This window comes from Amblyomma americanum, chromosome 2, assembly GCF_052857255.1.
Source record: "Amblyomma americanum isolate KBUSLIRL-KWMA chromosome 2, ASM5285725v1, whole genome shotgun sequence".
NCBI classification, from domain to species: domain Eukaryota; kingdom Metazoa; phylum Arthropoda; class Arachnida; order Ixodida; family Ixodidae; genus Amblyomma; species Amblyomma americanum.
Window position 1 is genome coordinate 73,499,587 of NC_135498.1, and position 144,179 is coordinate 73,643,765.

The 144,179-nt window shown below is 47.2% G+C and overlaps 4 protein-coding genes and 1 pseudogene across 4 annotated transcripts; 4 read left to right on the top strand and 1 right to left on the bottom strand.

The window, feature by feature from the left end:
• The first annotated feature begins 8,674 nt into the window (after positions 1 to 8,674).
• LOC144119758 (uncharacterized) lies at positions 8,675 to 28,091 on the top strand. Its single transcript, XM_077652302.1, has 6 exons — positions 8,675 to 8,695; positions 9,143 to 9,815; positions 19,768 to 19,834; positions 25,491 to 25,527; positions 26,866 to 27,628; positions 27,971 to 28,091. Coding segments are annotated over exons 1-6 (1,545 nt in total). The 5' UTR covers positions 8,675 to 8,692; the 3' UTR covers positions 27,973 to 28,091.
• Positions 28,092 to 36,149: 8,058 nt separating this feature from the next.
• Positions 36,150 to 41,555, top strand: LOC144119759 (uncharacterized; annotated as a pseudogene).
• Positions 41,556 to 46,089: 4,534 nt separating this feature from the next.
• On the top strand, positions 46,090 to 56,040 carry LOC144119760 (uncharacterized). The gene is made up of 6 exons (XM_077652303.1): positions 46,090 to 46,217; positions 46,661 to 47,405; positions 54,120 to 54,127; positions 54,319 to 54,375; positions 54,819 to 55,593; positions 55,933 to 56,040. Coding segments are annotated over exons 1-6 (1,590 nt in total). The 5' UTR covers positions 46,090 to 46,214; the 3' UTR covers positions 55,935 to 56,040.
• Positions 56,041 to 57,607: 1,567 nt separating this feature from the next.
• On the top strand, positions 57,608 to 98,644 carry LOC144119761 (uncharacterized). Its single transcript, XM_077652304.1, has 7 exons — positions 57,608 to 57,697; positions 67,421 to 67,971; positions 79,862 to 80,538; positions 82,914 to 83,014; positions 96,714 to 96,758; positions 97,377 to 98,184; positions 98,532 to 98,644. Coding segments are annotated over exons 1-7 (2,274 nt in total). The 3' UTR covers positions 98,534 to 98,644.
• Positions 98,645 to 114,437: 15,793 nt separating this feature from the next.
• LOC144119762 (uncharacterized) lies at positions 114,438 to 139,144 on the bottom strand. Its single transcript, XM_077652305.1, has 5 exons — positions 138,987 to 139,144; positions 135,758 to 136,622; positions 134,627 to 134,766; positions 114,802 to 115,510; positions 114,438 to 114,454 (listed from the first exon to the last, which is right to left on the bottom strand). Coding segments are annotated over exons 1-5 (1,725 nt in total). The 5' UTR covers positions 138,996 to 139,144; the 3' UTR covers positions 114,438 to 114,452.
• Positions 139,145 to 144,179: the final 5,035 nt, after the last annotated feature.

Sequence of the window (144,179 nt, forward strand, 5' to 3'; positions counted from 1 at the left end):
ATTCTGTTATCATTTAAATTGCCGCATTTAGATGTAATTCGGCACAGTGGTTAAGTTGATTAGGCGTTTTTATTCTTTTACCAAGGTCGTCGAATCGTGGCTCGGCAGCGGCCGCCGCATATCGATGTAGATAAAATTGCCAAAATACCCGTTGTCTGTGCGATATCAGCGCAAGTTAAAGAACCACGGGTAGTAAAATTAATCTGGTAGCTGCCATTACTTCGTCCCATATAGCTATCGTGGCTGTTTGATACTTTCAATGCTTAATGTTCAATTTAAATTTACACCTTTGGCAATGGAATGCGCAGTATAATTCTTGCTTTAATTTCAAATGGACAAACATTTGCTTATTAGGGTAATGAGACGGGTAAACTAACACGCTCGTTCAGGTTTTTGCAGAATGGACAAGCTTAAATCGTTGCCCGGGATTTAATTGCTCTGCTTGTATTGCTTATGCACACATTCAGGACGTCTGGCGTTGGGATCTGTGCGCACTGAGGTATATACACAAACGACCCCCGCCAGTTGAGCAATGCCATACTTTCCAACTAATTATTTATCTATTGGGATGCGTAATTTTTATGTACTGAATTTTCATAATGCAGCCTTGGTGCAGTAGCAGGCGCAAGGTAGGGCAAAAAGAAATACAGCGAATCTCAAACAGAATGCCAGCGCAGATGTCAGAATATTAACAGACCATGGATACCGATAAAATACGAATGGTTATTAACGAATGCTTGCAGTTTGCGGATTCCTGATTTAAATAGTCAAAGAAAAAAGGCTGTATTTAAGCCTGAGCTTATATACGCGAAGACTCACGCGAAAGCGATGGCGGTAAGCGAGCAGCGGCGCCGCTGCGCAAAGAGTTTTGGCTGTGCTCAGATCAGCACCCATAGAATATTCCGCTTGTCGTCCGTAAGCTCCCCCGAGATTAGCCACTCAGACCTCCGCTGGCCGTATCCTGTTTGTCGCATAGCGCCTCCATCGAGATCTGTCCCCGCCTCAACAAGCGTGTCGTCATGGTCATCGCCGCCATTGAGAAAATATTTACTTTGCTACAGATGGCAGTCGGACCGGCAACATTAAAATAATGAAAACAATCTGCTTTTCGGCTACGGAGTGGTAACAACATTTGGAGCGGGCTGCAAAAGGTGCATTGCAGGGAGAAATGCGTGTCACGCTGCGGGTATCGGCGCCCTATCCACCGTGCCGCTATGTTTCAGCTTTATATACATGAACAATCACTCGTTGTGCATATTCACACTTACATATTATAGTTTGCTCACTTACAAAAGGATAGAAGTGGCAGTTTACCGTAGTGTTTTTACTAAGCCGTTGTGCACAGGCAGAGTGTGATACGTCTTTATCTCCGCAAGCATGCTTTATCATTGCCGCTGCCGCCAACCGTCCGCTGTAGAGAAAAAAAAATCTTTTGTCCTGGTTGTGAAGCGCCCCGTTAGACTTTAAAAGCGAGAACATAGAACAGGTTACGGTTGTGTTTACTAAGGTCGGGTGCGCAAGCACGTCACCGGTGCACGCCGCCTGCCGCCTTCGATTGCTTGGAGGTCGCCCAATAAGCGACGGAGGAAACGACAGCGGTCGTCGCCGCGCCGTCTAGTCGCATCGCTCACTTTCGCGCGCATGGAGCTCACTCCTTCCATATTTCAGTGCGACAACCCTAGGAGTAAGGTTAAACACACCGGGAACTACCACTGACTACATGCTTGTTGCAGTTAAAGTAACTGTCCGGAGATGTAAACCGTTTCGAATGAAGCAGTGGCTTTGTAATTTTAGGCCTTCTGCGCAAAATCGAAGCGATCGTGTTGTGGAACCTAAAGCTGGGTAACGGGTAGAAAAGGAAAAAACTGTAACACATTTGTGAAATATGAATCGCACTGAGCTGCTTTGAACGATCTGCATATTTTAACTATGCCATGCACATCCGCACTTTTCAACGTCACCGTTAAAGAGCTCGACGCAGCCGCCGCGGTGGCTGAGTGGTTATGGCGCTCGGCTGTTGGCCCGAAAGACGCGGGTTCGAACCCTGCCGCGGTGGTCGAATTTCTATGGAGGTAAAATTATAGAGGCCCGTGTACTGTGCGATGTCAGTGCACGCTAAAGAACCCCGTGTGGTCGAAATTTCCATACCCCTTCACTACGGTGTCTCTCATAGCCTGAGTCGCTTGGGCACGTTAAACCTCCATAAACCTACCACTTTCTTTGCCACAGCTTTCACTGTTTTTTTCTTTGAAGGATAAAATACGTTTAGGTGCCATTCGCGGGAAATTAAGCCGAACATCGTCCGAATCTAGGACTGAAGATGAGTTGAGACCGTTCTGCCGTGCATAAGACCGAGCTTTCCCGAAGTTTCTTAAAGTTATTGATTAAAAGGTTTAATTCAGAAAACATCTTAAGCTCTAAACGGGATTTGAACAAATGGTGGCTAGTTTTATTTTAATTATTGCTATAACAGCTTTTTCTACAAGGACTCCTGTCGACTGGCTCGATCTAGGACACTATAACTTTCGCGTCCTTACTGAAGGAAGTTTACAGTCGTAGAGTACAAAGATTTAAATAATGGGCGTGCGTTGCAGCAACCACTCCCACCGAAATGATGACGCCAGCTGCTGCAGTCGCAGGTAACCTCAATGCCGGCCTGTGACTTGGCAGGCAGGTCTTCGAAGCTTATGTAAAGGGAACTTACTCATATGATAACTAGAAGTCGGTTTGACACTATGAAAAGCATTGCTAAAGTGCGGCGCCAATTTGTTATGGAGAGAAACATAAGGAAAAAATCAAATAAAAGGCATCCTACGAGAGTTAAATTTCCATAGCTTACGAGTGCACAATATCCTCGAGAGATGCACCAAGAAAGACTCCTTGAGAACTTTGTGACTGGCGCTTTTTTTTGCCCCCGCATTTTCGTGCGGTGCCCGCGCTCGTTTACATCCTTTGTGATAGCCTTTGAGTGTGGTCGACTCATCGGCTGCAGGGAACGTCCATAAATCTTACGGAGCGAACGCTAGCGTTTTTGTAGCTTCCAACCACCTGACCGACCTCGCATGAAGCCTGTGATTGCATTGCAAAGTAAATTGTACTGAAAAACTGAATTCAGTCAACTTGCTCCCCCTTTAGTGCAGTACACAGCTGATGCTGTTTCGCACGTAGTGTCGGATCAAAAACGTGTCCTTTGACTTGCGGAAAATTTCACAATGTCTCAAAGCGAAGGGTGCAGTGAGCCAAAGAAGCGTAAGTTGACCAGATGATCAGGCAGAGCGCAATGTTTCGCAGCCAGTAGATTAATCTCGAGAAAAATATCACCACAATGAATTTTTGCACCAGTAGCCTCCAGCAGAACGAAGGCGCGCCGCCTTTTTTTCCTTTATTGAGAGCTTGTGGTACAAGCACCCGGTGCTTCTCAGATATTTTTCAGGATATCGCCAATCATATCCACCTTTCCACTGCGCGTAAATTAAATAATGACACGCGCTCGCGACAAACTTGACAAGTTGACGACGTGCACGCACATGCGTCTGTGCGTGCTAAAAAAGAAAAAAAGCAGACACTTTCCAGTCTCAGTACTATCGTAACCTGCGAAAAGTGGCTCCATTAGATGGATTCACTACAAAAAAAACCGCTTCACCGGCCTACTAGCAATCACAGCAGAGCGTGAATGCCATTGACAGATCGCTGTTATGAACTTTGTGCATACAACCACCACACGCAGCCTAATTGCACAAAGGGCGAGCCTAATAATGATGGTGATGTCCTCAGGCTTAATGGTACATACCCACCGTGGTTATGTACCATTAAGCCTGAGGACATCATCATCATTATTAGGCTCGCACTTTGTGAATTAGGCTGCGTGTGGGGGTTGTATGCACTAAGTTCATAACAGCGATCTGTGGCGGGGTGCATTGCGGATACAGACGCACTAATGGACAAGGAGTGGAGTGTTTGGATACTTTTGTGTCTTACAATGAAATGCGTACAAAGGAATGAAAAAAAAAGAAACGGAAAAGAAAAAGCAGTGAATTCTCATTCTATCAGTGGAATTTATCGGATGTAATTATACAGTGGTGAATATAATCGCACACTGGTTCCAGGGCATACCCCTTGGCGCTTGCCCCGAAGGAGAATCATAATAGATAGAGGAAGCCCTACTCAAGCAAGTAAACTTTACTGAATGAAGCGAACCACCGGAAAAAGAGGAAAAAGTGACCTATGGACTCAATTTCGCTACGACACTCATAAAGGTTGGTGATAGGCAACCCCGATCGACTTAAATAAACATTTAGTCCCGGTGTTCTGCAGCGCAAGAGGGTCATGGACACCTCACATTGCCTTGAACTCTGCATCCGCACACTACAAGGAAACGCCAGGCGCTGAAAATGTGCCGCAGCAATGCGAGGCTCATAGCTCAAGTTGTTGAGACATTTGAATTATTGAAAGCGTGCTATAGTCGAGTGGACTGTATTTGGTACCAACGGGGCAATAGGTCCACCGAGGATTGACCAAATACCATGCGAGAATTCCTGCACTTGGCCTTTTTCCTTCTTGTCTGTTCTGTGCTCATTTAATTGCGAGACTCTCCGAGTTGGTTCCTACGCTCGGCGCGCTGCTTTCTGCATATTTCGGCGCCCATTGACAGCATAATATCTTCCAACAAAGGAGTAAGCCCGGCTAGTTGGTACATTCTTTTCATGGAAACAGCGCAGCAGACGGGACCAAGAAAGGAAGACACATACACGGGCGCTGACTATCAACTGAAAGAAATTTATTGCAGCATCGTTAATATGTAAAACCCATACATATGATAAAAGCATGAAACTAGGTCAGAAAATTCTTCTAATCAGCCATCGAGAAATCTGATTTCTTTTCTTTTCAGGTTAACAGAAGGAGTGCTGACGCACTTCTCCCCTCGTTGATGTATAGCATACGCCTCAAAAAGTTCGCGGTCAAGCTGGTTCTGGTAGCGTTTAAGAACCTTGGTCCTGTCCAAAATGGCAGTGCACTGGCATGAGGTCATCTGTTCAGGCAAGTTCTTCCTTGCGCCGTCTTTTATATCTTTATTATGCTCTCTGAGCCTGTCATTCAAACAGCGCAGAGTTTCGCCTATGTATGCTGATCCAAACGATAAAGGAATATCATAGACGACTTCCTTTGTACAATCAATGAACGGTTCTTCGTGCTTCTTTCCACACTGTTTTGTCACCGTATCTGCTCGGTTAACCAGCTTGCAAAGCTTTCCGAGCTTGTTTGGCGCAGAGAAGACCAACCTGACGTCGGACCGCCCTAAGGCTTTTTTCAGCGGATGACTCACACCGTGCATGTACGGGATCACACAGTTTTCTCTCTGCCCTCGTGCTCCTGCGTCGTCGTGGCCGCTTGCCGGAAGTCTTGCCTGAACATATGTCCTCATGCCAGTGCACTGCCACTTTGGACAGGACCAAGGTTCTTAAACGCTACCAGAACCAGCTTGACCGCGAACTTTTTGAGGCGTATGCTATACATCAACGAGGGGAGAAGTGCGTCAGCACTCCTTCTGTTAACCTGAAAAGAAAAGAAATCAGATCTCTCGATGGCTGATTTGAAGAATCTTGTGACCTAGTTTCATGATTTTATCATATGTATGGGTTTTATATATTAACGATGCTGCAATAAATTTCTTTCAGTTGATAGTCAGCGCCCGTGTATGTGTCTTCCCTTCTTGGTCCCGTCTGCTGCGCTGTTTCCATGAAAAGAAAATAATATCTTCCTTCGCAAAAGTGCTGTAGACACTTCAATACCGTAGTTTCACTGATCAACGCGTGGCGTTCGCCGCGTGAACTTCGCGTTTGCGCAATTTTCTGTTCTATAATAGGTATATTCTCGCCAAAAATGAGATACTTGTTATAACATGACGTAAACCAATCAGTCTGGCATGACTTAACGCCTCTTTCAGTGTTCCTTTAAAGCAACTGGGCCGTTGCCACATGAGGTTGTCACGCGTGCAACGTGGGTGACGTTAAGAGTTAGCAGCACTGGAAATGTGTCGAAGAAAAGAATATGGCGCCACAGCATGCTGGTCAAAACGCTGCGACTTTCCCCACGGGCGGACACCACCGCCAGCGCTCTGTCGACTGCCACGTCGACGCAGCTGCAATAAATGTGGTTGCGGTCGTGCAGTCCACCGCGATACGTTGACCGCGAGCGTGGTGGCGAGACCACGACCCCATATTAGCATGCTTTCGCTAGTCGCGCGGGTTGGCACGCACTAAAAGCGGCGAAGGTAGCCGAACGTGCAGTCTCTCGCTATGAAATCCTAAGAAAAGAAAAGCAAAGAACCAGAAGACGGAAGCTCCCGGACTGGAATGCGGCTTTTAACATCTATGAGACGTCGTAATTAAAATGCGCTACGATGTTTCTGTAATGGATTTCATGGTTACACCTCCTTTCGACGACGAGATACACTGAATACTTGTTAGCATGAAAAATTCCCACTGCTCAGTAAAATTTCTACCGGTTATAAAGTGGGGTTTCGCAAGAGGTATGAAGAAACCAAGCCATGATCAATTAAGCATAGCAGGAAGGGTGAGCGGCAATCAGAGGAAGCCATCAGTGTCAAGTTGTCACTGAAGGTGGTGTTCGCGATGCCCTTGTACCAAGAGTAAATTTGAGCAGCTATCTACTGCAATGAGGATGAAATAGTAATATTCGTCTTCTCCAGCGAGTGCTGCCAAAGAACATAGTTAGAAAGTATCGTGTACAATGACAGCCCCTCAATAATTATTTTTTTTATCTACCGAACGCGCCTTCCACAACAACAGCCAAAGAGCACCCAGCTCTTTACTGTATCAGTTGGCATACAATTGCTAATGCAAGCAATTGTTCTGTATATGTTGCTGTTTTGAACACTTCTGAACATCAGTCACATGAAAAACTCCGTAATGAAGCAGAGTGAATCCTTCCGTGAACAGTAGAATGTGATTTAGAAGAGAATTGTCAAATTGAAATCTCTCGCATGAACACATGGATTGACATTGGTAGCGAATATATTTAAAAATGCTCAATGAACGCAGTTTCTTTGTATGCAGTTACAATGCAAACTGTACCGCATTTTTTAGTACGCTGATTATGCGGTATTAGTTGCTAGACACAAGGACTATAAGACAGCATTGCCTTTTATCCAACACGGCAGAGAGTTAGTTTTGGAATGGTTCAACAATACCTTAATTAATGTGAACAATAGAAAGACACAATTAGTATTTTTCGTAAATTTTTAAAAGGCATTTCTAAACATGTGTCAATTCGTTTTCACCGACTAAATTGCGCTCATCGCTATTGTCCATCAATCATGCCTGTATCAGCAGCCAAATAATTAGGAGTATTCTTTGATTCCGACATGTCATGGAATACTCATTTGTCTTTTGTTTGTTCTCATCTCCGGAAAGTTGCATGTTTGCTGCACTCTGTTAAGACCCTTTGCCCTATGTATGTACGCAAGAAAATTGTATATGCCTTAGACTACAGTGTGTTACGCTAAGGTATTCGCTGCTTTTATTTCTGCTTTGCCTTTTGGCGAAATAATGTGAACAGCATACTGATATCTACCCTTAAATCAGTATTACATGGTAGGCCACGCGATGAAAATTGTAGCGTTTTTAAACTTTAACATATACCTGAGATTTCTCATCTTTTTGCAGAAGCAGTAGTTTTTAAACACAACTGGACGAGCAGTTTTTGTACACCATATGACCCTGCTAAAGATCTGCGAACTTGCGATCGTTCTCTCGTGCCTAGAGTACGAAGCCGTTACGGCGAGCGTCTTCGAAAACATTTTATTCGTTTTCTTCTTAACCGGTTACCCCTAAAAATATTTTCTGCTAATTCCTAAAAGATAGCGAAAGCTTGTCTTTTGCAATTATTGTGTTAGTTCCAGTATTCTGTTCTGATGCCAAGTTTTTACATGTTTTTATTTTTTCTCCTTTTGTGTATATTTTGCGTTCGCTCTTTTCGAATCCATTTTTCTCTTCACATCTTTTTTTTTTTCGACCTCTGTTCGGTGCATGATTTATATGCTGTCTGCTGCCGGGCAGTGCCACACAAGCCATCTGAGGCATTGGCAGGCCAACGTTTGCAATGAAAAGAGGAAATAAAATAATAATAATAATAATAATAATAATAATAATAATAATAATAATAATAATAATAATAATAATAATTACCCTTTAGCGTACTTATCAACCTAAGTCCACAAAACTTCTGAACTCCCCTTTTCCTCGGGCTAAAGGAGTTGAAAAAAAAAGAAAGCTAAATTTTTGCTAGCGCACCAAAAACAAATACCAAATACCTCGCCGAATACCTCCCCTGCGAAACCAATATGGATGAACGTTTCATCGAGGAGCGCTCGTGCATAAGAAGAGGGCCTAAGAACAGGGATCATCCTTGCGCTTACTTGCGTCCTCTTCAAGGTTAGGGCGCGGTACTTCATTACGCTTCAGGCCGCGTACGGCCTCTTAACATACAGCCGTCGAGGCTGTGTGCAGGCACGTGCGGAATAATAAAATTACAAAAATTTGCGCCATTTTTTGGTTTGCCCTAAATTTTCCTCGAGCTCATGCGCGCAAAACCTGAGAGGGGCCTTTTTGTATAAAAGCACTCGCGAACTCAGCTCAGCCAGCAGTCAGCTCAACAGCAGCTCGAAGTCAGCATGGTAAGTTACTCAAGCTTTATACTGCATGCGAAGAACAGTGGGCAATTCATTCCGATCGTTGACAGAACCACAGACGCGAGAGCCTTCACACAACCAATCCCCCCCCCCCCCTAGCCCCTACTGATAACTAAACTACGTCTATGTGGCGTGCGGGACAAGCTTTTAATAACATATATTCATCCAGAGCTGTCGATTAATAAGTTTCTCCAGCGTTTCCTGCAGCAACTAGCTGCAGTGTAAGATCACCTCATGGTGCATGTTCATATCAGCACCGCAACGATGTCAATACAAAAAAAAAAGACGCCTAGTCTATTCAGAGGTGCTCGGCATACCATGTGCAGATCCTGCACGTCATGCTATATCCGATAAATATTCCAAATGACTGCATAACGCTCCAATATCTTTTAATTGAATAACTCTAAGTAAACGCAAAATTTATTTTCCCAGATCCGTGCTTGCGTTCTCCTGGCCCTTGCCACCAGCGCCCTCGCTGGCTACACCGGCTACGGCCTCGGCTATGGCCTTGGCTACGGTGGCCTCGGCTATGGCCTCGGCTATGGCGGTCTCGGCTACGGCCTTGGATACGGAGGCTACGGCTACGGTCTTGGCTACGCTGGCTACGCTCCATCTGTGGCCACCGTTGCCCACGCTCCAGCTGTGGCCACCGTCGCCCACGCTGCCCCAGCCGTCGCTAGCTACGCCGTCGCCCCAGCTGTGACTCGCGTTGCAGCCTACCACGCAGCCCCAGTTGTTGCCGCTGCTCCAGCCGTGACCAAGGTCGCCACCACCTACGCCGCTGCTCCAGCCTTCACCACTGTCGCCCACGCTGCCCCAGCCGTCGCCACCGTCGCTCACGCTGCTCCAGTCGCCACCTACGCCGCTGCCCCAGCTTTCGCTGCCGTCCACGCCGCCCCAGCTGTTGCCACCACCACCGTTGCCCACGCTGCTCCAGCTGTCGCTGCCTACCACGCCGCCCCAGTCTACGGCTACGGTGTTGGCACTCTCGGCTACGGTGCCGGCCACTACGGTTTCGGCCATGGTCTGCTCGGCTACGGCCTGAACTACGGCTATGGCCTCGGCTCTCCATTCCACTACGGCGCTCTCCTCCGCAAGAAGAAGTGTGAGTATATCCCTGCTTACTACCCCGCGCATTAAAAACAAGCACACGAGGTGCCTCAATCCCGGCAGTGCATTAGAAACGCTGCTTTTTCGCATGGCGTTGTTGGAAATGAATGTAGCAAGTTTAGGAGAACAAAGAGTTCACAGGCCTATTCATCGCACAGTGCCTTCTCAGCGAAGAAGTATCCCTCCGTTTGCTGAGTGTCTTTGGATATAGTATATAAGAAGCCACACTGTCTGCAAGTCCACTTAAGGTGTGCCTTAGGTGTACCACTTCGTTGCATTCATCAACTGCTTTCGGTGTTTGTGTTGTATAATAGAGCTGTTTATTTTTGTTCTTTTTCAGAAATTTTTCACCTGCAACTCTTTGGAATAGCCAGAACACCATTCATGACTACCCATTCCCTTCATTCGTGAGCGTTGAGGGAGAAATAAAAACAGTTTGCACAACAGTAAATTCATTGTCTCTATTTTTTGCCAGTAGTGTCGCAGCTTAATGTTCCGACATTGCTTGTTCAAATTATATTAAAAACGGCTTGCAGGTATGCAGCAAGACCGCACCAGCTGCTTCCGTTCTCTATGCTGGTTTCGGTGGAGCTGATGCGTTGTGTTGTTTCCTGATAATAGTAAAGATTTCATGAGTCTCACGAGCATGATTTCGGAAGCCATGCCGCAAGCATTGCGCTGTCTATACCCCTGATATTTCATAAAACGAAGCTCCTTCATTGACCTTTAGTTAGCGCTGATGGTGGGACTCGGTTTTCAACTTTACTAGAAGTTTGACTCTGAAGATGGGGCAAGAATCTGCGCTGGTATGTCAAAATTGATGCTCTTATAATTTAAATTCACTCAGATGTAACTCGACACAGTGGTTAAGTGGATCAGGCGTTTTTCTTCTTTCACCACGGTCGTCGAATCGTGGCTCGGCATGGCCGCCGCATTTCGATGTAGGTGAAATTGTCAAAATGCCCGTTGTCTTTGCGATATGAGCGAAAGAAAAAGAACCACGGGTAGTAAAATTAATCTGGTAGCTGCCATTACTTCGTCCCATATAGCTATCGTAGCTGTTCGATACTTCAAATGCTTTAACTTCAACTTACATTTACACCTAGGCTCAAGGAATGTGCACTAAAATTCTTGCTTTAATTTCAAGTGCACGAACATTTGCTTGTTAGGGTAGTGAGACGAATAATCTCACACACACTTTCAGGTAGCTCTGTTGCTGAATAGACAAGCTTAAATCGTTGCCCGGGATTTAGTTGCTCTGCTTGGATTGCTTATGCACACTTTCACGCCTTCTGGTGTTGGGATCTGTGCGGACTGAGGTATATCCACAAACGACCCCCGCCAGTTGCGCAATGCCATACTTTTCAACTATTTATTTATCTATTGGGATGCGTAATTTTTATGTACTGAAATTTACATATTGCAGCCTTCGTGCCGCACCAGGCGCAAGGTAGGGCAAAAAGAAATACAGCGAATCTCAAACAGAATGCCAGCGCAGATGTCAGAATATTAGCAGATCATCGCTACAGATAAAATATGAATGTTTATTAACCGACGCTTGCAGGTTGCGGATTCCTGATTTATATAGTCAAAGAAAAAGGCTGTATTTAAGCCTGAGCTCATATACGCGAACACTCACGCGAAATCGATAGCGGCAAGCGAACAGCGACGCCGCAGCGCAAAAAATTTTGGCTGTGCTCAGATCAGCACCCATAGAATATTCCGCTTGCGGTCTGGAAGTCCCCCCGAGATTAGCTACTCAGACCCCCGCTGGCCGCATCGGGTTTGTCGCATATCGCCTCCACCAAGATCTGTCCCCGCCCCAACAAGCGCGTCGTCTTGGTCATCGCCGCCATTGAGACAATATTTACTTTGCTACAGATGTCAGTCAGACTTCCAACATTCAAATAATAAAAACAATCTGCTTCTTGGCTACTGAGTGGTAACAACGTTTGGAGCGGGCTACAAAAGGTGCACTGCAAAGAGAAATGCGTGTCATGCTGCGCGTATCGGCGCCCTATCCACCGAGCCGCTATGTTTCAACAGAATGTACATGAACAATCACTCGCAGTCGCGGCGCATATTCTCACTTGCATATTATAGTTTGCTCAGTTACAAAAAGATAGAAGTGAAAGTTTACGGTAGTGTTTTACTAGGCCGGTGTGCGCAGGCACAGTGTGGTATGTCTTTATCTCCGCAAGCGTGCTTGATCATTGCCGCCGTAGAGAAACTTTTTCCATTGCCCTGGTTGTGAGGCGCACCCGCTAAACTTTAAGAGCGAGAAAAAAGAACAGGTTACTGTCGTGTTTACTATGCTCGTATGCGCAAGCACCGATACCGCTGTGCACGTCGCCGGTGCGCGCCGCCTGCCGCCTTCGATTGCTTGGAGGTCGCCCAATAAGCGACGGAGGAAACGACAGCGGTCGTCGCCGCGCTGTCTCGTCGCATCGCTCACTTTCGCGCGCATGGAGCTCACTCCTTCCATATTTCAGTGCGACAACACAAGCAGTAAGGTTAAACACACCGGGAACTACCACTGACTACATGCTTGTTACAGTTAAAGTAACTGTCCGGAGATGTAAACCGTTTCGAATGAAACAGTGGCGTTGTGATTTTAGGCCTTCGGCGCAAAATTGAAGCGATAGTGTTGTGGAACCTAGAGCTGGGTAACGGGTACAAAAGGAAAAAACTGTGCCATATATGTGAAATATGAATCGCACTGAGGTGTTCTGAACGAACTGCATATTTTAACTATGCCATGCATATTCGCACTTTTCAACGTCACCGTTAAAGAGCCCCACGCAGATTTCGGTGTATATTATGGTTGTCTTAGATTCTAGCGCCACCTTTTAAACCGGACTGAAGGCGCGCTCAAATCAGATATCGCAGTCAGCAGTTGATAGCAACAAGAAAAAAGGAGGGGTATATTCTGAAAAAATCTACCTCATCTAGTTCGTCGTTCAAGCTCACGGATCACTGTATACGTCAGGCAGGTTGCACGCGACAGGAGTGTAAATAAATGCGAGGAACTGCCTTCTCACTTCGTCATAACTGGAAAGCTCTTCAAGTCTGCACCGTAATTTGAACACAAATCACCGGCAAAACTTTGCGTAAAATCGGGGCTTCAATACGAAAGCTGTAAAGAGATTGGTACTCTTGCACAAGATACCCCACACTGCCGTCGGTGCTCTTTAGAATGTTCACGTGCCATTAAATAATTAGGGGGATACTCAGGCTCGGCTGTTAAGGCTCTTACGCAAAAGAATTAATGGCTTCATTCAGTGGTTTCTCTTCACACATAGTCACTGTTCTTTTGTCACATCCACACATTTGTTACAATTATCACCACGAGATTTCAATATTCTTGCCTTTGAACTCTTCCACACTGCAGTTAATGCAGATAATGTTACTTTATTTAGTATGTCACTAGTTAGCACGTCTGTGGTTCACTCCAATAATTGCCACCTTAGCTTCAAGTTAAGCCAACAGCCCACACATCATTCGGCCTTGTTCCTCAGCCAAGCCAACGTGCCTACGTACCCTAGTCGGAAGCGTGCCTGGCTGCCGACCCTGGGGTCATGGGTTGTAATCCTGACTACAATTTACGGAAATTTTTCTTTACGCAAAATCAATGACTTTTATTGTGTAAGAAAGCGCCAACCTTCATCTCACATCGCAAGTCCTCTTTTCAATTATATTTATTCCGTACACACAAGTGTGAACAGGGTTTTTCGACACAATGCCTCCAGGATGACGCCGGGTCTTATGCGGGACGGCACCTATTAACGCTGCCGCATTGAAGATGGTAAACGACAAGTTGAGCGGTATCTTATTCCAACACACATCGAAGTAGTCTAGCTGGGTGCACGTCGAAAGAGAACTTTCTGTTGAAATCTGACCCTTCACATGTAGTGCAGGAGTCTGTTTGCACGTGCTTGCCCAACAGCAGACAGCAGTTTTGTTTTTCTACTGAATAAATATTACGAGCAAATTCATTTGCGCGCATGAGATAGCGCTGCGCCTTTCACACATCCTCTATTGCACCCCTTACTATTGATAGTAATTGTATTAATAGCAAGACAGTCGCCTCTGGATGGGAATTCTTTACAGTATAAAAATTCGTCACACCGATTTGTATCCGATATCATTAAAATTTTCGTTGTCGGATTTCCTCCATATGAATAGAAGCGGCTACAGCCACACTATTGGGACATACAGGTTATTAGCACCCTTTTCATAAGAAATTTCCTCTTTTTTGCAAACTCAGTTCAAGTCTTCGTCGAAGGCGAAAGACATCGACACGTCGGTCATGCGTATCTTGTTGCCCTTCATGGCGTTGCAGAGTTCGTTGAACGTTTCTGTAGACGAGGCCGCACACCGTCAACACATGACAAAGAATACAATGAGTACAACCTGGTTACAAAAAACAACTTTGGGATATACAGCGGTTCATCTATCTTAATTGTCATTGTTTTATTCACCCAGATGAGGGTAGAAAGCGTACCTCATGTAACCAGCAATGTCAAACGTCTGTTTTTACGCAACTCAAACAACTGAGAAATGTTCATAAAACTCACAAAGCTCACAATAGTCGTCGGCTTTAAGGACCGATTGTTCGCACAAATAGGATGAGCTTGTCTTTCTCACCACGGAAGACTGTGTGTACCTGAAAAACAGCCTTCTTTATAACGTTCTTTATAAGAAGAACTTTGCCCTGAGCCCGAGGTCATGGCTTTTAGTTGTGCCCACTGATCTACGCGACGAAATTATAGAAGCATCTCATGATGACCCCTCCTCGGGACACTTAGGATACGGTCGGAGTACTTTTGGCCACAACTCGAGAAGACTGTTCACGATTACACCAGGACCGGCCGCGAGTGTCAACGACACAAGACTCCATCCGTGAAGCCTGCGGGACGCCTTCAACCCATCATCCCACCGCTCGGTTCGTTCCAGCAGATCGGTATGGACCTATTCGGACCTTTTCCAAAGCCGCAATCGGGCACCTGATAGATTGTTGTTGCGACGGACTACCTCACGCGGTATGCCGAATCACGCGCTCTGCCGTCATCCACGGCTTGGGATATGGCAGAGGTTTTCGTCGAGTCCGTCGTTCTTCGACACTGTGCCCTAGAGGTCCATATCACTGATCATGGTGCGGCATTTATGTCTCAACTTATCTCAGAGATACTGAGCTTAAGTCACGCCGCCCACCGCAAAACTACCGCATACCACCTGCAAACAAACGGGCTGACCGAGCGCCTTAACAAGACCTTGGCTGACATGCTCTCAATGTATGTCCACATCGAGCACCGAACCTGGGACGAAGTTTTACCGTACGTAACTTTTGCGTACAACACTGCAGTTCAACAAACCACCGGATTTTCGCCATTTCGCCTGGTGCATGGCCGGCAAGTCGTTACCATGCTCGACGCTATGTTGCCCCACCAGCCAGACGTCTACGCTCACGCCGATGCTCCACTCGTCGCTCAACTTGCAGAAGAAGCCGGACTTTTGACCCACCTTCGTATCCAAGCCCGCCAGCAAGTCGATGCTCGCCGATAGAACCAAGGCCACCGTGATGTTCAGTTCAATCCTGGTGATCGATTGTGAGTGTGGAGCCCAATTCGACGCCGTGGTCTTAGCGAGAAGTTGTTGAAATGAAACTTTGGCCCGTACGAAGTAATTCGCCGTATAGGCGACTTAAATTACTAAGTGCTGCCGATCGTAAAGCGGGCGTCCCGCCGCCCGCCTGCCTCCGAAGTTGCTCACGTAGCTCACCTGAAAGCGTACTGAGACCGCTCGGAGCGCGTGGCCTAACTTTTCGCGCTCTACACATGTTTTTCAGCGTTAATGTTGCCTCTCTGCGCATCTGAACGGTGCGCCTTTCGGGAGGAGAGCCGTGTCGTGTGTGTTATTGTTCTCTCTTGAGTTTGCACTTAACGTCATCTTCAACCAGCGGGGTGCCGACTGACGGTGTAGAGGTAGAAGCTCGGCAGAACTCGCTCTTGAGCCCAGCCGCGACCGCTTGGCCTGTCCTGCTCCTGTGGTCCTGGTCCCCCATTGTGCTTCGACCCGCGTCGTCTGAACGATCCGTAACAACATGAGCGTTAGCTACGATATGTGACCCTCGACTACACATTCAACAAGACACAACGGTTTGTTTACTATGCCCATTTTACATCGCGCCGCCGGCGTTCTCAGCATATATAACCTTCCGCAGCAGAGCACAGTAGTGTGTTGGCACGCTTCTAAGATCGCTGGAGGAGCCACCACAACTGGCCTTAGCGTCAAAACGAAATACGCTGCGTCGTTTCTGGTTACTGCGCTCGGCTTCTGATCCGGAGTACCCGGGTTAGAACCCGACCGCGGCGACTGCGTTTTTATGGACCCAAAACGCTAAGGCACCCGTGTGCTGTGCGATGTCAGTGGACGTTAAAGATCGCCAGGTGGTCGAAATTATTCCGGAGACCTCTACTACGACACCTCTTTCTTCCTTTCTTCTTTGACTCCCTTGTTTATCCCTTCCCTTACGGCGCAGTTCGGGTGTCCACCGAGATATGTGAGAGAGTTACTTAGCGATTTCCTTTCCCCAAAAACCAATTTTCATTTTTCGTTCCTGGTGCGCTGCATCAGGCGCGCTGCCTAGGCATTTGCAGTGGACGGCGCCGACGCTGCCGCGTCAAAGTAATGAACGAGCTAATCTGAACTACGCTCAGAAATGGGCTTTAAGAAGGCAGGCATGGTGTGTGGAATCGACGCGCTGGCAAGGAATGTACCAGAAAGGTCAGGCCGTCCAGAGTGAGTGCCTAATAATAATAATTGGTTTTTGGGGAAAGGAAATGGCGCTGTATCTGTCTCATATATCGTTGGACACCTGAACCGCGCCGTAAGGGAAGGGATAAAGGAGGGAGTGAAAGAAGTGAGTGCCTGCCGAACACAGAATAGCAGCCCGCGGGACACAATTTGCGAACCGACGGCAGAGTTTCCTTAACTCGCCTTAGCCCTGCCACACCGTTCAGTTTTATAAGCTAGGTATAAACATTACAAGCTCCGCTACGGGAACAGACAGTGGCATGGCACTGAACAATTCAACCCACGCATATTGCTCGCGGGAGGACGGTACGTGGCGTCGCTGTCGCCTCTGTTTTTTTTTTTTTTGTAGAGTTGTCGAAGAAAAATGCGGCCGGCTCTACTCGATCCTCCTGCCAAATAATTGTTAAGCATTCGAAAAGTTTAGAACATATTCGATTCGTTTTGAATAACTTTGACGATAAACATTTGCTCGGTTCAAGCAATAGTAAAGGAAGGTATTCGATTCGCTACTTGATTTAGAACTTTTCCGAACCCCTGGTTATTTTACAAAATGAATCAAGCACTAAACTACAATCAATCGTTCATGAAAATAAGGCAGACCGCCCTTTAGTACGAGTCCGCCTTTTGAAGTCGAGTGAAAGTTATGTTCGCCATGTTCTCCAGCCAAGAAAAGATTTTCACGGTTATCTCTTTCAATGAAGGCGAATCAGTAACATCAACCACCTACAAGGGTCGCAGCATAAAACCGATAGTTCAAAATGCCGTGGAGAAATCCACTTGCTCTATGAGTCAATTTTTGCTTCCGTCACTACAACGCACTTGCCCCCTGCACAAACCTTCATCCGATATTCCTGCTGAATGTTGAGGCTACCGATTATTCTCTGAAACTTATACTAGTGACTTTTCTAAAAACCTGATTTGTGGAAAACTGCGTATTGTCAAAAGTTATGTTATTGCCGCCGTGAACAGCGAAGAGAAAAGGTGGAGAAGACGGATTTCGAAAGATGTAATGAGAAATAAATCTATCGCACTCACACAGGCTACGAACATGACATGAAATCCTAAATAAATAGTGTTCGTATTTTGGAGGAAATAAAATTTCTCTGATTGTTTCACCCATCAAGGGCGAAGAATTTCAGATCTCTATTCGAAATAAGGCTTCACCTAAGTAGTGATGCATTGCGCAAAATGTTTCCTCGCGATAACCACCCACCATCTCACCCAACAGGATGAACTAATCATGCTAAACCAGGAACAAAAAGGGCAGTAGCAGACAAAATGCCTGAAAAACCAGAAAAATAAAAATCAAGCTGGGCAGCACCAGAAATATCCCTCATGAGAGCCCAATTGATTTGCGAAAAAAGCAAAGAAATGCGGAAAGAAGGAAAATCAGCACTAGTGCATCAAGGGCCAAAAACAAATACCTCCAGTGTCAATGTCAAACAAGAAAAATGAATAAATCAGAAATATCCAGCCTCCAACAAGAAAACCGATCAAACACTCGATCGAAAGGCTACTGTGCTTATGAAGGTGATTTAAGTTCTGAGACCCTCCTCCCACTCGCTGGCTCCTCCGCAAGGTCAGAGCGTGGTAATCAGTTGCATTACAATGAGCGTACGGCCCTTCAACATGCAGCTGCGGCGGTGGTTTACGGAGTCCCACGGAATAACAAAATCGCTGAAATTCCTGCCGTTTTGTTATTTGAGCTCAAGTTTCCTGGAGCCGTTTACGTGTGCACAGTGCGCAGGAGCACTAGTTTGTATAAAAGCGAACCACCATTTTTTGTGTAGAAGTGAACCGTGCGACTCTACTCGCGTCTCCACGCGCAGCCGCATCGTCCCGCTGACGAGTCCTCGGGCGGTTCCGGGAAAACGTGCCCCCATCCTTCCCACTAAGTCTGTCGCGGGCTTGGTTGGTCAACGTCTGACACACACGACGGGGATTAACGAGATCACCACTTCGGGGCACCGGGACAGCAGCAAAAGGACGGATTGTCTTAACAACGCCGCTGGCATCCACCAATCCCATAGAGTAACATAGGGGAGAAGTGCTGTCCCAGTCATAAGGGTCTGATAAAACGTGTAGGTGCCCACAGAATAATTCAGAGCACAAAATAGGCGGCCGCTCGTCGGTGGAGCGCGCCTGCGTTAGAATACACCCGCGGACTAGGTCGTGTGCTTTTGCGGCAGCCACGTGTTTTTGCAAGGGGCACTGGGAGCCTTTGGCCGATGGCGCAGCCAATAGTAGCGTGGGCGCAGCGGCATCATCTGCTTCCTTCCGTGCTGCGCATGCGCATACGCGTTAAAACTGCGGCCAACTAAGAGAGGGGAGGGGGAGGGAGATGTGCTCTCGTCCGGCTTCAGAACCTTGGGGGGACACTGATGCGCTTCCTTCAAGGGTACGAGGTGACAGCTTTTCTTCATGCCCACGCAGACACGGGAACTGTGTCCTCTTCCACAATCATAATGGTTATGTGGAAGACCACAAAGACATGCATATAAAGTCCCGCTTTAACAAAGCCGTACGAACGTGCGCCTGCGTAGCGTGACATCAGCATGTCTGACTTGTCACTCAAGGGTCAGGGGTTCGATTCCTGTGTAGGCTACAGGGGTGCGGTAAGCATGATTGCGGCGATGAGTTTGCTGCATGGCAGCTTGAGATGTGACGCTTGTAACGTGTATCGTCTTCCGCTCCTTGTTTATATGAGAGTGAGGAAGAAGAAGGGGGCCAACGGTCCATGCGCTTGTCGCAATACCACGAGCATAATACCCGATATGTCGCTGGTATGGCTGGCACAATCTATGGGAGCGTCTTTAACAGCCACCTTTTCGAACAATGTGGAAATTTTTATCACGCCGACACCGGCTTTTCAGTAACACGGGCCATTTACGCTTTCGCGTAAGTATTCAGCAACACCCCCTTCTTATTCCTTCCTTCCTCCATGCAACAGGCAGAGTATCTGAGAATATTCGAGCCGGAAGTAGATGGCAGGCTATTTTCTAAGACTTCCTTTCTTTCCCTTCCGAAACTCACCTCACCCAGTGTAGATTACTTTTGGCCCGTCATTCCTGTGCATAAAACAAAATAATGCTGTACTGTTGCGCAGCCAGTGAACTGAATATGGAATTCAGGCGACCCGCAGGTGGGCGACGTGTTCTGCGGAGCTTCGCAGGAGATAGATGACCGAGGTGATGCAGGGCAAGCGTGCTAGACACGAAGATTATCACGGAACACTTGTGCTTCCGTTGAGTGCCGGGCCGAACGTACACCCAAAGGCGCGTAGACGGCACTTGCGGTTGCATGCAGATATGCGGAAAAGCTTGTGCCGAGCCTGCGTGGTGTTTCGTGGCATGGTATGGCTGGACCAGAGACGATGGGCAGGAGTGGCTGGGAGGCGGGCAGGAGCTCTTGCGACGGGCTGCGTTCTGACTGAGACTGTGTAGACGAGAGCTTCGCGGGTAAGGAGGCGGACACTGGCGGCGATGAAACGGGGTCTGCCGCGTCGTAGAGCGACAACGAGCAGTAGGAGGCACCGATGTGAGCCAGATCGGACGCGCGCAGCTCATCATAAGGATGTCAGCCGAAGGTAGAGCAGGCAATGCAAATACCTCGTGCCAGCAGGCACACTGTCGCAATAAAAAAAGGCGATGCGCCGCAACTGGTCGGGGGGAGGATGTCGCAGAGGACTGCGTGTTTGAACGGCTGGATGTCAATAAAACCTTCAAGCCAAGGCGCGTAAAAGAGTTCGCGTATAAACGTCCTCTTATCAATTGCGTTTTCCCCCTAATTATTATATGCGAAAGCAAGTGAAGCTTGCATAGAGATGACTGAAATAAAAAAAAATTCTTGGGGTGCACTTAGATATCTCTTAACTGCGGGAAGGCGAAAGCCGTTTGCAATTTTTGCCTAAATTATAGATCTTCGGTGATCTCAACTTCACGTGACCTTAAGATCACGTGACATAACAAGGTCACGTGACATAGGTGGCAAACTAACGGACGGACGGTCACCGTGAGTGTGAGCCATTAAGGCTATCGCCTTAAAATTTCTGCACTAAGCCACTCATTGCGCTCGGCTGTGAAAATGTCATTGTTAACGTTTGTTTCGTGTTCAAGGTGGCTTCAGTTGCTTTGAAATGTTCGCAACGCTAAATGATTATTTAAATCTACTCTCAAGCCGCTGCAGTAGCTCAGTGGTTAGGGCTCTCGGCTGCTGACCCGAAAGACGCGTGTTCGATCCCGGCCGCAACGGTCGACTTTCAATGGGATCGAAATTCTTTGAAGCCCGTGCACTGTTTGATGTCAGTGAACGGTAAAAGAACCCCAGGGGGTCGAAACTTCCGGAGCCCTTCACTACGGCGTCCTTCAATCCTAGCCGCTTTGGGTCGTTAAAACTCATTAACCAAACCAAACCAAATTTTCTCTCAATGAGGATTTTGGTCTGGGGCAGTTGTTTCAATGTTTTTCGTCGTCAGATTATAGCAGCGCTATGGAACATGCACCCACGAAGAAGACACGCAAGACAGGACGGGCGCTGAGTCAATTCCCTTCCTGTTTTGCGTGTCTTCTTCATGTGTTCGTATTCCATAGTGCTGCGGTAATCTGTCGAAGATAAATTTACTCGCATGAATGATAATGTTTCCGCGGTTTCAGGCATATTTGTAACACTGCTGTACATAGAAAGTAAGAAATTGTTAACTTTTTATAACCAAATGTTCAGACAATATCCTTTTCTGTATAAAAAAATGTTTCGATATCACGTTTTATTTGCAAATGCACTTGGCACGAATATTGTGCGAGTTTTTCAAATTAGTGAAATTGTTAAGTAGGTGCGAGGTATTTCCCCACGCACTCAGGTAAGAGATCGTCGTGGTTGTACTAACCCGGTACATTTAATTTAATTAATAATCATGCAGTTTGTGTATTTTTTCTTATAGGATAAAGTTTTCAATTCAATTAAATGGGCTATATCAAAAGAATATTCTACGAACTTTCAATAAACAGTTGTTCACAAGCTACAAAAGCGAACACAAATATAACAGTCTTCACAAAAAATTGGCGGTGGTTTAGCTGTGGTTAAGTCTGGAGTGGCGCGATAGCTACAGCTGGCTGAGTGGAACTTGCTCACGTGACCAAGCACATGCCGAACCACGTGCTCAGCCACGGCGCCGTGCCGCCGGAACCTGCTCCGCACCACGTGACCAACCATGTGACAGCGTGGCGCCGCAACCACAGGGTGGCGCACAGCCATAGGGTGGCGGCGCAGCCAGAGGGTGGCGGCGCCTCCAAGCTGAAGGCTCGAAATGCTACCGTAATGTAGCTATCGCTACAAAAGGCCACAGCAGGCCTTTCATCCACGAAGCCAATGTTTCCTCCGTATGTGTTAGACGTCATCGGGCTGTAACCTGTCTCTCAAAGATGCCGCTACCTCCTCATTACGGTCGATGGTTTCACACGCTGGCCGGAAGCTGTACCCATCAACGACATAACCGCTGAGACTCTTTAACGTGTCTTCGTCTCCACAAGAGTGTATCGCTTTGGTTGTTCAACACCATTACAACATACCAAAAGAGACAGTTCTAGGCCACCTTGTCTGCTGGCCTCACGCATTCTCAGCGCCAAGCACTGCCGCGCTGCTGCGTACTACTCAAACGCAAACGGCACGGTAGAGCGCCTTCGCCATCAACTGAAATCTACCCTCCATACTCACCCCAGCATCACCTAATCCATCGGGTTTACGCCTTTCCTCTTCGAATGCTCCTTAATGGACCATGCTCTGAGAAGACCTCTTGTGCCCTGCGGCCCAGATCGTTTATGGCACTTACTTCAATTTCTGGAACTCCCGCCGAAGTCGCAGGAGTACCTCCAGCGACTCGTGAACTGCGTTAAGAGCCTACGGCCTTTTTCACTTCGCCAATACCGACGGGACAACTTTACTTCTTTGTGCACGCGGACCTCGCCATATGCACACAAGTTTTCCCTCGCCGCAATGATGGGCAGGCACCTGCAACCCTGGCCTACGACGGACCACTTCGAATTATTCGACGCACAAGCAAAACAGTGTCTTTGCTGCAGAATGGCAGTGAAGAGCTAGTCAGCATGGACTGCCTCAAGCCGGCCTACCTGGATACCTTGATTCAGTGCCTTGCTACCCAGCCTGACTTGGATGGCGGGATCATCCACCGTGTCTGCTAAACCCCGTTTATGCCAGAAAGCCTGAAGCGCCAAGCCTTCCGACCACAGGTACTTCAGGCCTATCATTCCTTCGAGGTTCCTTTCAGGGTAAACATGCAGACTGCAGATATAACTAAAGGTTCTGTTACTGTTTACACGACCATAATATTAATGCGAAAGCTTTTATAGGCTCATGACTCGCCAGCGGAGATGTCCACAGAAAAGCGTCACACTACAGCTGCCAATAAAACGGAAGATGTCATCAGTTGTGTTGAAAGATAAGTGCTTGTCAATCAAACGCGGTAAGCGAAGCCGTAGCACAGGACACTTCGCAAACCTCCTCGCATATAAAAATGACATTGTTCGAGAGCAATCCCGCCCGACGCTTCTTGAACGCCAGTCTGGAAGGATGCCGCCTAACCGCTCTCCTGTGTCTCCAGCAACCAAGCGTGCGCGCCCTAATGGACGACAGCGACACAAGCAGCAACACAGCGTTAAAGGCATTCGCCTTACCGCACTTTAGGTCAACAAAGTGCCCCCCTGAATTTTTTATGAAAATATCGAAAATGAAGAATCATGCTATACATTCTGCTATACAGGCTCAGTTCCAACATGTAATTTGTGTAGTTACAGTAACGTCTTGCAATTAAAGCCTCATTTAGGATCATGCTTTTCATGAAGTTCTAGCGATTTTATACCGGACGCTGCGGTATCACATATAAGGAACACAGCCGGCTATTAACAAATACATGAGGTTCTACGAGACAGAAAACTAGCGAAAAATCTTACGGATGCATTGAATTTTCAAAAAATTGCTATGTTAAACCTAGAACATAACAAGGAAACCTAATTACGCATGCTGCGCTCTGAATATGCCGGCTTTCAGACATGAAGGAACAACAACTGCAGTGCATTTGTGCCGCCAGTTTATGGGATTCTATTTTATTTCTGGGGGCCATGGAAAAACGCCACGTTTTACTCGAATTCTTAATGGCGATAAATCGTCGTTTGCCAGGATGGATCAGGAAAGAAGCCACAATCGATTATGCAGAGGAAGAAGATAGCCCGACTTTTTGACAAGGTAGCACTTCCGAGTCGTTAGGGATGATAATTATAGCCATGTTCTTCAACTAGTTTAAGATTTTAATGGCTCTATCGTTCAGTGACGACGAAACTAAAATCCGCGTCTACAGGGAGCCCTATTCGAGACCTGCATCTCAACATATGAATAAAAATGGCAAACGCCTAACGAACGAACATTTCTTTTTGCATACTTACAACGTGCTTACCGATTCACCGACAAAAATCTTCCCATGCCTTCCTTCGAACATCTGCGGCCTCATAGCTGAACCATCAAGTATTGCTAAAGCAAGCTGCCAGGCTAGTTGGTGATGCATGTTGTAAACTAAGAAGCGCAAAATACCGGACGACGGACAGAGTAAGGGCGCTCGTGAACCTGTTTTTTGTGTCCCTTACTCTGTCCGTCGTCTGGTATTTTGCGCTTCTTAGTTTACAACATTGCTAAAGCGGCCAGCATCGCCGCTAAAGAGAACGCACAAAAAAACGTTGATAATAATTCTAAGGCAATAGATATGACTAAAGCTGGCGCACAAATAGAATGTTGCTAATATTGCTAGTGTGTCAAACATGACTAAAGAGAGACACAAAAACAATATCATTGCCTCCACGAAAAACGAAAAGCTTTTTCATTGTGCGGTCAACATTAAATTCATGCCTTCAAAAATGCAGGCAAATAATAAACGCATACGTCGAGAACTGATCAATAAAAACATTTGCTTCTCACTGGAATTGCAATTTATTGTAGTTAAGTCATCCACAAAAGTCTGCCGGAATTTTTTACCTTGGCTGTTAGTCGGTCTCATACACCAATTACAGGGAACTATCAGGAAAATTACAAAAAAATAAATAAGTAAAACAAAAAATAAAGGTGGTCAGCAATACCCGCTATGATAGCGCTTAACAGCAAAGAAATGCGCGTAAATGCGCAAAGAAAATGACGGCCAATTTGCGCAGTTAGGCGAAATCCGAATTAGATGCGCTGGCACAGTAAGGGCATTGTTATAAATTTTTCTTCGACCTGACACCTAGGTCACGTGAACTTGTGACGTCATCACAACCTAACTGAGATATATACACACGAACAAACACAAACATATATACATATGCACACGCACAAGCCTGGTCAAGCGGGAAGCCTGCAGCGCAAGGCAGGCTTGAGACAAACCGACACATAACGACTAACGCGGGGAATGAAAGTGCTAACGCACTAAAATCTATATTATTGCCAGAGCACTAGTAGCAAGAAGCAAACATCTCAGCTGCGCGTGTTCACAATGACAAAATAAACGGATAAGACTGAATGCTGTCAGCCACACCAGCACCGATGGCACGCTTCGACGAGTAATACCGAATTGACAGCCTCCTTCCTCTAAATTGCTTAGTCTTCAAGGTTAGTTCGAGGTACTCCGTTGCACAACAGAGTGGGTATGGCGTATTAATATGCAGGCGCGACGACCGTTTAAGGAGATGTACGGAATAACAAAATCGCAGAATTCCAAGTTTTTTTTTCAATTTCAAGCTGTAGTTTCCTGCAGCAGCTCACGTGCGCGCACTACGTAGGGGCACCTTTTTGTATAAAAGGGTCCTCTAACCACGCTCAGTCAGCAGTCGGCTCAACAGCAGCTCAAAGTCACCATGGTAAGCAAACGAAGCCTTGTATTGCCTGTGAACCTAAATAGGACGGGACTCTGATAGTCGATTAGGCCAGAAACTCCAACGCTTTGCTAAACCAACCCAAAACTTATACATAAACCTGCGCAGGCATGACTCATTGCAGAGGTCCGTAATATCTTCTATCGAGAACTTTCTAACATATTTTCTACGGCTGAAGTGCGAGCTCATGAAAAGATGCCTTTCAATGACGGTACCGAAGCGATGTCAGATCAAAAAAGCCGCCTTTGATGTGTGAAGGTCTATAGGGCGGCGTTGTTCTGGAGGTGCAAAAAGGAACTTGCGCTGAAGTCCGCAATGTCGGTTGCAGCGACTTAACACAGAGTCTATAGAGAGGAGTAAGTAGTTTTTGGCGAATTTGTTGGGCTTTTGCTCTCAACATTCACGCGCATATTGGATTTAGCTTCCGCGCTCTGTCGAAGCAACAACTGCCGGGTGTTACGTATCTGGGGTATGCCGTGAGAAGCTAGGCAATTAAAGGTATCATCAAAACGCAGGCCTCTGATTCTTCAGGATATGCTGTCACGTTTGTTGCGACGCAAGCGTCCGAAGGCAGTGCTCAGTTTTTAGTCGCTGAATGGAACAATTGCAGTACACCCTCTGCAGCTCAGTTTTCTTTTAATACTGTGAAGCTCAAATACGAAACATAGTTAAAACAATCATTGTAAATACCTAACTACCGCATACAGCCCCAAATTTTTCCACTTAAAGAACCACAGAAATGGGTGTTTGAGTTTGGCTTTAAAATGCTTTCACTATGTAGATTACAGGCCACCGAGTGTCCGTGCCGCGTACGAGACCTCATAAGCGAGCGGAAAATGTACAATACATTTTTAAAATTTCCGGTTTTGCACCTCGCGGCAACGCGCGGTGCAAAACTTTCGCGCGAAAACTTGGCATACGACGTCACGTCGTGCAAATGACGTAAACAGCCCCAGGGGTTATCATTGGTTCACAGGGCCAAATTCTTTCAGATGTCACGCGCTCCCGCGGCCGTGGCCACTCCGCGCGCACCGCATCCGAAGGAGGCAGCGAAGGGGCCGAATGAGTGAGGCCGCCGGAGGAGCGCCGCCGTTTTGGGCTGCGAAAGGAGCGGGAAAGGCGCGAATAAGCGGAAGTTCAAATTTTGTCTGTATATAACTCAGCTTCCATAAAACACACTAAAATAATTCTTGATGGGAAATAATTATGAACCGTCGTCTTTTAACATCCCAGACGTATCGCACCTTTATTGAGACCCGCTTTCTGGGTCCGTTTAATGAGTTTCTTAGCAATAAATAAATTCGTAACAATATTGCTTTGCAGATTCGTGCTTGCGTTCTCTTGGCTCTTGCCACCAGCACTCTCGCTGGCTACACCGGATACGGCCTTGGCTACGGAGGCCTCGGCTACACCGGTCTTGGCTACGGCCTTGGCTACGGTGGTTATGGCTACGGTCTCGGCTACACTGGCTTCGCTCCATCCGTGGCCACCGTTGCCCACGCCCCAGCTGTCGCCACTGTGGCCCATGCTGCCCCAGCCGTCGCCAGCTACGCTGTCGCCCCAGCTGTGACTCGCGTTGCCGCCTACCACGCTGCCCCAGCTGTCGCCACCGTCGCCCACGCTGCCCCCGCCGTCGCTAGCTACGCTGTCGCCCCAGCTGTGACTCGTGTTGCCGCCTACCACGCCGCCCCAGCTGTCGCTACCTACGCTGCTGCCCCTGTTGTTGCCGCTGCTCCAGCCGTGACCAAGGTTGCCACCACCTACGCCGCTGCTCCAGTCGCCACCTACGCCGCTGCCCCAGCTGTCACCACCGTCGCCCACGCTGCTCCAGTCGCCACCTACGCCGCTGCCCCAGCTTTCGCTGCCGTCCACGCCGCCCCAGCTGTTGCCACCACCACCGTTGCCCACGCCGCCCCAGCTGTCGCTGCCTACCACGCCGCCCCAGTCTACGGCTACGGTGTTGGCACTCTCGGCTACGGAGCTGGACACTACGGCTTCGGCCATGGTCTCCTCGGCTATGGCCTGAACTACGGCTATGGCCTCGGCTCTCCCTACCACTACGGCGCTCTTCTCCGCAAGAGGAAGTGTGAGTATATTCTTATTTATTACCCCGCTGTTTTTTAAAACATACGCGCGAAATGGCTCAATGTCAAGCGTTTTAGAAAGAGTGTTATTGCGTCGACTTTGTTCCATATGAACAGAAAAGATAGGAACTTCCAGCCGATTTGCTGTGTCCCCACAACATGAAGTGCCTGGTTAACCAATATCATATCTGGGTCGCTTGGTATCTATATATATATACAGTTGGACACACTGCTTACTTTTTTATTTGAGTTTGCGGTTGAGGGCTGGCCAGAATTGCACCGTGCAAGTGCTGGCGATGTCTGTTATCCCTAAATGTTTCTTTCTCACTTCTCTTGTTTTTCAGAGGTTTTCCAGCTACAACTCGTTGGAACAAAGCAAGAAAAAGTCATGGCTGTCCTTCTCTCTCATTCGTGGGCATCATTCCCATCGCAAAGGGAGAAATAAAACCTGTTCACGCAACTGTACACTCCTTGGATCAACTTTTTCTCACTCAATTTGCACCTATATTTCATAGTCAAGTTTCCCCCACAACTAGATTTTTTTAGATTCCTCCTTCCTATGGCACTTCGTGCCTTTGAAAAGACCACCATCTCTCTATATCACATTAGCGGTCGAAAAATTTGGTTCCTAAACGTGAGTTCAAACGAGCGGACAGGATCGCTGATGGTTCGGGTGCGTCAGCGCTCTCCGCGTGCCACTTCACGTGAACGTCACTGCTCTGAGCGACCTTGAGCGGTCGGCGCGGACTTTTCCGGGCCCGGACAGCGGACCGAGTGAAAAAGACGAGTGCCTTTATCAGTCCGCGGGCTTGGCGGCGGACCGGGATTGTTTTTGCTCTTTTTAGCTTCCAGGTCAGTCAACGTTGGCTCGAGCGCTCGTCTGGCTAGCTATCCGGAATGAAGTAGGCTTTGCTCGATGCTAGCGCCTTTCGGTGTGGCGCGCTCTTAGTCGTATTTGCAGATCGAGTGCAGCATTGTGTGCCCTCCTCTTCGCGTTTCGTTCACTGCGTTGTTCACTGCGTATTTGCTGCACCACGTCATTACTGTGTGTCTCAGCGTGAGCGCTTGAGTGGGCGCCCGCTTTGCTTTGCTGTTTCTGCTAATATGAGTAATGTTGGAAATAAGGCGCGCAGTGACGAAGCGACCGTCGCGTTTTTAGCGCTCGTTGTGAGCTGCCAACGTATATGGAATATTTAACACGCTTATCACCTCAACATGACGCTAATGGATAAATTGTGGCAAAAGATCGCCACGGAAATGGATGTGCGACATCACGAGTCGGCACCGTATACGGCCGGTCCGTAATTTTTTCTTTTTTATTTTCACTGAAACTTTCTGGCTAAGTGGGATCTCGAACTTGCGCTTGCGATGCATTTTACATCGTTACAATTCCCTACGCACGATTCTTTAAGGCGCTGTTTGGAAAATAAGCACCGGACGTTTTGAAATGTACGTAAAAAATTGAAAGCCACGTGGCACCGACGTAGTTTGCGCTGGCAAGTTGAGGTCTCTTGCCAATTTACAACTATGGCTTCGTGCAACATAACCGCTTTTCAGCCGCGAAGGCTTCCTCCTCGTCCTCAGACACTTCAATGAATACAACCAATGCAGCGAGACGACGATTTCGCTCGGCGGTCGTGTTGAAACTCACGGTCGCAGAGTTTTCGGAGCCGCGCAAACAGCGCATGCACGCTGGGAAAGAGACGACGCGTATTGTCCGCTGCATTCGTGCGAATGCTCGCCGTCCGGACTCACTGTCGGATGCTTGGTCACGTGTCACGATAACCGCGGTGACGCGCGCCTACCATCCGCGATCCGGTCCGTTCTTCTGAACCCACCTTTAGCTGCATTTTTTTCGGCCAGAAAAAGTTGTCAAGTTTGTCAAGATAGTTGGAGTCTCTTAGCATGGCGTTACAAGCACGCGGGCTTAGAAGGTTAAAAAGCACCACGTTGCATTTCAAGTGAAAGCGAAGGTCAACGGCCCTAACATCCGCAAGCGCTTGAAGAATTTAGTAGTTTTCAAAAACCAATCAGGTGATTTGGCGTAATGTGTGACGTGAAAAAACTGCCTCTTTTCCAATTTAATAAGCCGTCTTTTCATCTGTCTACACATTTAGTTCCCAGCCAAGGCCAGAAGCACATGTAAGTTAGGTGTGTTGACCTTTGTTCCTAGTTGTCCTTCAGTGTCGCAGTCAAGGCCTCAAATATATATGAGTTACTTGTATCGACCTTTGTTCTCGGATGTTTTCAGAACCTGGGTGGCAAGTAGTAAAGAAAGGACCATTGATAGACAGTAATGCATCCTTCGAAAAAAAAATCTAGCTTTATAGTCTGCAGCCATGAGCCGTAAGGTTTTTGATGTTGAAGTTTTACAGATAGATATTGTAACGTGGTGGTGACGTTGAAGAACAGAGTAGCAATACTGTGAAAGACAAAACTAACTTTTATTGGGCGAACCTGTGCTCACAAAAAGAGGCTACACTTACAGCACAACGGTATAAAGAGAATTTATTGGTACACCAGACCACATTTACATAAGAACACTGGCAGTCACGAACAGTACATAATGTAATTTCAAAAAGAAGCAAAATATGCGCAAACGAGTCACCAATATGCACAGATACAAACAGAAACGGAACAGGCCAACAATCTATATACAATGAATACCATGGCGCGGCATGTTTCCAAATTAAACATACATCTCAGTACGCGATGGTTTAAAAGAGGGGAAGGTTGGGGTGGGGGGGGGGAGTAAAAAGAGGGGGAAAGTTACCATGCGCGTACAACACTTGTTCCCAGATGTGTACATAACTGGGTAAGGGGATGATACCCGTTACCACGACCACGCCAGGGCAAACTCAGCGAGTATTGACTAGTATTGCATGATTGGGAGCACCACTTTGTTAGAATGTACAGAAATAAAGTGGGTCGACCAGCGCCGCAAGAACAGCGCTTCGCCGCCCACTGTTAGTTCTTCCTGTAGAAATTGCCACACAATGAGGCGCACCCTCCTCAAGAGCGGAAACATGGCGCGTTGCCGTCTTCCGCGCACTTCGGCCAAGCCTCGCTGCTTCCAAAGCGCGTAAAAAACCACTGCTAACACAAGGCGCTCAAAGAATGAGCGCCTTCGCGAGTTGCGCTGACGCGGGCGCACCCTAAACATCCTGTAGATCAGGAGCCACAAAGTATACGCGCTACGACGCAGTCTTCCAGGGCGTGCCGCTGTGTCTCAACAACGCCGCAGTTGGTGCAGCGCGCGTTTGGCACGGTACCCCATCTCTCGAGACGCTCTCTCGTCGGCAGTGCTTGCCAACGGCGACACCATTCGAAGTCTTGTACTTCTTTTGGCAACAGGCTCGATGCAAAGGCCTGCCATTTTCTAGGAGAAGTTTTTTCTGCCTGATCAATACTGAAATTCAAAACAGCAACCGCCGCACTAACGCGTGCCACTGGTGTTTCGCGTATATCCGTGTCCGGGAACTGGCTTAGCCAGAACCGGAAAAAGTCAGTTGCCACTTTGTAAATGGGCATAGGTTGCTTTGCTTGAGGCCCCGTGTGTCGCTGCGTTAGGAACAGTTGGCTCCCAGTACCCAACCAATACAGGACTAGTGATCGACCTCTGTACATTTGGGCCGCTAGTAGGTCGAGAACTGCTTTGGTGGCGAAAGCTCGCGCTGTTGCCTGCCAGGAGGGCAGGTTCAAACCTCCTCTATCGCGTTCCACGGCCAACATTTGACGGGACACTGGGGCCGGCTTTCCGTTCCACAGGACTTGTCCTGCGAGCGAGTTCAGCTTCCCTGCCACGCGGCGCGGCAGTGGAGCAACAGGCGCAACGAAGCAAGCGTACGCAGCTGCGCACGTACGGAAGAATAGTGCCTTGGCGTTCAAAGTTAGTTCTAGGTGTGCAATCGAATCTATGGCCCGTCGCGCTGGAGTGATAGCGTCGTCCCACGTTCTCGGTGACACACCTGCTGGCGTGAACACGATTCCTAAAACTCGCACACCATCGACGAACTGGATTCCACCGGGCAAGGGGTCCTGAAACGTGCCAATGCTCCGGGCTTGGCTCTTTGTGGTGTTCAATTGCGCCCCTGAGAGGGCTGCATACTCGTTGAAAACTTGCCAGAAAGCAAGGAAACTGTCCGCATCTCGCAAGAAAAGCGAGATGTCGTCCGCATAAGCAGACACAGAAACTCTTTCCTGCCCCGGAAGGGGAAAACCTCGGATAGCTGGGTGGTCTTCAAATGCACGGAGCAGAGGGTCCGGCGAGAGCACGAAGAGAGCGGGAGAGAGGGGACAACCTTGTCGAACTCCTCGCGTCACACAAATTTCCCCGCTCAACGCCCCATTTAAAACCAGCTGACTAGACAGCCCCGAATATAGAGCATCTACTAAGTTAGTAAATTTGTCCGGAAGGCCCAGACATGACAAGACCGTCAACAAGTAGTCATGCTCGACTCTATCGAAGGCTTTGCTTTGATCGAGGGAGATGAAACAACCGTTCAGTTTTTTTGCCTGAGCGTACGCAAAAAGGTCACGTGTGAGAGCCAGTGAAGTGAAGATTGATCTACCCAAGACTGACGAGCTCTGGAGAGGGCTGACCACATCGCCTAAGCACGGCTTCAAGCGGTCTGTTAAAACCGTAGCGACAACTTTGTAGTCTGTGTTGATGAGCGTTATTGGTCTCCACGAAGTTGGGTCTGAGAGGGGCTTATCTGGCTTGGGGATGAGAACCACGTGCCCCAATGAAAAGGACGACGGCTTCACACCCTCCAGAAGCACTGAATTCACTATGGCTGTCAAGTGCTCGCCGAGAATCTCGAAGAATGTCGAGTAGAACCCAGCAAGAATTCCGTCTGGGCCGGGAGCTGCGGACGCCCTCATACGGGCTAGCGCCGCTCGCACTTCTTCCATACTGGCTGGGCCGCAGAACGCTGCTTCATTTATTTCCGGGCACGAGTATCGCCCACACAAGTCCCGAACCCTGCTCCTTAAATCCGCATTTCTGCTGGCGTGCTCAGAGGAGAACAACGAGGCGTAGTGGGCCGTGAACACTTGATCAATATCTGAATGGGCACTGGACTGCCGGCCGTCTGGCAAGATCACGCCTTCAATTCGTGAAAGTCCTTCGTTGTCGTGTTCCCCGTCTCGGGCGCGACGGCGTTCTTCTGCCGCTACTCGAGGAGACGTTGTTGGGTCGGGCGAATTACTCGAGCTCCGAGCTAGGAGCCTGTAATATCGCACGCGCTGCGATTCAAGGTACTCGCTCATGAAGAGCGTCAGAGTGCCTACGGCCTCAACGATGCGAATGCGCCGCATGAAGTCGTCAAGTTCGGCAGTTATTCTAACGCGCCTGGCTTTGCCTTCCCTTACTAAAATCTCACGCCAACTGGTTTTTAGTTCGTCCCACTTGTCCGCAGTCAGGTCTTCGACCTTTGGGAGGGTCTCTGCTAGTGCTTGGCGAATGGAGGCCAAACTAACTTCATCGTGCAGAAGCGCGGGGTCCATTCTCCACCTACTCGGGTCGGCCGACCTTCCGGGCGATGCGTTCGCGCGTACTGACACAAATGCGTGGTCGCTGATGCCCTGGACGCCTGGCGGCACAATGGTAGCGGCGAACACGGTCGGCGATCGTCCAAAACCTGATCCGCGGGTCAAGCGCGTCGGCTGTTATATAGCAGTCGTCGAATGTTCCAGACTAATCGTTGGGACCCGCGTGCCTTCCACAAAGTTCTGCACCATTCGCGTCAGGCAATGAAATCAGATAACATAAGGTTCGGCTAAAACAGACAGCGAATAGAAGCATCGATGACTTGCCAGAAACTTCGGATAGATGCAGGCACGTCCCGCGCTGTGCGTTAACACTGGTTAGGCGAAGAAACGTGGTCAACCGATAAAGATAAGTACACGTGTCAATATTTTCAGGCTGAATCTAGAGGTACAGCATAATGTAGCAAAGAGCTACGGAAAACTTTCGACCACGTACCTGCTCTGCAACATGCATTTGCTCCGCTTGGCCAGATGCTAAGGAGTAATCACTCTCTTATTACAAATCTAATTTACCTTGAGCCATTCATCACATTTTTGACGAATACTGTTCGCACTTCGAGTTATTGATCAATTCGCTCTCCCATTATTTAAGCTAATCATCCCGGTTAGCTGAATCGGTAGAGCGACCGCTCTGGTGAAGCGACTGTCCCAGGATTGAGCCCCGGGCCTGGACGAATTTTTTTTAACTAGAAAGTTGCCGAGCAATCTCTATATATTTCCTTTGCAGCTGTATGACTGCAGTTGGGCGGATGCTAATGAGTAATTACTCCCTTATTAAAAATCTACTCTACATTGGTGTATCAACCTCATCATTTCACCAAACGACAAGCGTTATTATGCTAAATAGTGATTAGGTAATTCAACCGCATTCATTCGATTTTTGAGGTGGTACATTGTACCTCAGCGGGTTGAAGCGGGTGTATTTGCGATGATTGGGTGTGTAAGGTGCGAATCAGGGATCACTTATCGAGGAAAGAGAGAGAGGTATAAACCCGTCATGGGCCTATGAAGAAACCAGAGCCAAGTAACCTGTCCCCCCCCCCCCCCCCTTCTCAACACCCGCGTGCGCCTGCAGACAGGGGCGGCCTATCAGTGGTGGCGGTCCGGTAACGCGGTCGGGTTCTTGTGTTAAAGGCGAAGCTCGATTATCCTCCAGTTTTTTTTCCTTTCGCTTTTTGCGCAATTCGTTTAGGAGTAACTTTTTACACCGCAAATGAAAGTTGGTTTCTAGGCGGCAGAATGGCAGCAAAGAGTTAGTCTGCTTGCATCGCCAAAACCCACCTTGTCTGGAGACCCCGATTCAGATTCTTGCTGGTCTACCTGAGTTGCATAGCATTTGATCCGCCGTCTCTGCTGCATCCCGTCTGGGCAGGGAACCCTGGTGCTCCCTGCTTGCGCTGCGCCTAAAAACGCGGTTGGATCCACGCGCCGGGTGTGCGCACTTGATGCCATGACACGGCAGTTTGGTTCCAGCCTCGATAGGTCCCTGAAGTTTTCGCTTCGCGCCCGAGCATAGCGTCCAGTGGTCCTTGAGACGTATCATTCCTTCCAGGTTCCTTGCCAAATAGGCTTATCTGGGTTTAAGGCCCTAGAGCGACTCAGGCTATCTGGGACGCCGTAGTGAAGAGCTCCGGAAATTCAGAGCACATGGCGTTCTTTAACGTTATAATAAACTGCACATCTCCAACCAAAAATTATAACTTTAACCCAACGTTTCGAAGCCGAGTCGGCTTCGAAACGTTGGGTTAAAATTAACATTTTTGGTTGGAGCTGTGCAGTTTATTATAAGTCTCCAAACCCAACCAGACAGGCAAATGTTTAGTTCTTTAACGTGCACTTATACCGCACCGTGAACGGACCTCTAGTGTTTCACCATCACCAAAATTCGACTACCGCGGCCGGAGTCGAACCCGCGCCTTTCAGGTAAGCAGCCAAGCGCCATAATCAATGAGCTAGGTCTGTATTCCGAGTTTGTGTCATAATAAAAAGCGTCATATTCTGCCACAGCGGCCGCACCTGATTGGTGGAAACGCCGGATGCAGATGTGGTGGTTCGGACGCAACGAAGAGGGTGAAAGAAACCGAGTGGTGACGTCAAACACGTAGCAGCAAATGCTCAAGGACAGCCAACAAGGTGGCGCGCTCTGAAACGGAGCCTCTCGCTTTGAAGCGAGCTCGTCGGTGTTACTGTGTTTTTCGGCTTGTGAACTGGCTCTAAACTGGGTACGGGGCTTTTGCTTCGTCTTACCTTTCCTATAACAAATTGTATTGACGATAAATTGGCCTGCTTTTATTTCCTTGGACTATTCGCTAGCGCCTAGGCCTAACGAGCGGCAGTTTGTAGTAGAAATTGTTCTCTTCATTCATACCGGATGGCGCCACTATCACTGCAGTTATCTCGTCCACGTACGTTGGATGATGTAACCTACAGCATAATGCGCCGCAAAAATAAACTTGCGTTTACAAAGCGAGAACGTGAATTTCATATTCTAGAACTCACTATTAGCTGTTGAAACGCCCTGTACTATGATCGTGTGTAACTCCTGGCAGCGTGAAACCGCTCATTGGCACGAATGGTGACTCGCCAGCGACGCTCTACTACACCGACGCGTTTGATATGCCAGAGATGATTTTTCTGCGTCCCTTACGATTCTCGATAGCGGTGGTGGTGTGGCTCTGCAATGAGCTTGCCAATTAGCTTTCAAGTTAGTTTTCAGGCGTCACTGTGGGCATCCGTGCGCTTCGTACCATGGCGAATCTATGAAAACTTCGTCTGCGAAGTCTCCCAGCGCATATATGAAGAGAAACAGCGAGAAGACTTTTTCAGCTCATCCCTTTTCTTTATTTGCTGCAGAAATCTAAAGAAGCTAACAGCGGCATGTCGCGGTTCTTGCAGCGCCTGCATAAAACAAATGGAATACTTAAATAGCCGTCTGCAGAACCGTCCGATCACAGCAGCAACTTACGTTTAGCGATGTTGCAGACAGTAAGTCGTCACGACGTCTTGATTGTTCAGCACGGCACGGAGCGCGCATTGTGCAGCGAGTGAGTGCATGCCACAAAATTTTCTATTCGTTTCCTTTTAACGTCAAGCTAAGTGTAAAACGGCGTGTTTTGCGAATAAACTAGCTGCCTTTTATTTACCATCGGTGATCGCCGGGTGTAGCGGCCACCTTCTTTCACTGCAAAGTCGTGCGTAGTAGCGTAAAGCATTTTATTCTTTAAGTAAACCTCTGGCCTTTACAGTGCAGAAAAGAATATCTGAGCTACAGTTTCTATTTGTTGAAGTCTATTGGGTAAATAAAGCTGCTTTCAGATTACTCTTTTACAGTGGAATTCGATGCGCAACTAAGCATGAGGCTGGATTTTTCTTCTGTCGCATTTGTCGCGTTTCATTCCTCGGCAAAGAGCAGTGATGCTACTGGACGTTTCGCTGCGGCAACCGCAATGGAGTGACGTCCTGCCGCCGCTCACAGTAGCAACCAAACCGACATCCGCTTCTGGTGTTTCGACCAATCAGGTGCGGCCGCTGCGGCAGATTATGACGCTTTTTATTATGACACAAACTCGGAATGCGGCCCATAGACCTGTGGCCCACCCTTTCATAAATAAACAAGCAGACTGGCAATATAAGCAAAGGTGGTGCAATTGTAAAGACAACCATCACATCGTCGAAATATTAAAAAAGAATAATCATGCTTTACCATTCTACCTGCTGGCTCAGCTCCAACAAGTTATTTCTAGCGCTAGAGCAACATCGACGCAGAGTGTAGGCTTAGACCACTGGCGTGGGGCATCACGCTTGTCGTGTGGAACTCAGGCCAATTTTCCAATTCGCGTTTAAAAACCTTGGAGAACTCTAGTTTGGGCTAGTTGGTTCATGATTCACACAGAAAACGGCGCGAAATACGGGGACAAAAGAGAAACAAACACGAAAGAACCAGCTGCAACTTACAACCGAATTTTATTTCGCGTAAAAACTGCCTTTTTGTAAGCCAACACGCCGTAACAACCATGTAATGGCGCATTCGCAGAGTCACGCAGCCAACACACGCCGTACAATAGATCACTGAAAGTGATCTAATACATGAAGAACGTTAAATAACCACTAAACATATTTTATCATGGCCGTTCGGAAGAGATATCCAAACGACGTGAAGAAAAAAAAGTAACAAACCGCTCTACACAAGAATGAAAATCGAACGATCATGACATCACAAACCCTTAACAACCGAAAACTATACAACCGCATGAGGAGTGATACCAGATGACCAACCTTGAATCTTCGAGTCAGATCTTGGACCCTGATCTGAAGCTCTGGCTTTTATCTGGCCTACCATGACGTGAAAAAACTTTGTAGTGTCGCTTGTGCCTTGGTGTAGCATTCACCAAGCACTACTCCTTCTTAAGAGGTATGGCTGATAGCCCTGCATGCGCTATCTGCGGGTGACTATAGCCTGCATTCTTTGCGAATGCACTGCCTACAGCGCCGAAAGGCAGTCTCTCTGCCGTGCACTGGAGCGTCTAAATCCGCGCCCACTTACGGAAATGAAGATTCTCGGCTACTAGCCGCGGCGATCGTCGGCGGTGAAGGATTCCAAGGCACTGCTCCGCTTCTTGAGATCTTCTGGCCTGCACGATAGGCTGTGATTTTAGAAAACACTGTGACTTTTGCATAGTTTCTTGAATTTCCTGCTATTATCTTTTCTCCTTCATCTCTTTATCCCCTTTCCCCCGGTGCACGGTAGCAAACTGGTTATTATTCCTTTTAACCTCCGTGCCTTTCCTCCTCCTCCTCCTCCTCCTCCTCCTCCTCCTCCTCCTCCTCCTCCTCCAACAGCAACATCTTGCAACTAAAGCTCCATTTTAAGGATCATGCTTTTCGAGCGCCTCAAGCGGTTCTAAAACGCACGCTGCGGCATAGCAGATGAATAACACTGCGGACGCCCTCGAGTGTCAACACATTATTCAAGTTTTGATGCCAATAAGAAAAACACGGCAGACGTTCCACAGAAAACTGTGGAAAGTCTTATGAATACATTCAATTTTCAATAACATAAAACCTTAAAACATCATAAAGCATAGTGCGGCAATTCAAACATCAAGAATCAACAGCTAGAGTTGATTTGTGCCGCTGGTTTCCCGTAATTCAATTTTAGTATTACGTGCAATCGAAAATCGCCAAATTTAAATCGAACTGCTCCTTGCAATAAATCGTGGTTCCACAGTGTGAACCAAAATAGAAGTCGCCATAAATAATTCAGAGGAAGAAGGTAGACCGAGTTCTTGAGACGTAAGTTTCGAGCCGTTAGTGATGATAATGGTCGCCATGTTCTTCAACCAAGGGAAGTTTTGCCTGCTCTGTCCTTCAGCGGCGCAGAAACTGGAACACCCGTGTCAACGAAGAGCGCTATCTGAGACCCGCATTTAAAATGCCAGAAAAAGGGCAATCGCTCAATGAATGAATTTTTTTTTTTTACACTAAGAGCGCGATTGCCTTCACATCCACCAAAATCTCTCTTCCCTTACTTCGAACATCTGAAATCCGAAAGATAAAGCTAAAACATCCAAAAGATAAAGCGGCCCAATGCCGCCACACAAAAATAAGCTCATTGCCGCCATCAAAAGGAAACAGCTATTTGAACGCATGTTGTCAATTATAAATTTATCCTATGACAAACGCAACGAAAGGGGTAACGCTGATGCCGAGAAAGGGCGACTAAGACATCAACTTTTGACTGCAATTATAATTTATCCTTAGTCGTGTCATCTTTTAAATACCAAGTAAAAAAATGTTCTCTAACTTTCATCATTGATGGGAGACAGCGGGTAAAAGTATCTTGCGAGGACCGATTTGACTGAAATCCACAGCCTCGCGTACAAAGCAGGCAGCGATAATTCAACGTATTCAGAATGAAAAACTCATGGGAACCGAAAACCCTCATCGCCAGAGGTCATGATGTTGATTTTAATTTTTTCTGGCGCGAGGGTATCTGGGGCCAAAAATCGTCACGGCACAAAGTATTTTCCTTCTTCTCAAGGTAGGGTCAAAGACCCGTTTCACAAACCTTTCACCCCTAAGAAGCCGAGTACCAGACAAGGTGAAAACTTGTACCCATTGCATTCACGCCGGGTAACCAGCGGCTCTGAGGATCGAACCACGCACCTGCCGCATGGGAGGCGGGAGCTCAAACCAATAGGCCACTGCAGCAGTAAAAAAAAAATATCAAAACACCAAATGTTGAAAAAGTGAAGTGTTAATTCCCTATGCAAAACGTAGAGAATAAGCAGCTTTGACAGGAAATATTCACAGAAAAACATTTAAAACAAGAGGAGAAAATGATCACACTTAATTTGTGTTTTATGCGAGGACACATGAAATGTTGGCGCAGTATTCTCAGAGCTGTTTGTAAATCAATGTATATTTATGGAACGAATTTAAAATGTTGGCAGTGTGTATGATATACTTTCGTAGAATAATTTCCGCCCACAGTAACCACCTTCAACGTTCAGTCTAAAGAGTAGCACATGAATGCGTGTTTATATATAGATCTGAAAATTCATAAACTTCACATTTTCTTTACTTCCTGCTTGAAGGTCAGCATTCAGTTAAGTTATAATTACCAGCCACCTATGTTGCACCTGCCGAACGTCAATACAAGGTGCTAGGTTTATATACACACAAACAAACATAAAAAACAAACATGGGCAGGCTGCCCACAAACAGGTGGAGTGGTGTGTAGCATGCCCCGAAGAAGCTTCAGACAACAGAAACACGACGGATAACTGCGTTTAATGATTTGTATAAGTTGTAACAAAAAAAATGAATATTATTGCTAGCGCCCTATACAGACAAAAAGCAAATATTTTAACACTATGCCTTAAGGTATGTAATATGAGTAAATCAACTTGAATATACTCAGCAGCACCAATACCGATGGAACGTTTCGACGAGGATTTAAGAATTGTCATCCCCTTCCTCTAAATTGCTCAGCCGTCAAGATAAGTGTGCGACCCTCCCTTGCAGAACGGAGTGCGTATAGCCTCTAAACATGCAGCGGTTACGACCTCTTACGGAGACGTACGAAATGACAAAAATAAAAAAAATTACTTCAGTTGTTTTTAATATTCAGCTGAAGTTTCCTAGAGCCGGAAACGCACGCACTGAGCGAAGGATACACCTTTTTGTATAAAAAAGCCTATGAACTGAGCTCGGTCAGCAGCCGGCTGAACAGCAGCTCAAAGTCACCATGGTAAGCAACTGAAACATTGCATTGCCTGCGAACTAAATTAGGACTGACTTCTTACAGTCGAAAAAGCCAGAAACTGCAGGGCTTTCATCAAGCGGTCCTGTACTTATATATAAAGCTACGCCCGTATGAGTCACTGCAGAGGCTCGTGAAATCTTGTAATTATCCAGAGCACTCATTCACGTATTTTATACGGCGTTGCAGGTAACAACTAGCTGAAGTGCAAGCTCATAGCATGATGCCTTTTAATAACAATACCTACGAGAAGCCAGGAAAAATGCCATGCCTCTGATGTGCGCAGGAACAGGGTTGCAGTTCCGGACGTGAATTAGTTAATAATGTAACCTTTAAATACGTAGCATCATTACAACCTAACTGCCGCATACAGCCCCAAGGTTTTCGAGTTAAGGAGGCTGTTAGCAATCAGTAAAATTGTGACAACGCGGTTTTGCAGATTCGTTTTTGCATTCTTTTGGGTCTTGCCACCACCGCTCTCCCTGACTACACCGGCTACGGCTTTGGCTACGGTGGCTTCGCCTACGCCGGTTTGGCTACGGCCTCGGCCACTTTGGTTTTTGCCACGGTCTTGGCTACACTGGGTTCGCTCCATCGGTGGCCACCGTTGCCCACGCCCCAGCTGTCGCCACCGTCGCCCACGCTGCACCAGCCGTCGCTAGCTACGCCGTCGCTCCAGCTGTGACTCGCGTTGCCACCTACCACGCCGCCCCAGCTGTCGCTACCTACGCCGCTTCCCCAGTTGTGGCCGCTGCTCAAGCCGTGACCAAAGTTGCCACCACGTACGCCATTGACCCAGCCGTTCCCCCTACGCTGTTGCCCCAGCTGTTTCCACCGTCGCTCACGCTGCTCCAGTAGCCACCTACGCCGCTGCCCCAGCCGTCGCCATCGTCGCTCACGCAGCTGCAGTGGCCACCTACGCTGCTGCCCCAGCAGTCACTGCCGTCCACGCCACCCCAGCTGTTGCCACCACCACAGTTGCCCACGCTGCCCCAGCTATCGCTGCCTACCGCGCCGCACCAGTCTCCGGTTACTGTGTTGGTACGCTCGGTTACGGTGTCAATCACTATGGTTTCGGCCATGGTCTCCTCGGCTACGGCTTGAGCTTCTTCTAAATATGAGGTCACTGATCCATTTTCCAAACATTTCACCCTAAAAGGTGCAATCGGAAAGCATATTATCACCGACAAACGTAGCAAGAAACGGGAAACACAGATGTCACCACTTCGCGCACTTTTGCGTGCGCTCCCAGACAGCCTTACAGCGTGTGGGGTTAGCGGTCTCGGTCGCAAAAGGGATGCCCGGAGACCAGCTACCAAGTGATAAGGGGGTTGGTCGTTTGGTGCCCAGCTTTCGCCGGTCGCAAGCCAGAGAATTGGTCGGAGCCAAAGGTTCACAAAACAGAACAAAGTTTATACAGCAGGAAGACGATACAGAAGTTTTCAGAATCACTCGTACGAGCATATTCCAGGTGATTTGCAAATACAATGCAACTCGTGCAAAGTAACCATAGAGGGAGATAACAATTAAACAAAATCTTTGCACCTAAAGTGCACTAATGGAGAGAGGTTACAATTTAACAGAACCTTTGCACCTAACGTGCACTAACACAGAGAGACAAACAAACAAAACACAATTTGTTCACCGGGCACTGCGACAGTCCGATGACCTGAGGAACACGACAGGGCCGATCCGCAGGCTGGCGCACGTTGCCTGGGTGGTCCTCGGCTGGTCGAGTGGTGTTCTCCCTGGAATCGAGCGGGCGCGCTTTTCGGAAGCTTAAACGGCGGCTCGGGCTTACAGATAGTGGTTGCAGCCCCGCATTTATAGGCGCTGCCCGTGTCTGTGTTCTTCGCGCCAAGGCAGGCGCGCACATACACGCAGTATCAACTGCACAAGCTCCTTCTCCTTATCGCGTCGGGCGCGCGACCCCATTGCTCGAGCGCGGAAATCAGTCCAGAAAAATCTAGGTCATTCTCGCCACGCTGAGTCATCGGCGCAGGAGCGAAGGGGAGAGGGTATCACTTTAGAGCGGACAAGGTTACCCCCTTTCCGTCGACAACGAGCAGAAACTTCTCCGACATTTTACTTTGGCGCCCCGCTGGCGAGCTGAGTGAAAAGCCCACGCAAGGTTTACGCGCTCTCCGGGGGTCCTTTCCAACTGTTTTTTTGTTTTATTCTACCGCGCGCGGGCGCGATTTCTTACGCGCAGCGCCGTTTGTTCGAATATGCGCCGAATTTTGTGACAACAGAAACACAGCCGTTTACGGGGGCGAGGCTTGCCGAACCGCCGCATTCATTCGAGCCAAAAGAAGACGTTCGGCCACGCGCTGGGAGGCAGGTTCGGCCACCAGGTGGCGCTGACATAATGTCAGCAGTGTGGCATTGCCCCCCTCCCTTCCAAGAGGTATCGGCTCGATGCCGCACTCGAGGGGGAAAACATACGTAAGGCGGAAGGTAGCAGCCCGAGTGTCATCGCGGAAAGGGGGCTAACGGGAGTAATATGGCTTCATTCGCGCCACGTGGACTACTTCGGATGTCGGTTGTCGAGACGACCGGACAGTTCCTTGAGGGAGCACCTCGTAGGGCACCGCGCTGCAGGAGGCTGCGTAACACCCGGTATGGACCAAAGTAACGGCGAAGAAGCTTCTCAGAGCGCCCTCGCAAACGGATCGGACTCCATACCCAGACTTGGTCACCGGGTGTATAAATCACCTCCCTGCGGCGGAGGTTGTAGCGCTGGCGCTCGGCGTCGCGTTCTTGTTGGCACCGGATTCGCTGCCGAGCAACTTGGCGAGCGGCTTCGGCGTCACGAACAAATTGTTCAGCGTACGCGACAAAAGAGGGAGTAGGATCCGGAAGAAGCATGGCGTCTGTACAGAAATCTTCGCGACCGTGCACCAAATGGAACGGAGCGAAGCGCGTCGTTTCGTTGAACGCAGTGTTGTACGCGAACGTGATGTAAGGCAGTATCCGGTCCCAGTTCGCGTGGTCATCGTCGACATACATAGAAAGCATATCGGCAATTGTCTTGTTAAGCCGCTCAGTGAGTCCGTTTGTTTGCGGATGGTAAGTTGTAGTCTTGCGGTGGCTGGTGCCTCTGAGTCGAAGTACCTCACTTGTAAGTGCCGACATAAACGCGGTGCCCTTGTCAGTTAATACGACTGTTGGGGCTCCGTGACGAAGCACAATGTTGTGATTGAAAAAATGTGCAACTTCGGCGGCGGTGCCACGGGGAAGGGCCTTGGTCTAGCAGTAGCGGCTGAGATAGTCAGTGGCAATAGCAATATATCGGTTACCCATGGAAGACTCCGGAAATGGGCCGAGTAAGTCCATGCCGACCTTTTGAAATGGAAGGCGCGGGGGATCGATAGGCTGCAGGAGCCAGGCTAGTTTAGTCGGCGGCGTCTACCGGCGCTGACACTCACGACAGGTTCGCACGTAGCGGTGGACAACCGCAGCAATCTGGGCCAGTATTACTTGTGAAGTATGCGCGCTAACGTGCGGGAAAACCCGAGGTGGCCCGAGGGAAGGTCGTCGTGGCACGCACGCAGAACCTCGTCACGAAGCGTTGTAGGCACTACAAGCAGATAGACATTGTCCATTGGGCCGTAGTTCTTTTTGTAGAGGACACCATCGCGCAATCAAAACGATGACAGTCCGCGCTTGAAGAGTCGAGGTGGTGATGAAGCGGTTCCCTCGAGGTACTCGATGAGGGGCAGCAGTTCGGAGTCGTCCCTCTGTTGGCGGGCAATGGTGGGTGTGATGACTGCACCGAGAAAAGCGGAATCGTCGTCGGACTCTTCCGTGGGGCAGGGAATTGGAGCGCGGGTAAGACAGTCAGCATCACTGTGTTTCTGGACGGACTTGTGCACAATGGTGACACCAAATTCTTGTAACCGAAGGCTCCATCGAGCAAGCCGCCCGAGGGATCTTTCAGGTTCGCCAGCCAACACAGTGAATGATGGTCCCTCACGAATCGAAACGGGCGGCAGTACAAGTACGGTCGAAATTTCGTAAATGCCCACAGCACAGCCAGGCATTCCTTTTTCGTGGTGGAATAATTTACTTCGGAACGGGATAAAGTGCGACTGGCGTAAGCAATCACGCGTTCTAGACCAACCTGTCTCTGAACAAGGACAGCACTGAGACCAAAGTTACTGGCATCAGTGTGCAGTTCCGTGTCGGCCTCTTCGTCGAAGTGACCAAGCACAAGCGCACATTGGAGACGGAGCTTGAGTTCTGTGAAGACTCTATCCTGGTCCTGGCCCCAGAATAAGGGTTCAGCGTCTATCGTCAGGCGATTCAGAGGCTCTGCTAGCTTGGTGAGATTTTGAACAAACCGGCGATAGTACGCCCAGAGGCCAATAAACGACGCAGGATCCGTTTATCTGTTGGCTGGGGGAAGGCAGCTATGGTGTCCATCATTCGTTGCAATGTGGCAGGGGCCGAGCACAAGCCAAAAGGGAGCACCTTAAACTCGAACACACCGTCGGGAATAATAAAGGCGCTCTTCTCTCGGTCGCGTTCGTCGACCTCTATTGACGAAAAGTAGGTGGCATGGCGCAGGCGGTCTAGGGAGTCATGAATGCGTGGCAGAGGATACACATCCTTTTTGTATCTATGGTGATTAACGGGAGGTTCTGGGGATCGAAACGCGTCCCTCAGGTGTGTGAGGCTAGTCCTCAAACCACTGCTGCAGTAACAAAAAATATCAAAACACCTGATGTTGATAAAGCGAAATGTACCCTATGCAAAGCGTAGAGAAAAAAGCGCTTTGAAATGAACTTTTCGCAGACAAAGATAGAAAAAACGATAAAAAGATCGCACTTTATTTGTGTTGTGAGCAAGTACTCATGAAAGTTTCGCGTAGTGCCCCCACAGCTCTTTCTAAATCAATATCTCATTTCTTGAGTCAATTAAAATGTGTTGGCTGTGCAAATATTACACTTTTGTAGAATAATACACGCGCCCAGTGATCACTTTTCTGTGTTCTCTCTAGCCAGTGGAACATGAATGCCTGTGAATATGGAGATCAGAAAATTCATAAACCACATCTTCCTTAACATTCTGCGTGAAGGCCAGTCCTCAGTTAAGTTATAATTGCAAGCCACTTATGTTCAGCCTGCCACCAAGATCACGTAACGTTGTGACGGCACCACAACCTGCTAGGTATATATACTCACACACAAACAGACATACTGTACACACGCAAACACAAACCTGAGCAGGCCGCACACATCCCGCTGGACTGGTGTGCTGCCTGCAGCAAAGCAAGCTTCATACAAACAAACAAAACATGATAGATCACTGCGACGAATCACAAATATAAGTTCTCACACACAAAAAATCAATACTAGTGCCAGCTCATAAATTGGCTAAAAAGCAAATGTCTCAACGCTAAGCCACCATGCGCGTAAATAAATAAATCAACATGAATACACTTAGCCGCACAAATACCCATGGAACGTTTCGAAGAGGATTTTAAGACTTGTCATCCTCGTTCCTTTAAATTGCTCAGGCGCCAAGGTTAGTGCCCGGCACTCCCTTACACAACAGAGTGCGTATGGCCTATTAACATGCAGCGCTGACGACCGCTTACGGAGATGTGCGGAATAGCAAAATCACAAAAATTCTTGTAGTTTATTTTGTATTCAGCTCAAGCTTCCTGGAGTCGAACACGTGCGCACTGGGCGAAGGGGCACCTTTTTGTATAAAAGAGCCCGAGAACTGAGCTCAGTCAGCAGTCGGCTCAACAGCAGCTCAAAGTCACCATGGTAAGCAACTGAAGCCTTGTATTGCCTGCGAACTAAAATAGGACCTAATTCTTATAGTAGAAAAAGCTAGAAACTGCAGCGCTTTCATAAAATCGTCCTATACTAATGTAGAAAGCTGCGCCCTCATCAGTGACTGCAGAGGCTCGTAAGGTCTTGCATTTATCTAGAACATTCACTCACGTATCTCCTGATTTGTTGCAGGTAACAACTAGCTGAAGTGCAAGCTCATAGCATGATGCCTTTTAATAACGTTACCTACCAGACGCCAGGAAAAAAGCGATGCCTCTGATGTGCGCAGGTCCAGGGCTGCGGTTCTGGAGGTGCCTTAGTTAATACTGTAACACTTAAATACGTAGTATCATTACAACAGCATACAACCTCAATGATTTCGTGTTAAGGAGGCTCTTAGCAATGAGTAAAATTATAACAATATTGTTTTCCAGATTCGTGCTTGCGTTCTCTTGGCTCTTGCCACCAGCGCTCTCGCTGGCTACACCGGCTACGGCCTTGGCTACGGTGGACTTGGCTACGGTGGCCTCGGCTACGGTGGCCTCGGCTACGGTGGCCTCGGCTACGCCGGTCTCGGCTACGGCCTCGGCTACGGTGGTTATGGCTACGGTCTTGGTTACACTGGCTTCGCTCCATCTGTGGCCACCGTTGCCCACGCCCCAGCTGTCGCCACCGTCGCCCACGCTGCCCCAGCCGTCGCTAGCTACGCCGTCGCCCCAGCTGTGACTCGCGTTGCCGCCTACCACGCCGCCCCAGCTGTCGCCACCTATGCTACTGCCCCTGTTGTTGCCGCTGCTCCAGCCGTGACCAAGGTTGCCACCACCTACGCCGCTGCCCCAGCTGTTGCCACCGTCGCTCACGCTGCTCCAGTCGCCACCTACGCCGCTGCCCCAGCCGTCGCCACCGTCGCTCACGCTGCTCCAGTCGCCACCTACGCCGCTGCCCCAGCTTTCGCTGCTGTCCACGCCGCCCCAGCTGTGGCCACCACCACCGTCGCCCATGCTGCCCCAGCTGTCGCTGCCTACCACGCCGCCCCAGTCTACGGTTACGGCGTTGGCACTCTCGGCTATGGTGCCGGCCACTACGGCTTCGGTCACGGTCTCCTCGGCTACGGCCTGAACTACGGCTATGGCCTCGGCTCTCCATTCCACTACGGCGCTCTTCTCCGCAAGAAGAAGTGTGAGTATATTCGTATATGTTACACCGCGTTTTCAAAACTTATCCACAAAATGGCTCAAAATCCAGCGTGTTGCAAACAGTGTTCTACAGCTTGAGTAAGTTCTAAATCAATAGAACTGTTATAAACTTCGAGCCATTTTGCTGTGTCCCTCAACGTTAAGCGCATCCTTAGCCAAGAGAATATCTGGGTCGCTTGATGTCTTTGTATAGATACAGCAGGTCAAAAGCCTACAATTTTTCTTAAAGTTTGCGATGAATATCTGACCAGAATTGTATGGTCCACGTGGTGGCGATACCTGTTGTCCCTAACAGATTCTGTTTTATTTCGCTTGTTTTTCAGAGGTTTTCCTGCTACTGCTCGTTGGAATAACGCAAGAAGACATCATGGCTGTCCATTTCTTTCGTTCGTGGGCATCGTGCACATCGCAGAGGGAAAAATAAAGCGTGTTCACACAACTCCACACTCCTTGGATCAAAATTTTGTCGTCGTATTGCACCTATTTTTTCATTACTATTCTTCCACAACTAGTTTTTTCATACGTCTCCCTCCTGGTACTCTTCGTGGCTTTCACAAGGTCCCCCATCTCTCAATGCCACATTATTTTTGAAACTTGGAAAAAACACCTTGGCAGAAAGAAATCCACATGGACAAAAAAGACAAGGAGAAAACAAAGAGGCGCCAACTTCCAACTGTTTATTAAACAAGAAATGCACATACATTTATAGCCTCAGGCAAAGCCCACTTCTCTATGTTCCTTTGCGCAGCCGTTGTTATTCGCCTCGCATTATTAGTTTCGCACAGAAAATCGCACTCCGCCGCGTACAATTTAACTGAAGCACACAAGGCTGCCTTTTTCTTTATGTGAATGGCTTCCAACAAAAGCTTTGCCTGCTTAATCATGCTCGTGCCTAGAATCCTCGCCTTTTCCAGTCGAGGTTCAAACTTGCACTTGTCATAAGGCATGTGGAGTGAAATAGTGGGCCCAGCCTGAGGTTATAATTGTATGTGCTTTTTTTGTGCGATGCTCAGTAGGAAGTTGGTGCCTGTCCATTGTCTCCTTCATCGTCTCTTTTTTCTATGTGATTTTATTTGTGCCAAGGTTTTTTTCCAAGTTTTGAAATGTTAAAATAAACAAGCCCAGTAGCATGCATTACTATGCCACAATAATGGACAAATTTTTTTTTACATTTTTTCGTCCAAAATTTCTTCTTGCTAGAAGGGTCTGTGCGTTATTTGTCAAGCAAGTTAACACCGCGATTCCAATAATTGCGCAAATTGCGTTCGTTCGCTGCGTTTCTCTCTCTTGTTTTTACATTTAAATAAATTAGACCGGGCAGCCACAAGCCAGGATGGAATACGCTGCGAGAATGCGAGAATTATGTTGCGAGAATGACAAACTGTGATAAGCAAGGAAGAAATACTTAATAATCAGAAATTAAAAGGATACATCGGTCAAATGATTAGGGGATTCTCTCAATGTGGAGTAGATTTGAATAAGAGAGTTCCCATTTCGAGTTATTGTTCAATTCATTCTCGCCCTACCGGTTGCGGTACCGGTTAGCTCAGTTGGAAGAGCGACTGCTCTGGTGAAGTGGTGGTAACGGGTTCGAACTCCTGACCAGGATGAACTTCCCAGGTTTGAACCGAGCCACGCCGGTCGCATTTCCGTGGAGGCGAAAAGCAAAGGCAGCCATGTGATGTCCGATATCAGCGCACGCTGAACATTCCCAGGTGGTCGAAATAATTCCCAAGTCCGCCATGCACTATGGCCCCTTTTTCTCTCTTTCTTATTTCACCCCACTCTTACCTCACGGGGTGGTTTGGGCATCCACCGCCTGTGACACAATTACTGCGTCATTTCCTCTACTCATAAACCAATTTATATTTAAATATTTCGTGGTTAGCATTGCTAAACTGCGAGCAATTCTTCTGTGGTGCTTAGTTGAAACGAAGGTTGTAGGGTTTTTAAGCGTCGCCGTCAGAGATAAGAAATCAACGACAATCGACGCCATATGCGTTTTAAACAACGAAGTTTCGATTCTTGAACGATGACGTCTGTCTTACCTGTTATATTTCGACAGTGAGGATAGTTGTAGTCTCTTAGCGCAGCGTTTCAAGAGCGATGTGCTTGGAAGATTAGAAAGCACCACGTTGCAACAAATCAATTGACAGTGAACTTCAAAGCTCAAATACCTGCAAGCGCCTGTAGAAGTTGGTAGTTTTCAAAAACCAATCAGGTGATTAGGTGTAATGTGTGACGTGAAAAAACTGCCTCTTTTCAAATTTAATAAGCTGTGTTTTCATCTGTCTACACATTTAGTTACCAGCCAAGGCCAGAAGCACATATAAGTTAGGTGTGTTGACCTTTGCTCCTAGTGGTTCTTCAGGTTCCTAATCAAGACCTCAAATATATATGAGTTACTGGTATTGATCTTTGTTCTTGGATGTTTTTCAGAACCTGGGTGGCAAGTAGTAAGGACAGATTCATTGAAAGACAGTTATGGATCCTTCAAAAAATAAAAATAAAATATCTAGCTTTATAGTCTGCAGCCATGAGCCATTAGGTTTTGGATCTGGAAGTTTTACAGATAGATATTTTAACGCTGAATCTACAGGTACAGCACAATGTAGCAAAGAGCTGCGGAAAACTTTCGACCACATACCTGCTCTGCAACATGCATTCGCTCCGCTTGGGAGGATGCTAAGGAGTAATCACTCTCTTATTACAAATATAACTTGCCTTGAGCGATTCCATTATATTTTTGACGAACACTTTTCGCACGTCGAGTTATTGAACAATTCGCTCTCGCATTTATTTGCAGCTAGTCATCCCGGTTCGCTGAATAGGCAGAGCGACAGGTCTGGTAAAGCGATTGTCCCAGGATTAGACACCGGGCCAGGACGAATTATTTTCTAACTACTAAGTTGCCGAGAAAACTCTATACCTTTCCTTCGTAGCTATATGACTTCAGTTGGGCGGATGGTATTGAGTAATTACTCCCTTATTAAAGACCCACTCTACCTTGGTTTATCAGCCTCAACATTCCACCAATAGTTAAGTCTTATTATGCTAAATAGTGATTAGTTAATTCAACCGCATTCATTTGATTTCTGAGAAGGTTCATTGTACTTCAGCGGTTGGAAGCGGGTTTATGTGCGATGATTGGGTGTGTAAGGTGCGAATTAGGCATAACTTATCGGACAAAAAGAAAGAGGTATTAACCAGTCACGGGCATCTGAAAAAAGCAGAGCCGAGTACACTCTCCTCCCCCCCCCCCCCCCCCCCCTTAACACCCAAGTGCGCCTGCGGACAGGGGTTGCCTATTTGAGGGGCGGACTGATAACGTTATCGCGTTCTCGTTTTGAATGCAAAGTTTAAGCGTCCGCCAAGTTTTTTTCTTCATTCTCTTCCTGTGCAATTCGTTTGGAAGTTATTTTTTACGCCCCAGAGGGAAGTTGGTTCCTAGTCGGTAGAATGGCAGCAAATAGTTGGTCAGCTTGCATCGCCTGAACCCGGCGTGCGTAAAGACACCATTTCAGTTTCTTCGTGATCAGCCTGAGTTGCAGAGCATATGATCCGCCGTCTCTGCTGCACTCCGTCTGGGCAGGGAACCCTGTTGCTCCCTGCTTGCGCTGCGCCTAAAAACACGGTTAGACCTACGGGCCGAGTGTGCGCCCTTGATGCCACGGCACGGCAGTTTGGTTCCAGCCTCGATAGGTCCCTGAAGTTTTCGCTTCGGGCCCGAGCCTAGCTTCCACCGGTCCTTCAGGCATACCATTCTTTCAAGGTTCCTTTCCAAATAGGCTTATCGTGGTTTGACGTACAAAAGCGACTAGGGCTATGAGAGACGCCGTAGTGACGGGCTCCGGAAAATTCGACCAACTGCGGTTCTTTAACGTGCACTGACATCCCACAGTACACGAGCCTCCCATATTTCGCCTGCATCGAAATTCGACCGCAGCGGCCGGGATCGAACCGGTGTCTTTCGGGTCAGCAGTCGAGCGCTATGAACACTCAGCTACCGCGGCGGCACACCCTTTCGAAGTAAACAGACAGACTGGAAATGCAAACAAAAGTGCTGCTGGGAAGACAACAATCACATTACCGAATAATTAAAAAGAATAGTCATGCTGTTTGAAAATATACAGCGCGGAAAACAAGGACTTTAGGGTAGAAAACACAGGACCCCAACTCTAAGTCCCCGTTTCTACCCTAAAGTCCCCTTTTTCCGCGCTGTATATTTTCAAATATGTATCACCAACTCGCCCGCCTAGCTATGGTATTGAATCATGCAGTACCATTCCGCCTACTGGCTCAGTTCCAACAAAGCGGAAGACCTCGATTGTCAACACATGATTTAATTTTTGCTGCCAATAATGAAATCACTACCGACGTGCCACAGAAAACTGGGAAATGTCTTATGGATAACTTGAATTTTCAATAACTTAAAATGTTGAAACGAAAACTTGATAAGCGAAACCTCATAAAGCATGCGGCGCTCTGGATGCACCCGCCCTTCAAACATAAGGAAACACAGTTGGAGTTGAGTTGTGCCGCATGTTTCTAGGAATTCTATTCAAATTAATTTTCGGGGCCATGGAATACCGCCAAGTTTCAATCGAGCTGTTCCAAGCGATAAATCGTGGTTCCGCGTGATGAATCAAATCGCCATAAATTATTCAGAGGATAACGGTAGACCGAGTTCTTGGGTCGTTAGTTTCGAGTCGTTAGTGATGATAGTGGTCGCAATGTTCTTCAACCAAGGGAAGATTTGCCTCTTGTGTCGTTCGCTGACGAGGAAACCACGACACCCGCGTCTACGGCGTGCGCTATACGAGACCCGCATTTCTAATTAAGAGAAAAACGGTATTCGCTCCATGAAGGCACTTTTTTCCACATGAGGCGATTGCTTTCACACCGACCAAGAAGCTCCCTGCCCATCCTTCGAACATGTGGAATCCAAAAGCGAACCACCAAATATTGCTGAAGAGACACGCATTACAGCGAAAGTAACTTCATAAAAAAATATTGCTAAATCCGACGGATATAAACAATAAGGTGATTGCGGCGATAAAAAGAGAAAAGATATTTGAGTGCATGTGATCAATAATAAATTTGCCCCATGACAAACGCACCTAAACTGAAAACGCTTATGTCGAGATATGACGAATTAATACATCTGCTTGTCACTGCAATTGCGAATGATATTTATTGAAGTCGTCCACGAATATCCGTGGCAGTTATTGATACTGGCCGTCAATTGGGCGAAAGCAGTTAGTACAGGCAACAAGAAGGAAAATGACAGAGATGAATAAGTAATTAAATAGAGGCAGGTGGCCAGCAAAAGACATTCGTTATCATAACGCCGAACTACAAATTAATGCGCGAAAAAGCGCAAGGAGTATGACGGTCGAATTACGTTGTTAAGAAAAATCTGAATTAGTAGCGCTAGTGCTGTGGGCACATGGTTTTGCATTGCTTATAGTTCAAATAACCAGTAAATATTTTTTTAATTCTATCATTGATAGGGGAGACTGCGGGTAAAAGTCTCTTGGGAAGAGCGACTTGAATGAAATGTAACACCCCCTTTACAAAGCAGGAAGCATAATCTAACTTGTTCAGAATACAAAATTCATCAAAAAAGGAAATCATCAAGCGCAGACATTATATGGTGATTGTGATATTTAATGGCGCAAGTGCATCTGGGGAAAAAGCACGCAATGGCACGAGGCATTTTTCTTCTAAATGTGGGGTCACTGACCCATGTTCCAAACATTTCACCCTAAAAGGAGCGATCGGAAAGCATATGCTCATTGTATCCCCGGTGGGTAACCGGCGGCTCTGCGGATCGAACCGCGCACCTCAAGCGTGTGAGGCTCATCATCAAATCACTGTTGTAGTAACAAAAAAATATCAAAACACCAAATGTTGATAAAGCGAAATGTACCCTATGCAAAGCATAGAGAATGAAACGTTTTGACATGAAATACTCAGAGGGATAGACAAAAAGGAAAAAAAGATCACACTGTATATGTGTTGTAAGCAAGGACACATAAAATGTTCGCGTAGTGTTCTCATAGCTGTTTGTAAATCAATATCTCGTTCTTTGAATCAATTTATAATGGTTGGTTGTGCATATATTACATTTTTGTAGAATATTATACGCGCCCAGTGATCACTTTCCTGTGTTCCCTCTAGCCAGTGGCACATGAATGCCTGTGAATATCGAGATCAGAAAATTGATAAACAACATCTTCCTTGACTTTCTGCGTGAAGGCCAGTCTTCAGTTAAGTTATAATTGCTAGCCACCTATGTTCAGCCTCCCACCAAGATCACGTAACGTTGTCACATCACCACAACCTGCTAGGTATACATACTCACACACAAACAGACATACTGTATGTACACACGCAAACGCAAACCTGAGCAGACCGCCCACATCCCGCTGGACTTATGTGCAGCCTGCCGCAAAGCAGGCTTCAGACAAACAAAATATGATGGATCACTGCGACGAATAACAAATATCTTTTCATCAACAAAAATCAATATTAGTACCAGCGCATAAATTGGCAAAAAGCAAATCTCTCACGGTAACCCCTCAGGTACGTAAATAATTAATTCAACCTGAATACACTCAGCCGCACAAATACCCATGGAACGTTTCGATGAGGATTTTTAGACTTGTCATCCTCGTTCCTTTAAATTGCTCAGCCGCCAAGGTTAGTGCCCGGCACTCCCTTACACAGCTGAGTGCGTATGGCCAATTAACATGCAGCGCTTACAACCGCTTACGGAGATGTGCTGAATAACAAAATCACATAAATTCTTGTAGTTTATTTTGTATTCAGCTGAAGTTTCCTGGAGCCGCACACGTGCGCCCGGAGCGAAGGGGCACCTTTTTGTATAAAAGGGGCCGGGAACTGAGCTCACTCAGCAGTCGGCTCAACAGCAGCTCAAAGTCACCATGGTAAGCAACTGAAGCCTTGTATTGCCTGCGAACTAAAATAGGACATAATCCTTATGGTCGAAAAAGTTTGAAACTGCAGCGCTTTCATAAAATCGTCCTATACTAATGTGGAAAGCTGCGCCCTCATCAGTGACTGCAGAGGCTCGTAAGGTCTTGCATTTATCCAGAACATTCACTCACGTATCTCCTGATTTGTTGCCTGTAACAACTAGCTGAAGTGCTAGCTCATAGCATGATGCCTTTTACTAACGTTACCTACCAGACGCCAGGTAAAAAGCGATGCCTCTGATGTGCGCAGGTCAAGGGCGGCGGTTCTGGAGATGCCTTAGTTAATACTGTAACCCTTAAATACGTATTATCATTACAACAGCATACAGCCTCAATGATTTCGTGTTAAGGAAGCTCTTAGCAATGAGTAAAATTGTAACAATATTGTTTTCCAGATTCGTGCTTGCGTTCTCTTGGCTCTTGCCACCAGCGCTCTCGCTGGCTACACCGGCTACGGCCTTGGCTACGGAGGCCTTGGCTACGGTGGCCTCGGCTACGGTGGCCTCGGCTACGGTGGCCTTGGCTACGCCGGTCTCGGCTACGGCCTCGGCTACGGGGGTTATGGCTACGGTCTTGGTTACACTGGCTTCGCTCCATCTGTGGCCACCGTTGCCCACGCCCCAGCTGTCGCCACTGTGGCCCATGCTGCCCCAGCTGTGACCACCGTCGCCCACGCTGCCCCAGCTGTCGCTAGCTACGCCGTCGCCCCAGCTGTGACTCGCGTTGCCGCCTACCACGCCGCCCCAGCTGTCGCCACCTATGCTGCTGCCTCTGTTGTTGCCGCTGCTCCAGCCGTGACCAAGGTTGCCACCACCTACGCCGCTGCCCCAGCTGTTGCCACCGTCGCTCACGCTGCTCCAGTCGCCACCTACGCCGCTGCCCCAGCCGTCGCCACCGTCGCTCACGCTGCTCCAGTCGCCACCTACGCCGCTGCCCCAGCTTTCGCTACTGTCCACGCCGCCCCAGCTGTGGCCACCACCACCGTCGCCCATGCTGCCCCAGCTGTCGCTGCCTACCACGCCGCCCCAGTCTACGGTTACGGCGTTGGCACTCTCGGCTATGGTGCCGGCCACTACGGCTTCGGTCACGGTCTCCTCGGCTACGGCCTGAACTACGGCTATGGCCTCGGCTCTCCATTCCACTACGGCGCTCTTCTCCGCAAGAAGAAGTGTGAGTATATTCGTAATTATTACGCCGTGTTTTCAAAGGTTATCCACGAAATGGCTTAAAATCCAGCGTGTCAGGAAAAGAGACCTTCCGCTTGACATAGTTCCATATGAAGAGAACAGCTTAGGACTTGAAGGCTAGTTGCTGTGTCTCCTAAACCTTAAACGCATCCTTAGCCAAGATTATACTTGGGTTGCGTGATATCTTATGTAGATATAGTAGTGAAAATGCCTATATTTTACTTAGAGTTTGTGGTTGAGGGCTCCCCGGAATTGTATGTTGCATGTGCTGTTGATGTGTTTTGTCTATAATAAATTATTTTTGATTCTGCTTGTTTTTCAGAGGTTTTTCTGCTTCAACTCGTTGGAATACAGCAAGCGGAAGTCATGGCTGCCCATCTCTTTCATTCCTGGGCACCGCGCCCATCGCAAAGGGAGAAATAAAGCCTGTTCCTACAACAGTAGTTCCTTGGGACTAAGCTTTTTTCACTCGTACTGCACCTGTATTGAGATCATTTTTGCACGATTCATTTTTTCATACCCCTGCCACCTGGTACTCTTCGCGCATTTCGCAAAACTAACATGTCTCTATGCGACTTTAATGGTAGAAAAATTTGTTAGGTTGTTAAGTGCATTCTTTCAATGAAAACTTTCGCGTCTTTCAATTATAGCACGGCCATGCCTACTGGCTGCTAGTTATGATATGATGCTGTTAGAGAAAGGCTCATGCTGCATACCACCGTTCCGCCTTCATCGTGGCCCGTAGCGAACACCTTCTAAGCAAATGCAGTGACGTGCCGACAGCTATTAGTTCGAAAGCCCTGCTTCACTAGTAATCCTGTGAAATGCGATGTCTGGCTAAGGCCTCTCAGATGCCTGCAGAAATAAAATAAACATTGCCGCGTATTGGTTTCGTAGCAACGCAGGCGCGAACAAATCAGCTTTGCTGGCTGCTGCACGAGAGAACTACACTATCGCCACCGCAAATCGTGCGTCGAGTTAAACTGCCACACTCCTGCACTGTGCATTGCACGTCGTCGTGTTCATCAACTTCATCTGTGACCAAAATCCACGAAACGAACATAAATGCACCTAAATGGCTCCCTGGGTCAGTGCTGAACCGAATCGTGCCTTAAACTACGTGGCAGAAGTCACAGCGAGGTGAGCGCTGCTTGCGTTCGCGTGCGTTAACAATTTTTTGGCAGAAACGCAGCAGTGGAATCATAGGCCGACGGCGTGATATGGGTTCATCGGCGTTGGCTCTGACAGCGTTGTACACTCCGCTTATTTTGATGAAAGGAAAGGCGCCTAACTGGCTGCCTGGGTCAGCGGGCATCTCGGTCTCCCTTTCGGGTACATGGTGCTGGTGTCAATCTTAAAAAAATGTTTTCGCACATTACTTTGCACTTAGCAATGCTAAAACAACAGCAATATTTTTTTTTGCTCTGCGCTGCGTAGTTACAACGTTGATTGTAGTGTTTTTATGCAATCGCTGTCCGAGATTAAAAATCAATGATAGTCGACAGCTTATGTGTTTTCAACAATGACGCTTAGATTGAGAAGCTTTTACGACCGTTTCACCTGTTATATTTCGAGTGTAAAAGTTGTTGGTGTCTGTAAGCATCTGCATTGCAGACGCACTGGGCTTAGCCCAAACGCTACATGTACACGCGTAAGAGTAACTCGCCAAGACTGGGGCGCGAACGCGGTTTTCTTCCACAGGCGTACTCAAGCCAAACTCGTGAGTGGTGAAAGCCCATGAGTTAAACTCTAGGACTGTCATGGCGGCACCAGCCGCAGCGCAACCTGTGGCCATCGCTTCGAGCTGCAGCAAACATCTATAGGAGCACATAGGGGACGGAGCCACAGCTGGCGCCCTCCGTGATCTCCTGCTCATGCCGGCGCCATGCCGGCGCCCTCCATGATCTGCTGCTCGTGCCTGGCGCACACACTGCCGGCGCCATGCCGGCGCCCTCAATGATCTCCTGCTCGTGCCGAGCGCACACACTGCCGGTGCCATGCCGGCGCACTCCATGATCTCCTGCTCGTACCGTGCTCACACACTGCCGGCGCCCTTCGCGCTGCGAGCGCACGAGAACCGAGACTCAGTCGGTAGCTGTGCTCTGCTCGCTGCGGAGCCCTTTAGAAGTTAATTCTTAATACAGTCCATTTTGTAGATTTTGCGAGAACGTGTGTTTTCTTGTGTTTACGTAGTTATTCCTTGTAAACACGAAGTACGCTACGTCTACATATCAATATGACTGACTGGAGCCGTTTAAAGACATAACCAGTAAAGGTTTTCAGTGTAATCTTTGGTTGTCGAAATAGCCGATGCACTGGCTGCGCCACGAGCTAGGCGTGGTGGTCGTAAATCGCTCACTGTAGAAAAGCAACGCCTCTGTGCTCTGCGATTCTACAGGAACGGGAGTTTAGAGGCAAGCGTCGGCACAGACCGGTACATTGCCCCTCACCAAAACACTGTGTGTAGTTGTATAAGGGATGTCGAAGGGTGGTCTCACTGAACCCAAGACTGTAAGCGACCGCGCTTGCATGAAGTAATACTCGCTTGTTCATGGAAGAGTCACGCATGTTGTGCGATACTTTCGGCGGCACATACACCGGAATAACGTCTCCTTCAAAGAGTAACAGTGACGAGACCAAATTATCAAAGAGATCTCGCATGAGCCAGGAAGGCAAGAAGAAAGGAAGGAATCGTGTACGTTCACTCGCTTAAACTTTTGAGAGGTGCATAGACAGGGAATGAAAACGACAGCATTTATCACAATGGCCCAACACTTGCGGCTGTTAAGGTTTCCTGTAGTTCATATTTAACAATGAACACAATTGAACTCTGAAGGCGTGTATAGGCATAAACTAAAACTGTTTTGTTTATGGCAGCTTAGCTCGCTAGCTTTGCTGTGCAAGTTCTTTATTGCGCGATTAAGCTGTGTGCTTCAGCAAGGATATTTTGTGAAATATGCACTTGCTGTCCAAGAAAATGCTGCACGAAGGTAGGCATCTGGAAATTAGCTACGACCACAGTTTCAGATGATTGGAATTAGGCATGAAACCATGTAATGCCCCTTCAATCTACGTGCCGCTATTTTGCGTACTGTTCAAGCACAGGTGATATTTAAAGCTCAATTGTGTTCAAAGCATTCCGAAGCGAGCTATCCCTCATCCGTATACCACAAATCACACATTACAAAATGAACGCTATTCAGCAAGTAATGAGCCTTCAGTAACTATATTTCTCTTGACGTAGACTTAAAACTATTGCAGTGCACGAGACCTAAGCTCCCAATCTTTCCCAAAAAGGGCAAAGAAACTGAAAATAAAGTAAGCGGAACGATTAGAGAATAAGAGGCATATTGTGAAATTTGGAATTTAAATACTGAAACATGCATGGCTAATTCACGGCTCTGGATCGTCGCTATTTCACCGATATATTTTTCTTTCGCACCAATTCAAGGCGCAGAAGCTATTGCCAAAACGAAAGAAGCTCAACGAGCTGCACACAGATATTTTCGACGTAACTCCGGCGCCGGTACAGGCGCTTCGTCACCGTTGTTCACTCCTTACTGCGCGCAGCTAACCTGCAGAACCCCCGTTTCATTGAAATCATGAGCGCCGTCTGCCAGGTTACGTGACAAGAGGACGTCCCTCTACCTGTAGAATTTTTGCGGCAAAAGTCAAACCCACTACAGTTCGGGAAGCGCCCGTCGCGTTCCCTTGCGGCATAAAGGAAAATGTAATGAATCATAAATTGTTCGAGAGTGTATTCAATGCACGTATTGCATAGTATCAAATGCTTATTATAAATTACCATGAAGAGCGTAATAATAACAAAATAAAACATTGTTTCCATTATTTATTTACTGAAGAAATGCACTCAAGGGAAGAATAAACGCATCAAAGAATGCATCGACAGTGTGATCAATTGAGTCTTACTTTTTCGACAACCCGCAAAACACGTGAGATTACACTCAACTTCTGATAAGCCTAGATTAACTCTAATAAGACAATAAAACTGCAGGAGTGCCGATAGTTTAATTTTTGTCACGATACTACTATTTTATTCATCTTAAAAGTGTCATCAGAGTTCCGGCAGATGCCAAGTGTCACCATATTCGGAGCATACTGCAAAGCGCACCAACACACCGCACACAGGACACCTATCGCGCAGAGGAGGTAGACTACGGGGCTGCAAGTCGATCCGACTCAGTCACGTTGAAACTGCCGAAGAAGTAGCCGTAGCCATCGCATTACCGGATCATCCTCAGGCAGTCATCAGCTCAGACTGTCACAACACCAGGAGAAACTACATCAAAGGCGGCGTAGCTGAGCAGGCCGGTTAGATCATCAAGATTACAAACAATGGAAGAGCCGTCATAATATGGTCCTCTGAACATTATGCGGCGCAACGGACTTTCCCACCACCTCTCCATAAATTACTACCCCAAGCACAGCCACAAAATTTTCATAATCGTAATGTGTCCCTCTACACATTCGCTGAAATCCAGCAGAACGCCAAGATAGATAAGAATTTCCCAAACCCTCGAACAAATTGAGCACGCAATAAGAAATGACATTAGGAAGGATACACACAAACACTTTCACTCCCCCATCTCACTACACGCGTGGTATCCAAAGCTTTACAAATGTCGGCGCCGTGGAGAAATTTTGGATTTCTACCACACGACATGGCCCTGCTAAAAAACAAGGCTGTATGCCCCATCCGTTCCACCATCCCTAACAAGTGAGAGGCTGGGCTCTGCTCACGCAGGCCGTCAGGGCTCGAAATGGCTCGTAAACACTTTCGCCTAGCAGTGTCGAGCAATGGAGGGCTAAGATTCCAACCACGGGATTCGTACTCCATATGGAATATGCATTTCAGACGAAGCACAGGAACTAGAGCACACACGCCACCGAGACATTTCGTTCACATCGTCGTCATGGGTATTATCATTTACGCGCGCCACCAGCCGCAGAAAAACCGATTCGCTCCAGTTTTTGCCTCTATAGTTAGGGCGTGAAGGCAGAGGCGTAGAGGTAGAGCAGGGTCCGAGAAACGTGTATTACATCACGCTGAGCTTGAAGCTAGGTGGTCAACGGAATGGGCTGCGCGATCACGTATTTGACTGCGGTAACCTGTTCCAAGTACATGGCACGGGCCGACATAACAGGACAGACGTTTTCGGAGAGCCGATCTGGCGAGATAGCAACCAAAGCAAGAGGAGAGAGGCAAGGGAGGAGAAGACATTGTGTTGACGGCAATTTAAGGATCCCTGCTGCTGGACCTGCGATGCTAGTAGTCGGGAGCGTGTTCGGTGACGGAAGAGCTGAGCACGGACAGTTACGTCATAGGCGCATTTAGAAGGCGCAGCACCCTGACGTGGAAACAGCGTGTCCAGAGGCAAGAGCGGCTGACGGCCGTGCCAAAGGTTAAAAGTGAGATACCGGAAATGTCATGGCGGGGGAGTTGTATGCGAATGTAACAAATGGCAAAGCAATATCCCAGTCGCGGTCATACTGTGAAACGCAAAAAATAATTTGGGGCTCAGGAGAGGCAGTCACTCGACGGCGGAGCGCCCTTTCGGGAGACTTCCCACAAACTCTAGTCGTGGTCCGCCACAAAAAAGAGCCAGCATCGTTCCCTAGTCAACCCAGACTATAGCGCGGCGCTGCTCACTTTTTACAAATGCACGAAGACTAGGGGCCCTCTTTGGGAGTTTGGCGCCGTTATCATCGGTCATAGCGCTCAAACGTCATGCTCCAATCGCTGCATGCGCCCTCCGCGGTTTGGCTAAAGTTAGCACTAGCGTACCCTTTTTAACGCGGTAGCGTTAAGGAGCTCGTGAAGAAGGACTTTTCGCCGTGGTCGTCACCGTCGCCACAGTGTAAGACTGCCACGGTTGCCGAGTTTTGATTGCGTCGTTCGTGCCTGAAAAATCTCAGGAGCACCAGAGGGGGAGGGCTTGCGCATCTGCTCCGTCAACGCGTGGAACCGCGCCCTCTTGTGCCCAGAGCGCGGCTGCCCATAAGCAGCGGCGGCCCGATAACACTATCGTGTTCTAATATAAGAGACGAAATTTAAGGATCCTCCAATTTTTTTTTCTTCTTGGGAAATTCGCTTGCAAGTTATATTTATTTTGCTCTTAAGAAGAAAAGTGGTTTATAGCTGCTAGAATGGCACCAAAGAGACATAGTCAGCGTCATCGCCTCAAGTCAGCGTACCTGGAGAACCCGATTCAGTCTCTTGCTGCTCAGTCTGACTTGCGTATCACATCGTCCTCCATGGCTGCTGCACCCAATCTAGGCGGGCGGTTTCGGAGCACCCTGCTTGAGCAGCACCTAAAAACGTGGTCGGACGACCAAGAAAATCAAGCACGCGCCAGCCATGCGCGCTTGACGCCACGGCAGAGCGGTTTGGCGCAAGACTCAATAAGTTTCTGGTGCTGTTTTCACTTCGCGACTGAGACTAGCGCCCATAGATCCTTTAGGCGTATCGTTGCTTTCAGATTACTTTGCAGGTAAACATGCAGACAGCAAATACAAACTTGCATCTAGTGTGACGACAACCGGCATATTCTAGCAATATCGAAAAGAAACAGTCATGCTGCCCCATTTTGCCTGCAGGCAAGTTCTGCCATGAGACTTATAGACCTTCACTATCACCTTGGGAACAAAGCCGCAATCAGGATCATGCTTTTCGAGTTGTTTAGCAATTCTATACCAGATAACACAGGTGATGAACAAAGTGGTCACCCTCGATTGTCAACAGATTATTTAATGTCTGCTGACATTAAGAAATGCATGAGAGACGTGCAGCACAAATCTGGGACAAGTCTAATGAACACATTCAATTTTCAAGAACATATAATGCTCAGCCTGAAACGTGAAAAACAAAACATACACTTTGTTCGTAAAGTTCCAAAACTGAGTCAATAAAAAAATGCGTGTAACGTTCAAATCATTTGGGCAGCAACCTTTCGAAATAGTCTCCCTTGCAGTCTATACACAGCTTCCAGCGCTTCATGAGTTCTTGGAAACAGTTGGAAAACGGTTCTTTTCGCAGGAATGTAAGCTGCTTTGTCTTGGTGTCTTGAATGGCCTCCACGCTCCCCATTTAGCGACCTTTTAGGGCTCTCTTCATACGAGGAAACTGGAAAAAATCGCATGGGCGAGGTCAGGCGAGTATGGCGGATGGGGAAGAACAGTAATGCTGTGCTTGGCGAGAAATTTTGTCACGCTGAGAGCAGTGTGCAGCCTTGATTTATTCTGAAGAAGGCTTCATTGTCCAGATGCTCATAATTCAGGGCGACGGCGTCGCAGTGCATCATTTATGTGTTGGAGCACGCGGATATAAAACTACCGGTTCCCCGTCTGCCCTTGTGGGACAAACTCTTTGTGTATCACACCTGTGCACCGGAAAAAACTATCAGCATCGTCTTTGTTTTGGTATTCTGTCGTCGCACCTTTTTCTACGCCGGACAGCTTGTGGACTGCCATTCGGCGCTCTGCCTCTTTGTTTGAGGATCGTATTGAAAACACTGTGTTTAGTCTTCAGCAATGATGCTTTCGACAAGCGCAGCATCCTTCTCTGCCTCGGAGAGCAAATCAGCGCTCACTGATGCCCGCGTGTCTTTCTGGTCCTGTGTGAGGGAGTGCGGTACAAGCCTGGCATTCAGCTTTCGTTTTCCCCAAGTTCTCACGCAAAGGTTTCTATTTCGTCTTACTAATGTCGAGAGCATCTAATTGGATGAGGACTGTAATTGTGCGGTCTTGCTGTACGATTTCCCTGATCCGAGCCACGTTGCTTTCATTCCGTGAGGTTGAAGGGCGCCCCTGCTTTGTGTCGTCTTCCTCAGACGTTCTTCCCGAAACGAACCTCTTGTGTATTCTACAACTCGCGCTCGCGATAATGTCTCGTTGCTGTAAGCGTCACAAAGGAGCTCATCCATCTGTGTGGCTGTCTTGTCAAGCTTCACACAGAATTTCATATTTACAGGCTGTTCGAGTAAGACGTCCATCTCTCCACATTCGCTCACAGTAGAATGCGCAGACGACTAATGACAACGCATTTTTCTACATTTAGTGCCATCTAGCGGCTTCCGAAGCAATTAACATAAATAGCTCCTGTTAGCCCGAAAAGATGGCGCTACACATATGCACCAACATTTGTTTAATAATAATAATAATAATTGGTTTTTGGGGGAAATGAAATGGCGCAGTGTCTGTCTCATATATCGTTGGACACCTGAACCGCGCCGTAAGGGAAGGGATAAAGGAGGGAGTGAAAGAAGAGAGGAACAAATAGGTCCGTAGTGGAGGGCTCCGGAATAATTTCGACCACCTGGGGATCTTTAACGTGGACTGACATCGCACAGCACACGGGCGCCTTAGCGTTTTTCCTCCATAAAAACGCAGCCGAATCATTTCTAGAGAAGAAAATAAATCAGTCTGGAAACTTCACGGACAAAGGTTGTAATACAGCAAGCGGCGCTCTGGATTTCCCGAAGTTTCAAACCTGGAGAAACAACAGCTCGAGTCGATTTCTGCCGCATGTTTTTAGGATGATATTTTAATTTTTTGTGCCAGGGAAAACCGTCACTGTTCCTGGCGTTATTCGTGGTTTCATAGGATGTGTCAAGACAGAAGTCGCAATAAATTATGGAGAGGAAGAAGCAACGCATATATTTTGTGCAAGGCAGCAGTCTTGAGTCTTTATTTTAGTGATGATAAAGGTCGCCATGTTCTTCAACCAAGCGAAGGTTTTGCCTGCTCGGTCGTTCAGTCACTACAAACAGTAACATCCGCGCCTACGAGGAGCGCTGACCGATACCTGTGTTTCAAATTGTCACGAAAAATGGCAGTCACTCAACGACCGAATATATTTTGCATACAAACAACGCGCTTCGCGTCACACCAACCAAAGCTTGCCCTGCTCTTCCTTCGAACATCGGGACATCAATAGCTAAACCATCGAATATGGCTAAAGAAACCCGCATCTTGCAAAACTCTCTAACAACAAAAGCAAAGTAATTGCCGCCATGGAAATGCACACGCTATTTTATAGCATGTGCCAATAATGAATTTAATAATTGGAGTAAAAAATAGCTGGCGCCTTAGAGTTGCTAAGTGCGATATATTGTGAGTAGTTTTTTGCCAGTAGACAGCACCGCCGCGTACTTGAAAGTGCGAATAAGGTGTCCACTGACCCAGGGGGCCAGTTATGCGTGTATTCAAATTTTTCATCGTCAATACCAATTTACCCAATGTATACCGGTGGCCTATGCTCCATTTCCGTGCTCCTGCAACAATATTGTCACGCCAATGCGTATTCCTCTAGTGTCGTGTTTCTGCCACAGCATTGTCAACGCTAACGCATGCACAGCACATCATTTTGTCGCTACCGGCCCATAGCTCAAAGCAAGATCATTAGTTTGATAGTAGTATTAGTTGACGAAGAAGACGATGTGGAATGCGAAGTGCGAAAGTATGTTGCATTTTAACAAGAAGTGTGTTCGGCTGCTGCGATAACCTATATTGCTCTCTAGCGCTGGCCAGCGAAGCTGTTCAGTTAGCGCTGCCGCCGCGCTTTGAAATCCTAGACGCGGAGATTTATTTGATTTCTTACTTATTTCTTTCACTCGGGCACAAAACCCCAAACGCCGCAAGGAAATTGCTTGCGGTAAACCCATCGCAATATTCCTTTCGCACGAAATGCTGCGAAATTTTAAACGCACATGCTGAGAATCGATTATTGAAAACATCAGCTTTTCATTCCATTTGAATTTTTTCTTTCGTTATCTCATCCACGAAAGTGCGCGGCAACTTCTGACCGCTACTGCTTATTGGACTAATATATTGAGTTAAGGTAACAACAGAAAAATGAGAAAATAAATAAAGAAAAGAAAAAGAGAGAAAAAACAATTTTATGGATCTCTTCAGTTTAAGGAGTAGTTCTCAAAAGTTCGGGAGTCCAGTGGCGGTTGCTGCAGTCGTATTATGCAAATCAACGGCAAGGACATCCCTTTAAGACAATATTTTATCGACACAAGTTGACGTGGGCTTAGTAGGAAACACAAATGAAGATCGGCGAAAGAAATACCCAATATAATAGTACTCAACTCTAAACTTAAGGCTCCTGCCCTCTTCATCTTTCGCTTAGCATTATCATACGTTAAGGAGCGCCAAAAAAACTCCATAAACCACACGATATCTATAGCAAGCTTGGCATGAAATACAATCTAATATTTTACAAGATTTCCGGAATATTGCTTTGAGATATACCCAAGTACCAACAACGCCAAACAAAAGTTCTCATAGCCTGCCCAAATTAATAAATAAAGTTATTCAGGGAAGTGTATTCATGATTCCTCTTTCAGTGAAAACCAGTTAATAAATTATTTTGTTGTGCATTCTAAGTTTCAGCATAATTAGGTTTAAGTTTACTGAGTTATATGTTTTGATTCCTCCATGCCGTATGAATACTTGTATCAGAATGTTTTTTCCTCTTTTTTGTTTTTGCCACATAATACATGCTTAAGCCATATGGTTCTGCTGCGACTGCCACGAATATTTTTAAGGACCAGTCAAGTTGCTCTTTTGCTACTTTTTTCCTTATATCCTCCATAAAATTGTATATTATGGAAATAAATTCATTCATTCATTTAAATGTGCGAAGAAAATGGCGGTTGATTTGCCTGTTTAGCCAAATTACATTGTTTTACATTGTTCATCCTCCACCGGCCACCTGTCTCACGTGACCTTGTGACGTCATCCGAAAAGTGCCAGTTATATAAACCAGCTATGCGTATGCACATACAAACCCGGTCATTTTCCCATTACCCGGTGGGTAGGTGGGCAGCCTGCCGGAAAGCATTCTTAACTCAAACAAGCAAAGGCAAAATGAGCGGAATGGCCACTATATGCCCTAACGCACTAAAGGAATGATTATTACCATCGCACTAGTGGCAAAGAAGCAAATAACTGAACTGTAAAAGTTGAAATACGTAAAACCAGTAAATCAGACTCAATGCAGTGAGCCACACCAATACTAATGGAGCGATTCGACGAGAATTTAAGAAGTGACATCCTCCTTCCTCTAAATTGCTCACTCGTCAAGGTTAGTGCTTGGCACTCCCTTCCACAATAGTGTGCGTATGGCCTCTTAAAATGCAACGGCGACGACCGCTTACGGAGACATACGGAATAACAAATTCACAGAAATTCCACAAGTTTTTTTATATATATTCAGCTGAAGTTTCATGGAGCAGCTTACGTGCCCACTGCGCGAAGGGGCATCATTTCGTATAAAAGGGCCTGGGAATTGAGCTCAGTCAGCAGTCGGCTCAACATCAGCTCAACGTCACAATGGTAAGCAAATGAAGCCTTGTATTGCCTGCGAACCAAAATAGCACTTAATTCTCAGCGCAGAAAAAGACAGAAAATTTGCTTGTATAAAACGGCCCTCCGCTTATATCTAAAGCTACGTCCCCATGATTCGATACAAAAGCCCTAATATTCCTTCCTTATTCAGAGCTCTAACTTATTTTCTACGCCATTGCCGGTAACAACTAGCTGAAGTGCACGCTCATAAAATAATGCCTTTATATGACGATACCAAAGAGATATCAGAAGAAAACAAATGCCTTTTATGCGCGCAGCTCCAAGGCTACGTATTTCTGGAATTGCTGTAGGTGATACTGTTATTCTTAAATACTAAACATCATTCAAAACCTGAATCACTCATAGAGCTCCCATTTTTTTTACTTAAAGAGGTATTTAGCGAAGAGTAAAATGCGAACAATATTGATTTTTTGCAGATTCGTGCTTGCGTTCTTTTGGCTCTTGCCACCAGCGCTCTCGCTGGCTACACCGGCTACGGCCTTGGCTACGGTAGCCTTGGCTACGGTGGCCTCGGCTACGGTGGCCTCGGATACGGTGGCCTCGGCTACGCCGGTCTCGGCTACGGCCTCGGCTACGGTGGTTATGGCCACGGTCTTGGTTACACTGGCTTCGCTCCATCTGTGGCCACCGTTGCCCACGCCCCAGCTGTCGCCACCGTCGCCCACGCTGCCCCAGCCGTCGCAAGCTACGCCGTCGCCCCAGCTGTGACTCGCGTTGCCGCCTACCACGCCGCCCCAGCTGTCGCCACCTATGCTGCTGCCCCCGTTGTTGCCGCTGCTCCAGCCGTGACCAAGGTTGCCACCACCTATGCCGCTGCCCCAGCTGTTGCCACCGTCGCTCACGCTGCTCCAGTCGCCACCTACGCCGCTGCCCCAGCCGTCGCCACCGTCGCTCACGCTGCTCCAGTCGCCACCTACGCCGCTGCCCCAGCTTTCGCTGCTGTCCACGCCGCCCCAGCTGTGGCCACCACCACCGTCGCCCATGCTGCCCCAGCTGTCGCTGCCTACCACGCCGCCCCAGTCTACGGTTACGGCGTTGGCACTCTCGGCTATGGTGCCGGCCACTACGGCTTCGGTCACGGTCTCCTCGGCTACGGCCTGAACTACGGCTATGGCCTCGGCTCTCCATTCCACTACGGCGCTCTTCTCCGCAAGAAGAAGTGTGAGTATATTCGTAATTATTACGCCGCGTTTTCAAAGGTTATCCACGAAATGGCTTAAAATCCAGCGTGTCAGGAAAAGAGACCTTCCGCTTGACTTAGTTCCGTATGAAGAGAACAGTTTAGGACTTGAAGGCTAGTTGCTGTGTCTCCTAAACCTTAAACGCATCCTTAGCCAAGATTATACTTGGGTTGCGTGATATCTTATGTAGATATAGTAGTGAAAATGCCTATATTTTACTTGAAGTTTGTGGTTGAGGGCTCCCCGGAATTGTATGTTGCATGTGCTGCTGATGTGTTTTGTCTATAATAAATTATTTTTGATTCTGCTTGTTTTACAGAGGTTTCTGTGCTTCAACTCGTTGGAATACAGCAAGCGGAAGTCATGGCTGCCCATTTCTTTCATTCCTGGGCACCGCGCCCATCGCAAAGGGAGAAATAAAGCCTGTTCCTACAACAGTAGTTCCTTGGGACTAAGCTTTTTTCACTCGTATTGCACCTGTATTGAGATCATTTTTGCACGATTCATTTTTTCATACCCCTGCCACCTGGTACTCTTCGCGCATTTCGCAAAGCTAACATGTCTCTATGCGACTTTAATGGTAGAAAAATTTGTTAGGTTGTTAAGTGCATTCTTTCAATCAACTCTTTCGCGTCTTTCAATTATAGCACGGCCATGCCTACTGGCAGCTAGTTATGATATGATGCTGTTAGAGAAAGGCTCATGCTGCATACCGCCGTTCCGCCTTCATCGTGGCCTGTAGCGAACACCTTCTAAGCAAATGCAGGGACGTGCCGACAGCTATTAGTTCGAAAGCACTGCTTCACTAGTAATCCTGTGAAATGCGATGTCTGGCTGAGGCCTCTCAGATGCCTGCAGAAATAAAATAAACATTGCCGCGTAGTGGTTTCGTAGCAACGCAGGCGTGAAAAAATCAGCTTTGCTGGCTGCTGCACGAGAGAACTACACTATCGCCACCGCAAATCGTGCGTCGAGTTAAACTGCCACACTCCTGCACTGTGCATTGCACGTCGTCGTGTTCATCAACTTCATCTGTGACCAAAATCCACGAAACGAATATAAATGCACATAAATGGCTCCCTGGGTCAGTGCTGAACCGAATCGTGCCTTAAGCTACGTGGCAGAAGTCACAGCGAGGTGAGCGCTGCTTGCGTTCGCGTGCGTTAACAATTTTTTGGCAGAAACGCAGCAGTGGAATCATAGGCCGACGGCGTGATATGGGTTCATCGGCGTTGGCGCTGACAGCGTTGTACACTCCGCTTATTTTGATGAAAGGAAAGGCGCCTAACTGGCTGCCTGGGTCAGCGGGCATCTCGGTCTTCCTTTCGGGTACACGGTTCTGGTGTCAATCTCAAAAAAATGTTTTCGCACATTACTTTGCACTTAGCAATGCTAAAACAACAGCAATATTTTTTTGCTCTGCGCTGCGTAGTTACAACGTTGATTGTAGTGTTTTTATGAAATCGCTGTCCGAGATTAAAAATCAATCATAGTCGACAGCTTATGTGTTTTCAACAATGACGCTTAGATTGAGAAGCTTTTACGACCGTTTCACCTGTTATATTTCGAGTGTAAAAGTTGTTGGTGTCTGTAAGCATCTGCATTGCAGACGCACTGGGCTTAGCCCAAACGCTACATGTACACGCGTAAGAATAACTCGCCAAGACTGGGGCGCGAACGCGGTTTTCTTCCACAGGCGTACTCAAGCCAAACTCGTGAGTGGTGAAAGCCCATGAGTTAAACTCTAGGACTGTCATGGCGGCACCAGCCGCAGCGCAACCTGTGGCCATCGCTTCGAGCTGCAGCAAACATCTATAGGAACACATAGGGGACGGAGCCACACCCGGCGCCCTCCGTGATCTCCTGCTCATGCCGGCGCCATGCCGGCGCCCTCCATGATCTCCTGCTCGTGCCGAGCGCACACACTGCCGGTGCCATGCCGGCGCACTCCATGATCTCCTGCTCGTACCGTGCTCACACACTGCCGGCGCTCTCCGTGATCTGTTCGCGCTGCGAGCGCACGAGAACCGAGACTCAGTCGGTGGCTGTGCTCTGCTCGCTGCGGAGCCCTTTAGAAGTTAATTCTTAATACAGTCCATTTTGTAGATTTTGCGAGAACGTGTGTTTTCTTGTGTTTACGTAGTTATTCCTTGTAAACACGAAGTACGCTACGTCTACATATCAATATGACTGACTGGAGCCGTTTAAAGACATAACCAGTAAAGGTTTTCAGTGTAATCTTTGGTTGTCGAAATAGCCGATGCACTGGCTGCGCCACGAGCTAGGCGTGGTGGTCGTAAATCGCTCACTGTAGAAAAGCAACGCCTCTGTGCTCTGCGATTCTACAGGAACGGGAGTTTAGTGGCAAGCGTCGGCACAGACCGGTACATTGCCCCTCACCAAAACACTGTGAGTAGTTGTATAAGGGATGTCGAAGGGTGGTCTCACTGAACCCAGGACTGTAAGCGACCGCGCTTGCATGAAGTAATACTCGCTTGTTCATGGAAGAGTCACGCATGTTGTGCGATACTTTCGGCGGCACATACACCGGAATAACGTCTCCTTCAAAGAGTAACAGAGACGAGACCAAATTATCAAAGAGATCTGGCATGAGCCAGGAAGGCAAGAAGAAAAGAAGGAATCGTGTACGTTCGCTCGCTTAAACTTTTGAGAGGTGCATAGACACGGAATGAAAACGACAGCATTTATCACACTGGTCCAACACTTCCGGCTGTTAAGGTTTCCTGTAGTTCATATTTAACAATGAACACAATTGAACTCTGAAGGCGTGTATAGGCATAAACTAAAACTGTTTTGTTTATGGCAGCTTAGCTCGCTAGCTTTGCTGTGCAAGTTCTTTATTGCGCGATTAAGCTGTGTGCTTCAGCAAGGATATTTTGTGAAATATGCACTTGCTGTCCAAGAAAAGGCTGCACGAAGGTAGGCATCTGGAAATTAGCTACGACCACAGTTTGAGATGATTGGAATTAGGCATGAAACCATGTAATGCCCCTTCAATCTACGTGTCGCTATTTTGCGTGCTGTTCAAGCACAGGTGATATTTAAAGCTCAATTGTGTTCAAAGCATTCCGAAGCGAGCTATCCCTCATCCGTATAACACCAATCACACATTACAAAATGAATGCTATTCAGCCATTAATGAGCCTTCAATAACTATATTTCTCTTGACGTAGACTTAAAACTATTGCAATGCACGAGACCTAAGCTCCCAGTCTTTCCCAAAAAGGGCAAAGAAATAGAAAATAAAGTAAGCGCAACGATCAGAGAATAATAGGCATATTGTGAAATTTGGAATTTAAATACTGAAACAAGCATGGCTAATTCACGGCTCTGGATCGTCGCTATTTCACCGATATATTTTTCTTTCGCACCAATTCAAGGCGCAGAAGCTATTGCCAAAACGAAAGAAGCTCAACGAGCTGCACACAAACAGATATTTTCGACGTAACTCCGGCGCCGGTACAGGCGCTTCGTCACCGTTGTTCACTCCTGACTCGCGCAGCTTACCTGCAGAACCCCCGTTTCATTGAAATCATGAGCGCCGTCTGCCAGGTTACGTGACAAGAGGACGTCCCTCTACCTGTGGAATTTTTGCGGCAAAAGTCAAAGCCACTACAGTTCGGGAAGCGCCCGTCGCGTTCCCTTGCGGCATAAAGGAAAACGTAATGAATCATAAATTGTTCGAGAGTGTATTCAGTGCACGTATTGCATAGTATGAAATGCTTATTATAAATTACCATGAAGAGCGTAATAATAACAAAATAAAACATTGTTTCCATTATTTATTTACAGAAGAAATGCACTCAGGGGAAGAATAAACGCATCAAAGAATGCATCGATAGTGTGATCAATTGAGTCTTACTTTTTCGACAACCCGCAAAACACGTGAGATTACACTCAACTTCTGATAAGCCTAGGTTAACTCTGATAAGACAATAAAACTGCAGGAGTGCCGATAGTTTAATTTTTGTCACGATACTACTATTTTATTCACCTTAAAAGTGTCATCAGAGTTCCGGCAGATGCCAAGTGTCACCATATTCGGAGCATACTGCAAAGCGCACCAACACACGGCACACAGGTAACCTATCACGCAGAGAAGGTAGACTACGGGGCTGCAAGTCGATCAGACTCAGTCACGTTGAAACTGCCGAAGAAGTAGCCGTAGCCATCGCATTACCGGATCATCCTCAGGCAGTCATCAGCTCAGACTGTCAAAACACGAGGAGAAACTACATCAAAGGCCGCGTAGCTGAGCAGGCCGGTTAGATCATCAAGATTACAAACAATGGAAGAGCCGTCATAATATGGTCCTCTGAACATTATGCGGCGCTACGGACTTTCCCACCACCTCTCCATAACTTACTACCCCAAGCACCACCACAAAATTTTCATAATCGTAATGTGTCCCTCTACAAATTCGCTGAAATCCAGCAGAACGCCAAGATAGATAAGAATTTCCCAAACCCTCGAACAAATTGAGCACGCAATAAGAAATAACATTAGGAAGGATACACACAAACACTTTCACTCCCCCATCTCACTACACGCGTGGTATCCAAAGCTTTACAAATGTCGGCGCCGTGGAGAAATTTTGGATTTCTACCACACGATATGGCCCTGCTCCAAAACAAGGCTGTATGCCCCATCCGTTCCACCATCCCTAACCAGTGAGAGGCTGGGCTCTGCTCACGCAGGCCGTCAGGGCTCGAAATGGCTCGTAAACACTTTCGCCTAGCAGTGTCGAGCAATGGAGGGCTAAGATTCCAACCACGGGATTCGTACTCTATATGGAATATGCATTTCAGACGAAGCACAGGAACTAGAGCACACACGCCACCGAGACATTTCGTTCACATCGTCGTCATGGGTATTATCCTTTACGCGCGCCACCAGCCGCAGAAAAACCGATTCGCTCCAGTTTTTGCCTCTATAGTTAGGGCGTGAAGGCAGAGGCGTAGAGGTAGAGCAGGGTCCGAGAAACGTGTATTACATCACGCTGAGCTTGAAGCTAGGTGGTCAACGGAATGGCCTGCGCGATCACGTAGCTGACTGCGGTAACCTGTTCCAAGTACATGGCACGGGCCGACATAACGGGACAGAAGTTTTCGGAGAGCCGATCTGGCGAGATAGCAACCAAAGCAAGAGGAGAGAGGCAAGGGAGGAGAAGACATTGTGTTGACGGCAATTTAAGGATCCCTGCTGCTGGACCTGCGATGCTAGTAGTCGGGAGCGTGTTCAATGACGGAAGAGCTGAGCACGGACAGTTACGTCATAGGCGCATTTAGAAGGCGCAGCACCCTGACGTGGAAACAGCGTGTCCAGAGGCAAGAGCGGCTGACGGCCGTGCCAAAGGTTAAAAGTGAGATACCGGAAATGTCATGGCGGGGGAGTTGTATGCGAATGTAACAAATGGCAAAGCAATATCCCAGTCGCGGTCATCCTGTGAAACGCAAAAAATAATTTGGGGCTCAGGAGAGGCAGTCACTCGACGGCGGAGCGCCCCTTCGGGAGACTTCACACACACTCTGGTCGTGGTCCGCCTCAAAAAAGAGCCAGCATCGTTCTCTAGTCAACCCAGACTATAGCGCGGCGCTGCTCACTTTTTACAAATGCACGAAGACTAGGGGCCCTCTTTGGGAGTTTGGCGCCGTTATCATCGGACATAGCGCTCTAACGTCATGCTCCAATCGCTGCATGCGCCCTCCGCGGTTTGGCTAAAGTTAGCACTAGCGTACACTTTTTAACGCGGTAGCGTTAGGGAGCTCGTGAAGAAGGATTTTCCGCCGCGGTCGTCACCGTCGCCACAGTGTAAGACTGCCACTGTTGCCGAGTCTTGATCGCGTCGTTCGTGCCTGAAAAATCTCAGGAGCACCAGAGGGGGAGGGCTTGCGCATCTGCTCCGTCAACGCGTGGAACCGCGCCCTCTTGTGCCCAGAGCGCGGCTGCCCATAAGCAGCGGCGGCCCGATAACACTATCGTGTTCTAATATAAGAGACGAAATTTAAGGATCCTCCAATTTTTTTTTCTTCTTGGAAAATTCGCTTGCAAGTTATATTTATTTTGCTCTTAAGAAGAAAAGTGGTTTATAGATGCTAGAATGGCACCAAAGAGACATAGCTTCATCGCCTCAAGTCAGCGTACCTGGAGAACCCGATTCAGTCTCTTGCTGCTCAGTCTGACTTGCGTATCACATCGTCCTCCATGGCTGCTGCACCCAATCTAGGCGGGCGGTTTAGGAGCACCCTGCTTGAGCAGCACCTAAAAACGTGGTCGGACGACCAAGAAAATCAAGCACGCGCCAGCCATGCGCGCTTGACGCCACGGCAGAGCGGTTTGGTGCAAGACTCAATAAGTTTCTGGTGCTGTTTTCACTTCGCGCCTGAGACTAGCGCCCATAGATCCTTTAGGCGTATCGTTGCTTTCAGATTACTTTGCAGGTAAACATGCAGACAGCAAATACAAACTTTCATCTAGTGTGACGACAACCGGCATATTCTAGCAATATCGAAAAGAAACAGTCATGCTGCCCCATTTTGCCTGCAGGCAAGTTCCACCACGTGACTTATAGACCTTCACTATCACCTTGGGAACAAAGCCGCAATCAGGATCATGCTTTTCGAGTTGTTTAGCAATTCTATACCAGATAACACAGGTAATGAACAAAGTGGTCACCCTCGATTGTCAACAGATTATTTAATGTCTGCTGACATAAAGAAATGCATGAGAGACGTGCAGAACAAATCTGGGACAAGTCTTATGAATACATTCAGTTTTCAAGAACATATAATGCTCAGCCTGAAACGTGAAAAACAAAACATACACTTTGTTTGTAAAGTTCCAAAACTGAGTCAATAAAAAAATGCGTGTAACGTTCAAATCATTTGTGCAGCAACCTTTCGAAATAGTCTCCCTTGCAGTCTATACACAGCTTCCAGCGCTTCATGAGTTCTTGGAAACAGTTGGAAAACGGTTCTTTTCGCAGGAATGTAAGCTGCTTTGTCTTGGTTTGGTGTCTTGAATGGCCTCCACGCTCCCCATCCAGCGACCTTTTAGGGCTCCCTTCATACGAGGAAACTGGAAAAAATCGCATGGGGCGAGGTCAGGCGAGTATGGCGGATGGGGAAGAACAGTAATGCTGTGCTTGGCGAGAAATTTTGTCACGCTGAGAGCAGTGTGCAGCCTTGATTTATTCTGAAGAAGGCTTCATTGTCCAGATGCTCATAATTCAGGGCGACGGCGTCGCAGTGCATCATTTATGTGTTGGAGCACGCGGATATAAAACTACCGGTTCCCCGTCTGCCCTTGTGGGACCAACTCTTTGTGTATCACACCTGTGCACCAGAAAAATACTATCAGCATCGTCTTTGTTTTGTATTCTGTCGTCGCACCTTTTTCTACGTCGGACAGCTTGTGGACTGCCATTCGGCGCTCTGCCTCTTTGTTTGAGGATCGTATTGAAAACACTATGGTTAGTCTTCAGCAATTATGCTTTCGACGAGCGCAGCATCCTTCTCTGCCTCGGAGAGCAAATCAGCGCTCACTGATGCCCGCGTGTCTTTCTGGTCCTGTGTGAGGGAGTGCGGTACAAGCCTGGCATTCAGCTTTCGTGTTCCCCAAGTTCTCACGCAAAGTTTTCTATTTCGTCTAACTAATGTCGAGAGCATCTAATTGGATGAGGACTGTAATTGTGCGGTCTTGCTGTATGATTTCTCTGATCCGAGCCACGTTGCTTTCATTCCGTGAGGTTGAAGGGCGCCCCTGCTTTGTGTCGTCTTCCTCCGACGTTCTTCCCGAAACGAGCCTCTTGTGTACTCTACAACTCGCGCTCGCGATAATGTCTCGTTACTGTAAGCGTCACAAAGGAACTCATCCGTCTGTGTGGCTGTCTAGTCAAGCTTCACACAGAATTTCATATTTACAGGCTGTTCGAGTAAGACGTCCATCTCTCCACATTCGCTCACATTAGAATGCGCAGACGACTAGTGACAACGCATTTTTCTACATTTAGTGCCATCTAGCGGCTTCCGAAGCAATTAACATAAATAGCTCCTGTTAGCCCGAAAAGATGGCGCTACACATATGCACCAACATTTGTTTTGGAGAATCATTTCTAGAGAAGAAAATAAATCAGTCTGGAAACTTCACGGACAAAGGTTGTAATACAGCAAGCGGCGCTCTGGATTTCCCGAAGATTCAAACCTGGAGAAACAACAGCTCGAGTCGATTTCTGCCGCAAGTTTTTAGGATGATATTTTAATTTTTTGTGCCAGGGAAAACCGTCACTGTTCCTGGCGTTATTCGTGGTTTCATAGGATGTGTCAAGACAGAAGTCGCAATAAATTATGCAGAGGAAGAAGCAACGCATATATTTTGTGCAAGGCAGCAGTCTTGAGTCTTTATTTTAGTGATGATAACGGTCGCCATGTTCTTCAACCAAGCGAAGGTTTTGCCTGCTCGGTCGTTCAGTCACTACAAACAGTAACATCCGCGCCTACGAGGAGCGCTGACCGAGACCTGTGTTTCAAATTGTCACGAAAAATGGCAGTCACTCAACGACCGAATATATTTTGCATACTAACAACGCGCTTCGCGTCACACCAACCAAAGCTTGCCCTGCTCTTCCTTCGAACATCGGGAAATCTATAGCTAAACCATCGAATATGGCTAAAGAAACCCGCATCTTGCAAAACTCTCTAACAACAAAAGCATAGTAATTGCCGCCATGGAAATGCACACGCTATTTTATGGCATGTGCCAATAATAAATTTAATAATTGGAGTAAAAAATAGCTGGCGCCTTAGAGTTGCTAAGTACGATATATTGTGAGTAGTTTTTTGCCGGTAGACAGCACCGCCGCGTACTTGAAAGTGCGATTCAGGTGTCCACTGACCCAGGGGGCCAGTTATGCGCGTCTTCAAATTTTTCATCGTCAATACCCATTTACCCAATGTATACCGGCGGCCTATGCTCCATTTCCGTGCTCCTGCAACAATGTTGTCACGCCAATGCGTATTCCTCTAGTGTCGTGTTTCTGCCACAGCATTGTCAACGCTAACGCATGCACAGCACATCATTTTGTCGCTACCGGCCCATAGCTCAAAGCAAGATCATTAGTTTGATAGTAGTATTAGTTGACGAAGAAGACGATGTGGAATGCGAAGTGCGAAAGTATGTTGCATTTTAACAAGAATTGTGTTCGGCTGCTGCGATAACCTATAGTGCTCTCAAGCGCTGGCCAGCGAAGCTGATCAGTTAGCGCTGCCGCCGCGCTTTGAAATCCTAGACACGGAGATTTATTTGATTTCTTACTTATTACTTTCACTGGGGCACAAAACCCCAAACGCCGCAAGGAAATTGCTTGCTGTAAACCCATCGCAATATTCCTTTCGCACGAAATGCTGTGAAATTTTAAACACACATGCTGAGAAACGATTATTGAAAACATCAACTTTTCATTCCATTTGAATTTTTTCTTTCGTTATCTCATCCACGAAAGTGCGCGGCAACTTCTGACCGCTACTGCTTATTGGACTAATATATTGAGTTAAGGTAACAACAGAAAAATGAGAAAATAAATAAAGAAAAGAAAAAGAGAGAAAAAAACAATTTTATGGATCTCTTCAGTTTAAGCAGTAGTTCTCACAAGTTCGGGAGTCCAGTGGCGGTTGCTACCAGTCGTATTATGCAAATGAACGGCAAGGACATCCCTTTAAGACCATATTTTATCGACACAAGTTGACGTGGGCTTAGTAGGAAACACAAATGAAGATCAGCGAAAGAAATACCCAATATAATAGTACTCAACTCTAAACTTAAGGCTCCTGCCCTCTTCATCTTTCGCTTAGCATTATCATACGTTAAGGAGCGCCAAAAAAACTCCATAAAGCACACGATGTCTATAACAAGCTTGGCACGAAATACAAGCTAATATTTTACAAGATTTCCGGAATATTGCTTTGAGATATACCCAAGTACCAACAATGCCAAACAAAAGTTCTCATAGCCTGCCGAAATTATTAAATAAAGTTATTCAGGAAAGTGTATTCATGATTCCTCTTTCAGTAAAAACCAGTTAATAAATTATTTTGTTGTGCATTCTAAGTTTCAGTATAATTAGATTTAAGTTTATTGAGTTATATGTTTTTGATTCCTCAATGCCATATGAATACTTGTATCAGAATGTTTTTTCCTCTTTTTTGTTTTTGCCAAATAATACATGCTTAAGCCATATGGTTCTGCTGCGACTGCCACGAATATTTTTAAGGATGAGTCAAGTTGCTCTTTTGCTACTTTTTTCTTTATATCCTCCATAAAATTGTATATTATAGAAATAAATTCATTCATTCATTAAAATGTGCGAAGAAAATGGCGGTTGATTTGCCTGTTTAGCCAAATTAGATTGTTTTACATTGTTCATCCTCCACCGGCCACCTGTCACACGTGACGTTGTGACGTCATCCTAAATGTGCCAGTTATAGAAACCAGCTATGCGTATGCACATACAAACATGGTCATTTTCCCATTACTCGGTGGGTAGGTGCGCAGCCTGCCGGAAAGCATGCTTAACTCACACAACCCAAAGCAAAATGAGCGGAATGGCCGCTATATGCCCTAACGCACTAAAAGCAATATTATTACCATCGCACTAGTGGCAAAGAAGCCTTTAACTGAACTGTAAAAGTTGAAATACTTAAAGCAAGTAAATCAGACTCAATGCAGTGAGCCACACCAATACTAATGGAGCAATTCGACGAGAATTTAAGAACTGACATCCTCCTTCCTCTAAATTGCTCAGTCGTCAAGGTTAGTGCTTGGCACTCCCTTCCACAACAGTGTGCGTATGGCCTCTTAAAATGCAACGGCGATGACCGCTTACGGAGACGTACGGAATAACAAATTGACTGAAATTCCTGTAGTTTTTTTATATATTCAGCTGAAGTTTCATGAAGCCGCTCACGTGCCCACTGCGCGAAGGGGCATCATTTCGTATAAAAGGGCCTGGGAACTGAGCTCAGTCAGCAGTCGGCTCAACATCAGCTCAACGTCACAATGGTAAGCAAATGAAGCCTTGTATTGCCTGCGAACAAGATAGCACTGAATTCTTAGAGCAGAAAAAGCCAAAAACTTTGCTTGTATAAAACGGCCCTCCGCTTATATCTAAAGCTACGTCCCCATGATTCGTTACAAAAGCCCGTAATATTCTCTCCTTATTCAGAGCTCTAATTTGTTTTCTACGGCATTGCCGGTAACAACTAGCTGAAGTGTACGCTCATAAAATAGTGCCTTTATATGACGATATCAAAGAGATATCAGACGAAAACAAATGCCTCTTATGTGCGCCGCTCCAAGGCTACGTATTTCTGGAATTGCTGTAGGTGATACTGTTATACTTAAATACCAAACATCCTTCAAAACCTAAATCACTCATAGAGCCCCAATTTTTTTTTTACTTAAAGCGGTTTTTAGCGCAGAGTAAAATGCTAACAATATTGATTTTTTGCAGATTCGTGCTTGCGTTCTTTTGGCTCTTGCCACCAGCGCTCTCGCTGGCTACACTGGCTACGGCCTTGGCTACGGTGGCCTCGGCTACGGTGGCCTCGGCTACGGCCTTGGCTACGGTGGTTATGGCTACGGTCTTGGCTACACTGGCTTCGCTCCATCTGTGGCCACCGTTGCCCACCACGCCCCAGCTGTCGCTACCTACGCCGCTGCCCCAGTTGTGGCCGCTGCTCCAGCCGTGACCAAGGTTGCCACCACCTACCACGCTGCCCCAGCCGTCGCCACCTACGCTGCTGCCCCCGCTGTCGCCACCGTCGCCCACGCTGCCCCAGCCGTCGCTAGCTACGCTGTCGCCCCAGCTGTGACTCGCGTTGCTGCCTACCACGCCGCCCCAGCTGTCGCTACCTACGCCGCTGCCCCAGTCGCTAGGGTCGCCTACGCTGCTGCTCCAGCTGTTGCCACCTACGCTGCTGCCCCAGCCGTGACCAAGGTCGCCACCACCTACCACGCTGCCCCAGCCGTCGCGACCTACGCTGCTGCCCCAGCTGTTGCCACCGTTGCTCACGCTGCTCCAGTCGCCACCTACGCCGCTGCCCCAGCCGTCGCCACCGTCCACGCCGCCCCAGCTGTTGCCACCACCACCGTTGCCCACGCTGCCCCAGCTGTCGCTGCGTACCACGCCGCCCCAGTCTACGGCTACGGTGTTGGCACTCTCGGCTATGGTGCCGGACACTACGGTTTCGGCCATGGTCTCCTCGGCTACGGCCTGAACTATGGCTACGGCCTCGGCTCCCCATACCACTACGGCGCTCTTCTCCGCAAGAGGAAGTGTGAGTATGCTTGTATTTATTACACCGCGTTTTGAAAATTTATGCAAGAAATCGTTTAAAGTCTTCAGCGTATTAGAAACAGTGCTCTTCTGTATGACTAAGTTATAAATGAATAGAAAAGTTTTTTTACTTAAATCCGATTTGCTGTGTCCCCGCAGCATTACGAGCCTCATAATCCAAGACCATATCTGGGTCGATTACTGTTTTTATACACAGTAGGAAATAGTACTTAGGGCTTGAGGCTAAGGGCTTACCTGATTTGTACGGTGCAAGCGGTGGCGATGTCTGTTATCCTAATAATGTGGTTTTATTTTGGTCCTTTTTCAGAGGTTTTCCTGCTACAGTTCACTGGAGAAAAACAAGCCGAAGTCATGGCTGCCCATCCCATTCAATTGTGGGCACCGTGCCCATCGCAGATGGAGAAATAAATCTTGTTCACACGACAGTACACTCCTTGTCATAATGTGTTGTTCCTAGTAATGCACCTATTCACATAATTATTTTCTCAATATTCGTTTTTTCACACCCCTCAATGCTGGTAGTCTTAGTACTTTTTGCGAAACGACCGTCTCTATATGCTGACTATCGCTCGAAAAATTTCATAGCCTTGTAATTGCATTCTTTATCTCGAAAATTTTGCTTCACTGCCAGACAAGTTGTCCTCGTCAAGGGAATTCACATCGCGATCCTGAGCATTGCGTAACCAACATACATACCTCCATGGCGTTGTTGTGTTCTCTTTACGTTTTCGAAAACTATGCCCGACAGCCACAAGTGTGGATGAAGAAAACAGTAAGAACAAAAATGAACAAATGTCGCAGCTAAGGCGAGGAAGAAACAGCTCCGACAGCATTGAGATTCGAACTGGTTATTTGCGCTGCTCGTTCTGTGGGGCCTAGCCAAACTTCGGCTTTCTTGTCCGGCGCCGCGTACCATGGCCTGCGAGCCGAGCGCGGCGCGAGGGGCGCTACAGGGCTCCCGCCCTTAGAGCGAGGCCACAAGATTCGCCGAGCGGATGTGCTTAGAGGAAGCTGCGCACAGTGGTGGCGCAGTCGAAGTGAAAGGGAGTGTAGGGCCGACAGGCAGATGAGTGGAAATGTAGGCTGCTTTGAGGCGGTCATCAGCCACGACGTCTTCACGGCCGTTGACGTCTAACGTGAAGGTCTTCTGCGCATGGTGTAGGACACGGTACAGGCCATCGTAGGCCGGCGTGAAGGGTGAACAGAAGACGCGGTTACGGCGGATGAAGGCATGGGTGTAGGAGGCCACGTCCCGGCTGACGAACACGGACTGAGGGTGACGGGCGGCAGAATGACAGAGGTAATGTGTCGAAATGTGTTACGCAGGTCTACAATGTTGGTGGACGCGTCATAAATTAGCGGAGAGGAAGAATGTGAGAATTCCCCAGGGAGACGCAAGGGAATACCGTAGACTAGCTCAGCAAAAGAGCTGCAGATATCAGCCTTCAGGGCTGAGAGAATGCCCAAGAGGACGAGGGGAAGGTGGTCGGACCAGTGTTCCCTTGGCTGATTAGTAAGGGCAGCCATCAGTTCCCGATGCAGACGTTCCACCATGCCATTGACCGAATGATGGTAGGCATTCGTATGGAAGTGCGGACGCCCAGAATATTGGCAAGGGCAGTAAACAGGGCCGATCGAAACTGGCGGCCGCGGTCGGTGGTGACGACAGACGGGCAGCCGAAGCGAGAGACCCAGCTGACCATGAAAGCCGAAGCAACGGTCTCGGCCGTAGTGTCTGCAATGTGCGATGCCTCGGGCCAGCGGGTGAAACTGTCCACACACATGAGCAGATAACAGGCCCCGCATGAAAACGGGAGCGGCCCAACAATCTCTGTGAACGTGGGAAAACCGCGCGTCGGGCGCCCGGAAAGGAGAGGCAGGCGTGACTGTATGCCGGTGAACTTTTACGCGCTGGCAGCGAAGACAGGTTCGTGCCCAGTGGCGAACGTCGGCGTTGATGCTTGGCCAAAGGAAACGAGATGTGAGCAGCTTCTGCGTAGCACGAATTCCACGGTGGGTCAGGCGGTGCAGTTTTTCAAAAATGGTGCGACGGAAAGCCAAAGGTACGTAGGAGCGCGAGACGCCAGTGGATGTCTCGCTCGTAATGAACTGGGAGGAAAACGGCAATGGACTTCGGCGAAGGACAGGGACGTGGATGAGGAGCGAAGACGTTGCAGATATGGGTCATTGCGCTGTGCAGCCACTAGCTCTTTCATGTCGACTGGTGATTAGGACGCCATGGCACTAACACAGAAAAGCGCATCAGCAGTAGCAGTCTCCGGGCCATGGACGTGACGGAGATCCACTGTAAACTCAGAGATAAAACACAGTTGGCTGATTTCACGTTCGGTGTAGGTGCTGTGGTTTCTTTGGAAGGCAAACGTCAAGGACTTGTGTTCCGTGATGACGTGAAAGTCCCGGCCCTCCAGGAAGTGGCGAAAGAGCTTGATGGCGAGGTACACAGCGAGCAATTCTCGACAGAAGGTGCTGTATTTAGTCTCAGGTGGCTGCAGCTTTTGGGAGAAAAACCAAGAGGCTGACAACTAGAGACGTGCTGCTCGTGAACTGCGCCGACGGAAATGCTCCAGGCGTCGCTGACGAGACGCAGTGGAGCACCAGGAACTGGATGTATGAGCAAAGTGGCTTCGGCGAGTGCCTTCTTGGCAGCAGCAAATGCAGCGCCAGCGTTCTCAGTCCACTCAAGTTGCACAGCAGAATCTGTTTTTTCGTAGTCAAAAGATAGGTCAGAGGCTTCAGGAAAGAAGCGCACTTCGGGAGAAAACAACGATGAAAGTCCAGGAGGCCCAAGAATTTTCTGAGATTTTTTAGTGAGGTGGAGGCGAGAAAATCTTGAATGGCTTTGATTTTGCTGTCGAGAGGCCGAATGTCGTGTGGAGTGACAAGATGACCGAGGGACTCTATTGTAGCTACGCCAAAGAGGCACTTGTTTGTGTTGATGACGAGCCCAGTCCAGTCGGTGGAAGAGGGCGCGCAGATGAGCTTCATGCTCAGAACCGGGTGAACTTACTACGAGATCATCGATGTAAGCGAACACGAAGTCGAGGCCTCACGTAACCTCGTTGATAGCTCGCTGTAAAGTCTGTGCGGCATTGCGCAAGCCAAAAGGCATCCGGACGTACTAAAAAAGGCCGAACGGTGTGGTAATGGCCGTCTTCGGAATATCAGCGAGCAGCACCACAGGAATTTGATGATAAGCCTTCACTAAGTCAATTTTAGAGAAGATCACGCACCCAGCCAGATTTGATGTGAAGTCCTGTATGTGAGCAAGTGGATAGCGGTCTGATAAACTGTGAGCGTTGAGGGCGCAGTAATCTCCGCATGGTCTCCAGTCGCCCGGATCTTTCTTTGCACCATGTGAAGTGGCGATGCCCAGTTGGTGGAGGAAGGGCGTACTATGCTGAGTTCCAGCATGTGCTGGAACTAACGGTGAGCAATAGTGAGGCGTTCTCCCGACAAACGGCGAGGGCGAGTAAACACCGGAAGTCCCGAAGTCATGATGTGGTGAGCGATCGAGTGGTTTACCGGTGACTCTCTGGTATGCGGCTTTGGGAGGATGGGAAAATCAGCCAGAACTTTCGCATGCGGTGAAACAGGGACGAGAGCGCGAAGCCCTGTCGCCGCAGTGGTAGAGAGCACGCCGTTGACGAAGAGGTGTGTACTGAGACGAGTTGAGATGAGTGAGACGTGCTGAGAATAGGTGCGTGCTGAGACGTCGGGTTGCTGTGAGTAGTCCGCAACATGGTCAGCGAGTTCGGCAACCTTGTCCAATGAGATATCACCCGCAGCCGCGAGGATGAGGACCATGCTATGGGGAAGACATTGAATGAACAACTCACGCAGAAGGGAGTCAGGATGAGCAGCGGAGTCTCCGAGGAGCTGGCGCAAACGACGGAGGAGCTGTGAAAGGCGGCTGTCACCAAGCTCTGTAGCGCTGAGAAGCTGCTGGAGCTCTGTGCGCTCGGACACTGACTTGCGGTCGATAATAGCCGCCTTCAACGTGTCGAAAGGTCGAGGCGAGTACGGCGAGCTGGTGACGTCCAGTAAGTCCTCAGCGACGTCAGGAGGCAAGGACGACGCGAGGTGAAGGAACTTGGTCTCCTGACTGGTGATACGTCGAAGGTGAAAATGCGCCTCAACCTGCAGGAGCCAGGCGGGGGGGCTATATGGCCGAAATGGCGGCAGGCTGACTGGCTGGAATGTGGCCACCGAAGCACCGAGAGGCTGAGCGTTCTGGGGCGTGTCGTCACTGGCAGGTCCAAACACTGTGGGAAGGTGGCTGACACCTACCACATGGTTTGGGCTTGCCAGCGCAACTCAGCTCTCTCCCCCCGCCCCAACCCTACCAGAGAGGAAGGGGAGGCGACCCTGCTGGCTGTTCGGACCTTCAGGCCCAAAGGCTTTGGTCTAGAGGGCTAAGCTGGCGGCTTCGACCAATGGGGTCCTGGCATAAGGACTCCACTCATTGCGGGGCTCTTTAAATAGCCTCACCTCTTTCATTCAATAAAGGCTTTGCACCTCCACCACCGCCGGTAGGCAGGGCGGAAGAGCCAGCGAAATCCATGTAGGAGGATGGGGTTCCGTATTCGGAGCCGGGTCACCAAATCCTTCGGTGCTAAGGCGAGAGAGAACCAGCTCTGACAGCGTTGAGGTTCGAACTGTTTATCTGCGCTGCGAACTGTTTGTCTATCATCTTCCTTCTCCGGCGCCGCGTGCAATGGCCTGCGAGCCGAGCACTGCGCGAGGGGCGCTACACAAACATTAGAAAAAGTTGTGGTATGGTTTTAACGTTGTCAAAACGAGTAGACGTGCGAAAGCAAGGGACCTTTGCAAAAGTCACCCTCAAAGTCACCCTTCCATTGCCTGCAGCTGGCGCGACGGCCATGTGAACTTACCCGAGCTTCCTCCCATTGGCTGCATCTTGAGCGATGCGCCTCCGAACTAGAGCTCACCCGAGTTACTCCGAGGCTTCACACAAGATTTTTGTTAGAACCGTATTAAATAGTGATTTCGCACTAAATTAAGATCTATAGTGTACTGTAATAAAGAAATACGACTGTCCCTCTAACTCCATTCATATTGTCACGCGTGAATGCGGTGATCACTTAACACAGGAACGCAGGATCCGGCGAACGTCTGCACCACAGCTCAAGATCGCTGACACCTCCGCTTCCTCTTCTTCGAGACGGCGCGTGCTTCAGGTCAGCGCTAAGCGAAAATGCGGAATGCACTGTGTCACTGGCCCCCGGAAAAAAAAGAGCATCGTCCCGATGCGTAGCCGGTGTGTTGAAAAAAAAAGTTCACCAAGGGGAGTTCACGTGTTATGCGGCCGTAAGTCCAGCTCTAGCGCTACCGCTCGTAGTAGGGCTTGTGGCGGACAACGTGTACCACCTCAGGGTGCTGGGAGTGCCGAGTCTTCTGAAAGCCGTCAGGAACGACCTCATAGATCAGGTCTCCAAGTGGCCTGATGATTTTGTAAGGTCCAAAATACCGGCAGAGGAGCTTTTCGCTAAGTCTGCGTCGGCGAATGGGAAAGCAGACCCACACACGGTCTCCTGATGAGTACCGAGCATCACGGCGTCGGAGGTTATAGTGTTGGGCATCTCGGCATTGTTGGTCAGAATCCTCACCCTGGCCTACTGACGAGCCTCTTCAGCGAGGTGCAGGAAGGTGTGAAGATCCGCATTCGGGTCGATGTCGTCCACATGCGGTAACATGGCGTCTAGCATCGTGGTCACGTGGCGGCCGTAAACGAGACAGAACGGTGGCATGTTTGACGTTTCCTGAACGGCCGTATTGTATGCAAAGGTGACGTATGGGAGCACTTCGTCCCAAGTTTTGTGCTGAACGTCGACATACATGGAGAGCATGTCACCTAGCGTTTTGTTTAAGCGTTCCGTTAAACCGTTCGTCTGAGGGCGGTAGGATGTCGTCCTTCGGTGGTCTGTATGACTGCGGAGTAAAATCTGCTTTAGGAGGTCAGCCATAAAAGATGTACCCCTGTCGGTGATTAGGGTCTCCGGGGCACCGTGACGCAAAACGATCTGATAGATGAAATATTTTGCTACGTCAAGGGCTGTGGCACTTGGCAGAGCTGATGTTTCTGCGTATCAGGTCAGATAGTCAGTTGCCACGATGACCCACTCGTTTCCCGAAGGATGTCATGGCTAGAAGCATCGACACCGCTGGTAGACATCAGCGACGGCGGACGCTCGTACTGTCTGGATCTCATGTCGAGCATCTTTTCCATCGTAGTGGCTTCGGAAACAAATTCGGCGACCGTTTTGGGCGGGCTTCGAGCTAACCCAGCGAAGATCTGCTCCTTGATGCCCGTCATAAGAAAACGCAGCTTCTTCTCTTCGGACATGTTGGGATCAGCCCGGCGGAAGAGCTTCGCCATGTCCTCGGAGTAAACGAGGACGGTCTCGTTTGGTAGTTGGACGCGTGTCTGGAGGAGCAGCTCGGAACGTTCTTTCCTGAGGACGGTGGTAAAAGCCTGCAAAAACTGAGTCTTGAAGGAGCCGCATGTTGTTATTGTGGGTTCTCGGTTCTCAAACCAAATACGAGCTGCACCCTCCAGTGAAAAAAACACGTGCTGCAGCTTCGGGTCGTCAGCCCACCTGTTGTATTAGGCTATGCGCTCGAACTTCTCGAGCCAGTCCTCCGGGTCCTCACCTGGGAAACCTTGAAAGGTGGGTGGTTCGCGTGGCTGCTGCAGCACGACCGACGGCAAAGGGATGGCATCCGGCATACTGACGGGAGTGTTTGTGGGCACTGATGGTCGCGCTGAGGTCAGTTTCCTGGCGGTCGGACGAGACTGCAGAGGCCCGAACTCTGGTTGCAGTCCTTGCAGCCGCCGGCTACTTTGATGGGTGGGCGTAACTTCGACTCTCAAGGTGTCAAGCAGGCTGGAGTCCCGGCTCCTTGGAGGGGTCCTGAGCATGGGGTGCACTACCCAGTAAAGCTCCACCAAAATGTCACGCGTGAATGCGGTGATCACTGAACACAGGAACGCAGGATCCGGCGAACGTCTGCACCACAGCTCAAGAAGGAAGGAAGGAAGGAAGGAAGGAAGGAAGGAAGGAAGGAAGGAAGGAAGGAAGGAAGGAAGGAAGGAAGGAAGGAAGGAAGGAAGGAAGGAAGGAAGGAAGGAAGGAAGGAAGGAAGGAAGGAAGGAAGGAAGGAAGGAAGGAAGGAAGGAAGGAAGGAAGGAAGGAAGGAAGGAAGGAAGGAAGGAAGGCCTCAGACGTTGCTGGCACATACCCACTACGGGGGAGTGGCCAAGACACAGGCGGTTAAAATCGCTGACACCTCCGCTTCCTCTTCTTCGAGACGGCGCGTGCTTCAGGTCAGCGCTAAGCGAAAATGCGGAATGCACTGTGTCAATATTATTGTATTCTGCAGCATAGCCGGGTTGTATTTGGTTGGCATTAATGTTAGCTTTGGGGCTCACATGAGAAAGCAACGACTCAAGGAGCGTTCTGATGTAGTCTATATATCCAAACGCTCCCTGGCGTCCTTGTGCATTAGGAGGTTGTCACCAAGAATTGTGAATCCGTCACTGCATTCCGTACCTAGAAAGCGCATATAAAAAATGCATATCGCGAACATTCGTTATTCTAAGTAACTCGTAAGCGCATACCATGCTTCGATCACAACTGCACCATCAGAAAAGCAACCGCTTTCGTCGACAAGATAGTAACCTTCGTGTGCGTGGCCTGAATGGGAGGCGTTTGTGTAAAACGCAAAGAAAGCCGACGTAGTGTGCCGACGCGAATCCTCCTTTCTAGCAGAAAGGTCCCATGTTTTGTAATATTATTCAGTTCCTCTGATAACTGAGCTGATAATGACTGCACGCGGCACATTGTTGGTAAACATTGTTGGTAAGCTGTAAACAGTTTCTAAAAGACGCGATTTTCTGTCCTTTATATGTTGAATATGCTAAGGAAAACTATTTCTTACACGATAAGCGACAAAATCATTACTTTTGGGTCGTTGCATGCTCAATGGCAATTTTTTCTTCCGTATACCTAAACAGTCTTTGTTTCTTCTGACTGATGCAACTGGCGTCAACGGCAAGACTAGATTTTAAAAACCGACAGGCAGTCGATGGCTGATCCGACAAAAATGTGTAGCTATAGACTTTATTGTCCTATTGTATGACATGATGCATCACACCTATTTCTTTACGACTTTTATCGCACACTTAGCATTTCTTGTACTTCTCTGCACTTCATTTCTTTGCAAATTTTTTTTCTATTCTATGTCTGGCCCCTGTAGCTAAAGACATCGGTTCCAGAGGTCGCTCGAACACAACCACTTCAAGGAAAGAGTGTCGTAACGGGCGTGCGCGCGCTGCTGTGCTATCCCGCTTCTCTCCTCGCCTCATTTTTCTGCTCATCCTCCTCAAGCTTCCATGGTTGGCACCCACCCGGTTGTTTCCTGGGCAATCAACCCCAGCTCGAAAATTCCTCCGGCATTGTCAGAACCTCCTCCGTCCATTGTAGCCGCCACCTGAGCTCTTCCTTTGGCAGACACCTTCCGGCCTCTCTCTCCTCTCCCCTACAAAGGAAAATGGGAGTTTATCTCTGTCCACTCTGATACCTACAAGCTATGACAGGTGGTTCTTGTAAGTAATTGAGAAAAGAAAGGACGCCAGACAGTTTTTACGGGTGTTCCAATGAAATCGCATTAAAAATGTATTATTTCTTGTTATTAAAGGTAAAAGAGTTTTCGGAGGGCCCCGTGACTGCGTTTGCGGCAATGACCTTTGACAAAAAGAAAACTGACGGAGATGCTCTTTTAAGGCAGTGGCTCTAAAAGAAGGGAGTAATTACTCATTAGCAACCATCAAACCGAGGCTCTACGGTTAGAAAGGTGAGGAATTCAGCATTAACGGAAGCTTCGTAGTTGAAAAAAAATATCTCCTTGTTCGTGTATAGATCCTGAGACCACCGTTTGTACGAGCCGGTCGCTCTTCGCAAGACGCCAAATGAGTGCGCTAATGAGCAATTACTCCCTCCTTTCAAATCTTCGCCCAATCGGTGGGTTCCCATAAGCAGACTGCAAAACGGTAGTTATACTGCAAACAGAGGAGGAAGATCAAAAACGCAGACGCAAAGAAGTGGAACATCTTTTTGAGAGGACATAGTAAAAAAATAGCTCAAGTTTAAAATTCTAAAGCCCGTAAGTTGGTTGCCCATGAGTTTACGTAGTCGATGACAAGCCTTAGGTGCTTAAGAACTTGTCTGCAACTCGCGAAAATCGCACACAGACGAGTTGTTTAACCTGTACATGGTTTGACTAACACTCCAATGAGCGTTTTTTTTCATGTTCTTTGTTTACAGCAGGTGGTGCCACTCCTTGTCAAGATTGCCTGTTACGCGAGACGCGACCGGAAAGCCTATATATGGTTGATGATAAAGACCGGCTGCTTTTGCTATGTTCAAAACTTTTATCTTTTTCTTCGGCTCTTAGTCTCGAGCGTTTCGTTTTACTTTTACACTGATCGCTCCCCAGAACACCGGACATTCTTTCCCCGACAGCCGTCGAACGTTCCTGCTGCTATCGTCGCTGCAGAGTTGTTTGGCGTTCGTGGGTACAAACAACTTCAGCATATAAACAGTTTCCCGCCCAAGACATTTCTTGTCTGCATTCGTGTCGTTCTCAACTCGGGACAATCTGTCCTTAAAGGATAGCGGCATGTACAGGCCCGCAACACAGCATCATTTGAAGTGACTGCATGAAATTATTGGTTGCCAGAAAAGCCCGAGTAATATCGAGAGAACACCGATACAAGCAATTACCGATCTGTAGCACAATGGGCAAGGCACCAATATCAATTGAAACCGAAAAAATGAAGGGTTGATTGATGAAAAATACCTTTAAACCTCTAAAGCTTGTGCAGCGATCAATATGACATTGTGCATAGAGTATGCTGCAATTCCACTTTATTCGCTCGCAACAGAACGCCTTAATTTTACCGCAGCGCTGTCGTCACAGGCGGTTATTTTTAAAGCAGCACCATCCGCACCTTACGGTCTCTGAAAGTTTCTTCATTTAATAGTACCAAATCGCACGAGTGCAAACAGACCTCCAGCCTCGTGTGATATAAAAACGCCGCGCAAGAAACAAGAAAACTCGCGAGCTTCAAGGCAACGCGTGATCGAACTTGATTTTAAGCGTCCTCGCCGCGAAAGACCGCGTGGCGACCTTGCCAAGGAAGCGCTGCCCTGGAAAGTGGTTCATTGCCATTCCATTGCGACTACACTCGTCACTCTAGGCCGGCTCCACGGAGCAGTTGCTTTTTACTACGCCATGTTTTCGCATTCTGGCCAGTTGCGGCCTGTCCCTTTCGTATACTAACGCATCTCCCGTTCCTACCCTGATGGGGCACTATCAGCGTCGCCGATGCATACCGATTAGCGGCCTGTCCAGCTGCCCTGCCCCAGGACTCGGCGCTGTTTTCACAGTGGCGCGATATCTTGCGAGGCAGGCTGTGACATGCCGCAAGGACACACCAGGATCCGGCTGGCTGAAAGCAGCAGTGTCTTTTAATACGGTGATTTCGTCACCATCATTTGTCTCCCGGCTTCTGATGATGCCATCGATCGAAGAAGAACGCGCATCGCATACCACATCTAAGTCCCTCAATGAAGGACGGACGCAATCACACAAATTAAGGGTAGTACCGAACGTGATGCAAATGTTATTAGCACTTTCTATAAACTCACACACGTCATTCACTTTCTACATGCTTGTAGAGCAGCTCTTTTTCTATATAACGGTACCACTTAATCTAGGCTCCATCACATGTGATACATTTGGGCGAGCGTCAATTCATCTACGTGCTGGCTGATGATTCATGTCAGTGGCCGCAGTTTATGTTTTCCTACTGCATAGTTTGTATTCAACTTTGGTATTTAGTTTTTAAACTTATTAATCCATCTCTGCTCATTGTTTTTTGTGAGTAGTGTCATTTTCGCAAGGATTCAATAGCCTTCTGTGGACGTAGGACAGTCTGCGTCCTTCCATCGTCAGAAATTCTATCATGGCCCGTTGCTTCTTCTTGCTATTCATTAACTATACACTCTGACAAAAATCCATAATGTACCAGCCAGAAAAAACGACTGTTTTTTTAGAAGTAAACTTACTCCACAAAGACGTAAAATTTTAAGAGGTATGTCAGGTAATAACGACGTTATGTCAACTTTTGCGTCGCTTTCAGCACAAACTTTGTTGTCAGCGCGAAAACGAGAAACAGCGCGCAACGCATTACACGACAGCAAGAAAGCTTTCCGACATGTGCAGCCAATAAAGATGAGAACTGTCCGCAATCGGTGCTAAAGTGGTTGGGCATTTAGAGTTTCACTCGCATAAATAAAGGTTTCCTGATGGCGCTTGTCGCATCTCAGGTCAAGTTCAGAAACCGTGTTGAAGTTCGTCAAAGATAGGACCGTTCACAAAACACCGACAACCAACTTCAGGTTAAGCAGCTTTTCTGTGACCAGTTAGGAGACGACATCAGGCAAGCAATATGGTGGCTAAATATGTCCATGAAAACACTGTGCAAGAAATCACAGCGACAGCCTACAAACAAAGATAATCCAGAGGACACCTCACGACAATTTCCTGTCAAGTGCTCGTCTCTGGCTGCCGTTTCCTTTTTTCTGTAACACTCTTTTCGCTATGCAGCAGGTTCCTAAAGAACCGATACTTCTACAGTGCAGCACTCATCGAATTTGCAGTTTCGTCTTTGAAGCGGAGCCCACCGATACGAAAACCTTGTGATACTGGCGTGAAAACGTAAAAATGAATACGGGATTAATTCATGAGTTCACAATGGTAACGCTGGGTGCCAGTTCGTTGATCATTTTCGCAAACGTATGAAAATAAATAAATAAATAAATAAAGAATTACTCTGCTTAACGACCGACGAGGCACACCGATGCAGCCGGTGCGGATGGTAAACCATAAAACAGGTGACTGCAATTAACAGTTTTGCATTATACAAGTTCAACTTTGGGATTTCATTATGTGCTACCGTCCCTTCTGTGAAGTGTTGTTCAGGAAAGGTATGTCGAACAACTTGAAACTGAATCTGAAAAGCCATATTTTGGACAATATGCAAAAAAAAAAGTCAGCGTGGTTCTTTAACCGCAAATGCGGTCGGAAGGTGGTGAGGGCACCCGGCCCCATCTATCTTTCTTATGAGACCACACCAATTATCGCATGAGCCACAATCAGCCTGATCTTACAGCCTGTACCTCGAAATGAATAAAAAGAATAGAGACGTCCTGCTGTAGGGACTCGCACTCTTGCGAACTGATTGAACGCCGAGCAACGCAGACTAAACGAAGCCGTAGCGTATTGATATGTCAATCATCCAACGTTTGTAGTATTGTGCGTGCAGAAAATGACATTATGGTAGGAGATCCTCTAGGGAAGGCATTATTCAGAGATTAAAATCCAAGCGTCTTCATGAGGGATGTCTTTGAGGTCTTAGGGACCGTTGTTTGAAGTCTGCATATGTTTTGATCGCGCAAGCAAACAGGGTTGCTGGAAAGGAAATACAGGACAAGGCGCGGTCCTGCCTCTATTTTCTAGCATTCCGTATGCTACTCAGCAAGGTCAAAAATACCCGTTCACGTTCGAGTCACTAACTAGGCCGCCGGACTGTATTAATTCCGTTCGTTGGCAACTTATTACTGAACTTGACCAATGGGACTCTCTTTTCGGCAGGAATGGGTCTCTACTGCCAGAAGTAGCTGCTACGCCAGAAACTGCAATATCGGCATCAACATCATTTGTGCTACAAGCACTAATCTTTCGCATACGAAAGCAGGAATTGCATCATCGGAGTCACTTTAATCGATAGTCATGCTCCAAGGCCGTCTCAGCGGCATTTTAAATTTACACATCGGTATACATTCTTTCGGGGCTGAAGGAGGCCTTCATGCTGAGTTATTTCTTCCTCAGAATATGTTAAAAGCACAGCCGTACATTCGTGGAGTTTACCTTGCAGCACGAAAATTTCGAATGTTTCGCAGGACGACTGTGTGTACGCTTCAGATGCGGAAAGCAAGCTCGCAAGAATATCAACACAACTTAAATTGAGATACATATTTTGCCTAAACCAAATAAGATAGCAGGTCTTTGCTAATGTCTGCACACTCGCCGTGATAAGCAGAAAGCGGGCATGTACAGGGTCGAACATGACAGCTGGAGGCTTAAACCGAGTTTCACTGACATGAACGCAGCAACCTCTTTCAAGCAACGTTAGGTACGTTGGTTCAGTAATATTTTGTTCTTATGCCTTGTTTCTGCGAAAATTTGTCTAATGATGCTTGCGTGCACACCTAACGAAACTTTGTGAACCTATAAAAAATATTTTCGCATTCAAATTAACGTTCTATTTATCGAAGCTTAAATTTGAGCAAGTAAGTACGTATTCTTTGTGCGTGGACGACGCAAACAAAGAGAGTACGTAGACTGTACTTTTATGTGTTTCCGTGTACTTTATTCCTTTGTTTGCGCTGTGGACGTACAATGAGCACGTTCCTCTTTGTTTGGTGCATCCTTGTTAAAAAGAAAAGAAGAGGTCATTGCACGAGTAAACATCTTTCTGACGAACAAATCTGGCCTCGAAAAAATAACGCACTGCCTCAAGCTTAGTATAATGACAGCTGTGTAAGTGAATTGACATTCACGCTTTCTTTGCTTAGGGCATAATAATATTCTGATGTTTTCGATAAGGTTTCACTATTCATTTCTTGTTTTGTGATGGCGATTGCCAATACTCTAAATTTAAAATAAAAGTATGCATCGGTTGAAAAAGGATGAACTGAAGGGAGAAGCAAATTATATGACAAAGGAGACAACGTACAATGGTACAAAAGATGTTATTTCCCGTTGCATACCATTTACAATTTTTATAACGCTGATAGTTCGGATGAAAAGCATTATATATGCACACAGAAAATGGAACCTTAAAGCAGATTTAGCGCTTTTCCATGAAGTTTAAAATGAATAAGCAAGTATTTGGCGTTACAAAAAATCGTATCGTCTGTGATATATGCGGAAGTGCATATGCATCTGTTCCGATGTGTTCTTTTCATTCGCGTGTGACAGCCGGCGATGCACGTTTTTTCTTGGTTACAAAATGGTTGATTAAAAGTTCGCAGTAAAACATCCGGCCTCCATCCTTCTCTTGGTGACCTTGAATGGTGAGAACCTTTGTTTGCAAGCTCTTTTTTCGACCTGCCCTGGAGAATGTCCCGCATACGAGGCATGTTCAAACCTTTCGACAACCCCTAGCTGGGGTCTAGGCAGTACTTCTTAAACCACACCAAGACTTTCAATTCTATGAATTTTTGATGCCACTGAAATAGCGGAAATATTTTTCGGGCACAAAAGCGATAAGCGATTGAATTTGAACAAGAAAAGCCAAAATTTATATATTCTAGAAACTAGAACTGTGCAGAGATAAGCTAGAGATAGGCTATTGAATTTGAACAAGAAAAGCCAAACTTTATATATTCTAGCAACTAGAGCTGTGCACGAAGAGATAGAGAAATAAATCCACCTGGCGGAACTACAGGCCATCAGGCCGAAAACCTAAAATAACTGAACTACACAAAATGGAAACGAAAACAAAGGAAAGGAATCGAAATTAAGCAGACAATGCCCAGTGGGCCATCCTGAAGATCGGCAGGAGATGTAAAGAGAGCAAGATAAGAGAAGCAGTTCACCTCGTTAACCAGACTAATTAACACGACAAATTAACCTATTAATGAAAATGTTTCACAAATTTTGTAACTTGATCATTTGTTTGTGCAAGTCTGCTTTTTTTCTGCATAACTCAAATCACTGCGTGTCGTCTGTGTAGCTGTATCGTATGTTCAAACGTTGCTAAAAAAAAGACCATTATAGGACAGTCCTGCGAATTCGGATCATTCTGCATGTGCTAGTCAATCTACGTGCGTTCATTAAAACATAGTTCACTCTGTCTCCTAACAACGGCAGCAGTGTATTGTTGAGGCAAAGTTACCGAGCAGTCATTAAAGCCGAGCAAGCGGTTCAAGGAAAAGGTTCAACGTTAAAATCTTGTTGACGTTGCGTTTCACTTTAGCTTCGCGTCTCTTACTCGCAGTTTAACATTCCATTTTTCTTGGCGCTTCCAACAACCTAAAATAAACTTGCTCATGGCTCCTAACACTATGCAAAACGAATAGCCCATCCTCCATCTACATAGACTGACAGCAGGAAAGAAAATGTATTGCTTGTTATCAATGCTGATTTCCCTCGTTTGGGGCTTGATAGCAGACTTCGCGTATAGGCCGAAGACGTTATGATGCAAGTACACAAACTCTCAGCGCATGTTCTTCACCTGAATAATTTCTTGGTTTACTAAGCTCCCTTAAACAGTATTTCCACTGACGTACGCAAAGCCTGACCAATTTCTTGCACTTTCTAATCTTCATAATGCTTTAAAGTGAAGTAAAAATGTTGAGAGATAAGGTGGCTTCCCGTGGAGCTGAGTTAATCTTAATGATTTCTCAGCGAAATAGGCACAAGCGTGCTATATCTTCTCTAAAAATGGACATCAGCCAATATCATCACTTTATTCCGTAACCCCAAGTTTTGTGTTTTTTTTTATAATGAAGAACTTGGATCTAAACACAGAAGAGGTCTCACGCCACCACCTCGTGTTCGTGCCATGGCCTTCCATACACAATCATTTTTCTTTGCACGCCCATTGTGAACTTTGCTTTTCTTTACGGTTTTCTTCCTCACACCTTTCAACTGAGTTCTCGTCGCACACTTAGACTTACGCGTCCTGCTGCGTTGATGCCTCCTGACCCCTGTTTCGCAATGCGCAGTAGAGCACGTCTCATGCCTCTCCATTTTTCCACGATCTGTCCTCCTCTCACCAGCGTCCTCGTCAAGGTTAAGGCGCGGTGCTCCATTGCAGTTCGAAGCGCGTACGGCTTCTCATCATGCAGCCGCTGCGGCAGTTTGCGGAGACGCGCGGAATAACAAAATCACAGAAAATTTTACCGTTTCGTTATTTTGTTCAAGGTTGCTTGCGGCAGCCCACGTGTACACAGTATGAAGAAGCAGATTTTGCTATAAAAGGGCCCCCGAACCGAGCTCAGTCAGCAGCAGCTCAAAGCCACCATGGTAAGGAGCAATTCTTGGTATTCTTATAAGAAAGATACTCTAAATGATTCAGATAGTGAGCTCGGCCTGAATATCCCCTGTCGCGTTTTACATGAAAATTCGGTACGCTTCACGCTTTAGCCACACGCTCATTGCTTTGAGCAGGAGTGTATATAACATGAGGTATATCATTGCTGACGCTTTTGAATTAGCATGTTTCTCCGGCATTTTGCGTAGCAACAGGGCGAACAGAAAGCACATGTGAGGATCCCTGCTCCTGCTGGGCCAAAAGACGCGTAAATAGAGCTAGCTCTTTGTACCACAGCCAGATGTTAGGTACCTTCAAGGGACCCACAACTGCACACGTCGTACGAGGCAGATCGTCAGCATTCATGGCAGGCCACCTGTGGTTTGTTTCGTCTGCAATTGTTGCTGAAATTATTGTCAAATTTTATTACGAAGTTTCTCATGTCCACAGAACCACAGTTATTTACTTCATACGTGTAATTTTAAGCATATAATTGTCTTTATGCTTAAAAACCACTCATCATTTATACTCTACTACAGCATGAACCCACTAAGATTTGCTGTAAATTAGCACTTTTCGCACATTAAAATGAGACCAATTTTTTTCTCCAGATCCGTGCTTGCGTCCTCCTGGCTCTTGCCACCAGCGCTCTCGCTGGCTACACCGGATACGGCCTCGGCTACGGCCTTGGCTACGGTGGCTTCGGCTACGGAGGCCTCGGCTACGGAGGCCTCGGCTACGGAGGCCTCGGCTATGGCCTCGGCTACGGCCTTGGCTACGCTGGCTACGCTCCATCTGTGGCCACCGTTGCCCATGCCCCAGCTGTCACCACTGTCGCCCACGCTGCCCCAGCCGTCGCCGCTTACCACGCTGCCCCAGCTGTGACCACCGTCGCCCACGCTGCCCCAGCTGTGGCTAGCTACGCCGTCGCCCCAGCTGTGACTCGCGTTGCCGCCTACCACGCCGCCCCAGCTGTCGCCACCTACGCTGCTGCTCCAGTTGTTGCCGCTGCTCCAGCCGTGACCAAGGTTGCCACCACCTACGCTGCTCCAGCTGTGACCACTGTCGCCCACGCTGCCCCAGCTGTCGCCACCTACGCTGCTGCTCCAGCTGTCGCCACCGTCGCTCACGCTGCTCCAGTCGCCACCTACGCCGCTGCCCCAGTCGCCACCTACGCTGCTGCCCCAGCTGTTGCCACCACCACCGTCCACCACGCCCCAGCTGTGGCCACCGTTGCCCACGCTGCCCCAGCTGTCGCTGCCTATCACGCCGCCCCAGTCTACGGCTACGGTGTTGGCACTCTCGGCTACGGTGTCGGCCACTACGGTTTCGGCCACGGTCTCCTCGGCTACGGCCTGAACTACGGCTATGGCCTCGGCTCTCCATTCCACTACGGCGCTCTTCTCCGCAAGAAGAAGTGTGAGTAATCTTCGTTATTACGATTTGTATTCAAAGTCCGCACCGGAAAGGCCGTTAACACAGTTAGAAAAGCGGAAACTTACACTTCTATAACATGAAATGCTAATTTAATTTCTCTAGTTCGTGCAAATTTGCTGTGGTGGCATCTTTATTTAACCCTAAAGATCTCATCAGCTAAAAAGGAAATTTTTTGCCTCGTGCTTTTATGTAGGTGAAATAATTTACCTAGATTATTATACGTAAATGATAAACGTTTGCGAAAGAATTTACATGACTGCTCGCGCACTTATATGGCGTCTGTGTGTGATAGGTCTAACTGTTGTTTTCATGTTTCTTCTCTTTTCCAGAAACTGTCCAAGCGTAACTTATTTGAACCCCCACAAGACAAGTCCTAGTAACGCATTCCTTTTAGGCCTTAGCCTCAAGGATGGCACCGATGAGGAAATAAAATCAATATTTACGGCACTAAATCCCTGTGTCCATGTTTTTATGCGAACTGACACTCTATTCTCATACCAAATTTGTAACATGTTTTTAAAATTTTGCCACCCGCACTGATTCATCTCGCCATGCTCCTCTCAGGCGTGCAATAAAATGATGCAAATATCTGTGGAGTATTTGACTCATAGGAGAAAACATTTTATTATTTATATTTGGCTCTTCACAATACAGATAAATGAATTTAGTGATTAAATAATTTTATTATTTAGCGTTTGGCCCCCATTACGCAGGTCTGTTGCCAGCGATCTCGACAGTATTTGCGCCATGCCTTCCACACCAGTGTTAATCCGCCTTACGACAAGAGTCGTCGCTAAGCCTTTGGCGATTGTATACGTTCCACTGTAATAGTCACCTAGCAGTTTTATGTTGAGTTTCTTTTGCCGAAAGAGACTTCGGAAGAAGTCTGTATTATTCTAATCGCTACTACAAACGCCGGTGCCCACACCTTGAGGTGCCTGTAGAACCTTCGCATGAAGGCCGCCGCTGTTAGTGGCACAGCTGCACGAGTACCCGTAGGAAGCAGGGCCGATCTTAGATGCCTGCATGCTTGGAGACATTTTTATTCAAATATATAGTTTGTATCCCAAGGAGTCAGTTTGGCTAAGTTTCTGTGACATAGCTATGGGTAAACAGCACGAATGGAAGACAACATAAAGCAAGCGGCAAAGAGTAGCGCCGCTGCAGTGTCCTGTCATGCTCTTGTGCCATCTACCTTCTGTGCTGTGTACTTATCGGTGTAGTTAATATTATGCGATCGTTGATAATAAACAACTATTAGCAGCACGGCATTTGGGGAGCGAGAGAAAAGGCCCTGTGAGGAAATAAATCGCGAAAGCAGCGGAGTGTGTGAAGGCGCTCCCTGAGCGGTAATCAGCACCTCGGATTCCTGCTCATTTTTCTGCGTGGTGTTCCGAAAAGCGATGCTCCCAACCCGCATGCTATTGATCACATATGTTCACCTCATACTATTCATTCATCTATCCTCGCTGGTAAAGCCTTTGAAGACCAAAGACCACGTGATGGGTCCGCAATTATGACTGGCGAGAGCAGCCGCGTTTCCCTACTGAACATGAAGCTTTGTTTCTCTTCATCACCTTTGCTGTGGGAAGAACTAGAGGAGGCTTGCAAGTTGGGCTACTTTTCTGACGCTCATGTTTGATAGAAAACAAACTAAAATCGAAAATTGGTTTCGGAGGAAAGGAAATGGCGCAATATCTGTCTTAAATCTCAGCGGACACCTGAACCACGGCGTAAGGAATGTGATAAAGGAGGGTGTTAGAAGAAAGGAAGAACGACATGCCGTAGTGGAGGGCTCCGAGATAATTTCGACCCCCTGGGAGCTTTTAACGTGCACGGACGACGCATAGCACACGCGCGCTTTTGCGTTTCGGCTCCATGGAAAAGCGACTAGAATACAAACAAGAAGAAAAACAAGGAAGGATGAAGAAAGAGTACAAAACACAGTGTATATGTTTCGCAATTTTTTCGTCTTTCGTTGCTTTTGCGTTGGATGTATTTTGTCAAACAGAAAGAACTAGGTATAAATGGTAATCAGAACACCTCTGTAACCTCTCGCTTCTCGTGATATTGTACCGCTTAATACTTAGCGAGAAAAAATGGATAGCCTCATTGCGAGCCTAAAAACGTAAAGTGGAATGGCAGGCTAATGCTAGATATTAGCAAAACACATAAAGTATGGAATTCACGAAAATGAGCAAATTTTTGCTATATTCAGCAAGGTAGTGAAAACTGTTAAAAATTCACTTTATCTTGGCGCACAGTTACCGTAGAAGTGGATATCGCGAAAAAAGTTACCGAGACAGGAAGAGCGGGTTGAAGCGTGTTTCAAAGGCAGGCTAAAATTGCGAACATTCGATTCAGGTTGGTCACACCGTGAAATAGAGAGTATGGAACACAAGAATCAGGGCCTTGTAATGAACATTCGTTCGCTAATACGCCTCAAAAGCAAAGTGTATCTACCAGCAGCCCCGATTGCTGATGCCATTCGAAAGTGGACGGGAGGCAAGGGCTTCACAAAATGCATGATATCCACACACGTAACATTCTTGAGGCCAGCAAAAAGAGTAAAAAAACAAATGAGGGAGCACTACTTTAGTATGCTGTCAGCGCTGTTGGCGGGAAAAAAATACTTACCTTGGGAAGTGATTAAAACAAGAACCCAACCTCCCTGAATGAGGCCGCACCACGTGTTATTTTGCTGTGAGAGAGCATTATGTGCGTATTCTGGAGCAGCAGCGCTGTTGTTGTGTTAGTAGGTCGCTGAATTTATTACTACTACAGTATTTCCAGCTCAGTTTATTCCGAACGCCAAAATATTTTATCTGATTGCCATTCAATTTAATCTAGGTGCCACAGAAATTAATCGAAGGCCCAAAGCATTTAATCCAAACGCCGGCGAATTTAATCCTCAAGCATTTTTACACTGGACCGCTCAAACTTAAAACGCTGTCAACAAATCACAGGCGCGTTATCGACGAGTTGTAGTTGTTACTGACGAAGCAATAAATGCCCAATGAGCAAGTAATAAAAACAACTTTTTGTAATCGTAACAAATAAGGGCCTGGTATTCATACCACCCACCACATCAACCGAAGTACAGTGTGAGCGCGAAGAATATTGCAGATATGCATCGGCGGTGTCCTGCAACTCTCTTCATCATGTCATACCTTTGTTATCCCGATAAGGTTTATGGTTTATGGGGCTTGAACGTCCCAAAGCGACTCAGGCTATGAGAGACGCCGTAGTGAAGGGCTCCGGAAATTTCTACCGCCTGGGGTTCTTTTACGAGCACTGACATCGCACAGCACACGGGCCTCTAGAATTTCGCCTCCATCGAAATTCCACCGCCGTGGCCGGGATCGAATCTGCGTTATTATCCTGATAAAATGAGCGACTCACACTAAGGTGATGACTAAAATAAACTCCCTGTGATCAGCCGATACTCCACTCACATGACTTCGCATCACTTGCAACCTGACGTTCCACATTCTCAACCAAAGTCATGAGGAATATGGAAGGAAACGTTATGTCGAATGCAATTACGCTATCACTTCGACACGCCTTTAGCTAGCACATTCAGTATGTTCCTACATGACACTAATAAACTGCTCAAAGATGTGCAATTCTTGCCGCCTTATAATGTCACGTGATTTTCAGCAAAGGGGGAGTCACTTTCGCCACCCAACAACATTGGTATCGGATTTCCCTGGACAATACGGCTATCCTTTGCACACAGCTATTTCGTTGATTCCACTCTCCGGTCTCACGCGACTTGCAGTATCATGCATCATATCAAGTCACTATTGCAACGATATCTCTATCGCTAACACTATCGCTCTATTGCTATCGCTGCGTCATTACAAGTTTTGACGTCACAAGGAGCGACTTTCATCATGACGGGACGTTATGGCAACCCTGCAGTGATGAGTGTCAAACTAATCTGTTTTCCCTGTGTAATAAGGCTGTCGTGACGATCATACGTGTTAGCCAAGTCATCATTCGCCGTCATGTCACTTGCAGTATAATGAATGAAGACATGTCGCTTTCGCAACCTATGATGATGGGTGTGAAACGAATAGGTTTTTCGTCCGGAATAAGGCTGTCATGAAGAAAATACATTTTCCCAGAATCATCATCGCTGGTCACGAGACTTGGACGATCGTGAATCATGACAGGTCACTTTGGCAACCCTATGAATTTGTGTGTCAAACGATTAGGTTTTCCTAGTGCAATAAGGCTGCCGTGAAGATGATGATTCATTTTAGCCAAGTCATAATCCGTGGTCACGTGACTTGGAGGATCGTGAATCACGACACGTCACTATGACAGCCCTATATGATGTTGGGTATCAAGCCAATCGCTCTTCCTAGCGTAATAAGGCTGTCGTGAAGATGATACATTTTCCTTGAGTCATCATCCGCAGTCACGTGCTTGCGTCACTTTGGCAACCCTATAAATTTGAGTATCGAACCAATCAGTTTTACGTGTGGAATATGTCTATCTTGAAGACTACATTTTCACCCGAGTCAGCATGTCGTGTCACGTGACTTGGAGTATCGTGCATCACGACACGTCCCTTTGGCAACCCTATGAAGTTGTGTGTCAAACGAATAGGTTTTCCTAGTTTAATAAGGCTGTCGTGAAGAAGATACATTTTCGCGAGTCAGCCTCCGGGGTCACGTGACTTGCAGTATCATGCATCACCGGCTTTCCATCCCCAGTGCCGTCGGGTACCCACTGGTGATACAATTGGTACAACCTTTGCCCTGGCCTGGTGCTCGGATAGTAAGGGGTGAAATGCTTGGAAAATGCGTCTTTGATCCCATCCTGAGTAATCGAAAAATACCTTGTGTTATGGCGCTCTTTAGCCATAGACGCCCATGCGTAATAAAAATTCATAATCGTCAGTATCATGCATGACGAAAAGTCTCTTTGGCAACCTTTTGATGTTGGGCGCTGTGGGTACAAAATGAATGAAATGACTTAATCAAACGAATCAGTTTTACGTGCAGAATAAGACTATTGCTACGTCTGAACACTTTCGCTTCGGCATTACCAGCTGGGACGTCACATGAAACGACTTTGATCCTGACGGGGCATTATTACGACCTTGCAGTGGTGGGCATTAGACGATTCGGTTTTCCCAGTCTAATAAGGTTGTCGTGAAGATTATACATTTTCGCCGAGTCTTCATCCGGGGTCACGTGACTTGCAGTATCATGCATCACGATACGTTACTTTGGCAACCCTATCATCTTAGGTGCGAAAAGAATCTGGTTTTCGTGAGGAGTAATGCTATCGCTGGGTCCAAGCACTTTCGCAGCGTTTTTACGAGTATTCAGGTGACATGAAGCAACTTTTTATGATATGTATATTAGTGACAATATAGAGATTGTTGTGAAATGAATCGTTTTTTTTCCAGAGTAATAAGGCTGTCGTAGGGACGATGCGTTTTTGCAGTGTTGCAGACCCAAGTGACATGTAGTATCGTGCGCCATAACACGTCACTTTTGAAATCCTGGTATGCTTGTTATGGAATTAATCTGTTTTCAGAGAGTAAATAAACTGTTGATTGGTCTGCACCACAGCATTTTTGTGGAGGCAACACAAATTTGCTCCACAATAGGTATTGCTAGTTTGGCGCAGAGTGGATGATTTGAATGACTTACACACAGAATAATCAAGAATACTTCGCCGCCAAATCAGCGTCAGTGTGAAGTGTTAGCCTTTCAGGGATTTTCAGGAGTTCCATACCTTTTTGTAAACCTTGTATATATTCATGTCCATGTGAACTTGATGAAAATACATGCGCTCCGAAACTGGGTAAATTTATTCATGGGAGAGAAGGCTAGACTTTTTCGTTAGCCGCGAGAGTCAAACTACTCAGATGCGAAGGGTGATTTAATTGCAGTTCATAGTGGACGTGTGTGGGTCACCTTGCATTGCGAGTTCCATGTCACATGTCATCACAATCCAGCGCGGGAGACAGGAAGGAGAAGTTGTGCCTGTCGTATGCAGCGCACGCAGAAGGAGTAATTTGCTGCAAGGATCCTTCCGCGGCCCTGGCCAGCTTTGCGCGCCTATGGGCTTTCTTTGTGAGATTCACTGGATTTGTCAGCAAATCGTGTTCATGCTCACGGAGGAAGCCTTTTACGGAGGATTTGAATTTTGAAAAACATTCTTTTGTAGGATTGAAAAACGGACAGTATGGAGGAAGGTGCCTCACAGAGTGGTTTTCCGCAGAGGGGATTGCACTTTCGCAGCGGCTGTGCGCTGGCGCGTTGTGGAATATGAACACTGCCTGTGTATCGGGGTCCTGTTCGCGTACCTTTCGCAAAGCCTCAGCAAGGAAGTCGTTGTATGTGGCCCAGTGAACTTTGTGCACTATGCTGTAGTGGAGCAGTCCTTCTGAAGATATGCAAACCAAGATATTCAGGTTTGCGCCTTTCGTGCTTGGCACGCGTCGCACAGCTGGCATGCCCCGCTGGGCTCTCGCAAAGCTTAGTGAACACCAAACATTGTAGTTCGTTTCACTGCGCGTAATTTCTGCGGTCGCGCTACACGTCAAGGCGGTTTCTTTCAACTGGCCTTGGCGTTGCAAGTTTCAGTGCGTAGCCGTGCCCGTCGAGAAGGCGATCAACAGTAGACTTGCTGATCTGAAACTCCGGGAACCTCTCAATCAGGGCGTTTCTAATCTCATCCAGTGTCGAAGCAGAATTGCTGTCAACAATGTCGCACAAAGCCTTCTTCACAGTCTGGCCGAAATTTTGGTTTCAGCCACCGCGTTTCTTTGCCTCTTTTCTATCAGTCACTGCTATCGACCGGACAGTCTTGATATTTATATCAAGTGCGGCAACGAGCTAGTTGAGGTCGCCACCGCGCCTCGACACATCGACGATCCTTGCCCGGTCTGCTGCGAACACCGGCCGGAAGTTTTTCTTCTGCTCGCCAGGCAGTTTTCTAGGTCGTCCTCGTTTCTTCAAGCTCACCATCTCAGTCGATTGTGGAGTGTGCCCTGTACCGTCAAGCCAACAGTTGGCTTGAAGCTTCACAAGAAGACTGCAACAACGGACCACACAAATTGCGCTGCCAGCGGCACTTCTGTTCGTCTGCTTACCCGGGCACACGAGAGCATCTGTACACTTCTGCTTTAAAAGGTCCCTTAGGTTGCGAAAGTGACGTGTCTTAATTCATGATACTGCAAGTCACATGACGCCGAATGATGACTTGGCTAACAAGTATCATCATCAGGAAAGACCTATTACGCAAGGAAAACCGATGGCTTGACACCCATTACTGCAGGGTTGCCATAACGTCCCGTCATGATGAAAGTCGCTGCTTGTGACGGCACAACTTGTAATGGCGCAGCGATAGCGATAGAGCGATAGAGATAGCGATAGCAATAAAATTTCAATAGAGACTTGATGTGATGCATGATACTGCAAGTCACGTGAGACCGGAGTGTGGACTCAACGAAATAGCTGTGTGCAAAGGATAGCCGTATTGTCCAGGGAAATCCGATACCGATGTTTTTGGGTGGCGAAAGTGCCTCCACTTTACTGAAAGTCACGTGACATTTTAAGGCGGAAACAATTGCACATCTTTGTGCAGTTTATTAGTGTCATATAGGAATACACTCTATATGCTAGCTAAAGGTGTGTCGAAGTGATAGCGTCATTACATTCGACATAGCGCTTCGTTCAGTACCCCTCATGACTGGTTGACAATGTGGGACGACAGGTTGCAAGTGATGCGAAGTCATGTGAGCGGACTATCGGCTGATCACAGAGAGTGTATCTTAGTCATAACATTAGTGTGAGTCGCTCATCTTATCAGGATAATAAAGGTGTGACATGATGAAGCGAGTTGCAGGACACCGCCGATGCATATCTGCAATATGCTTCGCGCTGACCCTGTACTTCGGTTGATGTGGTGGGTGGTATAAATACCCGGACCTTATTTTTTATGATTACAAAAAGTTGTTTTCATTACTTGCTCATTAGGCATCTAATGCTTCGTCAGTGATAACTCATCGATAACGCGTCTGGGATTTGTAGACCGCGTTTTACGTTTGAGTGGTCCAGTGCGAGTATGCATGAGGATTAAATTCGCTGGCGTTTGTATTAAATGCTTTGGGGCTTTCATTAATTTCTGTGGCTACTGGGTTAAATTGAATGGCACCCAGATTAAACCAGATTAAATATTCTGGCGTTTGGATTAAATTGAGCGGGAAATGCTGTAGTAGTAATACATTCACCGACCTACTAACAAAACAACTGCGCTGCTCCTCCACAATGCGCACATAACGCTTTCACCGCAAAATGACACGTGGTGCGGCCTCATTCAGAGAGGAAGGATTTTTGTTTCAGCTACTTCCCAAGGCAAGTATTTTTTTTGCGTCAACAACGATGACCGCGTGGTAAACTAGCGCTCCTTCATTTGTTTTTATTTTACTCTTTTCGCTGGCCTCATGAACGTCACGTGTGTGGATTCCATGCATTTTGTGCAGCCCCTGGCCCCAGTTCACTTTCAAATGGTATCAGCAATCCCGGCTGCCAGTAGATATACTTTGCTTTTGAAGCGTGTTAGCGAACAGATGTTCATTTCAAGGCCCTGATTCTTTTTTTTTTTGAAGCTATGTTTATTGCCTCAGGGCATAAAAACTATGAAGTGAGAGACGAGTAAGATGCTTAAATAAATGAAACAAGGTGGGCTGGTTTGATGAAATCACGAAGTGAACGATGATATGGACCCTGTGGCCAGGCGATATAGCAATCCAGGTTGTCCGGTGAGAGTCCCACTGCCGCCATGTGCCGAATTCTCGTCGGCTTCAGCGCCGGGCAGTCCCACAACAGGTGGTGGATATCCACCTCGCAGTCTCTGTTCTTGCAGACTGGACATCCGGGGCGGGGATATAAATCTTTGAAATGCGGCCACTTGCGTGTCATAGCTGGAGTTAGGGCAACCCTGACCCTTATCCTCCGAAGTGCAATATCCTCTGCACGGGTAAGACCACGGGGGAGGTTTGCCGCACACGGAACGATTAGAGCACGTGTGCCGTGCCCGAGGTGTTCCTTTCTTGTTAAAAGGATGGTGGTGTCATCCAGAGTGAGGACTCGAGGCAAAGCCGAGGTAGGGGTCGAAAGGCGGGTCGCAGAATCTGCGCGGCTTTGTGCGCTCAGGAGGTCACACGGGACCCACTCAATACGGATTTGCTGCGGGATGCGTGCCGCTAGACGATGGATGTTTTGGAAGATTTCTGGGGTGCGAGAGACTCTGCGTAGTAGGCGTGTGACGTGAAATGCGTCGGTGCGAATGACAATGCGGGCCGTCGGTAGCATGGGAACGGCGGCCACAGAGCAAAGTGCCTCTTGAACCGCAAGCATCTCCGCACAGAAGGAGGAAGGAGGTTCTGAGAGGCGAAACCTTGAAGTTTTGTTCAGAGCAGGCTTGCAAGGACAGTAGACTGCCGTTGTTGTTTCGCAGGCCTCAATGATTGCGTCAGCGTACATAACGATGGAGCCATGCGGCAGATTGGCGTATTGCTCTAATTCGGTCGCGAAACAACGATGCCGCGCGGGTAGATGATGGCCGACGTAGATCAGTTGGCTTGTTGTCGCTTAGCTGCACAAAACGCCAAGGAGTAAGAACTGGCGGGGGCGGCTGTAGAATGGAGTGCGATGAAGCATATGCCCTGAGTGCACACATTGCGTAAGTCCTGACTTTAGGCGGCGAGCATCGCGTCGTTACTGCAACAGCTCATCCAGTGTATTCAGCTGCGCATGTTCTTACAACGCCACGATCGGGGTAATGCGGGAAAGGCAAAAGATGACCCTTATTGCCTCTCGATTAAATGCTTCTAGGCGATCCCGTTGAGCCCTCGTCAAATCCTGGAATTGGCTTTGGTAAACGAGGCGCGGTTGCACAAACGCCCGCACCAACCGTCGAGCAACATGAGAGCGGGCTCCGCCTGTTTTAGGAGCAATGCGTCTAATCAGACCCAACGCCTGAATTGCTTGCTTTTTAGCCCGAGAAAGCCAAGCAGTACCTGTTCCTGACTCGTGTATTGTCAAGCCCAAGATTTTTACGGTCGAACTTCCTTGAATTTGAGCTCCGGAAAGATGGAGACGAATCGGTGTTGCAGCCAGTTTACGGCGCGCCAGCGGTTGGCGACTGACACGAACGCGGTTTTGCTCACTGAAATCTGGAGACCAATTGAAGGAGCAAAAGTCGACGTAATATCTATGGCTGATTGTAGGCCTGCTGCTTGAGTCATCAGGTCGTCGTGAGTGCTCCACAACTTTATATCATCAGCATACAATAATAAATTAATCTCAGAGACATCATGTTAACGCCAAGGAAAGGAGATGAAAGCAGTATTAAATAATGTTGGCGATAACACCGATCCTTGGGGAACGCTACGAAGAAGCACAAATGATCCGACGGCCTCACCACAAAGGCGTACGGCAAAGTGTCGGCCTTCAAGGAAGGATTTAACAAAATTACGCACTGTAACGGGGAAATACAGCATGTCAAGCGATTCCAGGATGGCAGCATGACTGATATTATCGTACGCCTTTTCAACGTCCATGGCCAGTACAGTACGTGCACTGTGGCTGCGAGTTGAGGCCAGAACTGCTGACGCCAAGACAGCCAGTCCATCTTCGGTACCTATGGACGTACGAAAGCCAATTTGGGCGGGATGGTAGAAACCGTGGTGCTCAAGCCACGGCGACAGTCGCGTGGCAAGCATCTTTTCGGTAAGCTTGAATAATGTTGGCGTAAGCGATATAGGCCGCAAATTTCCGAGGTCTTTCGGCGTCTTCCCCGGCTTTGGTATGGCGATCACTATAGCCTATTTCCAGGTTCCTGGTACGAAGCCTTCTATCCATACCTTGTTAATGGTGGCGAGGAGTTGAGGCAGTACAGCGGAACTTAAGTTTTTGTAAACCTCGTACGGAATGGAGTCCGGACCGGGCGCAGTCTTCTAACGGTCCTCGTCTATTGCTGCAAGCAACTCGGGCATTTAAAATGGGCTTGCAATTCTCTCGGCGTCGGCTGTAGATGGGAGCTTATCGACATATGCTGGAATGGCAGCCAAGGGGGCTCCTATGACCCTTGGAGGCAACACATCATACTTGGGGAAAAACTTCCGCGCTGCCTCTCTGGCGAAATCATCCGGAGCTAAATTAGCTGCGAAGCATGCTGTGGCCGCTGCGTCCGGACGACGGGAACCATGTTCCATTGCACAAAACGTTCGCCAGAGAGCAGCTTTCAATGACTTTGTCGAGACCTGTTCACACCACGCATGCCACTGCCGTCACGAGAGATCTCGTTCATATCTGCGATCCTTGGCAGTAAGGTAAATCAGCCTTGTCCGTTCTTGCGCAGAAGTCGGGTCTCGGGAAGCTGCCATCTCCGTTTGTCGGCGAGCAGCCCACAGGTTAAGCAGACCCACAACCGGCGCCGGGCGATTCACGTCCGTCCAAGTGACAGCAGTAGCCTTATTCAGCGCCGTTTGTATGCAGTCCACATATAGTGTAGATGAATGCAGAGAGATATCTTCGACAGTGGGGAGAAGCGTGTCCCAATTGACCACAGAACACCTACGGCGTAATCGGTGGGCCCTTGATGGATGGACACCGATGATGATAGGATGGTGGTCACTATCCCAGCAGTCTGGCTCCAGGTGCCACGATGGAGTCCCGGGTCCTGACCACCACGTAAGGTCCGGAGCATATGTTGGACTGCGAGCATGGCGCACAGTCCGCATTGCTGAATCTGGATGGTTGAGTAAAACTAACAGCGCATCAGCGAATGCGTCCCAAACACGCCTACCACGGGGACTTGAGGTGGGGTACCACCAGTCCGGATGAGGAGCGTTAAAGTCACCACCGACTAAAGCAGGCCACCCTGGGTGCTGTCGTCTTAGAGTTAATAACCACCCCAGATTAATGCGGCGGGTCTTACATAGTATGACACGACCACAAGAGTTGCCTTGGGAAGCTTCACAACCACTGCGACTATCTCCTGATATGAGGCGCACCAGTTTTCCGGAGGGAAGAAAACGTGAGGAAAACGCGCATCAAGGTACACCGCCGCCTTTCCCGGAGGGGCAACAGTGCGCACACGACGGTCGTTCATTGAAGGAGACATGTATCCATCAAAGCCCGGAATGGATGGCAAGGCATTGGTCTCCTGCAGTAGCAGCACCCACACCTGGAGCTTGTTCATGCGAAGTCGAGATTTCAGCTCTCCCAGTTTTGTGGAGAGGCCTCTGCAGTTCCATTGGAGCACACCACAACTACGTGTACTCGCCATTTTCGATTAGGCTTCCAAGCATTGTAATAGAACTGATGTCAGGTTAGATAACTGGTTTACCATAAATCGGAGGAGGGATGTTGTTGAGCTATCGTGCAGTGCAGCAGAAGACCTTGTAGAGTCGGCGAAAAACGCATGAGGGCTGGACGTAGTCGAAGGCGCTGCAGCATTAATTGGCTTGGAGTGGGATTCCACTGGTTGTCTACGGCGAGCAAGCAGTTCACGGCGTTGCCGTAGCTTAGAGACCTCGGTTAAAAGGCATGCGATTTGGTCGTCAACTGCTGCCATGTCCTCATGCAGAGGTTAAAGTATGCTCTGCTTTTGTGTAGCTTAAAGGCGACGGCAATCCTTGCGCACTTTATCCCTGTACGACTGGTGGGCAGGGGCTGCAGGTGGATTGGGCTCAGAAAGCTCCGGCCTGTCGTCTTCATACCAGTGAAGAGCCGAAAACCTGTTGGATGTCTGTATCGGGGCTCTGTTTTCATTAGGAGGAACTTGCTTACGGATCCCACGAAGAACCTTCTCAGTTGCTTTCTGTTTTGTTGGGCAAGTTGGAGAGGTGATCTCGTAGTCGTCAGTATGAGGCTCGGCCACAAGGCACACCGTCTTACAGGGGCGGACTTTATAATAATAATTGGTTTTTTGGGGAAAGGAAATGAGACAGATACTGCGCCATTTCCATTCCCCCAAAAACCAATTATTATTATAAAGTCCACACCTGTAAGACGGTGTGCCTTCTGGCCGAGCCTCATCTTGCGTTGCAAAAGGGCATTATGGGTGCATGTGGCCAGGTCTGAAACAGCTGTAGCAATAGACAGCCCTCGGTTTGTAAGGCCGAGGCCGCAGAATGCAGCCATAGTAGTAAAGCCGTTCTGGGAGAGTTGGTGGGCCCTATAGTGTGGCGATGCACGAGCGCCCCTTTCCCATATACAGCGCTTGGATGACACGGTGGGTTGGACAGTACAACTCACGCAGGAGGATCGCCTGGTCTTCGGCAACGTCGACGTTGTAAACAACACAGCGTTGTAGGTCTGAACCTCCTACTAGGTACACCTGGACCGGCACCGAGAACAGGCTTGTAATCGATATGCACTTGAGCGTTTGCAGACGCTCGACAGCAGCCAAAGTCGGGAGCCACACAGCGATGGTATTAGATATTGCTCTAGACGTGAAGCCACGAAAACCTTTGGTCCCAAGTCACGCGTCGTGGTTCGCCTGAAGAATCCTGTTCGGAATGCTTGTCAGGCTTTTGGCTGCCCGAGCTTTAAAGGCCACTTTATACGATACCGATCCCGATGTCGGCACAGCCACCTGGTTGGCATACGCTGGGCAGGAACGCTTGCCTTGTGAGCTGCAGTTGGCAGAAGACGAATCCCATGCAGTGCCCCCTGATGGGCGCTTTTGAGAATTGCGGGAAGCCGGTGGCACGGATGGAGGTGCTGAAGACAGGTCCATTGGAGAGCTCTCCTCCTCATGCTGCACGGTTGAAGCCCCATCCAGCAGTAGAGGCTGGGCAGCCATTGCCGACTACCACCCTGAGGGCAGATCGCTCACCGGCTGAGGCGCATTTGGAGAAGGCGGAATGCGCGCTGCCGCTGATGGACCGGGAGCAGGGACCGACGCCGACGAAGCCACCTCTGCCAGTGCGTCGCCGGTGGCTCTAGGCCTAGCCTCGGAGCCCAGTCCAGCTGCCGGGATGACCGAAGGACATTTGCTTACTGCCAGATGGTGCATAAGCCTAGGGAACTTCGTCAAATGGTGCGAAGTCAGTTCTTTTGATATAAGGAACGTATTTATGCGGATGGCGAGATTTTTCACTGGAGCGATGTGCAGCCACCTTAGCAGGGACACTTCGTCTTCCTCTTAGGCCATGATTCTCGTGCTCCATAATCTCTATATCATGCTGTGACCAACCTTAATCGAATGTTTGCAATCTTAGCGTACCTACCTTTGAAACACGTTTCAACCCGCTCTTCCTGTCTTGGTAATTGTTTCCGCGATACCCACTTCTGAGGTCACTGTGCGCCCAGATAAGTTAAATTTCTAACATTTTTCACTACCTTGCTGACTATAGCAAAAATTTGCTCGTTTTTGCAAATTTCATAGTTTGTGAGTTTTCCTAATATCTAGCATTAGCCTGCCATTCCACTTTACGTGTTTAGGCTCGCAATGAGGCTCTCCATTTTTTCTCGCTAAGTATTAAGCGGTACAATATCACGAGAAGCGAGAGGTTACTGAGGTGTTCCAATTACCATTTATACCTAGTTCTTTCTGTTTGACAAAATACATCCAACGCAAAAAGCAACGAAAGAAGAAAAAATTGCGAAACATATACACTGTGTTTTGTACTCTTTCTTCATCCTTCCTTGTTTTTCTTCTTGTTTGTATTCTAGTCGCTTTTCCATGGAGCCGAAACGCAAAAGCGCGCGTGTGCTATGCGTCGTCAGTGCACGTTAAAAGCTCCCAGGGGGTCGAAATTATCTCGGAGCCCTCCACTACGGCACGTCGTTCTTCCTTTCTTCTAACTCCCTCCTTTATCACATTCCTTACGCCGCGGTTCAGGTGTCCGCTGAGATTTAAGACAGATACTGCGCCATTTCCTTTCCTCCGAAACCAATTTTCGATTTTAGTTTGTTCTCTATCAAACATGAGCGTCAGAAAAGTAGCCCAACTTGCAAGCCTCCTCTAGTTCTTCCCACAGCAAAGGTGATGAAGAGAAACAAAGCTTCATGTTCAGTAGGGAAACGCGGCTGCTCTCGCCAGTCATAATTGCGGACCCATCACGTGGTCTTTGGTCTTCAAAGGCTTTATCACCGAGGATAGATGAATGAATAGTATGAGGTGAACATATGTGATCAATAGCATGCCGGTTGGGAGCATCGCTTTTCGGAACACCACGCAGAAAAATGAGCAGGAATCCGAGGTGCTGATTATGGCTCAGGGAGCGCCTTCACACACTCCGCTGCTTTCGCGATTTATTGCCTCACAGGGCCTTTTCCCTCGCTCCCCAAATTTGCTTCTAATCGTTGTTTATTATCAACGGTCACATAATATTAACTACACCGATAAGTACACAGCACAGAAGGTACAGGGCACAAGAGCATGGCATGATACTGCTGCGGCGCTCCTTTTGGCCGCTTGCTTAATGTTGTCTTCCATTCGTGCTGTTTACCCATAGCTATGTCACAGAAACTTAGCCAAACAGACACCTTGGGCTAGATACTATATTCATGCAGGCATCTAAGATCGGCCCTGCTTCCTACGGGTACTCGTGCAGCTGCGCCACTAACAGCGGCGGCGTTCATGCGAAGGTGCTAAAGGCACCACAAGGCGTGGGCACCGGCTTTTGTAGTAGCGATTAGAATAATAGACTTCTTCTGAAGTCTCTTTTGGCAAAAAAACACAGCGTAGAACTGCTAGGTGACTATTACAGTGGAACGTATACATTCGCCAAAGGCTTAGCGACGACCGTTGTCGAAAGGCGGATTAAAACTGGTGCTGAAGGCGTGGCACGAATGCTATCGACAGCGATGGCTGCAGACCTCCGTAATGGTGGTCAAACTCTAATATATTAAAATTATTTAGCCCCTAACTTTATTCCTCTGTATCGTAAAGAGCCAAATTTAAATATTAAAATGCTTTCTCTTGTGAGTCAAATACTCCACAGAAATTTACATCATTTTATACACACGCCTGAGAGGAGCATGGCGAGATGAATCAATGTGGGTGGCAGAACTTTAAAAACATTTTACAATGTTCGTATGAGAATAGAGCAGTAGTTCGCATAAAAACATAGACACAGAGATTTAGTGCCGTAAACACTGATTTTATTTCCTCATCAGCGCCATCCTCGAGGCTAACGCCTAAAAGGAATGGGTTGCTAGGACTTGTCTTGTTGTGGTTCAAATAAGTTATGCTTGGACAGTTTCTGGAAAAGGAAAAAAGCAAAAACAACGGTTAGACCTATAACACAGAGACGCCATATAAGTGCGCGAGCAGTCATGTAAATTCTTTCGCAAACCTTGAGCATTTACGTATAGTAATCTCGGCCAATTATTGCACCTACATAAAGGCACGAGGCAGAACATTTCCTTTTTCGATGATGAGATTTTTAAAGTTAAATAAAGATGCCACCACAGCAAAAGTGCACGAACTAGACAAATGAAATTAGCATTTCATGTTATACAAGTGTAAGTTACCGCTTTTCTAACTCTGTTAAGGGCCTTTCCGGCGCTGACTTTGAATATAAAGCATAATAACGAAGAATATACTCACACTTCTTCTTGCGGAGAAGAGCGCCATAGTGGAATGGAGAGCCGAGACCATAGCCGTAGTTCAGGCCGTAGCCGAGGAGACCGTGGCCGAAACCGTAGTGGCCGACACCGTAGCCGAGAGTGCCAACACCGTAGCCGTAGACTGGGGCGGCGTGATAGGCAGCGACAGCTGGGGCAGCGTGGGCCACGGTGGCCACAGCTGGGGCGTGGTGGACGGTGGTGGTGGCAACAGCTGGGGCGGCATGGACGGTGGCGACAGCTGGGGCAGCAGCGTAGGTGGCGACTGGGGCAGCGGCGTAGGTGGCGACTGGAGCAGCGTGAGCGACGGTGGCGACAGCTGGAGCAGCAGCATAGGTGGCGACAGCTGGGGCGGCGTGGTAGGCGGCAACGCGAGTCACAGCTGGGGCGACGGCATAGCTAGCCACAGCAGGGGCAGCGTGGGCGACGGTGGTCACAGCTGGGGCAGCGTGGTAAGCGGCGACGGCTGGGGCAGCGTGGGCGACAGTGGTGACTGCTGGGGCATGGGCAACGGTGGCCACCGATGGAGCGTAGCCAGCGTAGCCAAGGCCGTAGCCGAGGCCATAGCCGAGGCCTCCGTAGCCGAGGCCTCCGTAGCCGAAGCCACCGTAGCCAAGGCCGTAGCCGAGGCCGTAGCCGGTGTAGCCAGCGAGAGCGCTGGTGGCAAGAGCCAGGAGGACGCAAGCACGGATCTGGAGAAAGAAAAATTTGGTCTTCTTTTAATGTGCGCCAAGTACTAATTTAACTGCAAGTCTTAGTGGGTGTAGGTTGTAGTGGAGTATAAATGATAAGTGATATTTAAGCATAAAGACAATTATGTGCTTAAAATTACACGCATAAATTAAATGACTGTAGTTCTGTGGTCATGAGAAACTCCGGAATAAAATTTGGCAATAATTTCAGCAACAATTGCAGGCGAAGCAAACCACAGTTGGCCTGCCATGAATGCTGATGATCTGCCTCGTACGACTTCTGCAGCTGTGGGTCCCTGGAAGGTGCCTAATATCTGGCTGTGGTACAAAGCGCTCGCTCCATTTACGCGTCTTTTGTCCCAGCAGGAGCAGGGATCCTCACATGTGCATTCTGTTCGCCCTGTTGCTGCGTAAAATTTCAGAAAAACATGCTGATTCAAAAGTGTCAGCAATGATATAACTCATGTTATATACACTCCTGCTCAAAGCTATGAGCGCGTGGCTAAAGCGTTAAGCGTACTGAATTTTCGTGTAAAAAGCGACAGGGGATATTCAAGCCGAGCGGACTATCTGAATCACTTGGAGTATTTTTCTAATAAGAATACCAAGAATTGCTCCTTACCATGGTGGCTTCGAGCTGCTGCTGAGCTGACTGCTGACTGAGCTCAGTTGGGGGGCCCTTTTATAGCAAAATCTGCTCCTTCATACTGTGTACACGTGGGCTGCCGCAAGCAACGTTGAACAAAATAACAAAACGGTCAAATTTTCTGTGATTTTGTTATTCCGCGCGTCTCCGTAAACTGCCGCAGCGGCTGCATGATGAGAAGCCGTACGCGCTTGGAACTGCAATGGAGCACCGCACCCTAACCTTGACGAGGACGCTGGTGAGAGGAGGACAGATCTCCGTGGAAAAATGGAGAGGCATGAGACGTGCTCTACTGTACATTGCGAAACAAGGGTCAGGAGACATCAACGCAGCAGGACGCGTAAGTGTAAGTGTGCGACGAGAGCTCAGTTGAAAGGCGTGAGGAAGAAAACGGTAAAGAAAAGCAGACTTCACATCCAGCATTGTTACCCTCCAGCATTTTTAGGCGCACCATAAAACTTCGCGAAGTTGACCTTCATTGTCCATTTCTGAAAACCGATTCTTTCTTTAAGGCAAGAAATGGCCATACTATTCTTGCCAGCTGTGATTTAAAATGTAGGTGCCCTCACTGACTTCGTGAAAACTGGTCCACACGCTCCGAAGAAAAAAAGCTTAGAAAGTTGCGTCTACAATCGTATAAGTCGTGGACTACAGTCTCGTCATCCTCGCAACGAGTTTATACCCAGTTGAGATGTGAAAAAGTTGTGTGGTAAGATGGCACAGGATCGCGTAGGGCAGGCTGCTTTGAGATCAGTGCAATCGCCTCTGTCGGGGACGTAGTCAGATAAATGATGAGACTGATGGTGTTGATCGCAATGCTAACGATAATGTGTTTTCAGCAAGCAGGTGCCACGAATGGGAATGTCGGCGCTCGATACATCATTATTACCGACGTCATAAAATGCATACATTTTCAAAGGTGTCTACAAGCACATAGGCCCGTAGCAGCGGGGGTTTTTGTTCTGATTATAGGATTGTTTTCTTTTTAGAAGGATATTTACCTCAGTAATGTATGTTACCGGGCTAGTTGGTTTCACATTTTTGAGAAAGAAGAACATCTGTTTATTCATACAGAAATACAGTGGGGGAATTTTAGCAGGGTGGGGAAGAATCGAGAAAAAAAAAAGAAATTGCACAAATCGCAGGCTAAATGAAAGCAGCGACAAGGACAAGAAAACAACGGCGGAGCTATGCAAAAAATGCGCGTGTCTAAAAGGAAATACTATTCATGATTTTAGCGCCACCGATTAATTGTACACCGAATGGGCCACACATCACGTATTCCTTAGTAGGGTAGATAGCTTTACCAGTAAACGATGACAAATTAAAACTGGCAGAGAAAATGTGCATTCAGACGAAGCACACCACAAGAGAGCTCGCTGATAGAAGCAGCCGTGACGCATTATTCGTACAACTTACGCGTAAAAAAAGCCAAAGGGCGTGTGAAAGCGAACGGCGATTACGCCATACGCGAAAAGGGAATAAAAGCCGCTAGCAGAGGCAGTAGCGCCATCTGTGAGCTTGCTCTGCAACTCACTCGGCTACAAGGGCCACAAGCAAGCTTTCCCTCTCAACAAGTACCCTACTGCTTCATCGAGGATCGCGGAAGTGATCTCAGCTTCATGAAAATGCCGCAACGCGGACGCCTCCATCGTCTGGAGCACGGACCGCGACGTGACCGCTATGTCGCCGATCTTACGCCAAGATTTCCAGTGCGAAAGGCAACCTGATCTCCGACGCCCATATCATACTTTCGTCATTCTGATCCGTTATTTTACTGAAGGGTTTCACCTCATGTGAATAGTTCTTGATTTTCAAGCAACATATGCAGGTGGCAGGACGTAATTCTAACTGCGCACACTAGATGGCAGCACGATGACGGCACTGGTGTTGCAGTGCTCCGAATATTCTTTTCTTATTTTCTATCCACCTGCTGTCGGCATTTAATCACTAAGAGTTTGCCGCATTACGGCCAGCCTTGGTTACCATTGACTATGGATGTCTGAATCGTGAAGTGAAGCATAATTTTACAGAACGGTACCATGAAGGTGTTTACAGATTTTTGTCAAGCGTGCTCACAAGCACTCTCGGGGCAGATGGCATGGGCCTAGCTTAGAAGGCACTGCGTGATTCTAAAAAGTGCACCTAGCTGCAATCAGTGCGCGTGAAGCCTTTTTGTAGAAAGCGTAAAGAGGGCCAGTTAGGTGAAAGACGTGTGTACAGCTTCATGAGCTATATTTCTTCGAATCCGTCCATACAAGCATCTTATGCTTACATACATAGGCACGTACGTACGTAAAGTGTACCGTCTTTGCAAAAGAAACTAACCAAAGAGATTTGTTTCTTAGCCGTGTACCCCTTCAGCTTTAAATCTCCCAATAAACAGCAAACATCTTCAAGGATCCTAAGAATGGTTCAAACGCCCTTGACCCAGGGCATACCTGTTGAGGACGTCTTCGGGATAACGCTTCACGACTTGTCCCCAAAAATAACATAACAAGATATCTGGAACATGCACATGAAACGTGTTCGAACCGGACCGGGGTGGCTGCGTTTTTATGGAGGCAAAACGCTAAGACGCCCGTGTGCTGCGCGATGTCAGTGCGCGTTAAAGATCCCCAGGTGGTCGAAATTATTCCGGTACCCTCCACTACGGCACCTCTTTCTTCCTTTCTTCTTTCACTGCCTTCTTTATCCCTTTCCTTACGACGCGGTTCAGGTGTCCAACGATATATGAGACAGATACTGCACCATTTCCTTTCTCCAAAAACCAATTATTATTATTATTATTACATAAAACGCAAAAAACAATACTATGCATTTGCGGGAGCTAGCTGCCGCCCAAAATTGGCAATAGACAGTCATGCATGCGACCAGCCGAACACATTTTGCATCTAGAGCAGAGCAGCCTTTGCTAAGATACGCAGCCCGAAATCCTCGGCATTGCTGGCTGCAACCAGAAGTACCCAATGATACACTAAAGCACGGTCTGTCATTCATGCCCGCCTGCGTGCTGAAATGTTCAAATGTGTAATTAGTAGCGCAGCATGGTTTTTGTACTTAAATTCACAACGGGAATTTTCAGTTGCTTTTTTTTTTTTTTGGGGGGGGGGGTGCAAGCTGTACCTATGTAACGCCGGCAGTCATAAAGAACAAAGGTTTTATCCATGCTCTTCCGCGTCTTCGCTAGTTTTAAAGTGCATTTTGGTTTTCCAGCCCAGCAGTATACATTTTTGTGTAGTTGTGTCACAACAACAAAGCACCGATTAATACATTTTAGCTGCTGCATTCAAAGAACGACTTAGTAATTGCACTGTGACCTTGAGTAGTCAGTATGAACCCCACATAGCCACAATGCATTTCATTCTTTTGTACTGTGGCTCGTTAATAAGCATCATATGTGTCTCTATGAAGGTTTCTGTAAATACTCCATTTTCTTTGAATTTTTTTGTTGGTTACTCTGTCGTGTTTAGGCGTTGTAGCTAAATTTTTTCCAGAATCCATGCTTGAATCCTAAATTGCATTATTCTTCTTTTTCAGTTATTTGTCTTTTTTCACCGTTACGATCTGCTGCTCCTCACTGAAAGGTATATTTGTGTACACTTTGGAGTTTTATTTCAATAGTTTGCTGCCATAACTGAAGAATTTAAAAACTGGTTGTATCAGAGCTGGTTGTTGCGTAGCTTGAGTGTCGTCAGCACGGCAGTTGGCACATACGCTTGAAAGGCAGTTAGCTTTGAGCTTCGGCCTTCATATTATGCCTATTGCCATGCTGACACCACTCAAGCAGAATTCAAGCTGTGATCACTTCAAAACATATAAATACACAGAGATGCCATACTGCTGATTTTTTTTTTTTGAATCATTCGTCCCACGCCTGTTTTGTTATTTAACATTGTCTTTGAATCTTCGTCAGCTCTATGTAGTGCATACGATATTGTTTTCTTGTGTTCATTTATTGGTGCTGAAGTTCGGTGGCTCTTTGTGGAGCAAGTGAGGTGCCTTTACTTGACACACATTGGAAGAAAGAGGACCCCTGGCCGCAGAAGAGAAAAAGCAAGCTATCGCGTTAGACGCTTAAGATGGAGCTTAAAAGTGTCCCTTCAAGTTTTTGTATGGTCTTTCAACCTGTAAAACTTCCTTTCTTATAAAATTTTAACCTTTTTGTCTATAGCCAAAGTTGTGCCCTCTATTAACGTGAAAATAGACAACATTGTATTCAAATATATTTAAGTCTTTTACACCCACGCAAACAACGCTGCCATTACCTTGTATGTACTGTACGTTGTCATACAGCTTGAAAGTTTCTGGCAGCATTGACACAAACGAGTAATTTTCACTAAGAGTGATGTATATCAGTGAGCCCTTAGCTAACGCTTTCAGAGACATTTTCCTACCCAAGTGAGCGTGATTGCAGTACACTAGAAACAGAACTAACAACTATAGATGCTTTTTTGTCACAGTGCTCAATTATGACAAGCACAGCTCAAGGTATTCCTTGAAATTGAAGCGTAGCATGAAAGCAAAACTTGCGGAGTTAGTCCCGGAATGATATAAAAAAGATCCTGAAAGTTCTCTCTCGGGGCATGCTGATTACCTTCTCTGGACGGAGAAATGAATCCTGTTTGGGCGGCGTGAAGACCAGGAGCACTAGCTAGCTCAGGATGTCCTATTGTATTGTCTGAGGAATGCTCAGGACGTTCTATGGACAACTTTGCATTGACTGGACTGTATAAGATAAGGACAAAACGCCCTCGCCTTTGTGCACATTTTAGTCTAGGGGTGCAATAAGGGCTACACCATACGGCTGAGAAGCAAATCCCGTCACCTTGGTGCTTCTGGCAAAGACGGTACGTACATACATTCGTTCGTCTGTACATCGGGGCATGTAAGCATGCATGTAGGCAAGAATGAATGGATCGACAACAACAATCTAATTTATAATTTATGGCAGCCACGTTTCCTACTATGTGCATAAGCTATCACACCGCTCGGCAGGTGGTGAAGTCCGCCCAGAAATAACAGCGTTCTGCCCACGTCTACGGCTTTCTCTAAGCGGGGTGCGTGCCAGGTCAACAAGCGCCGCCGGGAACCGGCGCACACAGAAGGAACCAAGTCCTTGGCAGAGACTGACTCATGCCGAATGTATGTTGGCCGCGTGTTGTGCAACGTTCGCATCCGTTCCAGCCAAGCAGGGGATGCACAGTACCTCTACTGATAACGGCAGGCATTGCCGATTCTTGCTCACGCTGCTTTGGAGCAGACCGCTCCGTTAGAGTGTGATATCAGTGTAGGTTAAAGAACTGGAGATGACCTTGCATAAATCGGCACAGAACCCCCTCACCTCGGTGTCTCTTAGGTACTCCGGCGGATTGAAAACGCGACGCATTTCTGACCTCTTTAAGTCAGCCGCGAGCAAAATTATCGACTTTACAAATCTCTTGTTTTCTCCCCCCTGTAGTAGAATTCCTGGTCACCTGCTATTGGCCCAGCTACGTTTGACTGCAGGTTATTCATACCTTTATGATGTGGGTAATTGACAATTAATATTTTCATATATAAGCTGCTGGAAAGTTTTCTCCATGTCACCGTCTAGCAGTGCCTTTTACGATATGTTAGTGCAGCAATAGCTCCTTCTTTAACTATTGCCAGATTTACCCCAACTTAATTTCTATCGCATAGCATGATAATGCTTTCACACCCATTCATATAATAACTGCAAATATGAGATTTAAAAGATGCTCTTAGAAAATGCCTGAAAACCTCTAAAATGTTTGAAAACATTTAGCCCCGAGTAAAGAGGTATTTTTCTTTAACTGCGAAATTTCTTTTGAAGCTGTATGGATTTCTCTTGGGTGGATGCCAATGTGTAATTACCCCATTATTACAAATCCACTGCACAATAAGAGATTCCGCTACACATTTGACCAACACTGCTCCCAATTCGAGTTATAGATGAGTTTGCTCTCACCCTACCATATGCTAGCCGTCCCGTTAGCTCAGTTGGTATTGGAACTGCTCATGTGAAGCGCTGGTCCCAGAATGGAACCCCGAATGGAACCCCGAACCAGGAAGAATTTTTATTCAACTGCGAAGTTTCTGTGGAGGCTGTATACGCGGTTTTGTTATCCGGAAACAAACGTGCATGCTGATGATGATACTCGCCCCAAAGCGCTTCCGGTATCATTAACGCGGCGTTTGAAAATGTTTGCGCCCGTGCAGGCGACCCGTGTCACGCAGCGATTGAGAAAAGGTTAGTGCAGACGACGCCTGTGTCGCTGGTTATGATAGGGCAGCTCGGCTAGCGAAGCATTCCGCGCAGTGTTTGACATGGCGCCAGTACAGGGGACGTGCCAGCTTTCGTTCTAACTAAAAACTCTCTGGGGCTAAATCGCACTTTTACCCAAGCAAAAAACGTTCCACAAAACCGTGTATAGCTTCCCTTTGTGGCCATTTAGATGCGCTTGGAAGTATGCCAATGACTTATTACTCCCTTATTACAAATGTACTCCACAATCGGGGATTCCCCTACATATTGAATTAACGCCTTTCCCACTTCGGGTTACTGACCAATTCGCTTTTACCCTTGCGCATTCTAGCGGTACCGGTAAGCACCGTTGCTAGAGCCACTGTTCCGGTGAAGACATGGTCCCGGGTTCGATCCCCGGAAAGCTATGCAGATTTCATTTGTAGCTGTATCGCTGCGCTTGGGTGGATGCTAATAAGTAATTACTCCCTTATTACATACCTTGTGGGATTACTCTGAACATTGGGCCAAAATCCTTAAAACTTCCAAGATTTTCTTTTTCTGTAATATTTCTCGATTTGCCTACCTGAGCAAAACATATTGTGAAAACAAACTGCTTTAGATAGCCGGATTTAACACTGAAATGACGCTACAGTGTCACCTTTCAAAGAACGCATGATGATCATCAGGCAGACAGGTTAAGTATGTAAACCACTCCTCGTTATGGCGACCATTACGTACAAATGTTAGCTGTATAAACGCGTGTTCACTTTGTTTCCTGGTGCATCACTACTTAACTGAAAAATAATAACTACCTCCGAAGTAAGCACCGGGTATATTGCGAAAAATATCTCGGTGTAGCCGAGAAGAAAATTGGCAGATAACTAGCAGCGTCCAACAACTTGCTGTCGATTGGATTCCAGAAGAAAAAAAAGCGCACTACGACCCAATACCGCAATCTGTGTTAGGGGCGCAATATACCCAGCGTATTTGACAAGTCCTCTCGGAACTCGTCGTGAGTGCTATTTGTATGACCTTCTACCAGTGCAGTCTCGAATGTTCCTGCTTCTTTAGAGCGGATATGCCGGCCCAATGCAGGTGGCCATGAACCATGAATCTCACGCGCTCAATGCCGCGTACATGCCCACGTGTTGTGACGTCTGCTCTCAGCCTTGAGCACTCTTTACGGCCTAAGGAATATCCTGGATCCAAATAGGCGAGCAGGTCCTCCCTAAGCTGTCGCGAGTGTCTAGCACAAGCTTGCGCAGCCAGCTGGTGCTGCCAGAATTGCATGTATCATTGAGAGTTAGAAATTTTCTTGGAGATGTGTCCACGCTTAAGAAAGCTTGTTAGCGATGTTATCGCCTGTATTGCTGTCGGAGGCGCTACGACAAATACTTGAAACGTGTACTTCGTATGACTACGCTAAAAGCGGTAGACACTGCAGGGCTCCTCCTTCACATGGGCTTGATTTCACATTTTACAAGAGCCGCTGCGCAGTTTCCTGACTAACGTGAGCCAAACTTAAATAAAACGTGTACACTTTGTAGAAAGTAAATGCATGGAGTATGGGTAGCAGCATCTCTGCGCAAGTGGACGTGGACGAGGCGCCCGAGGTAGGTGCGATGGCTGGAAATATTGGAGCGCATGTACGGAGAATTTCAATGCAGGTTGGTTCCTTAAACAAGTCAGCCTAAACTCACGCGTCGAGTTCGAATTAGTTCAGTGAGAAGCTGTTGAACACCTGCCATAAAAAAAAACTTACTCTGTTGCCCTCCGATTATACTTATAAACTTGGGTCAGTGCGACGGAAAAGTCGTTTCATCTAAAGAAGAGTTGCAATTTGGGCTACTTCTTTCATTAATGCTTGTGTTTGTATTTATTGAGTCGTCTTTGTTCTTGGTGCTGCTTTGCCTTTTCGCGTCATGCCTTCAACGTATACCGTCGCGCTCTCATTTGGATGCTGTATGCGGCTCTGTAGAAGTAGTCAGACTTGTTCTTTCCAAAATGTGCTCGTGAACGCCCGCAGCTTTTCCGCCTTGAATGTGGGCCAAAGTACTCAGTCTGGTTTCGACATTGTCCTTCTATATTCCTGATCTATATTCCTGAGGATGGAGGGGACATCGTGCTAGAAAAACTAGCCACACTATATACGCAAAGCCTTATGACCTCGACTGTACCAGAAGCTTGGAAGAATGCCAACATTATCTTAATTCTTAAGAAGGGAGACGCCAAAGACTTGAAAAATTACAGGCCGATCAGCTTGCTATCCGTTGCCTACAAAGTATTTACTAAGGTAATCGCTAATAGAGTCAGGGCAACGTTAGACTTTAATCAACCAAATGATCAGGCAGGCTTTCGTAAAATATATTCCACAATAGATCATATTCACACTATCAATCAGGTGATAGAGAAATGCGCAGAATATAACCAACCTCTATACATAGCTTTCATTGATTACGAGAAAGCATTCGACTCAGTGGAAACCTCAGCAGTCATACAGGCATTGCGTAATCAAGGAGTAGAAGAGCCTTATGTCAAAATACTGGAAGATATAAGTAGCAACTGCACAGCTACTATAGTCCTCCATAAAGTCAGCAATAAAATTCCAATAAGGAAGGGCGTCAGGCAAGGAGACACGATCTCGCCAATGCTGTTCACCGCATGTTTACAGGAGGTATTTAGAGGCCTGAATTGGGAATAGTTGGGAATAAGAATAAATGAAGAATACCTAAATAATCTGCCATTTGCTGATGACATTGCCTTGCTGAGTCACTCAGGAGGTGAACTGCAAATCATGATCAATGAGTTACACAGGCAGAGCAGATCGATGGGTCTAAAAATTAACATGCAGAAAACCAAGGTAATGTTCAACAGCAAGGGAACAACAGTTCACAATTGGCAGTGAGAGCCTAGAAATTGTGACGGAATACGTCTACTTAGGGCAGGTAGTGACAGCTGATCCGGATCATGAGAGGGAGATAACTAGAAGGATAAGAATGGGGTGGAGCGCATATGGCAAATTCTCGCAGATCATGAGTGGCAGTTTACCAATTTCCCTCAAGAGGAAAGTGTACAACAGCATAATCTTACCGGTACTCACCTACGGGGCAGAAACGTGGAGGCTAACGAAAAGAGTTCAGCTTAAGTTAAGGACAACGCAGCGAGCCATGGAAAGAAAAATGATAGGTGTAACGTTAAGAGATCGGAAGCGGGCAGAGTGGGTGAGGGAACAAACACGGGTTAATGACATCCTAGTCGAAATCAAGAGAAATAAATGGGCGTGGGCAGGGCATGTAATGCGAAGGCAAGATAACCGCTGGTCCTTAAGGGTAACGGAGTGGATTCCAAGAGAAAGTAAGCGTAGCAGGGGGCGGCAGAAGGTTAGGTGGGCGGATGAGTTTAAGAAGTTTGCAGGCCAAGGGTGGATGCAGCTGGCAAAGGATAGGGTTAATTGGAGAGACATGGGATCGGTCTTTGCCCTGCAGTGGGTGTAGTAAGTCTGATGATGATGATGATGATGATGATGATGATGATGATGATGATGATGATGATTCCTGATCAATCTTCTAGTGCGAAGTAAACATGGTGCATTTTTCGAATGAGCGCTCCAGGCATTGAAGATTGCTGCCGGATCAAATTGGTCGAGCCGGAACTCAGTATCCTCATGGGGGTAGTATGTGGAAACGTGATGGATCGCATAGGTGGTGCAGACTGGCGCTGCTAATACCGATAGATTCATTGTCACAATGCCTGCGATCCTCGTTGAATTTAGGCCAGGGATCGGTCTAAACTCAGGAGACAAGGTTTGGAATCTGATGCTGTCCCGATTAACTAGTCTCTCTACTTTAAGAGTTCGTCCAGGGCTTTTATAAGCACCTTTACGCACCCAAAGCGGGGCTTATTGCCAGATATTGAAAAATCTATGCCACTAGAGCTACAGCTTCTTAACCATAGACCTGTTCGTAGCTGTTCAAACAAAAATATATCAGCCTGAAACTACGGCTATAGATGTCCATAGGAAAGGTTTATAGCTTTTTGGGTCCACTACCCATAGCCGGCCATAGATCATTTTTGTATGGGGAGGCATAGCTTGTAGGTGGATTCGATTCATTAAAAGCAAACCCAGCACCTCCACAAGATGCCGCCTGGGTTAATAGTCTTGTGGAAGCATCCAAAGCGAAAACCAGAGTATCATAAAAAGCAGCGTCGTTCAAGAACGCCTCGAGAAGAACGCCGGTGTTCTTCCGCCCCCTTGGCCCTTGTGTCCTTTCCGAACGCAGCGGTAGTGTTATGATTCGCACTAATCTCGTGAAAAGCCCAAAAAGAATGCATTTTTGGTAAAGTACTTAAGTTCTAGCAAGCGACAGAACGTATTAATGAAAAACGTGGGCACACACTAGAAATAAGTGAGAAAGAAAAAATGCAATAGAAAAACGCATCATAATTCAATTTACCGATATTTTCCTCCAAGTTGGTAACCACGTACAAGTACCTCGGTCTTCACCTTCATTCAGACCTAACCTGGAACCACCATGCTAACCTTATTATTGCATCCGCTAATCGATCATTAGGTCTCTTAAAACACAACTTAAAACTCGGAGGTACAGCGAGAGATCGTCGGCATTGCGGGAAAGGGGAGCACACTCCTCTGTGCTGTGCAGCAGCTGGCCAGAGCCGTCATACACGAGGAGCTCCAGGACCATCTCATCGTGTACACCGACGGCTCAGTGGCCCGCGACGGCGGCTGGCTTGCAGCGGCGGCTACCATCCCCGCCCTGCGACTGCACAGCCAGCAACACGCAACCTTCCTGGCCTCCTCCACCACGGCGGAGTTGATGGGGATCCGGCTCGGGCTGGACCTGCTGCTCCCCCTCGGCCCTCTGCCGCTCAGGAGTGCTCTGTTGTGCGACTCTCGCGCCGCCCTCAGCCGCCTGCAATGTAACGGCCGCGGTACCCGACTAGTGCGGGAATTCGCTCGCGCATCGAGTGCCTCGCGCAGAGAGGATGTGCCGTGCGTGCACAGTGGGTGCCCGGTCACTGCGGCATCGCCGGCAACGAAGAAGCTGACAACCTCGCGACCGCTGCACACCAACTACCTGCCAGCGATCTGCCCCTTGCGCTGGAGGACTTGTGTGTGGCCATCCACGACCATCTCAGAAAGCAGCACCCCGACCCACGCATCGCAGGAGGTGAGCGCATCGACAGTATCACCGGCTGTTGCGCACTTACACGATCACAACGTGTAATGATACTCCGCGCGCGCATTGGCTGCGTGTGGCCCGGGGAACGACGGGAGCGTCACAGAATCGCGACGAGTGATGTGTGTGACGGATGCGGTGCAGCGGCAACACTAGAACACCTGCTCCTTCACTGTGCCGCGTTCGCCGATGCTCGTCGCGATATGCTTGTGACCTATAGGGCGCAGGGCATACTACCGGACTCCATCAAGACGCTATTGTGGCCATAGGGCAGGGCGCGCACTCGTGAGCGAACTTTGGTGAGCCTCTGTGCATTCCTCAAACACACGGGCTTGACGTCCCGTATGTTCTCCATTAGATAGTTACACGCAGTGACCGCACACTCCGCAAGTTCTACCTTGAACGATTAATAACTGGACGCCCCACTCCAGTTGTAGCCAACACAGTGCTTTGCCCGTGTGTTTTAATTCCTCTAAAATGAACTAATCACGCGCGCAACCTACACATTTCTTATTGTGTAAATAGTTTGTATATATTACTTCTCCCCCTATCCTCTCTTTTTGTCCCCTCACCTCCTCCATTTAATTTCTCTATTCTGCCTGCTATCTTTTATTTCCTCTGCCCCAGCTCAGGTGCTTCAGTATGGATGGCAGATGCCGGGGCTAGCAAAAATCTTTTCCTTACTTTTTACTTTTATTTTAATAAAAAAACCACTACCACCACCACCACTTAAAGCATGCTACTTCCCACCTTCGAACACGTACATGCTTATACTACGCTAATTAGGCCTAAAATTGGACATGCTTCAGCTACTTGGGACCCTCATCAATCATAATTAATAAAGAACATCGAATCATTGCAGAATCGCGCAGTTTGTTTAATTTTCAATGATTATTCACGTCATACCAGCATCACAGCCTTGAAGAACGCGCAGGTGTTCATGAATTATATATCAGCCGTAAAGTTGCACCTTTATGACTTTTTCGTAAACTGTGTCCTCACTCAGCACTTCATAACGACTTCTTTTGTTCGCCTTCATCCATTTTTGACCGACGCAATCATCCTTTTAAAATTAAGCGCTTGTGATGTCATACATTTATCTAAGCCCATTCCTTCTTACCACGCACTATATCTGTTTGGAAAGCTCTGCCTTCCCTGTCGCGACTGCCTCTGATCCGGATAAATTTTACAAACTAATGCTTACCATTACAATCGCTTAACTTCTTGCGTTCATTATTTCATATCAATGCATTGGGTCTTTTTGCCTTGTATTTTTATTGATGATCACTCACATTGTTTCATTTTAATGCTGTGGTTTCAATGAAGTTGTATAGGTTGTACAGCAGAGAATAATTTTTCACTGTCTGCTGCTGTATTCAATTTCTCAATTTTTTTTCTTTTGTTTTTCGTTTTCGCTTGAATGATGAATTATTACTAACGAGTACTTTATTCCAATGTTCTATAATTTCTTTTCGTATGTTTTCCTCGTTTATTTCTGGTTTATTTTCTATTTCTCATAAATTGCCGTTACGCCCCTCCCCCCATGTATTAACCTCAGCCTTGAGAGCTTCTAAGGGTATTTTGTATAAAGAAATAAATACTGAAGAAACTGCTGAAAAAAGAATCGCGGAATGGTGCCTCTCCTGGCGCGCACTGAAACTTCCTGCGGCTCGGCTGTTCGAATGTGTACACACGATGTCAGCGACCAGTTCGGGGGTGCGGGTTCTTTACGAACCAGGGTGTTGAAAGAACGACAGGCAGCCGCTAGAAGTTTGAATTATGCACGCTCTGTGGATGATACAAAAAGCACTTGTAATGCAGTTGCTGTTGCGAAAGACAGGTGGTATGCGGTTCTTTGCTGCCTCAGAAGACGCAGTTTAAATGCTTTCGCTGAAGTTTTGAATTTTAAGAGGAGACGAAATTAATAGTGACAAAGTGAACAAGGAAGGTGAAAACCCCAGGGTGCTTGCAAGTACCCTGGCGTTTTCCCTTCCTTCGTTCACTTTGTGATTATAAAAAACCATTTGACCAACCTCCCTTTACCGTGGAAACGAAATTAATGGGTTCGAAATGGGAAATCCCGACCAGGAAACTAAAAATGAAACTCTCCCCACGATGTGCTTCTATTGAGGGCAAAAAGCTGTTACGAAGAAATAAATAGGCAAATTTTACGAGAATATAAAAGAGAGAGTTCGATGAAGCTGTCATTTAAAATATATTTCAAAATTAGCCGAAGAGGACGAGAAAACGTGGAGCCGGTAGATGAAAGTTTGCTATCATAATCATTGGCTGTACCACATATCAAAATTGAGGGTAACGAAAGACGATATCTGCAAGGTATTCAGGAAAAAAGCGGTCATATATTATGAACAAATCATCATGAAAGTCGTGAATATCACACGTAAGGTAGAACTGCCAGAACTTTCAAAAACAATGAATAACAGGAGCGTAAGAGACCGTTATAGATATAGTATGGAGAGTACTAATCAAGGAGGAAAGTATGTTGGAAGTCTCGGTGGAGAAAAACGAAAAGAAAGCAAATTTAGAAACTTTATGCATGCTGCGAGATAATGAGGCTAACACTTGGGTCTGTTGGTTGTTCATGAAATGGACAGAACGAACCACGTCAGAGGCACAAACATTAAGCTGTTTATCATGCTTAGATGAAACATTTTTATACATAGAGTATTTTACAATAAAAATGAATGCCAGGCATTCCTGCGATCAGCTTCACATTGCGCATATTCTCGCCGCTCTAGTGCGATTATTTCTATCTCGCCTCTCGTGAACACACTTTCCTTAATCTGCTGCTGCACTCAAAAACGCATCCATGATTTCCGTTTCTCCTCTCTTTCGTTCACGCCCTAGGGTCTCTGTTTTATCGAACAATGCCTTGCATTTTCATTTGCACCTTACAGTGCACAGCTAAATTTTCAGGGTATAGAATTTTGCTGCATTTATTCGGTATTCTTATTGCCTATAGTGTTAATACACCGCTCTCAGTTCTCAATATATGGCGTCCTGCACGATATTACAATCTAATGTATGATCTCTTTTTTGCATTCAATGAACCTTTTACCATGTGCAATTTCACATTCTTTGCCTCTTCTGTACTTTTTTTACGTTCACATAAATGTTGCATGGGCGTATAAGGTTTCTAGTGCAACTTCGTGCTTCCTTGCACCTATCACCGCTACTTTCGTAGCGTCAGGAGTAAATTTTATGACGACAGGTCATTCTTTCTTGAATGATTCTTTAAACTCTTGTTTCCTATTCGTTATTTAAAAATTTTGTCGGCCACCCACTCTCTAAAGTTATTAGGAAATACACTGTCAAGTAACATCCCAATTTGCATGTTGATACTAGTGGTTATTTTTGAATACAACTATTGAAAACGCTTTGTACTCGCAAAATACCGCAGAGCACAATAATCTTTATAACCAGCTTGAAATGTCTTGAGTCTAACGTCTCTTTTAGTGCTTCAGCACTAGCATGTTCGCTCCGAAGTTCCTTCTATTTCTTTCTCGAAGAATCTCATCGTCGGCCAAGAAGGTATGCGCTGCCCTGCATTTCACGTACGAATTACACAATGATATTTAAAAATATGAGCTTGTTAGCACTGCTAGGCTGTTAAGCAAATGAATATCGTTCCATTCCATATATAGCGACGGAATGAATGTGAAAAGTGAGCTTGAGCTGAAACCGCTGTCCTATAAAAGCACAAGAGACCCATGTATCGAAATGCGTGCACTATACGGACGGCTCCAAGTGTAAAGAAGAGGTCTAGGTAAGATAGAATTACGTTGCAGACAACTTGAGGCACGCAGGCGCCTCTGCGAATTCCTCTTCAGCGCGCATACGTTAGGTGATTAAAGTCGATGTAGGCGGCATTTACGGAAATCCCCTGTAATCACAAGAAGCCATTCACATTCAAACCGGCAAAATATTGTCACTGAGTAGAAGGCGACGAAGTGGGCGGTGGCGCGGGCGGGAGCGCCACAAACATAACATTTGACCTTCACACAACTGGCACACAATACCGGTCTTCATTGATAAGGTGGTTTTAAGCTGAAGATATCAAATAAGCACCCAGCACCGTTCTTCCGATCGGTTCGCTTCGAGGGTATGTTAAGGCGCCCCATGCCTTGCTGACTAGATGAGATCTGGCATTGGCTAACGTGCGGGTCAAGAAACGAGTATATATTCAGCCTCTCTTTACTGTCGTAAAAATGCTTGCAAGTGCTTCTAGAAGACACTCAGTGTATGAAAATAAGATGAGCGCGAATCTACAGCAAATGAAGAAGACGACTACTATGCAAGCGCTTGCGCTTGTCTGATCGTCGTATGTGTCGTGTGTAGTATAATAAACTTTTAAGTTTTAGCGTCAAAAAAAAAAGAAAACTGTTGTGGGGTCCCTTTTGCTTAGTGACGTTATATATGATTCATTTTTAGTGCCGCTAAAGGCATCCACTTTTTTAAGAAGTGGACTTGGCTCTGCCACATAAGACTTCGAGTTTTGAACGTATGTGTTCCTATCTACAAAATGCTTTCACTTTACTGTCTTTGCAAAACGTAACCAGGAAACGGAATTTGCTTTGCAGCCGTGTAGAGGAGCCCTCATTGCAGCCATAAGAACCACACGGTCTCGGAAGCTGAGGACAAAGGTTCTTCATACCTTACAAAGAATCAAATCTTAAAGTAACGCCAGAGGTGCTCCACATCAATGCTGAGAAACGTACCTTCTTGCCTGGTTACTTGTGGCAGAGACCATACACCAAACTTTTTTAGTGTTCTGTTTATATCATGTACTATGCGCGATTATTTCATTCATTCGCGGCAATCCGGGCGCAAGCATGCGCATACGCTGTCTAAATACTCATATCGAAACAACGCTCGCAAGGATTCCTTCTTTCATTTAGCCATTAGCGAATGGAATCAACTCGATCCATCGATTCCCAGTGCGGACTCACTATTTTCCTTCACCTAAAGATTAGAATCTAACAAAAATCAGTAAAGTGCTCACAGACCTACAATCTGCCAGATTTTTTTCCTACCTTTCAATACTACGAATACTAGCATGCTTGCTAGCAAGAACGACTGCTGCTCTACTTGTTCTCTTTTTTCTACTTTACTGAACTTTTAAGCTATTCTTTGGTAACCTTCCTACTAGTAGTTATCTAGCATTTATTGCCAAAGTTAGCTTTCTGTTGAAGGCTTGTAATTTCTCTTTATTGTTTCGAACTTTATATTGTACTCATTGGCCACCTACTACTGTCTCATATTGAGACCAGCAGTATTGTAAATAAATAAATACATTCATTCATTAAATCATTCTATCATTCAAGAGTTTTTATTGCCATTGATGGCCTGAGGCCTAACCAGGGATGATGAGAGGGTTAGGTGAATGTTAGGACGCAAACTCCTAAACTAAGTATAGCAAGGCATCGAGCTTGCGCAAGTGTGCCGGATAGTTGCAAAAACAGCGGATAGATGGAAGCATAGGAAGAGATGTGCTGATACTGCTCAGCGGATAAGTAAAAATTAGGGAAATTGAGCAGATGCGTCGGGCTGCGAAAAGAAAAAGGATAGGGACAACGTTAAGACAGAGAGACAGAGATGAGTGTGCATCAGAAAGCAAGCTCAAGCTAATGATCTCCTGCTAGAATTCGAAAGGTGAATGTGTACTTTTGGCGGGGGGAACCTCTAACGCGAATAAAATACAATAGATGGTACCTCAGAGTAGAAAATTCGATACTATAGTGAGACAAATGCAGCAGGAGATGACAGGTAGTGAGCAGGCATGATAAAGTTAGGAAATTTGTTCACGCATGGTTGCTTGCGGTTTTTACACTAGTGGTATTAGAGCAGTACTTTTTACCACCGGTGAGAGAACTGCAAAGATTTCCGAGAAATGCTGGTTATTGTAGTAAACGTGGTCGTGCTGATAATATTAAAATAATGTTGTATAAACTAAACATTGGCATGCTAAATCAAGACTCCCGGTGTGTGCGCTGTAAAAACATAGATCGTATCACTGCTGGCCTTCCATTCTCAAAAGGAGTAAGACGCCTTGTCAGTTTGATTTTCCAGGATGCTGGGAGCAATGTTTGCCCAACAATTAACCCGTCACCTGAGAGAATGTGCTTCTTTTAGATGGTAATCCGTCAACGACGCAACTTTCACACCCCTGTTTTGTTGCTGTATTTGTCCTCAAAACAATTATTTCGTGTTTTCTCCTCTGGTGTCACCTATGCTCCGTTGTTCCTTTTGATTCAACGAGGTAGCCAAGTTCTTACCTCTGTTACAAGGCGCTGTATCTTCTCGCAAAGGAACTTGCGCGTTCAGCTAGATGGCCTGTGGATCCAATTCTACCCAGCACATGCGGTGGTGTGGTGGTAGGCGTGGTGCTGTTAAGCTGCTGGCGAGGTGAGTCTGACATTATTAATGGGGGTAATTGCTCCGAAATGTCACATAGTTTAAGTAAAGAAAGATTACTTCTAACAATGTCCCAAGAAGCCAGCGTTCTCTAAGAATTTAAAATATAGCCACCCTACCGCGCATTCCTTCGTGAACCTTCAGAGAACACGACGATGCCCAGACACACATTCCATCTTCTCAGGCTGCTCAAAGATGTCACGGGCGTGTGAGAAAATGACCCCCGCAGATAGTCTGAATTTGTCTAGTTCAATGTAGACGACAGCGCGGTGGACAGCACGTATCTGAAGATACAAAGGACAGAGAAAACGCTGACTTTAATTGAGCTTCATTTGTGAAAAACAACAACCACCTTCATTCAAACTGCCTAGCCATCGAAGCTATGCATGTGTCGATGTTAGGCTGTGTCCCATGTCCAATATAGGAGCACGTGTCCATGCTAGGCTGAGCACGTTTCCAAGATATGCCTGGGCTCTTTGAATGCCGGCTTTTGTCTTTAGTTTATTAGCGTCCCGTCTTCATGTATGTATTCTGATTTTCTCGTAATAAAGCCGAGTTGAAGTCTGCGCTGGTCCTATCCTTCTTACCTTTATGTTCGCGTTGTCCACCGCACTGTTGTTTACCAAAAATCTGCACGAATTTGCAAAGCTTTCATCACTGATCAATACCTGGTTTGCATCACCTATGTGCATTGCTATAGACCGGGTGATGGTCCCGGCCACCGAGCCTTTGAAGAACCATGAGCTAAGTTGTAGTTTCAGGCCTAGAGCGTATGGACTGACTTTTCGTTTTCTGTAATGGTAACATCCGCTACAATTTTTTATTTACTGCGCTGATCGCGGTAGCAGCTTTGCACGTGATACCGTGCATGAATGGCCACTCACTACATTATTCAGGGAATGAAAAGGCTGAACAAAACCTTCATCAATCCACGTTTTGAACCGCGAAAAGTTTTTCAGACGTTTTGAATATTTTATTTAGTACTTCAAAACAATCATTGGCACAAAGGAATGGTAATTCCATAGAAACGTTGAAACTGCAATCATGCCGCTTCTTCTGGGGTGAATAATTTCTGTAATAAAAAAAAACAATGATGGCACGTAAATAGGGCGGGTATAGAGAGAAATTTGCTTCGAGAATTGCAAAAGCTTTTCACGATAAAACGCGAACATATTTCATAGTAACCAAATTCATAATAATGCATGGCCTCACTTACTAACCTCACAGATTCATGTTTTAAAACGCAGCGACATTTCTCAGAAGCAATAAATGATATTATGCAAGGGCGCATGTCGTCTTTAGATATCATGGTTACTTAGCAATGGCAAACTAAAAGATGCAGCAGGAATGCATGAGGGCATTGTAGCAAGGGTGAAGAAGTATTAAGATTTTGTTTAGTAAAACCACCCCTCTGTTTCTACTAGCGACTGCTTAAAGACTTCTGTTTTAGGAGCCGACATAGCTTCGAGTTTCTTGCATATGGCGTCTACTGTTACATGCAAGCCCCTGAAGACCGTGTTGCAAAAGAAAAATGCAGCGGTGCTTACAGATTATTTTGTTTCAGAATAGAAAGTGGACATCCAAACTTACATACATTTAAACGAAAACAGAAGTGCATTGCTGCACCGCTAGCTCCTTAAACGAAGCACATAATCCAGCACTAAAATATAACATTAGCAGGAAGTGGTGGCAAGCATTCGTCCTCCGGAGGTACTTACACTTCTTCCTGTGGAGCAGGCCAGAGTAGTGCAGGGGAGTTCCGAGACCGTAGCCGTAGTTGAGGCCATAGCTGCCGAGGCCATAACCGTATCCGTAGCTGCCAGCGCCGTAGCCAAGAGAGCCGACGCCATAGCCGTAGACAGGGGAAGAATGGGAGACGCCGTAGGAGGCGACAGCTGGAGCAGCATGAGCAAGACCGACGCCGTAGGAGGCGACGGCTGGGGCGTGAGCGAGGCCAACTCCGTAGGAGGCGACGGCTGGGGCATGAGCAAGGCCAACTCCGTAGGAGGCGACGGCTGGAGCAGCGTGAACGGTGGTGGCGACAGCAGGGGCGTGGGCGACGCCGTAGGAAGCGACAGCTGGAGCAGCGTGAGCGAGGCCGACACCATAGGAGGCGACGGCTGGAGCAGCGTGAGCAAGACCGACGCCGTAGGAGGCGACGGCTGGAGCATGGGCGAGGCCGACGCCGTAGGAGGCGACGGCTGGAGCAGCGTGAGCGAGACCGACGCCGTAAGAGGCGACGGCTGGAGCAGCGTGGTAGGAGGACACAGTACGGGTCACGGCCGGAGCAGCAGCGTAGGCGCGTCCGAGAGACCTGTAGCCGTAGCCTAGACCACCGTAGCCATAGCCGAGACCACCGTAGCTGAGACCACCGTAGCCGAGGCCGTAGCCGGTGAGACCGGAATAGCCAACGCCTTGGCCAGAAAAGCCGTAGCCGTGACCGAGAGCGTAACCACCGTAGCCTCCAGCACCGCTGGCGTAGCCTCCATAGCCGTATCCCAGGGCAGCGTTCCTAAGCAGGGAGCCGCGGACGTAGCCGGCGGCGGCGCTGGAGACCAGGGCAAGCAGGAGGCAGGCGTGCAGCTGCAATGCCGGTAAAACACAGGGAATGATAAAGTACTTTATCATGCACATGGGCGCACATTCGTGACGTGTTAATATGGATATTTTGGTCCCCTAGCAAAACTATTCATAAAGCGAATCGTGAAGAGAATAATGTAAAAAGCACTTATGAGTTAAATTTGCTTCTATTCTATAACTGTCGGCAGTGAAGTGAAAATTACACAAATTCTATTTCGCTCTAAGTTGATAACCCTAGTAGCCATTAACCTTAAAACAATTTTGTGCAGCCTGGAGCACCCAACGGTCAGTGAAACATGTGATGACATCTCATGACATGATGAAATGTCTCCTACTACGATTGTCCACATTCTATATATGGTCGGCTAGGACGCATCTGTATTGTGTCGGCTATCAATGGGAGCATAAACTGCTGAGAGCGATCTCTTCACAGCCATTCATGTGTTGGCCAGACACTTTGGCGGTGTAAATCATGAAACTACGAGAACATAGTGTATCATTCAGGCTTTTTCGGAATCTCTGCTGCCTTTCGCTGGTGCCCTGCACTCCAATTACAGGCGGAGAAATACATGGTTTAGGCAGTCGAGGTACTTTCAGCCGAAATGGCGTTTTTGTATGTTCACCCTGTACATTGTCCGGGCTTCGAGTTTACATATTAACGAGACGTAAATAGATTGCAAATGCTTTTTCCTCGGGGAGAGTGTTGATAATACGAGCTGGCTTTATAAACAAGCACAGCTCTATTTTAAAGAGGCGGTGCGGCCACTACCTCCCTCTCGGAGTCATAAAACTTTAAAGTAAAACCTAAATCGCTCCGATTGGTTTTCCTCTACGGGAAAATTCGAGAAATTTATGATGAAAAAAGACTCGCTCATTGCCAGATTTTTTAGAAATTAAACCCTCCTGTTACGATTAGAGATTTTGTTCAGCTTTTGACGAAGCAGGGAAAAATCATAACAGTCTATGGTTGATGCGAGTGCGGTTGCTTCAACTCTCTGATATCTTTTTGTTTTCGTGCCTTGTGTTTGTTAAGATAGTGGTCCTTGTGTTTTGCTTATTTAAGCAATACAAAGAATCATTTCACTGCAATATCAAGGTTATGAATGCTAAAACATTTAACACTGTACACAGTCCTTGATGCCCTATAATAAAAGCGCATACGCGCCATTATCCTCAATATCGGGAAGAAAATACGTGGGAACAAACTAAAAGAGGCGGAGCGACAACGAAACCACAGGACACGCGCTGAACAGGCTCCATCATGAATAGCCTCCAACTAGTCCAACATTCCATATTATCGGGAAGGAAACTATAAATTGTTAAACAGCCTCCTTAGCTTCACTTTCTCCTTCATCGGCCAACTACAACACGCTTTAGCCTTTATCAAAGCCATATGACCGTCCTGGCTTAGAAATCTCTCATCGATGCCATAAAAGAAGTACTCTTGGAAGCCCACGATGTCTTTGCCTGTCTCCAAATTATACCATACGTTGACGTGAGCTCTTCTTGAAAAAAGCACGCTTGCCGCAAAATATTCTGCGGCCGTCGCCAGTAGCTCATATCAATTCTCGCGGCCGGAAGCAAACTGCCAAAGGGCAGCGCATTATCGAAAGCCTTTCGCAGTTGGCCCGTCCAACTTATTTCGGGATTTCGGACTTGGTGCTGCGGCTTTCACTTTCCCTTCTTCTCAGAATAAAACTTGGCACGGAATCGTTTGTTTTCTCATTTCAACCGTGCACTACGTTTAAACTCCGATAAGCGAATAACCAGAACGTTTTTATGGCCACGCGTCGACGCTGCATCGTCCTAGAACCATTTAGGGCAGGAGCTTTGCTGCGCCTGATAGGACACCGCTTCGCTTCAGGTCTGGCCTTGCTTTACAGTCTCTCGCTCTGACAAGGACGGCGAAGTATATTGCAGAATTATCAAAGCCACGCTTCGTATATCTCTTTCAAGGTTTTCGGGCGGTACAAATAGGCGTATGCGAGCAATAAAACCTCCAAATGCGCGAGCAGTCTGGCGCAGAACAGTGACGACGGGTGCTTTAGTGCTCCTGTTCCCCTGCCACGCGTAGTACGATTCTACGCTAGGTCCGCGAGCCGATTGTTTGAATAGGAAAGTAGGCACCACCAATAAGTTCCGTTTTGCCCAGGCTATCAGTGTCACGCAACATTCCCTGGCACATTGGCCAAAAGCAAGCCGGTCAGCATTTATCCTTGTAAGACCCTCCGCACCACTTCACTGCTCGTAAAAATATCCTTTTCTTGCGTAGACGCGATTCGAAGAGCTAGGTATTAAGATAGCGAAGAACCTACAATCAAGCGCGCAAAGAACGGAGCAAGCCATAGGAAATTGGCGCACACTCACTCCAGTCATGGTTGTCTGTGTTCACCGTGCGACGATTGAAGGTACACTGCTCGGCATGCGGTAGCGCCGATGTCCTCTTATACATACTGGAGGGCGAGCGCCGGGGTTTCCGGAGAGGGGTACGGAAGAGCGTGAGAAGAAACTATTCATGTCTGCTCGCGTATCGGTATCCTTCTTTTCACTGCTTCGTTGATTACCGGGCATCCTTTCCTCTTCCTGATCTCAGGCTTCGATGAAATTAAGTCACCTTGCGCAGAGGCGGAGAAGGATGGCACCGCTACTTATTCAAACTACGAGTGCGGGGATTAGCTCGTTACTCGTTTGGGTCATTATGTAGGCATATGCGAGACAGCGAACGGTAACGTATGGTGCTGGGCACGCACTCAAAGCGCCGTGCTCGTCGCAAAAGATAGGGATGCAGCGTGGCCTGCACTGGCTGTGCAGCGAGCTAGTAAGGAGGCGACATCAAGTGGCGAGGAGTATGTCCATAGCAGATAACTGGAGCGGCAGTGCGCAGTTTCCGTAGAGTAGCCGACGATGATGAACGGGGAATACACGCGGTGCTGACTCTATAGGCGGTGCATCAAGCACATCTGGATCGTATGAAAATGCACATATCCTTTGTAAACAAAATACCATGTCTGTATATTAGTTTTCTTTAGCTTTTGCGCCATATTGTGTTTTTTTTTTTCCTGCGCAATTTCTTCCACCGTAGAACACTGTGACAAGGCCGATGGTCACCTTTAAACCAATACGCTACTGAGAATAACTTTTATACAGCTTTCGGTCCAGGAATATTATGCAAATGTTGGAAGTGAAGAAAGTGCATTATAAAGCAGCCACAGCAAAAAATGTTTCTCAAAAAATTATTGTGGAAGTAAGGCGCGGGCATATAAAGAGACACAAGACTGAGAGCACGCTCCTGCTATTTACATTTTACTTAAATAATGCATCTGATCTCACACTTTACGTTAAAGCAAACCTAGGTGTGCCGTTAAGGGGACGGGGTAAGCCATAGACTTCCAATGTATTTCAGTTCATGTTTCCGCACATATTTCTCAGAAACGAATAGAGATAGCGCCTGCCTGTTTTTACGAAATTTTCATCGTTCTTTTATTGGCCTTTGATAGAACCAAATGTATCCAACGCAATAAAAACACTATTTTTATCACTTTTTTCTCTCAAGGACTAGATTTAAGTCCGCTTTTGGCGTTGGGTTTGTCTATAGAGTCAAAGCAAATCAATGTACATGCCTAATTGTGATTAAACATGCTCACATAAAGTACAAACAAACATTGTCTTCCTGCCTCGTACCGTTTTGAAGGTGACAGTACCGTCGCAACAATAAATGAGTTTAAAAGAAAAAGTAACTTCATTACAAAGTTTTTCGCTTTACCAGTTTTTTCTGGCCATTTCATCCCATAGGCATGACCTCCATAGCCATTTTTCAACTCATCTTTCTGTCTCTTTAACAATTATGTTATGTCCCAGGCTTTTTTTTACTAGCCGAGCTGCTCGGTGAGCAGAGGAAACTTGTCGCCGGTCAGCTTCCCTCAGCAGGCAGAGAGAGTAACCGATTAACGTCAAGACTAAGGGCTCTAGACCTTCGGCTCTTGCTCGGTTTCCCCCGTTGAATGTTATGACATCTACTATTGGCATCTTTAGCGCTTCTGGTACTAGAGAGAAGTTTTTGGAGCTGGCACCCTGATTATGCAAATGAGGTATTAAAATGCTATTATGAATCTTAAGAGCTCTCAAATTGTTCACAAATAAGCTTTTACTACGACTGAACTGAGAAACATTGAGTTCAGGTAATGGAATAGCGTTTTACATGGCTGACAAGGCATTGCATCTAAAGAAGTGATGGTTCGATGCAGCCTTTTCAAAGCTGGCCTTTGAAAGAAATATGCAACGCAGGAAGTAGTACGATAGTGGAAAGGAGGCCGAAAAATGACTGCCTTATCAAAAATAAAAAAAGTAAAAATCGAAATTTTTTTTCCACTTTAAATCCTCTCTCGTTATATCTTCGAGATATAGCTATGCTTAAAATTTAGGTTGTCGCAATATAAGGTTAAGAATTGAATGCTTTTTGATAAGGTGGGTTTTCTAAGAATTTTACTTAAGCTGAGCGTAACTTTAACGACGCCGTGAGTGTAGTTTTGCCGCAGAAATCTGTGCGAATATTTCTGTTCGCGAGAGAAAGCAGCGCTAAAATGCAGAAAAAAAAAAACTTGATTCTATCGCCACCTTTGCGTCTAGCCTGGAATGTGTATGTGCAGCCTGATAAAGCTCATGCGAATTAATCAGCGCTCATTATAATTCATGCAATGCGCTATAGATGCAAAGAAATCAGAATTGTTTCTCAATGCCACAATCCATAAACTTTTGCCAGCGGGTGTAAATTGATGTGGTCGTCCCGGTCTTCAGATCACGCCAACTGTGGCCACGTGTTCCACTTGAAATCCGGGTATTGGGTGGACCCGGGAGACAAACAACATGTACGTCGAAGCAATCGCACACATTTTGTCGCTACAGAAAACTCTAAAGCAGATTCTGTCAAACGCTGCAGACGCTACACTTTAGCTCGTTTTTGTGCCGACATTACCTTTATTGCACTCTAAGGGGTGAGTTCATTTTTTCGCTAATACTTGCTTTCATCCCACGGATTTTAGACAGACGAAAATAATGTTGTTTGCCCTATTCACAAAATAAATAAAGTAACATGCGTTATGTACAGCAACGCGCTAAAATTTAACTTCGACATTATTACGATGTAAGAAGTAAGAAGTGATGTTACAAATTTCTCCAGAGAAATCCGCATGCCAATCTGGGCTGATGATAACCAAGTACACCACTTCAGCCTGCTGAGCGTTTAGCGTCTTGACGTAAAACCGAGAGCAGCCGTGGCACTCCGCCGCCGCGGGCACATTATAATTTGGACAATACAATGAAAAAGGTAAGCTTAAGCTACTGAATATGAGAAAATTTACGCAGAGACTTAATTTTACCAACTTCTAAACGTCCTCGAACAGTTTAGGTACATAACGAGTATATGAGTGTTTGGAACTTCTAATGATAGAAACAAGCCTACTCTTTCATTGCCTAAAATTCTTTCTGCATCAGACTAAAAGCCTTGCGTGTTCCTTCCCCCCCCCCCCCCTCCGCGCCCCCGCCTTTCAAGTTGGCGAAGAGGCGACGAAAACAATGATTCTGGAACCTGCGTTCTTCCTGATCTTATATGCGCGAACATTTTCAAGCCCAAATAGAACATCTTCTGTATGTACTTCGTAAAAAGTTTTAAAGAGCCATCTCTACCTTTATCAGGCAACAGTTCTTAGAAGTCGAGAGTTGAATTCTCAGTTCTGCATAAATTAACAGTGTGTTGCCGGTGAGGGTGTAAAATGCCCAGCGAAGAAGTCATTCTTCATACCAGTTACCGTTGTAGTGAATTTTTTTCTCCTAGCGGTCTGATACCGTAAGCTCGGCGTTCCGACTCCTAGATGGGTTCATTAGCTGAGTGCATCAGCAGATCGATAGCGCAGACTTTCCAGTGGCAGCTTTGAGTTAAGAGCCTTGCACTGTAAACAGGCACGTCCTGTGTCACATAATACTCCCGGTGAGGTGATGAGACTTAGGATTGGTCCTGTCAAAGATCCCGGCTCATGGCGTGCAGCAATCTGCGGCCGTAATTTATAATCTGTCCATTTTCCGTTGTCTATTTTGTGACCATTGGGTCTTCTATCATTGGCCAATCATATATATCCGCTGCGTTCAGGTGTCCATCGGAAGCGATCCGGCCATTGGATGGTTGGAGACCAGACCGCACCATCGGCTGCTACTGAGTGTGATATATAGCGACCTGTCAACAGCAGACGACGGACTTTACTACTGGCTATGATTAGCTGCAATAAGGAGCCAATGATCAAGTCCGGTCGATAATCACCCAATAGCCAGGTCACTTTCCAGAGAGGCTTGAAAGCCGCTAGTATATCTGAGTGACCAATGACAGAGGAATAAACGGACGAGAAATGCACCGTAGAAAAAGGGGAAACTTATAGAATATAGCCCGTCCTTGTTGCGCCTGCGCAATTCGCTAAATCTATCACCGGAGAACAGTGGGGAAATATTCTATGAAACTATAATAAGGGAATAATTGCTTATTTAAATGTATGTATGTATGTATGTATGTATGTATGTATGTATGTATGTATGTATGTATGTATGTATGTATGTATGTATGTATGTATGTATGTATGTATGTATGTATGTATGTATGTATGTATGTATGTATGTATGTATGTATGTATGTATGTATGTATGTATGTATGTATGTATGTATGTATGTATGTATGTATGTATGTATGTATGTATGTGTTGTGGCGAAGGGGTTCACTCGAATTCGGGCTCCATTGGGAAGCGTGTCCGAGCCTTCGCGTTGAAGAAATATGGAACTTGAAGCTTGGGAAAACGAAAAACTAACGGGTTTACAGGAACTTTTCTAGAAAATTGATTACATAATCTAAAAGGAAACAGAAAGAGCAAACAGTGAAGATTTAAATGATCATTGCGTCGAGCGACTAGATGAGTCTTGTAGCCAAGGCCCAGAGCCAATAGATGAGCGTTCTCGCTAAGGGCCAGAGCGTTCCTTCGTACTCAGGACACTAGTTAAATAAACTGAGGCTCCTCCCTCTCACCACGCGACGCACAGATCGGAACAGTCGCCTTACATAGCCCGCATAGCCCCGTGGGAATGGGCGACGAGGATTCGGAGGCGCGCTGCTTCCTCGTCCGAAGCTGTCAATCACGGCCCGCTTCCCCCTTCGACTGTACACCGTCGGTCGCGTCTTGCAAGGAACTACAGGCAAAGGGAAGGTCATCTCCCCTTCTTCGTGTGCGTGGGAAAGATTCCAGCGGCTGCTTCCCCGGGAGGCATCTTTTTTTCGCAGGGGTCCTCGTGGGTCCACGATCTGTCGAAACTGCCGCTTCGACGTGGTGATCCCGGTCGTTGAATGTTCGCTTTAATCGCTGCCGGTCGATGAATATTCGCATTAATCGCCGGTGTGGATCCCGTTCATAACACTGTGTATGTGTGTATATATATGCGCTTGTATATATTACCATCTTCGCCAGAAGAAAACCGGCTGCATGGTTTTCTCCTCGGTCTTAACTGGAGCACTTATGCCGCCTCTCAAG

Excerpts from the sequence above, each read along its gene's own strand:
- LOC144119758 (XM_077652302.1), top strand. Across the intron at positions 9,816-19,767 it reads TCTCCTCCGCAAGAAGAAGT|GCGACCCGCAGGTGGGCGAC; the intron begins GTGAGTATATCC and ends TATGGAATTCAG. Across the intron at positions 25,528-26,865 it reads AGCAGCTCAAAGTCACCATG|ATTCGTGCTTGCGTTCTCTT; the intron begins GTAAGCAAACGA and ends ATTGCTTTGCAG.
- LOC144119762 (XM_077652305.1), bottom strand. Across the intron at positions 134,767-135,757 it reads CCTGCTCCACAGGAAGAAGT|GCTCGGTGGCCGGGACCATC; the intron begins GTAAGTACCTCC and ends GGTTCTTCAAAG. Across the intron at positions 115,511-134,626 it reads TGGACAACGCGAACATAAAG|ATCCGTGCTTGCGTCCTCCT; the intron begins GTAAGAAGGATA and ends TTCTTTCTCCAG.
- LOC144119760 (XM_077652303.1), top strand. Across the intron at positions 54,376-54,818 it reads AGCAGCTCAAAGTCACCATG|ATTCGTGCTTGCGTTCTCTT; the intron begins GTAAGCAACTGA and ends ATTGTTTTCCAG.
- LOC144119761 (XM_077652304.1), top strand. The coding sequence starts at position 57,608 with ATGCCGGCGCACTCCATGATCTCCTGCTCGTACCGTGCTCACACACTG. Across the intron at positions 80,539-82,913 it reads TCTTCTCCGCAAGAGGAAGT|GTGCTGTGGTTTCTTTGGAA; the intron begins GTGAGTATGCTT and ends CGTTCGGTGTAG. Across the intron at positions 96,759-97,376 it reads AGCAGCTCAAAGCCACCATG|ATCCGTGCTTGCGTCCTCCT; the intron begins GTAAGGAGCAAT and ends TTTTTTCTCCAG.